The following is a 140,454-nucleotide window of genomic DNA, read 5'->3' on the forward strand; positions in this document are numbered from 1 at the left end:
AACTGCTCATTGAATGTTGAACTGAAACTCTCCCAGAGTAGCTGTACCATTCTGCATTTCTGTTAGCTGTGTATGAGGGATCTGGTTTCTCCGCATCCTTGCTGATATTTGGTGTTATTATTTTATATTGCTTTAGCCATTCTGACAGGTGTGTAATAATAACTCATTGTGACCTTAGTTTGTATTTTCCTAATGGCTAGAGGGGTTTATTTGCTCTCCAGTGGAATCTATTTTAGTCTTTTGTCCATTTTCTCATTGGGCTGTTTCTTTGTTTGTAAATTTCTTTATTCTAGATAAAAGAACTTGTCAGGTGTGCGGTTTGAAGACATTTTCCCGCTCCACAACTTGTCCTTGTGTCCTCCCCACAGGTTCTTCTGCAGACCAAAAAGCTTTTAATTTTGAAGACCAATTTATCAGTGTTTTCTTTTACGGGTATTTTTAGTGTTGGGTCTAAAAACTCTTCACCAAGCCCTAGCTCCCGAAAATCTTTTTCCATTTTTTTGTAACATTTTTATAAATTTATGTTTTACATTTTAGTCCTTGATCTGTTTTGGGAGATTTTGGTAGGGTTCCTTACTTTGTATCTGTCCAGTTGATCTGGCACCTTTTGTTGAAAAGCTACTCTTCCTTCATTGAATTACATTTGTACCTTTGAAAAGACTTAGCGTTTTTTGTGTTGGGGGCCAGATTTGTGTGGGTTGATAGGCTTTTTTTTTTTTTTAACATAATCACTATCTCAATATTATACTTAACAAATGAACAGATTTCATTATAGCCTTTAGTATCCAGTTCATACTCAGGTTTTTCCAGCTGTCTCAAAAATGTTTCTGTTTGTTTGTTTTTAATAGTTACCTTGCTTCGATCAAGATCAAAACAAGATCCACACACCATATTGGTTTTCACATCTCCTAAGTATACAACAGTCCTTCTGCTCTTTACCTACGAGCACGCCCCTTCCTGGGCACCCCTTCCTGGGCCAGCAGCCCCCAGTCTGGCCTCTGGCGAGGACATTCAGCAGGCCCCTTTCCTTTGTTTCTGACCAAGGGACAGTTAAACAGTGACCAGTGAAAACTGAGAAACCAGTAACGAAATGGCCTGGCCCTCTAGGGAAACAAGCGTAAAAGGAACTGAGGTTCCTGAGCTTTGTTTTTCTAGAATCCTGAAGTTGCTGTAAGAGGCCTTGTGGTTCAGTAGAACAAAGCTTGCGGACATGTGTATTCATGGTCCCACAACTGACCAGCTGTGAAATCTTGGGCAAATCACTAAACTACCAAACCAGTTTCTATAACGTGGGATAATTATGATACCTCGGGAGGAGGATTTAATGAGAAATGTCTGTAACCAAAGCTTATAAATGACTATATTATTTCATTGCCAGACTTTTTCCTCTTGCTTTAAAAATTACATATAAAAAACTAATACTAACTGAGAATTTAACTCTTGTCCATCACTGTTTTACATGTATTGAGTCATTTACTCACAGTGATCTCATAGTAGATTTTCTTATGGCTTCCATTTCCAACTTAGGACGGGAGGCACAGGGAGGGCAGTAGCTTCCTGTAGTCCCCTCAGCTGCTGAGTCCCAGAGCCGTAGTCCGTACCCAGCATCCTGCTCCCGAGCTCAGGCATTTTTACCTTTGGCTGTTCCTTCATGGTCATACATGATTGTTCCTCAAATGCATTGGGTGCTACTGTGTACAAACTTATTCCCAGCACACACCCACACTGTCGTTGGTCTTCAGATGGGAGAGGAAGGAGCTAGGAATGGAACCAGTGACACAGAGCGGGGGATGGGGAGGCAGGATGAGGCTGCCGATCACAGCTCTTGTCCATTCCTCGATGAAGTAGATGAAGACACAAAAAAGACTTGTGAAGGACTTTGATCTGTTTATGAATAATGGATCTGTAGCAGATTATAAAGGAGAGTACACGTTTCCTGGTACAAGGAGAGTGGGTCTTGTCAGGGGAAACGCCTGTGGCCCCTTTCCCTGCCCTGTGGGGGTGTTGGCAGAGACGGTCAGACGGTCTGGGACAACTTTTGTTCTGACCTAAGGTGGTATCTCTCTACTGGATTAAATGGTATGTTCCAGTATGAGTTGGGCTGGAGAGTCTCCAAAAGTCCCCCAAAATCTAGTGGTTTAGGACAGGAATGTATGCCTTCTATGCAAGTCTGAGTAAGCGGTCCAGGCTGGTTTGGTGGCCCGATGGTGTCAAGTATCCTTCTGTTTCATGGCTCTTCTATCACCTCAGGTGCTGCTCCCATCCATGCAATGGAAGGCAGCTGCCACCCTCGCCACTGGGTCCGCGGTCCAGCCCGAGGGGAGGTGTCTGTGCAGGAGAGCTCAAGACCTGGAAGCCGCCCCCTCCTAGTCAGTGGCCCCACCAAACTGGAGGGAAGTGAGGAAATGTGGGTTTTAGCTGAGGTCTAGGTAAAATTTGGGAGCCCCATCACCATGGGAAGAACAAAAGAATGGATCTGGAGGACAGCCGGCAGTCCGCCACAAACGAGGTTGAGGGTGTGTGCGCAGAAGTGCCTTGGTGGGACAGGCAGCAAACCCCTCCTGAACACGGAAGCCACCTGACTTGGCACCCGTGTTTCTGCCAGCCAGGCCCGGAGGCCAGCAGTCAGGTGCTCCTCTAGGCTGGGGCCCTCAGTGAGGGCCAACCCAGCTTCTGCCTCTGATGTGTGACCTTGTTTCGTTGCCCCTTCCTTCAGAGCTGTTATTGGCTTCTAAGACATTGCTCTCCCTTCCTTTGTTATTCTACCTCTTGTCTTCCCCTTTGTTTGCTGGCTCTTCCCCCTGACCCACCCAGCTGTGGATGGTCACAGACATTCTTCTGCTTATGCAAGGAGTTGGCTCATCATTCCACCTCTGTCAGGTACCTCCCCAGGAGTCCTCAGCATCTGTCCGTAGCTCTCTGGCCACTGAGCTGTCTGGCTGTACTCGATGTGACACAGTCAGCCTTGGTGGCAGGCTTTACAACACTGTCTCATCTCCCTCTTCCCCCCACCCCTCCCCAGGGCTAAACACTCTGGAATCTTCCTTCTTCCTCTACATTGGGTCTGTCACCAAATTCTGCCACCTCCTCCCCCTGTGCCAGTCTGATGTCGCACCTCCCTGCTGTTCCCCGCCTGTGTCACCTGCAAGCCCACCTTCCTCCACGTCTCGTCCCTCCCCGGAGGATGACTTGCAGTTCTTCCCTGTGGCTCCTTACCCCAAGTCTAACCTGCCCCACCTGGCTTCCCAGTCTCTGCCAGATAACTCCTATCTCTTTAAATTTATTCAACAAATGTGGGTCTAGCACCTTCTGTGTAGGCCAGGCACTATTCCAGGCTGTAAGGATACCACGGTGAACAAGACAGACATGGCCCCTGCCCCCAGGGAAGTCAATTCCGGTGGGAAGAAAACAAAACCAAAGCATTAGAGATTGAGGAGAAACTCGAAGAAGAACGTCAAGGGGAGAGTGGTTATGCCTTGAGTGAAGAAGGCCGTTCTCATCACTCCTACATCCCATGCTGCCTTTTGTGCTCTTCCTGGCCAGCACCTCTTAAAATCTGACCTTTCCTCAGAGCCTCCATATCCCCTCCAGATTATATTGATCCATTCTTTCCGCATTCATTCATTCAACAAGCATTAACTGAGCTACTTAGTGCGGGCGCTGAGCCAGATGCTGGGATACAGCACAGAGTGTAGTAAAGTCATGACCTTCTCTGACCTTGTGGTCCAGTTGTGGGACAGACAGCTCACCGACAGCAGACATGTGATGTTGGGTGGTGAAGTGGGGTCCTGAAGGAAAACCATAATGTGCTTTGCATAATTTAAAGATTTATTTGTTTTAGAGAGAGAGTGTGCGCATGCATGCCTCCACACGTGTGTGTGGGTGGGGTTAGGGGCAGAGAGACTGGGAGACAGAATCTCAAGCAGATCCCATGCTGAGCCCAGCATGGGGCTCGATCTCATTCATGGCCCATGAGATCATTACCTGAACCAAAACCAAGAGTTGGAGGCTTACCCAACTGAGCCACCCAGGTGCCCCTGCTTTGGGTAATTTAAGGAAGATTTAATAAAGGGATTATCTCCAACGGGTGGTGTAGGGAAGACAAGGGTGGTGTGCTTCCTGGGTGAGTAACAGGGAGGGAGGGGTCAGTTACCAGAACCTGGAGAGAGGCCTGTGTGGGCGCCTTCTGCCAAGAGCTGAGGGCTTGGTTCATGGTGGCCTCCAGTCACACACAGCAGCCCTGCAGGGAGGGAGCCTGCTTGGGAATTAATACCAGGACCTCAGTCTCCTCCCTCCAAACTTCTGATATCCTGACTGTTCTCTGCCAGATGGAAGCCAGAAGCCAGAGGGCCAGCCTCCCAGGGCACAGCGCAGGGGGAACAGTAGGAGTGAATGGATCTGGAGGAGCAGATGAGAGGAGCTAGGTGCCAAAGGGGTTGCTATTTTATTTTGTTGTATTATTTTTTAAGATTTTATTTATTTTTGAGAGAGAGAGCGTGAGCAGGGGGAGGGGGAGAGGTGGGGAAGGGACAGGGGAGGGGCAAAGGGAGGGAGAAGCCCAGAATACCCCCGACTGCAGAGCTCCGCCACAGGGCTGGATCCCAGGACTCCAAGATAATGACCTGAGCTGAAGTCAGATGCTTAATGCACTGAGCCACCCAGGGGCCCCCAAAGGGGTTGCTGTTTTAGAAAGGGTAGGTAAGGAAAGCTGTCTTTGAGCGAGGCTCTGAGTGCATAGATGAGGCCAGGTGAGTGGAAAAGCATTCCAGGGAGAGGGAAAAGCAAGCGCTGTGTGCCCGGAGAAGGTGGGAGGGGATCAGGGAGGAGCAGGGGCCGCACCATGCAAAGCCTCCTGGGCCCGAGTGGGGACTTGGAGTGTTATTCCCAGATGGGTAGCAAGGGAGTATCAGGATCATTCCAGCCTCTGGGTGGTGTTCTGGCCGAGGGGCATGATGAGACTACTTGTCTTCAGTTAGTTTCACGAAGTTTGGCATTTAGCAAATTCAAATGATTCAACTAGGGGGACAGCCAGCAACCCCAAAACTGGAGGCCCCAAGAGAGCCAACCAGGCCTCTGGGCCTCACCCTGCAGTCTGAGCCCTATACCCCAAGGAGAGGGAGGAAACAGACACACAGTAACTCCCGTCCCCCAGGCGCTCACTTGTAGTCCGGGAGACAAATAAACTCAAGAACCTGATTAACACCACAGACCTAGACGAGGAACAAGTGTCCGGAGGGTTGGACTTGAGGGCTGAAGACCAGCCTGAATGGGGTGGGGTTGGCAAGCAAAGCTTCTGGAAGAGGTACGGGACGGGAGAGCGGAAATGGCCTGAGGGAAGGTGGGAGGGCAAGGAACCCAGCGGGAGAGGATTCAGGGGCTCAGTTACCCTCCACCCTCAAGGCCCTGCTTTCCCTGCACTGCCCCTGAGGCTCCCGTGCCCCTTCTGCACAGCAGCGAGTCTGGTGTCAGCTGGAACCAGCCTTCTCCCCCGTAAACCTGGAAGAGACCCCTTCTGTGGCATTGGTCCGCACATTGTACCCCAGCCAGGCAGGCTGGGTTTTGGAACATCTCCTCCAGCTCCACACCAGTATTGCCCCAGGAAAGGGGCCTTTTTTTTTTTTTTTTTTTTTTTTTAAGATTTTACTTATTTATTTGAGAGAGAAAGAGAGATCACAAGCAGAGGGAGAGGGAGAAACAGGTTCCCCTCTGAGAGCAGAGCTGGACACCAGGCTTGATCCCAGGACCCTGAGACCATGACCTGAGCTGAGGGCAGAGGCTTAAGGGACTGAGCCACCCAGGCATCCCGAAAGGGGCCATTTGAACTGATGGGGTCTGGGGTTAGAAGGGGCCCTGCTCCAGCTCATTTACCCAGGTGAGTTCCTGATGATCTGCGAGGCTTTTAAATAGAAGGGTCAGGAGGCTCAGAGGCCCTTAGGAGTAGTGCCCTGGGTGTAAGAGAAATGGCCGGAGCCTTGCCAGTTCTTTGCCATCATGAAAGAGCCCCGGTGGCCCCAAATTCTAATTTGATTTCTTTAGGACTTTGTTAAGCATTCATTTATGAATTTTCTTCAACCACTGCTGACAGGTCTATCATTCTTCTGTTTTACTCAGGCTCATACTGAAACAAGTTTTTAATTCTCTGCACGTCAGTCAGCCCACAGTGCCCAGGTGCAAGTGGGGGGCAGCCGGCCCGAGGGTAAAGATTTCCCATGGACATTCTCCCTTCTGGAAACACATTCGAGGTATTTCTCCTCCTCTGGGAGCGAGCGGCTTACCCTCATCTCCATTTTATTACCAGATTTTCCCTTCTTTACTAAAAAGTTATTTTATTTAATTTTGAATAGATAATATATGTACGCAGTAGAAGATTTCAAAGACAAAGATAGAAGGGATCCCCTTCTTGCCCTGTTTCCCAGACCCCCAGGTCTTGTCCCTGGAGGCTGCCGGTATGTTAGTATCAATATTATCTTATGTATTCTTCCAGGAATAGGGTGTGTTTTGAATGCGAATGCTTGTATATACTCTCTCCTCTTTTTACACAATGGCAGATATTATGTAAACTATCCTTGCTTTCTGCCCCACTTTGCAGTGTACCGTTGGGGAGTGGTTCCATGTCAGTAATAAAAAGTTGCTTCGTTCTGTTCCTTGGCTGCAATGATGTTGCACAGTGTGGCTCTACCATGAACTTACACAGCCAGTGCCGGGGGCTGGACGTGTAGGGAGTCTCCAGGCTTCTGTTGTGCACAGATGCTGCGAGCAGATTCAGGCACATGTCATTTCGCTGGGCACGCCCACTGCACGTGGACAGGTGTCCCCAGATGACTCATGAGCCACCGCAACTTACACTCTCACCTCGGCACCTGCCTCTTACTGACTTCCACCTCCTGTTCTCCAAACCTGTCGGAGCTCGCCAGCCTGAGAGGTAGAAAATGGGTCCTTGCCGTGGTTCTGTTGGCATGGAGATGATTTTGTCGTAGCAAGCAAGTGCGTGGTGGTGGGCAGTAATTGGCCAGAACTGGGGACTTCAGCACCACGTGGTGTGATGATTTACCTCAGAGGGACCCCCCACTCCCACCCAGGAGCCCCGCCGTCGCAGGCTCCTTCTGGGCTGAGACTTGAGAAAGAGCGTCCCAAGGATGGTGACCCCGGATCTGGCCCTTAAAGCTGAGCAAGTCAAGCAAAGGACAGAGGGGGCAGAGACCACAGCGGGTGAGGGGGACACAAGGCTAAAGGCGGACCCTCAGGGCCTTGCAGGAGAGTTTCTGTTTTGATCCTGTAAGGGTCAGGGTGCTCGTGAAAAGCCAAGATGCATTTGCGCCCGGATCCACTGACAGAGTACCTGCCGCATGCACACCGGGGGCCACGCTAGATGGCGCGTCCTCCCAGCAGCCCGAGGTGGGGTGCGATTATCATCCCCACTTACATCTCATCTCATAACAGCACTACCATTCTCACTGCTTCTCGCTGCTTAACACAAGGGGACACAGAGGCTTAGAGGTTAGAGGACATGGGTGAGGTCTCCAGACTATGGAATGGCTAAATGGGTTTCAAGCCCTGCTTCCTCCTGACCACTGACTGCCACCTCTGGGAGCCACTGGTTGGGCCCCACTTTGGGGGGGGACGAAGGGGACAAGAGCCCTCACTGAGAGCAGAGGCAGCTGCAGGACACCAGGCCCCCTCCCAGCATACCTCCTGTGATACCAGTGGCTGACGTGTCTTCCAGCAAGCTCTGTGCACAGCAAGCAAACACACACATATTTCCCCCCTTTTTTACACAGGTGTTAGCAGCCGCATCCACTCTCCTGCATTTATTTTCTTCCCCAGTAATAGCTCTTCGGACTTCCGTTCCGTATTGATTCATAAAGAGCATCCTTATTTGTTCTTACATCTGCAGAACATTCGTTGTGTGTCTTACTCTAATTTATTACCACTGATTTAGAGAAATTGAGGGTATTTCCAACAAACAATGCTGCGATGACATGATGTCTGTTGTGCCCGAGTTTTCGCGTCAGAGACCACCAAGGAGCCAACACCAATGCAATTGCATGAGAGTTTATTTGACAAGCTTAAGCTTGGGCCCAAGTATACCCGATGCAGCGGAGTAGGGACTTGGACCCCGAACCAGACTACAGTCAGAGTTTTTAAAGGCAGAGTAGGGGTGGACTCGGTGGTAGGCGAGGACAAAGGGGGTGTTTTAGAAGGGCTATCAGGGTAAAGAAGACTGTCAGAATATTGGAGGCCTGGCTATTATCAAGCCAAGGCCGTTTTCCCTTTAATGAGGCACTAACATGAAGATGGTTGGGAGTTTCCTGGTGGAATGTCACATTCCTCCTATCAAAGCGTCCTTGTTAGTGAGATTTAGCACTGGGACATTTGTAAACCGAGGGAGACTCCTGTCTTGCAGGATTGTGATTTCTACAAGTTAACTATTTGTTCACACATATTACCGAGGGGAGGGGAGCGGGTGGAGAGGGGGTGCAAGGTGCCAGCTTTTGCTTTGTCAAGATGGCTGTACTTATGTCAGGGCTAGACTCAGGTGAGTACAGCCTTGTTTTTCTTGGCCTCCACATTGTCATTTTGCTGGGCTTTCCTTAGGCCAACTCCCTGGGAGTGGAATTCCTTGCCCACAATAAGTATTTCACATTTTGGGAGCTATTGCCAAATGCCTCCCATGGGGGGGTGGTACCATTTTAGCTTCCCTCCGGGGGAAAAAGAGCCTGTTTCCCTACACCCTTGTCAAGACAAGTGATCAAGGTGTTAATCTTTTGCCAATCTCAGCGAAAAATGGTATTTTAGAATAGCTTTAGTTGGCATTTCTGTTATGGCTGAGGTAAACTTTTCCATGGTGGATATTAAAATGCAGTGTTCTCAGCGCGACATCCCTGCCGAGGAGGGACCCAAGATGTTCTTGGGAACCCAGCCTTCTCCACTGTCCCTGAGCTGCCCAGGGCACCCGCCAGGCCTTTCAGCTCACAAGCTGTCCTGGTGGGCGTGCACGGGAGCAGAGCGAGAATTCCTTCTGAAACTCGGCATTCTGAGTGTGTGTGTGTGTGTGTATGTGTGTGTGTGTGTAATACTCCATGTAAATCACCCTAGTAGCTGTCCCTGGCTGCCTTATCCTTCTTCAATGCCAGAAGCTGCCCCATTCCTTGACCATCCTCCCCTGAAAATAGGATTAGCCAAGCAGTGTCTCCTGCTTGGCTATATATACTCCTTCTCCCTTTCCCCATGTTTCTTGGGCCCGGTACGTTCTGGAGAATGATTAGACACTGTCCTAAGCTCCCAAGTGCTCCCAAGTTGGCCGGTCTCCAGGAGAACAAAAAGGTCAAAGAAGACACACATGTAAGCCCGCCCAGGTTTTGTACTCCTTCCAAACCTTGCTAGTGCGGGACACTGTCCCTACAAACTTGTCAGAGACAGTGGTACCTGGGCCCGGGCCGTTTCTTGATTACCCAGGGGACAGGGCCAACTGTAGCCCTCTAGAAGGTCATTCAGACATGGACCCTGTCCTTAAGGAGCCCAAGGCTAGTCCTGCCGTGTCCTATGAAGTACTTAGTTTCTTTTCTCAGAGGCCCGAATATACCAGGTCTCATGGTCTCCCCTGAAGTCTTCTCCTGGCTCGTTCATTCTTCTGGAATGTTCTGGAAACTCTGAGATCTTGTCAGGGAGTATGTCCCCAGCTTGTGTGAGAGAGACCTGCATCCTTCCTGAGCCCTCAGAAGCACCCAGGAACACTGTCCCAGGAGCTCTCCTTTTGGGGCCATCTCCAACTCATCCACCTGGACTGGGGCAGACCCACTCCCACCCCATTGGCCCCAGCTCTGCTATCCCTTCCTTCCCAAGTTCTCTCTCCCTCGAAATAATTTCCTATTATTTTTAAATAATAACGACAACAGCATATACTTCTTTAAAAAAAGAATAAAAGGGTTTATTTATTTAGGAGAGGGAGAGAGAGTCTTTTTTTTTTTTAAAGATTTTATTTTTATTTATTTGACAGACAGAGATCACAAGTAGGCAGAGAGGCAGGCGGGGGGGGTGGTGGGGGGAACATGCTCCCTGCTGAGCAGAGAGCCCGATGCGGGGCTTGATCCCAGGACCCTGGGATCATGACCCAAGCTGAAGGCAGAGGCTTTAACCCACTGAGCCACCCAGATGCCCTGAGGGAGAGGGAGTCTCCACAGTGAGCATGGAGCCCAAAGCAGGGCTCCACGCCGGACTTGATCTCACGACCCTAAGATCACAACCCTGAGATCATAATCTGAGCCGAACCCAAGAGTCTGACACTTAACTGACTGCCTCACCCAGGCGCCCCAGAATATACTCCTATAATACTTCCATGTGTCAGGTACTATTTAAGTATTTATATTAAATGATAAATGGGCACAGTAAAAAATTCAAAAGGTAGAAAAAGATACACAGTAAAAACTAAGCCTTCCTCCTCCTGCTGTTTCTACTGTCCCCCCACCCCCAACCCCAGAAACCACCACCAGTATGGGTCTCCTGTGTGTCCCTTTGGAGCTCCTCTATGGAGACACAAGCACACGGGTATCTGTTCTTTTGTCGCTGTCGCACAGGTGGTGGCATATAAAATGCCACCTTTTGTATCTGGCTTTTCTGGTTAATTATTCCAGGTTTGCTTTCCACGGCCCTAAGAGTGTCCCTCCCAACCCCTTCCCACCTCAGAACGCAGAGCGCTGTGATGGGGTGGAATGGTGACTGGCAGGCCTGTGGTCAGTGCCACGTCCCTCTGTGCGACTAGCTGCACATGACTGAATCGCCTGAGTCTCACTTTTCCTCATCTGCAAAGTGGGCTAATACCTCAAAGGTGTTACTGAGCAGGAGAGAAAATGGGAGAGAGAGGTGTAGTGTTAGAGATGATACATGTGACACTCCTGCTGGTACTGACATTATCCCGTTTCCTGCTCCTCCCCGAGCGCGCCCCCCCTTCCCGGATGTGGTGATGGCGGCCAGGGCCTGGGTGATGGGCCAAGCGCACATCCCAAGGGAAGGTGACACTCAGGAACAGGATCGGGGCCTGCCCCTTCACTGTTATTTCTGGGATGCCTGAGCAGGGAGGGAGCAAGAAGGGGGAAGTAGGAGGGCTGGGTTGGTGGCCTTTGTCTCAGATGTCAGCACTGGTGAGCTTATAGCTCTGTCCCCTTTGGAAAATGGGCATGCCCCTCACCCCCCCACCCCCAGACAGTGCAGTACCAGAGGCAGCCTGGGTCCCTTCCCTGCAGAGATTTCTGCTGTACTGGAGACAGCCAAGCGTGAGCAGGCCTCAGCTCTGGGTACCGTAGGAGCCATCAGTTTCCTTGAGGCCTCCCTCCCTCAACCGCCGTGAGCCCTGACAGGACCTCAGGAGCCCACGGCCTGTTGGAGCATCTGTCCAGCTGCCCAGCCCCGCAGTCCCCCCCTCACCACCATCTCATCTCCTCCACATCCTGGCTTCTTCCTTCCAAGCATATTCCAAGCTTGGCAGGAACGAAGAGTTAACAAACCCTAGCCCTTCATGAAACTGAGGCCAACTACACACAGAGCTGCCTGGTAACGTCCACTTTGAGTATCCTCAGGGACTGGAGCAAGGCAGGTGGCACAGGGGGCCCTGGGCCCCCAGATCAGTGACACATTCAGCCCTCGCTTTCCACATTGGGTTTCTTGCTGGTGGAGTGATGTGTACTGAAAAACCTCCAGAAAAATGTTTCCTAGTTGAGTAAGTATAAATATATTAGGAAATAAAGTGAAAAACGTCCAGAAAAAGCAAAGCCTCAAGGAAACGTCACTTTTTTTTCTTTCTTTTCTTTTCTTTTCTTTTTTTAGTAACAGCTTCAGGGTTCTCCCCTAAAGCTTGAGGAGATGGGATGGCAGGTTCATTTGTTCCACTTTGCTGTTTGGAAATCTTAGTGGAAAAATATTAGAACTAGTCTAATGAATGGTTCTTCCATTAACTGTGTCATCACGAGATAGTTCCTTTTCGTATTTCTTTTTATTCCACAATGGATTAGAGAGAGTTTGTAACAGAAACAATAAAGGATGAAAACATTAAAATTAAAAAATCAGGGCCAGTGGGAAAAGGACATTAAGTAAATCAGTGTAGAGATGAGGGAGAAAAGGGCCAGGGATAAACAAATATATATATTGTACATCAGATGGTTTACATCTGCGCTGAGGAAGAAATAAAGCAAGGTCATGAGAATAGGGAGGAGGAAGGGTATTGCCCTTTTATGGAGTAGTTAGGGGAGGTCTGGCCTCTCCAAGAGGGTAACATCTGGATTAAGACCAGATAACTAGTAGAGACTATTCAGTGATGAAGGACCAGCAAGTGCAAAGGCCCTGGGGCAGGAGTGGCCTTAGCACATTAAGGAGTACAGTGTGGCCAACATGGAGAGATATGGGGCAAAGCGGCAAGAGGAAGGAGGGAAAGGGCGAGTCTCCAGGGCCCTCAGGTTCCTCTCTTCTCACTACTCACATACCCTCGTGATTCTCTAGTTTCCTCACCTGTCAAATGGGGATAATGTTTGTTCTTCAAGGGTTGTGAAGTAGGAAGTCTGCCCTTCAAACCCTCTCCAAACCGCAGGCTCAGGGACCTCCGGCCACCTTCGCCAGAGCCTACTCTCAACTGGTCATCACAGTGGGACTTCAGGGAGACCAGGCTTCAACCTAGATGGCAGGTTTTCTCAAGCTGATGTTTTGGGGCTGGATTGTCAGGGGGCAGTGGGGGAGGGGCTTCGTGTGTGGTGTTAAGACATGAGTAGCATCCCTGATTCCCATCTACTAAATGTCCATAGAGTCCCCCCAGGTCTGACAACCAAAAGTGTTCCAACATTGCCAAATGGCCCCTGGAGAGCGAAATGGCCCCTGGATGAGAACGACTGAACTAAAATTAAGAACAAGGCTGTGCATGTTCAGGCACCAGCAAGAGGCTGGTGGAAAAGGATTGGGGGCATCGGAGTTTTTTTTTCCTCTCAAATCAGAATGTGTCTTCAGCTGTTCTCTTTGTTTAATTTCCCTGCAGCTAGACCACAGGAATGTTCTGGAAGACAGTGTTGGGTCATACTTCTGAGTCTGACTGCTTGCATAGGAATCCTGGCTCTGCAGCTTGCTAGCTCTGTGACCTTGGGCAAGTTACTGAGCCTTTCTGTTCCTCTGTTTCTCATCCATACACGGAGGATAACAAAAATACCTGCCTCCTGGAGCTGTTGGGAGGATCCCATGACATAATTCGTGTAATGCTTAGAACAGTACCTAATGAGTCCTTGCAGGACAGGTTCCCTAGGAGACGGAGATTTTGTGTGCTGGGAGTTTCTTGTGGGGGGTGACTTCAGGAAGTACACCCAGTGTGGGAAGGGATGGGGCCGAGCGAGAAGCTGGGCTTCCTGAGCTTGTGGGGACAGGGGCCGTCAGAAGCCCTGGAGCTAAGACGACTTTTCAGAGTGGTCCTGAATTGGAAGGTTGGATGCCTCGATCGGTGAATGTGGACTGCCGCCCCCTCCCAACCCTGGGAGCAGGTGTGACTTGGACAAAGGTGGCTCTACAGTGGAAAGGACAGTTCCCAGGGAGGCGCTCGGCTGAGCCGAACTTTAGTCCTGAAAAGGAAAGGGGGGCTGGGAGGGAGGCAGGCCCCAGATATTGTGGGATTAGATTTCTTTCTTTCTTTTTTTTTTAAAGATTTTATTTATTTATTTGACAGAGAGCTCACAAGGAGGCAGAGAGGCAGGCAGAGAGAGAGAGGGGAAGGCAGACTCCCCAGTGAGCAGAGAGCCCAATGCGGGGCTCAATGCCAGGACCCTGAGATCATGACCTGAGCCGAAGGCAGAGGCTTAACCCACTGAGCCACCCAGGCGCCCCTGGGATTAGATTTCAACAGAAGTTAAAATGCTTTTAAAACACCCTGGACAGGGGCGCCTGTCTTGCCAAAGTGTGTGGGGGGAGGCATCTCTGAGCAGCACGGGGTTGGGGAGGGCTTCCTGCAGGGGCTGATTTCTCTCTGCCTGCCTCTCTGCCCACTTGTGATCTCTATCTGTCAAATAAATAAAATCTTAAAAAAAACCCCACAACACCCTGGACAGAATAGAAATTACTCCCAGTCTGACAATGCCCCATGCCCCTCCCAATACCCTGCTTATCCCAAGTCTGCTCTCTCTCTTTTTAAAGATTTTATTTATTTTTGAGAGAGAGAACATGAGCAGGGGGAGGGGTAGAGGAAGAGAGCAGAGGGAGAAGCAGACTCTTCGCCCAGCTGGGATCCCAAAGCAGGACTGGATCCTGCCACCCCCGGGATCATGACCTGAGCTGAAGGCAGACGCTTAACCGACTGAGCCACCCAGGCACCCAGCCTGCTGTCTTTTCTTGCTCTCCTGGAACTAGAGTGGGCAGGTTGATTCCAGATAGGCATGGCCATTCCCACCCCCGCCAGCTGCCCTAGCCGCGACAAAGACCAAGACAAGGTCACTTGGCCTGCCAGTGCTTTAGATTCTTCTTTGGTGTGTTGGGAGTGGTACCGCCTCCCCAGAGTGAGGAGAGAGGATGGAATGGGATGCCACATGGCCATGGTTCTCAAAGTGTGGTCCCTGGGCCATCAGGACTGGCTGCCCAACCTGGGAACTTGTTGGAAATGGGAATTCTCAAGCCCCATCCCAAATCCACTGAATCAGGAGCTCTGGGGAAAACTTCTAGGAATCGGTGTTTTGACGAGTCCTCCAGCGCTACTGGCGCACGCTCACGTTTGAGAACCACCTGTATACCGGAGAGCACTTAGCTCTGAGTCTGGATCCTGGAAGGAGCCCGGTCAACCTCAGTTGAATCGGATTCTGCCTTGAGGTCGGGTGTCTGGGAGCAGAGCGCCACCTGTTGGTGATAGCCGGTATGTGCACACATAAGGAACACCGCGCGCGCGCGCGCACGCGCACACACACACACACCCACCCACCCCCCGGAAAGCAGCTCTGGACACCAGGGCAAGTTAGCCGGATGTCCTCTCCTCACTCCCCTCCACTCGCCCTGGAGAAATCAGGTTAACGAGAATGTCGAGGGCAGCTTTCAAGGTCCAAGAGAGGTCACCAAAAGACACCAGCGATGTGTTTGAATCAGTGATAATGGGGGCTCCTGACCAAGGGTTTAAATGTCGGACAAACTGAAGGAAAAACGAACAAACGGCAGACCTCCTTCCTCCATCCCGCTTATGCACGGGCTCCCACTGGAGTGACGGAGCTGAGGACACCCTTGATGACTAGTCATGGGCGAGCAAGAGGGGCCACCTGTGGTCCTCGGCCAGCAGTGTCCTATGTGGTCACCTGCTCTATTGGGCTACCCAGCTCTCCTGGGCGAGAGAACTTTGTATTCTGCTTTATATTCCAGCTGTGTGTGTGTCTCCTGAATTGGACTTCAAGCCTTTTGTCTGGCTCTTTGGCTTGTACTGAGTGGCACCCCCTAGTGGTGTTGAATGGAATTGATGGGGCTTTGTGCTAACCTTAAGTATTTGCAACAAATGGTGAAGTTTTGAGCCCAAACATGGAAAGATCCAAGACAGGACAGAGAAGAGAGAGAGAGAGAGAGAGAGAGAGAACAAGCACAGGAGCCTCGCAAGCCCTCTTTGAGTGGCTCAGAAAATGAGCTAGGTAACAATGACAGGAAATGGCAAGGAGATACATCTCTGCAGTTAGGAAAGGTAAAAGCAAACCGGAGGTTCAGTCTGTGGAAGACACCGGCAGAAGAAACTCAGTGTTCAAGAATGCGCAGGGGGCGTCCTGCCGAGAGCTAGCTGTGCCTGGCCTCCAAGAGCAGCGCTAGGGGTCAGGATCCTAAGACTGAAGGGGATGAAATTGAAAGCAGAAAGTCTGGCAAGCCTGAGCTCAGCGCTTCGCTCCCTGCTAGACCCCGAGAACCCCATGCAGGCAGCTAGCTGTTGAAGGAAAACAAGACCGCCAGCCAACCACAAGGCTTTCCTCTTGAGGGAGGGCTCTCCCGGGCGGGGAGGGCCAGAGAACAGGACCTGTTCCTTCTCATTCTCTGGCCCATATATGGCAGAGCCTTTCCCGTGGGTCCCCGTTGCACAGGTGGGAGAAGCTGCGGCTCCGAATAACATTACCGGAGGCTAAAGGACATCAAAAGAGAAGTTAAACAGAGTGAGAGCCCCCTGGATGGTTGGGGCCAGCAGCTCCAGGAGGCTGGCTCACTGGCAGAGCCACCTGATATGAGGGCCAGCTGCCACCCCTCACCCTGGCCCTTTATAAGGCTGGTAGCACCACCTCCTAGCACTTCCTGGCTCTACTTAGAGGGCAATGCGTCTCAGCCTTCCTGGCAGGAGCCATTCCAAGGCACCCTGACACCCCTGCGATGAAACCCAAGAGCCCCCACCTCTAAAACCATAATTTTATGCCACCTGAGAAACCTCAGCATTAGGTTAGGTGACACACCACTAGAAATAAGAAAGTTATGTGGTCCCTAGTCCGTGGGAGACGTGATCTTTGCCCTCAAGGAACTTAAATAGTGCTTGAAGGTATTTGATTAAATACTAACATGGATTCATTCAACAAACATATGTTTAGTGCTCCCACCAGTGCCAGGAGCAGCGCCAGATGCTGGGGATACCATGATGAATGAGACCCCCCAGCTGCAGGGGGAGGGAGACGTGGAGCAGGTAACAGCCATATGAGGGGACCAGGAGGCCTTGGGAGCCTTAGCAAGAGCCAATGCAGCCTGGGGGGTGAAGGGTGTCTGAGCAGAGTTTGCAGGGTGAGAAAGGGCCAGGCAAGGGAAATGGTTGCCAAAGAGTGGGGGGAGACACTTCTGAGCAACACGGGGCTGGGGAGGGCTTCCTGCAGGGGCTGATTTCAACTGGGCGTTGAAGAGCGAGTCAGCCTGAGGAAGTGAAGGGGACAGTGCAGCCAGGCAGGAATCAGCGTTTGGGGATGGTGGGGCTGTGGGTCTGGTTGAGAAGGAAGAAAGGGCAAAAGAATCCCTTTTCCAGAGGCCGAATTTGAGTGGCTAGCCAGGCATCCACCTGGAAATGTCCAGGGGGTGCTTTCTCACCCCCTGGGGGCTCCTGCGTGGCTCAGTTTGTTGGGCATCTGCCTTCCGCTCAGATCGTGATCTCAGGGTCCTGGGATCGAGCCCCATGTTGGGCTCCCTGCTCAGCAGTGTCTGCTTCTCTCTCTCCCTCTGAAAACTTCCCCTGCTTGTGCTCTCTCTCTCTCTCTCAAATAGAAAAATAAAATCTTAGAAAAGAAAAGACAAGAAGAGAAAAGAAAAGAGAAAAGGAAGGAGGGAGAAAGAGAGAGAGAAAGAAAGAAGAAAAAGAAAGAGAAAGAGAAAGAAAAAGGAAAAGGAAAAGAAAGGAAGAAAGAAATGGGGACCTCTGTTGTGGAGAGGCTCAGTCGTCCAGAGAAACTATGTAGAAGAAAGACGAGAAGCCAAGGTGAGCATGTTGAGACACTGGGGTGGGGGAAAGGAACCAGCCTGGAAGACAGAGAAGCCCGTAAGAACACATTCTGTAGAAGCTCAGAGAATGGGTCTCCAGCAGGGAAAGGAGCGGCTCCTCTGGGCCAAATGTTAGTGAAGTTTCTGGGGCTCCAGGAATTGGAGGGGAGCACAGGATTATATACATAAACAAGTGAGCATTCATAATGCACTGTCTTGGTCTCTACCCCTCTCCCAGCACTGCCACTTCTCTCACCTTCCTGCTAAAAATATCCCCAGAGGTCCCAACCCCAGGTCTACAGCAGCTGGCCATCCCTACATCTGTGGAGGGAGGAGGAGGCCCAGGTTCTCTGCCTAGTGTCATGGGCCACCTGTGCTGGACAGCTATGATGGGATGCCAGCATTGCCTTTCAGTGATGGAAATGAAAGTGCCCATGGGCTGCTGTGGGTAGGCAGGTGGAGTGTGTAGGCAGGGGTAGGCCTGCCTGACAGCTTGGCATTGAGGTTGCTTCTCTCCCATACCTGCTGGTCCCAAGTCACCCCTATCCTCCAGCTTCCCACAGAAGGGAAGGCAAGGCTCCTTGGGAGTCAGAGAATCCTCCCCCACCTTAAGCGAGAGGAGCCCTGGGAAAAGCTGGGTTCCTTCGGGGAGGATAGGGATGTCATGTACCATTGACGGCAGGTCCCGGCAGGGCCTCACAGAGAGGTGGGGTTCTGGCCACTGGGGTTTGGGCCACACCCAGGGAGCTGCTGGGAGGTTCCAGAAACCAAGGTGTAGCCAACCTGATCCAGGAACACCTGTGCCACCCACTCCAATGAAGGTTTTCTGGCACCAGAGTACCTATACCCTCCTTAAACCCTCTGGACCCCTGCTCTGCTAGGAAGATAGGAAGTTTGGGTGGTGGCTTGTGGGGGCGAGGGATAATGGGCAAGGGGATGCCACGAGAAGGGAGGCCGCTGTAATGAGATTCGCTGTTTGGAAGCAGGTGGGCTTTTCTGAGCAACTCACTTTTCTTCTTAGAACCTTGATTTTCTCACGGACAAAATGGAATTAGGAGTATTACAAGGCCAACACGTTTCAGAGGACTGTTGTGAGTAAACAGAGAACTAGTGAACTTTCCAGGCTGTCAAGGTCAAGTGTTGCTGGTTTCCAAGACCAGCCAGTGTTGCACTGGGAATTTTCAACGTGAAGTCCATGGAGCCCTCATTGGAGGAATTCTGTGAACTACTTGAAATAATGTGTAAAAATGCACATGGCGGGGCATCTCTCCTGAGTGAGGAGCCATAGTTCTGAGCAGCTTTTTATTTTATTTTTATTTTTTTCTCCACCCCCCACCCCGCCCCATCAGCAGATCTGGGACCCAAACGCGGCTTAGGTCTGTCCCTGTCATGTTTCTTATGAGTTAGTGGAGACCTGTGGTAGCATAGCTTGTCAGACACATAGCTTGTCAGGCCCTGGTACCCCACCCTCCAGAAGATCAGGGAGAGGTACGCAGCCAGAGGCAGAGCCCCAAGTCCTACAGGGAATTAGGGCCCCTATCCTCTGTTACCAGGATGAGGGCCTCCAGTGGAAGGACAGGAGAAGGACAAAGCCCCAGGCTAGGGGAGGCCCAGGAGGCCCCTCCTGGAAGCAGGAGCTGCTGAATAAGTGAGTCATCCTCCTGTCTCCCCAGCCCCCCCACCCCACCCCTGCCACCACACCACAGAAGACTCAAAGGAGGAAAGAAAGTGTCTTTCTGACACTGTCTTGAGATAAACACTCTGGTTCTCAGTTTCGTCTTCTGAAAAAGTTGGAGACACCATGTCAAAGCTTTAAGAAAAACTGTGAAAGGCCCCACACAAATGTAAGGTACTCATCCGCCAAAAATGCAAATTTATAGAGCAACTACTGACTGCCAGACACTTTGGGATGCTTTGACGAAATGGGCATAAATGTTACTGCTTCAAGAGGCCCGCCCTGACCACCCGATTAAGGTAAATACACTCCTCTCCCCCACCCTCCGGTTATTCTCACACTCCCTGTGCCTTTCCTTCCCACCACTTACGATACTGTGTGATGTTTCTGGGTGCTGTTTTTATCCCCTCTCTCCTCCATGAGACTGGCTACGAGCAGGAGTCATGCGTATCCATGCTGAGCACAGTGCCCACAGCCCAGTCGTCCCTCAAATACTTGTTAAGGGACACGTGACTGTCTCTGATCTTCATAGCAGCTTTGTTAGGGAGGCATTATTATCATGCCCATTATACAGAAGAAGAAACTGAGGTTCAGAGAGTCAAAGAGACTTGCTTAAGGATACACTTTGTTGCCACCACACTTTAGCTCTGCTCCTCCCCCTTGAAAGATTTAAAGAACGACAGGCTTAAGGGTCAGAAGAGAAAGTGTGGCCCCAGCAAAATGGCTCACGGGTTCAGTCGCCACCCCGTGCTCAGCCTTCCCCAGCTGAGCTCTTCCAATCTCTATCACACCCAAGTAGCTCCAAGTCATCAATCCACAGCCATGGAGCTGAGGCCAGTCCGAACTGGCCTGTTTATTTCCCAAGTCAAATGACAGCCAGTCCTTGCCCTCCCTCTGGGGAAATATACAGCTGGGAGTCCCGTCCCACTCCTCAAACCTGACACAGCAGATAAATTAGGGAAGTCTTTTATAAAACATTGTACAGGGAAAATACATACATATTTATAGGGCCAGTGCTGGTTGGGGTGGAGTTCGCTTCTTGAACACAGGGAACCAGATCCTGCCCCATTAGGGTGCCTGTACTCTCTTTCCCTGAACTAGTTCCCCTGCTGTCCCCACAACCCGGTACCTGGCTGGTTAGCTCAAGTCATAAAGGTCCAAGAGCTTGCCCCCCAAGGGCACTGCTTCCTGGCTGCCCCCACCAGCCACTCCTGTGGTGAGTCACTCCCTGCCCTTCCTCCTTACAGGGGTGGCCCGCCTTGGCCTGGCCCCAGGAATTCCGCCTCCGGAGGGGAGAGGGAAGGCTGACGGAGGAATACTGTTTCCTGATATGTACGGGAGGTATCCGTCCTCCAAACCAGGACTACTTCGGAAAGTGGATGGGGGTCTAATTCACAGGCAAAGAGGCATAAACCCACACTGCCCAGGCAAAAAACAAATGGTCACCCCACTGACAGGTCTCCCTTGCTCTGAACTGGCCCTGTCCTACCACTCTAGACTTTCTAAAACGCACTCCCGGTCAGCAGCAAACACCTCTCAGATCCCAGTGCCCATCTCTGCGGCCTCCCACTCTGTATCTCCCAGCATCTTTACTATGCATTTTAAAGCCTGCCTAATACTGGGGACCTATAGTGTTGGGATTGGGAAGGGTGGCTGGTTAGGATGCCCCCACCAACTCCCAAATGGGTTCTGGCTATATTAGGCCTTTGGTGTCAAGCCCCAAGGCCTTCTGGCTCCTTGGGCCCAATCCCCCAAATCATGGCTGCCTGGGTCTGAGTAGGAAAACAAGACTTGGTCCTCTGTCTCCCATCCCATACTTGCCAGGTCTTCTCTCCCTAGGCTTCCCCGCAGCTGAGGTAGCTAAGGGCCAGGGCCAGTGAACCATTGGCCCTCCTTATCCCCGCCCTTGGCCAAGGCAAAGAACTCTGTTCCAGTACCTTCTCCACACCTTGTCCTTGCCTATACCTGGTCCCACCTCAATGTGGCTTCTATGCTAGGAACCCCAGGAATCAGCTCTTGGGGTGGCAAATGGTGGACTGAGATCAACCCATAGTTCCCTGCACCCCTAGCTGGATGGAGCAGGGTCGCAGCCCTTTGGGAGCGCCCGACAGCCAGTTACAGCCACGGAGAGGGACGCCCTGAGTGCCCCACCCCTTGCTTTTAGAACCTGCTCAGTAGGCCTGCTTGTCAAACCGCTTTAAGTAAGTCTTGCTAAAGCCAACAGTACCAGGTAGGGGAAACTCAGGCTCCAGGCCCTTAAAGGCGCCTCCTCTCCTCCCTCCTTCTCCCTCCCCTCCCCGCCTGCAGACCACAAGCCACACCAGTGCTTCAGGAGCCAGAGGCCCACTCTTCATCTTTCCCCTGCTTCTTACTTGACATCTGTGTTTGGGTAACAAAGACTCCTCCATGTTTGAGTCCAGACGCCTAACGCCCGCCACATCCCTCCCACCACCCACAAAAACAAGTGCCCAGATCCGACCCCTCGGAGTAGAGCTGAGAACACCTGGGGCTCAGGACGGGGCTTGCCGGTGGTTCCCCGAGTAGGCATAGGAGATGGGATGGCGAGTCCCAGGCCTCACGGTGAATGTGTTGATGGGGCTTCCGTAGTGGGGGGTGCTGTGGGGAGACCTGGAAAGGGGGAGCAGGAGAGAGGGAGGTTAATATTTGCAACTAGTTAACCAACACCCCTCCCATCTTCCTCAGGGCACAAGAGGAAAAGATACCGCAGGGCTGTGGTATCTGCCCACAAGCCCCGGGAACAGGGTGGGACCGGGGCTACCAGTACTGATTCAACAGACACTGGGCTCCTCCTCTCAGCTAGGTTTGACTGGCCACAAATAGTCCCTGATACCCTTCTGTTCAGAACTCTTCATTCCTAGCCTGGGTCTGGATCCTCTGTGGGAAATCCCCATAGGCAAGGGCCACTCAGGTCTCCCCTGCCACACCACTCTTAGCCCCAATCCCTGAGTCTCTAGAGAGTGGGAAAGAGGAGATAGAAGAAGGGGAGCTGGTGGGGAAAAGCAGGAGGGTAGGGAGAGAGATAACAAGGGAGATGGTGGGAAGTAAGTTAGGTCCGGCAACCGCTAACAGCGCTCTTTCCAAGTTAAGCGCGCCTCGCGTCCCTTTCTCTGCCCAGAGAGCCAGAGGAGAGCAAGCCCAATGTCCCCCCACCCCCGATGGTGGCCGCGGCCTGCTGGGCTCCTCTGGGGCCCAAGGGCAGGGCTCCCACTCACCCGGGCTCCCACCCAGGGCTGCGTTTCTCGCCCCGCCCCCAGCTTACCTGCCGGCTGCGGGGGCGAAGCCGTAGTCACCTCCGGGCGCCTTGAACTTGGCCTCCCCGCGGGCTGCGCCCTCCATGGACAGCCTTCGCGCGTGCAGACCTCCGGGGAGCGCACGGCCGGCGGAGTTGACGCGCCGCATTTCCGGCCCTCCCGGTGGAGGCCCAAAGCAGTTTGGGGAGCTGAGGCTGCGGCCGGTGCCGCCGCGGGGCTGCCCAGGGCTGCGGTGGGGCTCCCCCACATACAGACGCTTCTTGATGAGCGACCGGCCCCCGCCCGAGAAGCGCTCCAGGCCCCCGGCCCCTGCGTGGTGCGCGCCGGCCCGAAAGCGCGAGAAGCCGCGAGGAGCCGAGGGCTGCCCCAAGTTTGAGAAGTTGTTCCGGGGAGGGGATCCCCGGCGCCCCAGATACTGGAAGGCCGGGGCGGGGGGCTCAGGGTCGTTGCTGAACTCTGGCGGCGGCGGGATGACCTCAAAGTGGAACTCCCCCACCTCGTCATTGTCGTTGTTGTCCTTGCAGGAAGGGGAAGGAGGGGACGAGAAGGATTTGGGCAGCACGCGGCCCTGGGGGAGGTTGGAGGATGCTGGTCTTTCCCAGGCCACTGGGGCGTGGGGCTCTGACTTTGTCCCATTGTGCCTGAGGCTTAGCCCCGTGCCCTCCGGGTCTCCTCGGGGCTGGGGCTTCCACTGATTGGGTATGGTGGGCTGTGCCAGTGAGGCCAGCTGAGTGTCCTTCTCAGCCTCCTTGGGCAACTTCGGGACCACAGTGAAAGAGTTGGGCCGGCCCTCATTGTGGAAGATGCTGTCAGAGCCTGCTTGGGGCTGGCTGCTGTGGCTCCGGAGGCTCTCCGGCAGGGAGGACCGGCTCAGGGCCAGCCCTCCCGGCCTCCCCTTCTGGGCCCTCTGCCTGGCGGCAAGGAGCAGAGCCATTGGAGAGCCTGGCTGCACCACCTCCCCGGTCACTGGATGCCTGAGGAGTTCGTCGGCAGGCTGGGCCAAGGTGGGGGGCTTGGCTGGCTGTCCCTGGGGCTCCTTCTCCTCCTCAGGTCCCCCTGACCTGTGGGCTGAACCTGTGGCCAGTGGTGCCATCCCCACGGCAATGTCATGGCTGGGGCTTTTCTCGGTGCGATGGAGCTTATAGAGGAATGTCACCTCTTCTCTGCCAGGGGATCTCTTTGGTGGGAAGGCTGGAGCTGAGAGGGCTCCCGGGGTAGGAGGCTTACTGGGCTCTGTGGGGCGCCCTTCTGCCTCTAGCTGGCCGGGCACTCTAAGTTCTCCAAGTCTGGGCTTCTCCCACTGCCCAGCTGGGACAAGGTTCTCTGTCGGCTGGGGAGATGTGGTGGGCACAGGTGGGGCCGCAGATGGTATGGCAGGCCCGGGCCCGGGCTTGGATGGTAGGGCTGGCCCAGGAGTGGCCTTGGTGGGTGTGGCTGGCCCAGGCGTGGCCTTGGATGGTAGGGCTGGCCCAGGAGTGGCCTTGGTGGGTGTGGCTGGCCCAGGCGTGGCCTTGGGTGGTGTGGCTGGCCCAGGCGTGGCCTTGGGTGGTGTGGCTGGCCCAGGCGTGGCCTTGGGTGGTGTGGCTGGCCCAGGCGTGGCCTTGGGTGGTGTGGCTGGCCCAGGCGTGGTCTTGGGTGGTGTGGCTGGCCCAGGTGTGGCCTTGGACTGAAGTGGTGTGGTTGGCAGAGGGGTGGTGGATAGAGGGGGGAGATTCTTGGCCACGGGCTTAGAGAAGTCGCCATTAGTCCCCCTGTTTTCAAAGCTTCTTCCCCCTTCTAGCTGAGGCTTGGGAGGCAGAGACCCTATGCTGGGCTTGGCTTCCTTCTCCGCTGAGGAGGAAAAGCGGGCCTCCAGCTCGTTGCGGATCTGCCGGACACTGGGAGCAGGGGACTCTTGGGGGATGTAGTCCACGGGAGGGAGGGTGAGGCTGGTGGCAGCCCCCTTGTCAGGCAGGCTGCAGGGATTCTTCTCAGGGACGCTCGGGAGGATCTCCTTCTCCGGCGGGCTGGGGCCCTTCTTGCCCTCCTTTTCCTGGGAGGCCACCACCGTGGGGCCAGCCCAGTGACTGAGGACTCGGTCCTCCCTCTTGGAGCCACAGAGATAGGCTGCCAGCTCGCTCCGCAGCTTTTCCATCTGGCTGGGGTCCCTCCAGTCCACAGGCGCTGAAGAGGCTGCGTCCTCTGGGCTGGGGGAGTTCGGTTTGGGTTTAGGAGCAGGGGAACTGGATGGGCGGCTTTTCCCAAACCCGGAAGGCTGAGGCACCACCTTCTCAGCAGAAGGTAAAGGAGGGGCAGCTGGGGGGAGTGGTGGTGCAGGGGGAGGTTGCGGGGGTGCAGGAGAGGGCAGGGGAGGGGCTGGTGGCAGAGTCTCAGCTTGTTCCTTAGTCCAGGACTGGGCCTGGCCCAGTCTGGGGCTGGCTGGTGCTGCAGTCCTGAGCTCCCCTGAGTGGTCTGGCTCAGGGGCCCGGTCTGCGTAGACCTGGGACGCGGGGCGGATGTGGAAGCTGGGAGGCAGTGGGAGTCGGTGGGGGGCCTTCTTGGTGGCCCCTTCCTCTACAGGAGTCGCCTGTGCTTCCTGAGCTGGGATGGATGAAGTCCTGACTGGGGTTGGGGGAGGCACCTTGAATGAGCGCGGGAAAGTGAGGTGGGGGTCTGGCTTGGGCCCCACAAGGCTCCCCTTTGGCTCAGCTGGGCTCTGGGGGGGGCTGGTTCTGGGGGTCTCTGGCTGCCTTCCATTCAGCGCTACCTCCGATTTCCACTTGGTGACACCCCCAGGGGCAAAGAGGCGAGTCCCTGTCGTGTGAGGAGATGCTGGGGGTGCTGGGGCTGGCAGAGGGGGTGGGGGTGGGACCAGAGAGGCCAAGGGTGGGGCAGGAGGAATGAAGTCCGGAGGGGTGGGTGTGGATGGGGAGGAAAGAGTGGAGAGAGGGGCTGGGGCCCCCAATACTGGGGGTGGGGGTGGGGCCGTGCTGGGTGGGGGTGGGGGTTCCAGCAGCAGGGGAGGTGGTGGGGGTGCCATGGAAGGTGGGGGTGGGGGGGACTCCTCTGGAGGTTGCGAAGCATCTGTGGGTGGCCCTGGGGCTGGGCCTGGGGGAGGTGGGGGGATGAGTGGGTCCTGCCCATAGTGCCCAGGCCTCAGGTCACCCACAGAGCTGTACAGTCGGAGGTTGCCGTTGACTAGTGAGCTGGTACCTGAAAGAAGGAGATGCAAAGAAAAGCAAGGCGATGAAGCCAACCAGCCTTGCCCATCTCTTCAGGGTGGCACCCAAGAGAGTAACCGGCCAGCTTCATGTCTTTCCTCCTGCACACTAGGTGGGGGAGCAGCAATGTCTCCAGTCCCCTGAGCTGTCCTTGGGGTGAGCTCTCCTTTCTAGGGAGGGGCCCCTGCATGTCCTGGCCACTGCTCCTGGAGCCCGGACTGAGTATTCCCTGTCTGCTGCACTCTTCTCTGCCCTGCTCTGTGCAGGGACTCCCTTATCCTCTGGCTACAGTTGGGTTGAGCCGATGGGAGCTGCTGGCAGAGGCCAGGCTCCCTTCTTGACTGGCCAGAGTCCGCAAGGGCTGCTTTTCTGCCAGGTTAGCCCCTGTCCCACAGCTCAGAGACAGGAGTAGCTCCCCACTGCTCCTTCGGCCTCTGGGGCATCACCAACCACTTCAGTCCCCACACCCTGCTCACACCCTTGTATGTCATGCCATCCCTCTATTAAATGCCGTGGTTATCCCCTTTGAGTTGCCATCTGTGTCCCACAGGGGCCTTGGCTGATACAAAGCCAGAGAGGCCAGGGTTCAAATCCCAGCTCTAGCACTTACTCTGGTGTGTGACCTCGGACACACTAGTTAACCTTGCTGAGCCTCTGTTTCATCATCTATAAAATGGGCATGACGCCAATGCTTACCACATAGAGCTGTGTGAGGCTCCGTGAGAGAATTCACGTAAAGACCCATAAAGGGCTGATCATGGTTCTAAGCCCATAGTAGGCACTTAATGGCTGGTGACCGCTGTGATGGTGACCACCTGCGCTTAACTTTTCAGACTGTGAGACAGCGAAAGTAGGAGAAAAATGGGATATCGGGGATCAGGGGATCAGAGGCAGGGGTCTGGAGACTTTCTCAGTAGGGGTCTAGAGACCTCAGTAAGAAGTTTGGGTGAAAGACCCATAGGAGAGAGCAGGATACACGAGAAACTCCTGCTTTCCAAAGACCCCGAATCTACCAAGAACCCAGCTTTCCACCTCACACAGAGCTTCTGGAACAGACGCTGGACTGTGCGGTAGAATCGGGGTGGAGGTATGCAGAAAAAAGGTGGCCTGAATACCCAGGCGCTAAGAGATGCCCAGCACCTCTGGCCCCAGCAACTCACACCTCTCCCTTCTTGGACCCGGACCCCAGCCCCCCCACTCAACAGAGTCTGCGGACCGCTGGGATGCCCTGTTACTTCTCTCTTAGGGGCACCCATTCTCTGCTTCCCTGCCTCTCAGCTTCTAGCACAGAACATAACAAACCTGGGGAATGTGAGTCAGTTGTCTGACTTCAAAACAAAAAACATAGTGGGGATGTGGAGAAGAAAAAACTCACATTCATTAAGCACCCAAGTGGGGTGCCTGGGTAGCTCAGTCGGTTAAGCATCTGCCTTTGGCTCAGGTCATGATCTCAGGGTCCTAGGATGGAGTCCTGCTTCAGGCTCCCTGCTCAGTGGGGAGCCCGTTTCTCCCTCTCCCTCTGCCCCTCCCCCCACTGCTTATGCTCCCTCTCATGCTTTCTCTCTCTCTCAAATAAATAAATAAAATATCTTTAAAAAGAGAAAAGCAGGGGCGCCTGGGTGGCTCAATGGGTTAAAGCCTCTGCCTTTAGCTCAGGTCATAATCCCAGGGTCCTGAGATCAAGCCCCGCATTGGGCTCTCTGCTCAGCAGGGAGCCTGCCTCCCCCCCTCTCTCTGCCTGCCTCTCTGCCTGCTTGTGATCTCTGTCTGTCAAATAAATAAATAAAATCTTTAAAAAAAAAAGAAAAGAAAAAAACATCCAAGTGTTAGGAGCTATGATACAGCAGTGAAAATGAAACAAAAATGGTCAAAATGCTGGACCTCCTGGAGCTTATCTTTTACTGGGACAATGAGACAAACAACAAACATAATACATCCGTGTACTAGTACCACATTAGCCGATGAGCAACACGTGGAACACAGCCAGGAGGGGTGCTGGGGTACGATTTGAATAGGGTGGTCAGAGCAGACCTCCCTGAGAAGGTGACAGCTGAGCAAAGAGGGAGTAAGGGAGAAAGAGAGCTGTACCAGTGTGTAAGGGAAGAGCAGCCAAGGCAGAGCGAATGGCAGTGCAAAGACCCTGGGGTGGAAATGTGCCTGGTACTGAAGGGCAAGAAGGATACCGGGATGGCTGGGGCCGTGTGAGACAGGGAGAGAAAGCAGGATGTGAATCTAGGTGAGGCCAGACTCTGGCAGTCCTGGCAAGAGCCTTTGACTTGAGCGACATGGAAAGTCATGGGCACTTTTTGACCAGACGTACAACAAGAAGCGCCTAATGTCCCATCCTGTACTTCATTTACTCCTACAGAACAGAAATGGGGTTGGCCCCGGCTCATGCACAGATACAGAGGTGCAAGGGGTTAAGTGATTTGCCCAAGGGAGCAAAGCTAATCTGTAGCTGGGACTGAATGCCAAGTCTTTCTGACTCCAGGGTTCTTCCCCCGCTTCATGCTGCCCTTGTCCCTCACCATCCTTCCCCCACTGGAAGCCTTAGCCAGCCTTGGCTCTCTTCAGCTACACCCCCCAACCCTACTGCAGCCAGTAGCCAAAAGGCCTGCAGATTCCAGCTTTATCACCAGCCAAGGAGGTGGGCCTGATGCTTAGGCCAAGGGAGGACAAAAAGATGGACAAGCCCCAAGCCCAGGGCCCTCTTACCTGTCACTTCTTTGTCCGCAAATTCTCCTGGGACAGAGGGGGTGGGCACAGCCAGTCCATGGTTCTCCTGGGCATTCTGAAAGAGGGAAGAGAGAGCAGGGAACAGGGAAACACAGAGATTCTTAAGTTGCTGCTCTAGGAGGTCACTTTACTGCTCAAAAATCAGCAGTGATGATGAGGGTTTGTATAATCTTGTGAATATACTAAAATATAAAAAGGCTAATTTAAAAGGGTGAATTTTGGGGCGCCTGGGTGGCTCAGTCGGTTGACTGTCCGACTTTTGATTTTGGCTCAGGTCATGGTCTCAGGGTTGTGGGATCAAGCCCTGTGTTGGACTCCAGGCTGGGCATGGAGCCTGTTAGGATTCTCTTTCTTCCTCCCCCTCTGCCCCTCCCCCTTCACATAAATAAACAAATCCTTCAAAGGCTGAATTTTATGTACAGGTGAGTCTTGTTATTTGCAGTAGTTATTTGGTCTGTAAAGTTGCTTCGAACACTGAATTAGAAAATGTGGTATCAATGCCCCAAGGGAAATACAGGATTAGGTTCCTGCAAACTTCAGTCAAAGCATTTTCATCAACCGGTCAATACAGAACTTAGTTTCATGTGTGTTTCTGTTTAAAGACACCTTATTTAAAATATTCTTGACACGTTGACATTGAACTCATGGCCAACAGCACTGTAACTGAAGCCTGAACAAAGTTTATCTAACATTTGTAAAAAAAAAAAAAAAAAAAGTTTATCTAACATTTGTATTTTTTCTGTAAACACATCACAGCCTTCTTACACTTAGGGATGTTAGCACATCAGCACTATATTTGGGGGCCATTTTAAACAGTGAAATCACCAACAAAGAGCAAAGAAATACAGGGGTGCCTGGGTGGCTCAGTGGGTTAAAGCCTCTGCCTTCGGCTCAGGTCATGATCCCAGGGTCCTGGGATCAAGCCCCACATTGGGCTCTCTGCTCAGCAGGGAGCCTGGTTCCTCCTCTCTCTTTGCCTGCCTCTGGGCCTACTGACGATCTCTGTCTGTCAAATAAATAAATAAAATCTTAAAAAGAAAAAAAAAGCAAAGAATTACAAAAAAGCCAAGGCACGGGATGCCTGGGTGGCTCAGTGGGTTAAAGCCTCTGCCTTCGGCTCAGGTCATGATCCCAGGGTCCTGGGATCGAGCCCCGCATCCGGCTCTCTGCTCGGCAGGGAGCCTGCTTCCTCCTCTCTCTCTCTGTCTGCCTCTCTGCCTACTTGTGATCTCTGCCTGTCAAATAAATAAAATCTTAAAGAAAAAAAAAAAAAGCCAAGGCACTAGAGAGCACAGGACACTTACTTATAGTATGAGACTGGAAGCAAAAAGGCAAAGGGTCCTGTTTGATCTCAGCTGGGACCGGGTACATCAGGTAACTCAGATTTTTCCTAGCTCTGCATGTGTCCAAAGTGTCTGGAGTATTGCTTTGGGGAGTTACAAATAAATTTTAGCGAGTAGGCGAATTTGCAAATACAAAATCCGCAAATAATGAGAGTCGACTGTCTATGAATTATATCTCCATTAAAACAAAACAAAAGTGGCTTGCTCCCCCGTGCAAGTCCATAAGTTAAAAGCCAAATGCTTTAGCCAGGCCTCCTGTTCGCTCTTGGTTTTCATTAGGTATTTACAGAGAAGTAAATGAATTAAAAGTGGCAAACTGGAATAGTTCTAGCACTGCAGATGCCCTTCTGATCTTAAGCCTCACAAACCATAATGTGTTTACACAGCTGTCAGTTTGTACATACTATTTTGCATTCTATTTTTTTTTTCCAAATACACATTTCCATACATCAACAAAGTACACACCTGTGTTTTGAAGTGCTGTGGACCATTTTATGGCAGCTCTCAAGGTCCTCGACACCCTGGCCTCATCTTTCCCAGCCATCTTTTATTTCACTCAATGTGACAGACCCATCCTGGATTCTAGCTTGACCAGCCCCCTCTCCACTACCCTTCCAACCCGCACATGGAGTTCATGTTCATCCCTGAGGCTGCGTGTTGGTCAGGCTGCACTCCTCTCCCCACCCTTTGTTTCTAACAATAATACTCCTTGCTCTATGCTCTAAACACATGATCTCTGTCACGCCACTCTATGAAGAAGATGATATCCCCATTTACCAGATGAGGACACTGAGGCTCAGAAGTATTTGTTAAGTTGTCTACAGCCACACAACCAGTACTACCACACCCAGGTCTGTGGTGCTCGTGTTCCTCGGTATTTTGCTTCTCTGAAATCTCTCCTTCAAGGATAAGCTGAGCCCATCGAGGTGGATGGTAGAGGTGAAGTGGCTAGGAGCACTGGCTTTGGAGCCAGACCGCCTGGATTTGAATTCCAGAACTGCCACCTACTAGCTGTAGGACTGTGCTGGTCGCTTAAGCTCTCTCTGTCTCAGTTTCCCTGCTTATGAGGTGGTGATAAAAATAGAATTTAGCTATTCTAGGGCAGTCGTGAGGTTAAATGACATAATACACAAAAAGTACTTCACTCCTAGCATGTGGTGAATGACCGTTAAGCGGGAGCCCAGTAAACATTATTAGCAGGAGCCCTCACTGACCTGATGCTCTTTTTTTTTTTTTTTTTAAGATTTTATTTATTCATTTGACAGAAAGAAAGCACAAGCAGGGGGAGCAGCAGGCAGAGGGAGAGGGAAAAGCAGGCTCTTACCGAGCAGGGAGCCCAATGTGGGGGCTCGATCCCAGGATCCTCAGATCAGAACTTGAGCCGAAGGCAGCCACTTAACTGACTGAGCCACCCAGGCACCCCTGACCTGATGCTCTTCAGAGCAACCCATAGCAAAACCCCTCAAAGGAAGATTTTTGTTTGCTCGCTCGATATTCCCCTAGTTCCTCCAGTGAGATGTGGTTGACCTTGGAGCCCAGGGAGTACGTCCTATATGAATCCCCCAAAGCTGGACACACAGTAAGCCGTGTTGTTGGGCTGATAGTGCTTACTCTGGGCTTAATGGCCTCATGGCTTCATATATAAGATGGGAAGTTTAAGAAAGGGGTTTTGAAAATATCCATGAGACTCTGGGTTACCAAATGCAATCTCGGAATCACTCTTTGCCTGTTTGTGGGCAAGAAACCACTCATCTTCTCATCCTCAAAGAATTCTGATGCTGGAATAGCCATGAGGCATCATCTTTCTCCTGCCTCTTAGTAATTTTTTCCTGCCCTTACTTGATTCACACGGCCATCACACACCTGTTCTTCACATCTCTCAAACCCAGCCATCTGGACCAGGGGGAGGGACAGGGGCCAGCCAATCCAAAGAGTGTCTCCCAGGACCTTCTGAGACACACACACACCCCACTGACCGTCTAATAAACCTTCATCAAGTATGTTCCCTCTTTTGATGAGGTAGATTTTGATGAGGTGGAGGCCAGACCATCAAAAGCTAGGGCTGAGACTTCTGTTTACTCTTTTGAACATAATTGGAAAATAAAAAGGCATGGGGACTCAGCATAGAAGGTCTTGGATTCCAGAATTTTGCCAGGGGCGTGACCTTGGATGAGGCAGTGACATTAAACCATCACTTCCGTACCTACAGTGTGCCGGCACTAACAGCTTTACCTACATCATCTCAAATCCCTTAACAGAGCCAGGGTGCAAACCCAGGCCTCCCAACTCACCTTTTCTACCGATCACCCATTTTCTTCACTTATGAAATGGAGATAATATTTCCTACTTCGCATTATGAGGGTGAAATGAGATAATATTCCTAACCCAGGAAACCAGTGTTAGCTGAAGGCTTCTGTCTCCCAATCCTCTCTCCTATAAAGGTGAAAAAATTGTGAACGATCAAAGCTAAGCTGCCTGGAATCCTAGAAGCTTCTTCTGGGTCACCCATGGTGCTCCAGTACAATGAGGCGTGGAAGAGGAAGATGGACAGATTTTATGCACCAGAGGTCCTATTGCCCATCCCACCCTTTGATCTTCAGGAACTCTGGAAACACAGTAGACTCTGCAGACCACAGGATGGAAGTCTGTCTCATGAGCGGTCTTGGAGCAACAGTGCAGACCGAGTTCAGGCTTCTCAGGTTCTCCCCCAGAGACATGGGCAGGGGGAGTCCCAGGACACGCCCGCCACCTCGCTGTACTGCTTGAGAAGCTGGGGCTCTCCACTGTTCGCCACCCTCGGGGCATGTCCCAAAGTCTAGCCTCATCCGTTCAGGAGCTCCCAGTATGGAAGTGAACTGACCTTGCATCCCCAAGACCCCGATGCCTCTGCCCTTTCCCGCTCATGCCCACACGGTCCCAGAGTGCTCACTCAGCTGTCCCTTCCATGGCTGCGTGTCCAGCCAAGGCAACTGCAAACTCATTTTCACCTTAGTCCTAGAAAAACAGACCCAGAAGGTGAGTTCCCTTTACTCGTCAGGGAGACCCAGGGAGCTGGCTGGGATGGGGCTGTGTTTTAGTAGGCAAATGCACCGGTGTAGACAGCATCCATCTCCAGGAGTGCTGAATTCCCTGACCTGCCTCCTTGAGCCTCTAAAAATGGAGGTAAAGCCTACACATGAGCCCTAACTGCAATGTGTGATCCTGAATTGGACCCTGGGATGTGCTCCATGAAGAACATTAGGGGGGCAATTGGCAACAACAACATAAATGTCCATTAGATAAAAAGTATCATATCAATATTAAATTCCTGACTTTGGTAATTGTGCAGAAAATGTCTCTGTCCTTAGGTTACACACAGTGAAGTATTTAGGAGTAGAGGGACACAAGGGCTCAATGGTTCAGGAAGAAACAATGTGTATATATCAAGGGTGGAGGGAGCAAATAAAGCAAACGTGCTGAATGTGGGCAAAGGCTCTAGAGAGTTCTCTGGGCTATTCCTGTAACTTCTCTGCACACAGGGACTGGTTGAAAGAAAAAGTTACTTAATGCCACTGAATTACACGTCTTAAAATGATTGCAATGGTTACTCTCACGGTATGTGTATCTTAAAATTAAAACAAATTTAAAGTAAAAGAGAAGACCGTGGAAAGAGAAGGTGCTAAGAGAGCCTCAGAGCTTCTCCATCCGCTGGCGGTCAGCACCTCACACCATCTTTCTCCCACCGTCTCCAGTACTCCCAGTCTCCGCAGTGATAATGCCAGTTGCTGATGTCCTAGCACTTACACCGTATCAGGTTTTCTTTCTGTGTTTTCTATCTCTTAACTCATTTACTTTCCACAACAACCTGATGTTATTGGTGCTGTTACTGCTACCTGCCTTTTACAGAAAAGGAAGGACACTGAGGCACCGAGAGAGGTTAAGGGACTTGCCCAAGGACACACAACTAGTTATAGATCCCTGTCTTTCCAGGCACCTGGTCATCATCCGCACACCCAGCTTGTCACCCGATTCTGCCAGGCACTTCCTAGATCCCTCTCTTCTCTCCATCCCCCCAGCTCATCCCTTCTTCAGTCCTCACTGTCTCTTACCCAGACTAGACAGACAGACTACCGTCATTGTCTCCAGATAATTCCCTGGCCCCTGCCTCACTCTGTTCTTATTTATTTATTTGACAGACACAGATCACAAGCAGGCAGAGAGGCAGACAGAGAGAGAGGGAGGTGGGGGAAGCAGGCTCCCTGCTGAGCAGAGAGCCTGATTCGGGGCTTGATCCCAGGACCCTGAGATCATGACCTGAGCTGAAAGAAAGGCCAATGAGCCACCCAGGCGCCCCTTCACTCTGTTCTTTAAACCAGATGCCAGGATGTTGTTTCTGAAATGCATCTCAAAGCAGGTCACTTCCCTGCTCAGAAACCTTCCACTGGTCCAGAAGATGAAACTAAAGCACTTTCACATGGCATTCGAGAACTTTCATAAGCTGTCCCCTCTGTAGTTCCTGCCATCTTCTCACCACCCTCTCCACAAACCCTGGGCTCCAACTAGTTCCCATCTTTTTCCCACTCCAGTGTCCATGGGGACCTGACTCACTCATGAGCAAGTGGGGTCCTTGCAGCAGGGATCCTCAATAAGCCAGAGACACCATCTTCGAAGAGGCTATTTGGAGGGTCTGTGGGTGGGTGACTAGGTTAAAAAGGCCCCCAGGCGATTCGGCCACACTTCCCTCCTCCACCTCTTGAGAACCACTGCAGCTGCTTGGGATTCATTCCCGGGTCCTCTAGGGTCTCCACAGCCTTGCTCTTGCTCTGGTTCTGCCTGGGATGCTCTTCTTTGCCTGGAAAACTCCTACTTATCCTTTAAACCCCAGAATAAATGCCCCTGGTCCACAAAGCCTTCCTTGGCAACTCCAGCCAGAGTTAATGTCTCTTCCCTGTGTGTCTTCACCCTGTGTGCATTATTACCACAGCTCCCACTTATTAGGCGCCTACTATGTGCTATAGGCACCATCGTGAGTACTTGACATGGAGCAACCTAGTAAGTCCTCAAGTAACCCTGAGAGGCAGGTTATTTGTATTTTCTAGAAGAGGACTCTGAGGCACAGAGAGGCGAGGAACATTGCTCAAGGTCACACAGATAGTAAGTGGCAGGGTCAAAACTGCAACTTCAGGGCCTGCCCTCATGTTTTTCCTCGAGCACAGACAGAACCGGTCGTAGGTCAGTGTAGTCTCTGCTACCCCAGTCCAGCCTCCTTGTGGGTCAGGTGACAGGGGGCTACTCATTCGGTCACGCTTGGCACAGAATGGACAAGGCAGCAAGTTTGTTAAGTGAATGAGGGGAAGAGAGAATACAGGAACAGGAGCAGTGGGAAGCCTGTCTGTGTTTTGGAGCCAGCCCTATCACCAACCACGCTGGAGCCAAGTCACTTGTCTCTCTGGGCCTCTCTGCCTCTTCTGTAACCACTTGCTAAGTAAGGATCACATCAGCCAAGGTGCTCTATGAGTCCAGGCCCGTAAGATGTCCTGCCAGTGACTCCGTGCCCCCTGTGCCTTCTGCGGTGGCCTGGGTGCTCCGGGCCAAGCCTCCATGACAGGGAGTGAGGACAGACGTCGGCTGTGGTCTCCAGATCGTTCTCTGTCTCCGGGGACGGGAAGAGACAAGTGGGATAAAGGAGGAGTTCCTGAAGCTGCTTTCCCAGGAGCCACAGGATGAGGCCAAGAGGGCGGGGCTGGGCTTGAGGTCACGGCTGGCCTCAGTCAAGGGACTCTGACAGCCCAGTCAGTGAAGAGCTGGGCGTGTGCCACCCGTCATCGCGCTGAGAAAATGACAGAGCCCCGGGCCTCGCGGCGCTGCCGACAGGAACCCGCATGCGCCTCAGACTCAGGGGGGAGGATTGTGAGGCTCTTTGAGGATGGCAGCCCACGTCCACAGAGGGCCACACCGACCCGTGCGCGGAGAAACCAACCGAGAACAAGCAAAGGAGCCACTGAGCACCTGCTCCACTCCAGGCCACGCCCCCGGACCGGCCACGCCCCTCGACCAGGCCACGCCCCTCCCTGCTCCGCGGCCTCAGAGCCCTGCCTGCTAGGACGCCTGGGGCAGAGTCCAGCCCCTGCCCTGCCGGGTGGGGCCCTCCACCTGAAACTGGGGCTTAGACCCTCCCTGCCCCAACACCGGGACAACGCCTAGTGGCTAAGATCTTTGATCACACCTCACTCACCCTTTTCACACAGGGTGCAAGCCAGCTCCCCAGCTCAGTCAAGCAGCGTTTTACAAACCATCACAGCCTGATATATTGGAAAGTTACTCAGCAACGATTAATTGTTGAGGAGGATGGGGGTGGAGGCAATTCCAAGAATATTTATATTTATTTTCTTCCTTATATGTGTCTCTAGTTCTCAGTTCTTAACAATGAACGTCTGTGTTCTTCATAATTGAAAAAAAAAACCAACACAATGGTTATTATTATTTTTTAAAATATGAACTTGGGGCACCTGGCTGGCTCAGTTGGTAGAGCCTGTGACTCTCAATCTCAGGGTCATGAGTTTAAGCCCCGCGTTGGGTCTACTTAAAAAAGAAAGAAAGAAAGAAAGAAAGAAAGAAAGAAAGAAAGAAAGAAAGAAAGAAAGAAAGAAAGTTCATATAACATGAACTTTGGAGTCAAACCAGACTGGCAGTCTTAATTTAACTCCATCGTCTCAAAGGAATCAAAGACAATATATGACACAAGGTCAGTGCCCAAGTGTGCTCCTCTCTTGCCTTCTGAGTCTCAGTTTTCTCATTTGTAAAATGGGGATGATCTCACTGGCCTTAGGCTTGTTAGGACACCAGAGGCCACCACATACCTAAAGAGATCCTGCAGAGTTAGCACTTGAGAAAGGTCATTCACCCCCGCCCCGCCTCAGGTCCTAACGCAGTGCAGTGGTTAGCAATGTCTCCATGTCTCCAAGAACTTGGAGACTCTGCTCCATGGCACAGCCTCTAGCTTGTTGTCTCTGGTTGAAGCTGAAGAGATAGACGCTTCCCTATGGTCAGGGTCAGGTCACTGAAAATCCCTGCCCTTTGACTACAAACATTTCAGAGTTGAGGAGAAAGAGGAAAGGTGGAAAACACTCACTATTTGAGGGGAGGTTATGTTCCTCTTAGAATTTTAGGGGGTCAGAGTCCCACCATGGGCTCAGGGGGACAGGACTCACTCCAATGATGGCTCCAGCCCTACCCTCCTGGCCTTCTCATGCCTGGGACACACATGCCTGGGACATCCTCATGCCTGGGATTCCTCAAAGTCCAGCCAAACCCCAAGGGTGGGTCACCAGGGGTTGGGCCAACAGCAACACACGGTTGACCTTGGGTGTGGGCCAACTCTGAGTCTTAGCCGCACATTGTGGAATGCAAGCCTCCTCACCGGATTGCTCCTGGAGCTTGGCTGGGGCACCTCAGGTTGGGCGCAGAGCTGCAGGGGGTAAAGGAAATGACCCTTAAGCAGATTTAGAATTGGCTATGATTGGGGGAAATCACTGTAGGCTGGGGGAGCAGCGGATGGAACCCTAGAGTGAAAGCCACAAGGAAACCCTTCCAAAGTCCCCAGCTGGGTGAAGCCCAACTAGGTGTTGCTCGGGTTTGAAGAGCAGTGTGAGGGGAGGGGGTGCTGGCCAGGAGCAGGAGGTAGAAGGTTAAGAAAGGAAACTGTGTGTTTTCCACAGAGCAGCTTCTCTAAAGTGGGGAGCCAGTGAGCATTTTATCAAAGACCTTGATTTCTTCCTCTACCCTTTGTCACAGTTCAAACACTCTCGGGGGTCAGAGCAGAGTCTCCACTAATGAGGCCATGTTCCTCCGAACCCACCTGCTATCTCAGACTGCTCTTGAACGCAGGGCCCCGCCTCTGCCTCTGTGTCATGAGGGCTCTGCTCTGGTTCCCTACGGGGTGAAGAGTCTATGGGATCAAGGGGACATGCCCTTAGAACCCATACCACCCCCTTCTTAACCTTGCTCCAGGCACCAAGGCCCCTAGAATCCCCTGCTTCAATGGTCCTGAGCCCATTTCTAGAGCTTCTTCTGCAGTTAGTCCTCCTGAGTGCAGCCCACGCTGGGGGTACGCATATCCCTGAGCCCATAGTGTGGTCAAGGGGGTGATACTTGTGGGTAGGATGAGGGTGTAGACCTTCAGGGTGAGGCCCTCATGGTGAGGGAAGGAGCCAGGTGCGTAGAGCAGGCAGCAGGCTTCCATGCGGACTCCGTCTTGTTTCGGGTCTCTGACACCCACCCCATACGAACACACAGTGCTCCCTCACCCCGCAGCCCTTCCAGCTAATGTCAGCCACACGAATCAGTCAAAAACCAAAAATGACTGTCCTGCTTGGTTCACCCTAAGAAGCTCAAACCCCAACCCCAAAGGGAGCGTGGAGTTTGAATTCAGAGATGAGCTGAGAGGGGTTCGAGCGGAAGGCAGAAATCCAGCTGACTTTGAGCTTCCAGGAGCAGAGGAATAGGGGGAGGGAACCAGAGCCCATGGAGCTTCCTGCCCCCAGCCCAGCCTGCCGCCTCCCCAGGCAGAGCCAGGATTGCCTGACTCACAGGGTGGGGTGACCCAGGGAGCTCTCACCGCCTGGGGCACCCCTAGGGACCTGTCCGTCCAGTTTCCCTATATTTGCCACATTGGCATTTAACTGTTAATTCCTCACATGCGTCACCCTGGGTATGGTTTGATTCAGAGCAGGGGAGGGCAAGAGGGAGCCCCAGAGAGAAGGACAAGCTTCCCACTACTGGCTGTTTGATCAGCTCAGCTCTGGAAAGCTTGGGCAAGCTCTGGCTTGAGCCTTGGGCCCGGCCTCTTCTCAGGGGTAGCAGCAGTAAGTGGGGAGAAAGGATCCTTCCTCCACTCAGCCTCCACTTCCTCCACTGAGTGGTGTGGACCGGACTGGACTGGGAGGAAACCCGGGCTCTGGTCCCGTCTCTACCTCTGTTGAGCTGGCTAACCTGGACCCTTCCCTCCCTAGGCCTGGGTTTTCTCATCCTAATGAGTGCCAAGGTCCTCCCCAGTTCAGAAGTTTGGTGATTCCGATCCAGTTCCTCTGAGCTCTCGGAGCAGGAAGTAGGGGGGCTGGAAGGCAACCTGTGGCATCTGTGGAAAGACAGCTCAAGCAGTGAGTGATCCGGATGTTGTGAGGGGCCTGGCTTCTTGTAGGGGCTTCCTGCCTCTCCATTAGGACTTATATAACACAGACAGTCACAGCTTGGGAGACCCAAAAGGACCATCTGGTGTAACCCCCCTGAATTGGGTGGGGACCCAGGGGCCCGGGGGGAGGAAGGGCTGCCCTGCAGAGCCCAGACTGGTGCCAGCTCCCCGAGGACCAGTTGGGACCCATCCCAGTTCTTTCCATCCAGAGGTTCTTTTCAGCCCTGGCCTTTGGCTGCCAGCTGCCTGAGAAAGTATCTCTTAGTTCTCTGTCCTTCTACCTCAGCTCTAGTGAGGAGGCTCCAGGAAGTGGTCAGAAGCATCTGCCCTTGCCTTGCGCTGCCTCCTGTCGCCCTCCCCGCCTTGCGCCCAGCCCTTTGCAGGCTGGGGTGAAGGGCTGACAGTGAGGGTGCCTGCGAAGCTCGAGGAAGAACATGGGCCTCGCTGGGCCTGTCACCTGGTTTCTTGGGGCGCTGCTGCCCAGCACTGCTCCTGCCCCAGCGAAGCCTGGCCTAGGAGGTGGCTGTGTATGGTATGGGAAGGGAGGACAGGGAAGAGTGAGACCCGCCCGCCCAGGACAATGTCAGCCAGGGCTTGGGCACAGGCCCAGCTCCCCACCCACTCTAACTTGGCAGGCTGTGGGGGCGGGCTGTGCCCGAGTGTGTATCTACGTGTGAACCCACACCCACAGGGAGCTTCTGTCCTCCTGCTTCTCATTCTCCCAGCCTCCTGCCCCAGATGGAAGAAAGTAAGGACCTGGCCCAGAGCCTAAGGGAGAGGAGTCAGATTCCCCTCAACCCAGGTGACGAAGGATACTGAGGTGGCTGTGTATCTTGTGACCCGAATCAGGAGCACAGGGCTGTCCCCAGGCTAGGAACCGTCAGGCCGAGGGTTCCTGATCTAAAGGCCCATCATAGGTGGGCTTCTGGGGGCCTGAGAGGGGCCTCTGCTGAAATTGTAAGCAAAACTGCATAGATGTGGCTTATAGCCTCATCGGGGTCTCAAATGGGTCTATGACCCCAAAGAGGCAAGAGACCCGGGCCTCCGCTGTTGGACAGAGGGCTTCAGAGAGGCAGATGAGAGAGATGCAGGTGGTTCTGCAGGCTGGTGCTGGAAGAGAAGAGAAAAGCTTCTAGATTGTGCATGGAAGGGAGCATAGGAGGGCCTGAATAGAACTTGGACCCTGGAGCCTGGCTGTGGGGCTCCAAATCCCAGCTCGACCACTTAGGAGCTGTGTGACCTTAAGCAAGTTACTCTCCCATTCTGTGCTCCAATTCCTCTCCTGACAGGGCGGCTCTGTGGACTCTGTTAACACACCGGAGACACCTGGAATGGTGCCCGACACAGAGTGAGCGCTCCGTCTGTGTGTGCCACGATCGCAGGGCCATGCCACTGGATGGGACCCTGCAAGCCGCAAGGGGGACTGGCTGGGGAGAGGGCCCCATCTCCTGACTGGCTTGGAGCCTGGCCTGGAGGACTGGCCCCTCCGAAGGCAGTCTTGGATCTGCAGGCCTGATCTGCCAGCCAAGCCCATTCCAGTGTCTCCACCACACCCACCCACCTTCTGCCTAGTCTGCCTGTGCTCTGGGGAAGGGCCCCAACCAGAAGGGGTAAGGCAGGAAAGCTGGGACAGGCCCTAATTACCGCAGGGACCCAAGGGGGTGGGTGGGGCAGAGCATTTCCATTTCAGCCAATCCGAGCAAACTCGGCTGCATGGCAGGAACTAATCCTACAGCGGCTGGAGCCACTCCAGGGGCAAGGGCCCTATCTGAACGACCAGAAGAGGTGCGCGTAGGTCAGCCCTGGGCCCACACCACTGTAATTCTGAGTGTGTGTCTTGGGGGTGCCTGAAGGGAGAGAATCTAATTCACCTTCAGCAATAGAAGATCCTGAAATTATTTCATCTGCATTTACGGCCGCAATGACCCCTGTAACACTTTTATACATCTCTGGAAATAAAGTTAGAGGCTGGCTCATTTGCTTCTTACCTTTTTGTTGGTGGTGTTGTACTTCCTATATTTGCCTATAATTTCCACAAGTTACTTTTATTTTTTTTTATTGTATTTATTGTATGTATGTATGTATGTATGTATTTTTTGAGAGAGAGAGAGAGAGTGTAAGGGGGGAGGGGAGGGGCAGCGGGAGGGGGAAAGAGAGAAAACCTTAAGCAGGCTTCATACCCAGCACAGAGTCAGATGTGGGGCTCCATCTCAGGACTCTGAGATCATGACCTGAGCTAAAATCTAGAGTCGGACGCTTAACTGACTGAGCCACCATGAGTTGCTTTTATAAGCAGAAAACAGGGTGAACTTGCATTCCCAGAGGTCTGTGCACTCAGCCCTCCACCTCCGGGCCTCGGGGAATGCAGCCAGAATAGAAGACTCCGTGTCTCCCATCTAGAATCTCAGGATCTTGGTGAGGTTGGACAAACCAAAAAAAAAAAAAAAAAAAAAAAAAAATCAGGTGACGGAGAAGGAGGGGGTTGTGCCAGACAGCGCTAGCGACCAGAGGGCACAAATCCTCAAGGATGCCAGTCATAATATTGTCCCAGCCAGGAACCAGACAGACAAGCCTGAACCTAGAATCTAGACTCTAGACCTCGGCAAAGCAGTCCCGGAGCCACTGGCCACGGTGAATGTCACTCATCAGGGATGTATATGTAAGTACAGTACATCAGATGTCAAAGACTTAGCATGAAAAATTCCCTTTCTGGAATTTCTAATCTGAATTTCTCATCTGAATGTCAAACAGCTCAGCAGTATTTTTTTAACATCAATTTAATATTGAAATGATAATCTTTCGAATATATTGAATTAAGTAACATATATTATTAAAATGAATCTTGCCTATTTCTATGTGCTTTCAATGTGGCTACTAGAAAATTTTAAATGACATATGAGGCTTGCATTGTATTTCTGTCGGACAGCACAGGTCCACACTGTCCCAGAAAACCCTGGAACACGTCTCACAGTCAATAGAACCTATCAGAGAGCAGTGATGTTGAGTCTGTGTCCCCTTGCCAAAAAACTAAAGCCCAACCACGGCTCCAGAAGGGAGTTTTTGGTTTCCTGCAGTTTCAGACCCACGAACAATCCTGTCCCAAATGCACTTCTCCCAGGGGTCACGGCTATTTGTCCTTTGAGACAGCTCAGTTGTTACCCTCTTCCAGGAAGCCCTCCTGACCACCTCTGTGGCCAGATTGGCTGCCGGTGCTCTGAGTTATGTTCCAACAGTCTGTTTACTCACTCTTGTCCTTCCCTGAGAGCAGCAGTGTGGGCTCTGTCCTCTCTGTGTACCCGTGCCCAGTGCAAGGCCTGGCACAGAGCAGGCAGTGGTCAGTGCTTGCAGAACAGGGAGAAGAATCCTGCTTCGCTAGAGGGACCCATCACTGCGTTGCCTCTGCACACAAGATCCCCATAACCTCTCCTCTAGTTTCAACTCGGAGGAGCTGACACCCTTAACCTCAGCCTTCCTGCCATGAGTCTCAGCCATGCCTCCTCCCAGAAGCCACCCTGGGTTGGCATCAGGAAAGAAGGGAATGAGCAGAAGGTGAGATGTCCACGAGGGCTAGGGCAGCAGGGGCTGCCTCCTTTATGGCAGCCGAGGTGGCCCAACCAGAGCCGACCCCCAGACCCCAGTCCAGAACCATACTTACCAGCGGAAGGAAGGTCAGGAGGGGCCGGACTCTTGGCCGAGCTTTCAGTGTGGCTGTTCCTGACTCACTCACAGAGTCAAACCGATTGTCTCCATAATAGATAGCACCTGGGGGAGACAAGTGCAGGAGACCATGAGCTGGAGATCAAAGGCATGTGGGACGACTGAGTTAATCCACCCCGCAGTTCCGAGGGAGGAGAGCCAGGCCCTGTGGTTGGTCCATCTGACTCAGCTCCTCGCCTCTTACACAATAAGATCCTGTCAACGGGGTGGGTGCTCAGGGGGCCCACTGCAGTGGGGTTGGGAGCGACGCCAGGGGGCTGTTTCCTGGGGCCTCCTGCAGCGTTCCCAGCTTGCCCCAGCAGCATGTTCCTCCTGATTCCCGTATAGCTCCTGAGTCTACACTTCGACAAGTCGTCCCTCCTTTAGGGGCCCTGAGATTGTGACCAATGCCCCAGTTAAAGCTTATCTCTGAGCGAGGGAGGAACGCAAGGTGGCTTTTCTCTCAAGTGTTTAAATTTCTAATCTGGAACAAGCAGAGAAGATGAGGTCACCTGCTGCCCCCAGTGGCCCAGCCCCCACCTTCAGGACTCTTCTAACTCAAGATTTCCTTAGTCCCGGAAACCATCAATGTTTGTGAGCATGGCTCCCCTTCATTGTACCCTTGAGGGCAGAGCAGAAAGAGTGGGACAGTAGGGTCCATGTGATCTAGCACAAATGCCAGCTTGGCTACTTACTGGCAGTGTCATGTAACCTCTCTGGGCCTCAATTTTCCTATCTGTACAATGGGAGTGATGTTAGTGCCGACCTTATAGAACTGTTGTGAGGAGTTAGTGTGGCCCACACATAGTAAGAGCTCAGCAAATGTGGTCACTTCCCCTGTAGGGGGATGATACAAAGACCCTTCTCTTCCTCTAGTTACTGGGTCTGTATTCTGGGCTGGCTTTCTTTCTTTCTTTCTTTCTTTCTTACTTACTTACTTACTTTCAAGATTTTATTTATTTATTGGAGATAGAGAGCACAAGCAGGAGGAGAGGCAGAGGGAGAGGGAGAAGGAGGCCTCCCCCTGAGCAGGGAGCCCGCTGTGGGGCTTGATCCCAGGACCCTGGAGTCATGGCCGAAGCTAAAGGCATACGTTTAACTGACTGAGCCATCCAGGCACCCTTGGGCTGTTTCTGCAATAGTGGGGAGGCTGTGAGAAGCCATTCACACTTCCTCAACCAATCTTCCTCATGACCCCTAATGCTCATTGATAAGGATTTCATAGTCTGTCCCAGGTTCACACTGTCACCTCCTAGAAGCAGGGGTCACTGTGGACTTCCTACTGGGTTGGTCATAAGCAGGGAGGGCTTTCACCCCCTTAACAGGGCACGAGGGACTTTTGGTTCCTCTATAGCCAAAGGGGAAAGAGAAGAAAAGTCAAAATCCCAAGGAACCAGAATCCTGTAGCTGGAACATTGAATAAATCATGATTACTCTTCCCGTTGGACGTGACTCCAGGAGCAAACTGCAAGAAAGCCAGAAGATTTACTCAAGAGAGACTGGGCTTGTTAGGGAAGTCCTGAGATCAGAATACATTCACCTCAAATTCCCACACCTACAGCCACACCCCCTCTCGATGTGAGAATCTAGGGTTTTGACTGTGACATAAAGGCTCTTGAGAACATCACAGCAGCTGGACCCAGAGCCCTTTGCGTGCTGCCCCTCCAGGCAGAGAGTGACTGGAATGTTCAAGATGCTCCACCTCTGAAAAGGGGCCAAAAGGATGAGTTCTCTGTGTGTGCCACAGTCCCCAGTAACTCCAGTTCCCAGCAGGGCCCTGCCCAGCACACTCCAGGAAGACATGGCTATCCAGTCCCTACCAGGCGCCACACCTGAGCCTGGAGATCAAGATGCCAGGGAGCAGGTTGGGGGGCGGGGGGGCGGGGAAGCATAGGAGTACAGATCTGGCCCAATCAGAAATTACAAAAGTGGAAGATAACAGGAAAATCCCGACAACAACGGCTCTTGCTAAGGCCCACCTGATTCTCTCTGGCTTCTAAGGGTTTGCATGTTGACACCAGGATCTCCTGGGACATTCCCCAGATAGTGGTGTGCGGACACCAAAGTCTAAATCCAACTTGCGTGATATGGCTGCTGGGCCCTTACTAGGACCAGGGTGGGTGGGATTAATGCAGAGATAGCAAGAGAGGCCGGCTCCCAGGCTGACCTTTTCTCTAATCATCTCATCTCTGCATTAGTGTTGGGATCTATGGGGCCTCCTTTCTACAGCCAAATTGTCCTAACATCAATGGCTGGTGTTACCGTGTGCCTAGGCGCTTTGGAAGGGAGCACCCTGGCAAGGGGATCACTGGGACAGCAGTAATAATATAGTAATGGGTAAAACTTACCGAGCACTTTTTTTTTTTAAGATTTTATTTATTATTTGACAGAGATCACAAGTAGACAGAGAGGCAGGCGGTGGGGGGGGAGGGAAGCAGGCTCCCCGCTGAGCAGAGAGCCCGATTCGGGGCTCCATCCCAGGACCCTGGGATCATGACCCAAGCCGAAGGCAGAGGCTTTAACCCACTGAGCCACCCAGGCGCCCCTTACCGAGCACTTTTAATGGGCCGGGCGTCTTGCACATTATGCATTCACTTATTTTTTTAAACAGTTCCATTTTAAATTGGGACAACCATCATCGCAATTGGGACAGTCATCATCCCCATTTTACAGATGAAGAAACGGGGGCACAGAGAGGTCTAAGAACTTGCCCGGAGCCTCTAAAGCCAGGATTTCTGCTGCAGGGCTGATCTCTGAACCATGACCTGTCCAGAGTAGGGAATCCTAATCCCACTGTTTACAGGGTGGGGGGTTAGGGGCGGGGTGGGGAGCTATTTGGGGGTCAGAGAGTCTTGGCTGTGGCCCTGGAGCAGCTCTGGGGAGGGGTGGGAGAGGAAGCTTGCCCAGGCAGTGCAGAGCCCAATCTGACTTGCATGTAGGTGCAGGGGCTCTAACCACCTCACAGATTCCACAGTTCTAACTGCCTCATAGATCCCGTGACTCAGCCCTGACTGGGAGGCACTGTCATCTTGGTTTGTGGTCATTTTCAGCGAGGGAACCCTTTCTAAAAATACAGTCCATCTCTGGGAAAGCAAGCAGCAGCGAGAGGCTGTGCTTGAGGCTCTGGTGGCTCCTTCCCCACCAGGGCACTTCCGGGCAATCCAGTTTGGCTCCCCAGGACTAAGAGGCATGGCTGGGGTCAGGGCAGGGAGTATGGTGACAGAGTCGGAGCAGTGTGAGGTGAGAAACGGTCCACTGGCCACGGCTGGCTCTCAAGATGGCAGGGGCCACGAGCCAAGGAATGCGGTGGCCTCTAGAAGCTGGAAAAACTGAGAAAACAGACTCTCCTCTACAGCCTCCGGGAAGGAGCAGAGTCTCACGGACACGTTAATGTTAGCCCCGTGAGCTCGGTGTCAGACTTCTGACCGACGGAACTGCAGATAATAAATGTACGTCATTTGAAGGAAAACAAAACAAAACAAAACAAAAACAACGTGTGGCTAGAACCTGCCAGACTTTCCCTGGGCCCCTCGTGCCTGGGCTCTGTTCCTGACTGAGGCACACCATCAGGTGAGGCAAGAGGGGCCACCACCACGAGCTGGGTCCTCCACGGGTTCAAGGTCAGGGCTGGGGCTTTCTAACCCTCAAGACCAAGGTCCAAACTAAACAGAGACAATAGAGTCCAACTTGGGGCTTTTCCCATGGAAGTAAATGAACTGGGCTCCAGTCACAGTCTCAGGGGTGCTAGAATGGAGCTTCTTGAGAAGCAGCCCCCTCCTCACCTGAAGAGGAAAAGGAGGGCCAGGCCAGATCTTGACGAGGGACAGGGAGGTGAGGAGGTGGAGGGAGTGACAAAGAGGAAGCTGGACATCTCACCCTCTGAGGACACGGTGAGGCTGCTCAATAAGAAAAGATCCCAATCTACTGTCTTGTCCACCCCAAAACCTGGAAACTCCCTCTGCATCTGTCTTTTTACTTGGCACCTTGCCCACCAGAAGAGTCCTTGGGGATCTTGAGCTTGCAACATGGCCCAGAGGGACACCGGGAACATCCCAGCAGGATTCAGAAGGCAGGGAAGTGGAGAGAGCCACCAGGGACCTAGAAGCTTCCCGAGAAAGGGGGCATCTTCAGGAAACCCTGGGGCCATTCCAGCAGCCAGGTAGACTTAGGAGGCGCCAGGAGCAGGGTCTGAGCAGAGCCAGAGCCCCAGGTGGACCATAGCCCCATCAAGGCACAAACAAGCATCTCTGCCTGGCAAACTCATCTCAAACGAGCGCAGTGATAAGGGAGGAGGAAATTCAGAGCTGCCTCCCCATAACCAAACCCAATCTTTAAAACAATCCCAGCTTCCCCCGCAAATGAAATCCTCTTCCTGACAGGCCTGTGCCCAGGATCCCTTTGCATTTGGTGACATTTCTCTCTCACAGATGGACGGGAAACAAAGGCAGCTTTTCATTTACGCTTCCTCAAGGATCTGAGTTCACGTAAATCCCATCTCATATCCAGAAACCTGGTTCAAAAATAACCTTGGTGGCCTCATGTGTTTCAGTGTGAAGACATCCCCTCGGACCTCAGGCCCCAGCTCCCCAGCTGGGGGGGGGGGCAGGTGGTGCAGGGGCCCGGGCTGTGGGTTTAGGAATCAGCAGAGCCTGGTTCCAGTCCCGGCTCCATCACTTATTCACTGTGGGGCCTTGGGCATGTTTCTAGGTCTCTGGGAGGCTAGCCCTCATCTTTGTAACTGTGGGTGATGATCCCGACTTGGGGGGCGGGCTGGGTGAGGCTGAGTGAGAGACACAGTGTACAATAGGTGAGCACAGCACCTAGCAGATAATTTCTGCTCAGTAACCATCATCATCGCCACCGCCCTCATCATTCCGCTCCCTCTGCACCCCCCTGTAGCTTGCTGGGGCAAGGGTTTGGCTCTGAGCTCGAAACACAGCAAATTAAGGGTAAATAGCTGTGCCCCTGGGTGTGAGCCATGGGGAGGCAGGTGGCCCTTTGCTCTCATGTCGGGGAGAACTCTGAATGCGGACATTTGGGGCTGCTCTTGGCAGATGGGAAGACAGAGGCGCCGTGTGGGCGGGGCAGGCTCAAGGTCACAGAGCAGCCCCTGTGCCAGGACCCAAACAGGGTGCCTGACTTGTAATGCTGGGCTCTGGGCACAAATGATGTGTGCCTTACATATGGCACATGGCTTGCTGCCTCTCCCCAAACTGGTTCTCTTGGTGTATGTGTCTGTGTGTGTATGTGTGTGTAAGTGCAGTGGGGTGGGTGGGGTGGCCTGCTTTGGGGAAGCTGAGGGCTGGGCCCAGCTGCTGCCTCCCTCCCAGCCCTCCCTTCCTCCCCTTCTTGCCAAAAGGAGCAGCATCTCACTGGGTCTTTGGCATTTCTTTTCTCCCAGAGTTCTGGGTCGAAACTCCTTGCCCAGCCACAAAGCAGCCATAGATCTCCTTGGAGGCTGAGGCTTGGGACCGTCCTTTAGCTCTTTCCCCAAATCCTAGACAGGTCTGAACTAGAGAGAAAATTAATAATAAAAATGCAAACGTCTAACATCTATTAAGCAAGTATTACGAGCTTGGTGCGATTTGAAGTGCTCTGTGCATTCTTAGTCACAAACCTTGGGAGAGGCACTCTCATTATGCCCATTTTGCAGATGAAGAAACTGAGGCTCAGAGAGGTTAGGTCCCTGCCCGAGGGCCCACAGCTGGTGAATGAAAGGGGCCAGGATTCAAGCCCAGGCAACCTGACTCTAGGACCCTCTGACCACAGCCAGAACAGCAGGGAAATAAATGAAGGGGTCTGGCGCCTCTTTCCTCTGTCTCCTGTTTTTCCAGACACTCAGAATGGGGTGCCACCTAGAGGAAATAAATGGACCTAGGAATCAGCTCTGGGGTCACACGGTGGCTCCTCAGTGTGTTGCCTGAGGATTTGGGGGCACTTTCTCGGGCTTCATTTCCCCACCTATCCAATGGGGACCATTACTCCTATGTTGCAGGAAGCCTCCCACAATCAGAGGGAAAGGAGCTGGCAAGGACAAGAGGAGGGCTGGGGTGATGGTGTGTGGCCCCAAATTGCCGGGAGCCCTCAAATGGCCCCAAGTGCCCTGGCCCCAGGGTCTAATCCCAGGGGCTTTGGAGGGGTGGTGCTGTAGCTGAGGGAGTTTGTTGCCTTGACATAGAATAAGCCAGAACCCCCAAACCGAACCCCCACCTCCACCCCACGGAGATGGAGCATCCAGTCCTTGGTCACTAAGGAGCCCCAGCCTTTCAGGGAAGCAACAGGTGGGCCCCACAAAGGGAACACACAAATGACATTAATGAGGCCCTTCCTTGCTAATTAACAGGTCCACATGACAGAAACCTGAAAAGGCCAGTCTGTCCCAGCAAGCCCCAGCAGGCCTGACCCAGGCACCAGAGAGAGGCCTTTGTCCAAGGGCAAAGGGGACGCAGCAGGTTGGGCTGGGCCTGAGCAGGAAGCCACAGGTAGAGTCTGGAAGGGGGTGGGAGGTGGGGTGGGGGATGGAATTGGTGGGGACAGAGCGCAGGGGCCTTGGGGGCGGGGCCTGGAGAAGGCCCCTCCTCTGACCTGGCCCTCTGCTTCCTAGTTCGGACACACTGCTCAGAGTACAGACTCACCCAAGGACTTCACCTGGGGACTCGCTGGAAATGAAGTCTCCCCCATTCTGAACCGACTGCGTCAGAATCTGATCTTAACAAGGCCCCAGGCAACTGGATGCACAGCAGCATTTGAGCTGCCCTGAGCCGAAATGACTGAGTCTTTTCACCTACCCGCGCCTTTTAACTCTGTTAACATATGGAGTTGTTTGTTGTTGTTGTTGTTGTTTTTAAGATTGTATTTATTTATTTGACAGAGAGAGACACAGCGAGAGAGGGAGCAGAAGCAGGGGGAGTGGGAGAGGGGAAACAGGCTTCCCAACAAGCAGGGAGCCGGATGCGTGGCTCAATCCCAGAACCCTGGGATCATGACCTGAGCTGAAGGCAGACCCTTAGCTGACTGAGCCACCCAGGCACCCCTAACATCTGTAGTTTTTAGCATGGTGCCTGGGTCAGTAAATAACTGATAATAATAATAATGATTATATTATTGTTACCGCTGCTCTTGTGTCTGCTGGAGAGAAGGGGTACCCCGGAGCTGGTCTGCTGTGGTCAAGGGAGAGCCTGGCCTTCTGGAGTTGAACCACAGGGACAAAAGGAGCTTGGGTAATGGGCGTGTATGTGTGCACTGACCTGCCAGCTAACCGCAGTGAACCTCCAGGGGACAGGAGGAAACAGCAGTCTCCTTCACACCCCTGCAAGGCCCAGGCCAGCTCTTGGGAGGCTGGGGCCAGCCTGGCCCAGGCAGGGACTAGGCGCTCAGTTCTAGGGGTTCACGGCTTCCTACCTTTCAGTCTGGCCTGAGACACAGGGTCAGGGGCCCCCAGGAGCGGGGACACCAGAACCACCAGCCAACCCTAGGGATCATTGGGGTTCCCTGGCCAGGACCTGGCTTCAGTCCCTGCACATTTATTTAGACCTGTAGGAAGTCCTAGCCCAGTGATTCTGAGTGGGACCCCAGGAATCTGCATCTGTAATAAGTGTCCTATGTGGTTGTGACAAAAGCAATTTATATTTGCAGGAACAAGGCAAGAAAGAGAGGATGACCCATTGCTGGGGTGGGGTGCGGTGGTGGGGAATAAAGAAGGTGGGCTAATTCATCCAAGAAGTAAGGGAGGAGTCCAGAAGGACAGACAGCCTTGTTTCTGGCTGCAGCAGCCGTCCCTGATCACGGAATTTGCAAAGATCCACATCTCTGCCTTCTCAAGCATTTCGAAAACAATTGCGTGGCCTTTTAAGACCCCTCTGTGGGCTGGTGGGTGGGGAGCAGGAGGCTTCATTCGGATTGCATCTGCATTAAGTGAAGCTCTCCCAATAGTTATTAGAATATATGTCAAGGAAATTGTTTAAAGAAAAACAGCGGTCACCGCTTTCACATGACTGTTTGCATTTTACCCACTGCACCCAGCCTACCCTTATGCAAACAGATTTTTAACATGCTATAGCCACAGAGCGGCGAGTTACCCCTTAATTCCCATCCACACCTCTGGATTGATATCCCCCCTCCGTTCCTCCACACCACCCCCACCCCGTTCTCTAGAGCGGAATACCGCAGCATCTCAGAGAATGCTGCAGACTCAGGGATCCTATGGAATGCTCATCTCAGCCCCTTTGAGGCCTTAAGATGGCCTCAGTTTCCTCTGGTCTACAGCAGTGTTAGGAAGAGATGCTGAAGCTGGCAAGGGCAGGAAGCGCACAGAGTGGAAATGACCCGAACATAATAAATCATATAGTAGTCATCCTATTTTTTCTGTGAAGGTCCAGCTAGTAAATATCTTGGGCTTTGTGAGCCATACTGTCTCTGCTGAGGCTACGCAACAATGCTACTGCATCATGAAAGCAGCCACAGACAATATGTAAATCATGGGCATGACTGGTTGTTTTAATAAAACTTTATTCGTGAAAATAAGCCAGGGGCCAGTTGAGCCAGGGCTATAATTTGCCAATTCTTACTTTTAGGGCTTTTCCTTTAAAGAGTCTTCAAACCACTGCCATGTACAAACCTCAAGCAGCCATTCTCCAGACCATCTAGATACCATCTCCATTTCACAGAAGAAAACCAAGGCCCAGGGAGTGGCTAGCCTTCACTTTATAGACAGAGGCAGGTCTGGTAACTCCATCCCATCACAGAATCTCCAACACTGGTCCCTCCTCTCCCAACTCCTAGCACATGTCCTGTTCAGCAGGGAAGAGGCCCTGGGCTACACCCACTGACACCCTGGGGAACACCCCGGAAACACTGGGAGACCATCCCACTGGGTGCATGTTGTTTTCCACCCCTCCATGTGCAGGGCGCGACCAGGCTGAGTCGGCTGAGTCAGCTAGAGGCCCAGCCCTGCCCTGGGAATGGGAGGAACTGCCCCCTGGGCTTCAGCCTTGCCCAGGCTGGTGAAGGCTGCAGCTGGCCGGAGGTGACAGGGAACAATGCCTCTGCTTCGCTCACCAGAGGGACCGATCCCTACCAGCAGCCTGATTAGTGCAGCCAAAAATACAGAGAAGGGTCTAAGACATTTCTGAGGTCTCGCCTTAGGAAAGCAGAGTGTGTGTGTGTGTGTGTGTGTGTGTGTGTTGTGGGAGGGGTGGTGGGAAACATGTTCTCACGCAGGTGTCCCTCAAGTCAAATTCACCTTTGAATCTCACTAAGTTAATTCAGCAAGCTGGCTAAGAATGTGGTCTCTGGGGCCTGGCTTTGGGGTTCAAATATCAGCTCTGCCTCATGAAGGAAGTCTTGCGGTAACTGAAGGGTTCTCAAACCGAATTGTGGTGATGGTTGCACAAGTCAGTAAGTCTAACAATCATTGAATTGTATACTTAAGAAAATCCTGGTGTGGCCATGTAAAGCTGTGTGACTTTGGGCATGTTACCTAACCTCCCTGTGCCTCAGTCTCCCCATCTGACAAATGGGAATTATAGTATTTGCATCACTGACTACATGGAGATTGCTAGATGAGAAGGGTCCACCCAGTCAACAACGTACAGACTTTAGAATGGTACCTTGCACCTAGCAAGGGGTCAGTAAGTGTTTGCTACACAAGCGAGGAGAGTTATTCAGGCCTTGCAGAGTCAGTACACTCGGCAGTTAGTAAGTTCCTAAATTATGCCTCCACATTGCTCTGCCCCTCCTAGGCTTTGCTCCTGCTGTTTACTCTGCAAAATGCTGGATGCCCTTCCCTCTCAGCTCAAACCCTAGTTCCAAGGAGAGGTCATCTCTCTTCTCCACCCCTTATGCCCTCCATTTTTTAGAGCAAATGCTCAGAACGGTCTAAACAGCCTATGGTTAGCTTTGTTCATCCACCGGTCTGAGATCCTTGGGCCAGAAGTTGTGATACCTTGTTTCTCCCCCTCCTGTCCAAGTGCCTTGTGTCCCCACTCTGACAACGTGGGTGCTGAACTGAAACCAACAGCAGGTATAGGGGGTATAGGGTGAGTCTATACCATCTTCTTGTAGGTCATGGTACAGTGGCCATAAAGGTCAGGGGAGACATTAGGGTGACAATGAAGGAGGTGAGCGAGAGCTTCAGCTCATACACAAGAAGTGAATTCCTGTCCCCATCGCACTGGTTTCCCCTCAGTTACTGAGGGTATAAACTGCAAAAAAGATGCAGTGGTGACCAGATGACCCACAGCTGGAGCACCAGGGCTGGGCTGGCTTGGTGAGTCCAGACGCCCTGACTCAAGGCTCCCCAGGCGGCTGCCTGTCAGGAGGGACTTCCCTGGCCGCCACTGTCCCAGCTTGGCCTCTGGGACCTGAGCCCATAGACAACACCGGCCCCAGGCCGAGCAGGCAAGAGCCTGTGACCGCAGGAAGGGACTCTGGTGTTTTGCACCCACTGGTCATCTCACAGCAGTGAATTCGGTTGATTTTCCCTGGGCCGCCCCTGTGCAGAGCCTAGCGTGTCAGCACCAAGAAAGCAGCCCCTCTTTTTGCCTCCCCGGGCCAGGAGCTGAAGGGCCACCCCCTGGGCCTCGGCTGGGGGGAACAAAGCCCAGTAAGACTTTCTGACGACAGTAACTCAGACGCACTTTTCACCGGAGGAGGTAAAATAATCACCTCGGATGAGCGGCCAGGGTCAGCGGCGAGCGGCGGGGGCCTCCCTCCCTCCCAGTCTCTCTGCCCCCTCGGCTCTCTCCCGGGACAGCCAGCCGGGCCGCCTTCCCTTCCCGGCAGCGCCTCCGCACCCGGGGCGCAGGTCGCGGCGTGTTCCTTCCCGGCCGCGCCGAGCCGCGCCTCCCGCGCTCCCCGCCGCCTCCCCCGTGGCCGGGAGGCAGCCACCCCGCGCGCGCGCTCCTACCGAAGTCCCGGCTCCCCTCCTCCGGGGCCTCCTGGGTGAAGATCCAGGGGGGGTTGGTGGCGTAGAGGGAGGTGCTGGGGGGGTTGGCGTGCTTCTTGCCAAAGAGTTTGCTGAAGGTGCCCTGCACCGTCTGGTTCTTTTTCATGCTGCCGCCGGCCGTGCGGCACCGGGGGAAGGACCTTCCCTCCCCCGGCCGTGCCCTGCCCCGGACCCAAGTCCGCACCGGCTTCCCCGGGGGCCCCTAACAGGCCATGCCCCCCGCCCGGCTCCCCGCCCGCGCGCACCCGCGACAGGTGCTGCGGGCGCCGCCGCTCGCCTGCAAATGCGAGCTACCTGGACAGGTAAGAGGCTGCTGCCGAGCCCCGGCCCCGCCCCGCCGCCACCGCCAGGGCCGCCCCGCCGCCCGACTCCCCCGGCTGCATTCCTGCCCGCCTCCTCCGACAACAGGCCATTGTTGGCACGGCCCGGTGGGCTGGGGACCTCGCCCAGCCCACGCCCAGCCTGGAAGACGAGCCGCCGGCCTCCCCCGGGTCCCCTCCTGGCCCTCCTCCTCCTCCACCCCTCTTCTCCCAGGGCGAGAGAGGAGGCGGGCTAGCTCCCTACTCCGGAGGAGGTTCACCACCAGGTCAGTAGGCGCGCTTTGGGCCCCACACTGGGGCAATGGCTGGCCCAAGCGGGCACGTTGCGGGCCTTCCAAGATGTGGGCCGTGAGCCTTCAGTGGATATAAGGAAGTGCCCATGCAGAAGAAAAGATAAAGGAGGGAAGCAGTGAAGGAGTATCCCTAGCTGATGACAGAGGTGGAAAATAGCTACAGTGACCCAGCTCCAAAGAGAATGCAGGACGCCTGAATCTTGGCATTTTTTGTACAAATTCTCTTTCCTTTTCTGTGAAGTGAAGTGAATATAATTTGTAGAAACTCAAGGTGGGTTAAGTAAATACAGTGTTTAAAAGCTCAGGGTGGGTTGAGCCCACTTAGGGTTCAGTTGCCTCTCCCAGGAGAGGAGCTGTGGCCCCTTAAGGGACCCGGGAGGACATTCCTGGCTGGGGTGGGCGGTGGCTGCTGCCCTAGGTGGGGGGAGTCCTGGGAGTTGATGACTGGGAGACCATGTGCAAGGTGCTGAGAGTAGGGGACTGGCAGGCCAAGGAGTTGGACTTCCACGCTTCCTGGCAGCGGGCGTGGATGGCTGGGTGGGGTGACCAGTCCCAGACAGTCCCTGTATTTCCCGTGAGTGCCCCCAGACGGTTGTATTTGTCCAAGTCTTTGTACCAGAGGGGGTTCCCCCTAAACTTTTCATTCTAAAAAACTTGGAAGACTCGTAAAATGACCACCTGTATACCTTCCTCCTGGATTGTCAATGTGTCACCACATTCGCATGCATGCCCTCTCTACACACACACACACACACACACACACCCCTTTATTTTTTCATTTTCATTGCTGTGGGTGGAAACTTGCAGATACCCTGGCCCATCCCCCCATGCATACTTCAATATCCAATGCCTAAGAGTCAGGACATTCTTCTAAGTGACCGCAGTAGCTACCACACTGAAGTATTAAAAATTTCCCAGTTATCCCTCAAATGTCATTTTTGTTTATTTTTTCCCCCAATCCACAGTCCAGTCAAGAGCCACACATTGCATTTGCTTGTCATGTGCCTTTAAGCTCTGATTTAGTACCACCCTTGCTTTTGTTTTTTCAGGACAGTGGCTTTTTTTTTTTCTTTTTTAAGATTTTATTTATTTATTTATTTGACAGGGAGAGAGACACAGCGAGAGAGGGAACACAAGCAGGGGGAGCACTGAGCAGGGAGCCTGATGCGGGGCCGGGGCTGGATCCCAGGACTCCGGGATCATGACCTGAGCTGAAGGCAGTCATGTAACAACTGAGCCACCCAGGTGCCCCTACAGTGGCATTTTTTTTTTTTAATTTTGAGAGAGATCACAAGTAGGCAGAGGGCAGGCAGAGAGAGAGGGGAAAGCAGGCTGAGCAGAGAGCTAATGCGGGGCTCAATCCCAGGACCATGGGATCATGACCTGAGCCGAAGGCAGAGGCTTTTACCCACTGGCCACCCAGGTGCCCCATACAGTGGCATTTTTTAAAAGTGCTCTTTACTTGCTCCAGGTTAAGGGACAGGATGAGCTGGGTTTTGGGGGCTTCTGGCTATGAGGTCATTGTCTTCCCAACAGGAGGGAAGAGACTGAGGAACAGATGGGCTTGTGTTGGGGGCGGGGCAGGAGTTTCTTTAGAAACCCTTGTGTTCCCCAAATGTTTTTGGTTGGAGACACACCTAGGGTCAACCCTGTCTCACCCCAGCCACTCCATGGCACTCCTGAAACCCACTGCTGTTCATTCAAGGAGCAGTTATGGAAGCTCTCCCAACTGCCTAGTTCTGGGTTGAGGGTTTCGAGGTACGCAAGAATATAAGAGCATTATAGAGGCCTTATTTCTACCATGGAGGATCTTGGGGTCTCAGAGACCCCAAGACGAGGTGTACATGCTCTGAGGTGGTAGACCACGACGACTAAGTAGAACAGGGATTGCTGCCACTCATACACATAGCAGGAATTCAGAGGAAGGGAAGTCAGCCCGGGCTGGAGAAGTCCAGGAAGGCTTCTTAGAAGACTTGAGACTTGAGCTGGCCTGTGAAAGATGACAAGGATGTTAACAGGAAAGGGAAGGACACACATTACCCACATGCACACACACCCATACCAACCATCCCTCCACCATCCTGTCTCTGCAGCATGGTTCCTCCCATCGTCCACACGCGGAGGGCTCAAGGGAAACCCAGATGCCCTATGCTGCCCTGGACATCATGATAAACTGCCTGAGGGCTCTAGATACTCAGGCTTGAGATAGAGGTTTCTTGGAGACCTTGGAGCCATGAAGCTCTCCCAGCTTGGGTAGCTCCTGGGCTCTTCTGCCCTGAACCAGCAGCCCTAGCAGAGCCGCAAGGGAGAGGCTCCATTCATATGCAGTGCTCCACTACAGACCTAGTGTTCTAGAGAACTGCTCTGTGCCAGCTGTGGGCTGTGAAGGATCCGGATGGGTCAAAGACATGGCATCAAAGTTCATGTTGCTTTAGTCTATCTGGGGAGGCAGAAGGAGACAGGTGGAGAGATGAAGAGGGGAAGTTAACGAGGAGGAGACTAAGGGGGCAGAGGTTCAGAGCAGCAGCAGTGGAGGTGGGGGCTGGAGCATCTGGGGAGGGCATGCAGGAGGCATGAGGGACGGGGCAGGAGCTCAGCATGGTGGGAGCTGGGAACTGGGGTGGTGAGAGCCAGGTCACGGCAAGGTTGGCCAAGGTATCACGGGCTTCAAAAGACCAGTTGGTAAGATGGGAAACAACCCAAATTTTCCATCTGGAGATGACTGGTTAAGTAAATTATGGCACGTCCACACAGTGCAACTCTAGAGGTGTGAGTCAGCCGACTGTGTCCAGTTATCTCTCAGATAAACTGATAAACTGTTGACAAAACGGTGTGTGTTGTTTGCTACTATTTGGGGCGAAATAAGTATGATTTTATTTGTTTGTATGGGCACAGAAAAACTTTGGAGAGACCTTACGAAACTAATAGAAGTGGTTACTAGAGGGCGGATATGGGGAGAACTGGGCAGATTGGGGGATAGACGTGGGAGGGAGAACTTTGACCGAGTACCTTTTTATACTTTTTCATTTTCCAACCATGTAAATGTATTTGCTCTTCAAAATTAAAGAAAAAAGTGTGTCAACTGTACTTCAATTAAAAATAAAGAATAGGGTGCCTGGGTGGCTCATTTGGTTAAGCATCTGCCTTTGGTTCGGGTCGTGATCCCAGGGTCCTATGTCGGGCTCCCTGCTCAGTGGGGAGTCTGCTTCTCCCTTTCCCTCTGCCCCGTCCCCGGCTTGTGCTCTCCATCACTCACTCTCTCTCCCAAAGAAATAAATAAAATCTTTAAAAAAAAAAAAAGAAAAAAGAATAAAAAATTAAAGAAAAATAAGTAGGCGCCTTGGTGGCTCTGTGGGTTAAGTCTCTGCCTTCGGCTCAGGTCATGATCTCAGGGTCCTGGGATCGAGCCCCACATCGGGCTCTCTGCTCAGCAGGGAGCCTGCTTCCTCCTCTCTGCCTGCTGCTCTGCCTGCTTGTGATCCATCTCTGTCAAATAAATAAATAAATTCTTTAAAAAAAAAAAAAACCTAAAAAAAAAAAAGAAAAAAGAAGTAGGCAGAAGAGTCTAGAAGTATGGTCTATGAATAAGCAGCATCTGTATCACCTGGGAACTTACTAGAACTGGAGAATCTCCTGGAACTGGAGAAACCCCATCCCAGACATTGGGCAACCACTCTTGGGCCTCAGTTTGTTTGTCTGTCAAACAGGCTATTAATTTAAGGTTGTTATGAGATGCAGTGAGCTGATGGATTAAGGCACCCAGCAGAGGATGTAGGTTTTAACAAGGTTCCCGGGTGACTCAGGAGCATGTTAAGGTTTGAGGAGCTCTGGCCTAGAATCTGTGGTTACCAGGAGCAGGCACTGGTGACTGGTAACAGCTGTGGGGGTTTGGTTTATTTATTTGTTTTTGTTTTTTTTGTTTGTTTGGTTTTAAAGATTTTATTTATTTGACAGACAGAGATCACAAGTAGGCAGAGAAGCAGGCAGAGAGAGGAGGAAGCAGGCTCCCCGCTGAGCAGAGTGCCCGATGCGGGGCTTGATCCCAGGACCCTGGGATCATGACCTGAGCCGAAGGCAGAGCCTTTAACCCACTGAACCACCCAGGTGCTCCTATTTGTTTGTTTTTTAAGTAATCTCAACACCGAACCTGGGGCTCAAACTCACGACCCTGAGATCAAGAGTCGTCCACTCCACTCACTGTGCCAGTCAGGCTCCCCTATAGCTGTGTTTTGAGGATGGTCATCTAGCAGCAGGATGGGGGGTGATGGGAAGAAGGAAGTGGAGGCTAAGGGGCAAGGGGGAGCTGCTCAATTGCTCAGTAAATTGGTTAGTTAGTTAATAAAGCAGGAGAGGAGTGTGGGCAGGACTTAGTTTACTGGTGGTAGAAACAGAGCAAAGTTGTTAGTCTGTGGACATTTCTTAGGAAGAAAGGGAGGTCTTGATGGACTGTTTGCATATAGGGGAAGTGAAAAATGCACTGAGCTGGTTTCCTCATTTTTTTAAAAAAAGATTTTATTTGAGATAGAGAGAGAACAATCACGAGCAGGGAGAAGGGTATAAGGAGAGGGAGAAGCAGGCTCTCACTGAGCAGGGAACCCCATGCAGGACTTGATCTCAGGACCCCAGGATTGTGGCCTGAGCCGAAGACAGATGCCTAACTGACTGAGCCACCCTGGTGCCCCTGCTTTCCTCATCTGTAGTATGGGAATAATGGTGCCCCTCATAGTGTTGTCAGGAAGATTCAGTAAGATTGTGGGTGTGCAATGCCAGCACAGGGCCTGGTGACTACAGGCGCTCCCCAAGTGTTTGTTCGTTTCTCTGGGGGTGTTTCGTCGGTGAAAGGAGGAAGAGAGGGAATTGGTGTGATCTTGAACACCAGAAGGCCGTCAGGCTGCAGGGTCTGAATGTCAGGATTCTTTTTGCCGTTTCCCCACCCATTTCACCCAGACTGCAGTCCCACATTGGCAGGGGCTGGTTGGGGGCAGCCTGCGGAAGGCCTGGGTTCAACAATGGGCACTCCGTCTCCACCAGTTCCGCCCTGGTGGCCTAGACAGCCTTGGAGGCCGAGTCCCCTGGGGCAGGGTCACGCTCTGTGCCCTGCGATGCTGCAGCAGGGCCCCCCTTCCAGCTCATAACAACACCTCAACCTGTTCCCCCAGTAAAAGGAACAGCCAAATAACAGGCTGTCCTCGAAACAGCCAAAGCCCAATCCTGTAATTAAATCTTGGCTCCGCAATGACTTAGGAACCTCCGAGAGCCGACTTTCTGGCCACTTCTGGACTGTGGTGTGAGATTGGGGCACAGAAGCTGTGGTCTTCTCAGAGAGCCAGCCAGGACTCTGTCTGGCTTTCGCTCCATGCAACAAAGCCAAGCACTCCTGGCTGGGAGAACGCACTCCGTGTGGGGCAAGTGCAGGGTGAGCTGTACTGAGGTCCCCTGCACCGCCATCCGGGTGTCTGCAGGGGCAAAGATCAGCGCTCCCAACTCCCCCATGCACTGAGCTACAGATCCTCTGGTCCAGCCTCCTGCTTCGGGCTGGAGACACCCCATACCAGGCCAGCTCTTGAAGCTGTTTCCTTCCGTCTGCAGGGGTGGGTAGGCTCCAGAGCCTTGACCTCAGCATTCCTCTGGGCTGGACAAGTGCCAAGAGATGAGGTCAGGCTTAGATGAAGGCCAGCGGGGGTGGACACCCACCTCCTGAGAGGAGGCTCAGGGAATGTCGTTACCAGTTCCCCGAGAGTGTGGAGATCCAAGTCCAGCCCTGGGTGGTTGGAGGGGGTGTGGTATGTTGCGGGGTGCTGGGGAGACACTCATTTTCCTTGGTAACCATGGGCTCTGTCGAGAGGACTGTGCCATGGTGGGAAGGATCCATGCTGCGGAATAGGTTTGAATCCTGACTCGGCTGTTTGGCCAGAGTGTGGCCACAGCCAGCTCCCATCTCTCTGAGTGTCAGTTTGCTCAAATGGAAAAGGGGCTATTAATGTCAGGTTATTATGAGGTTCAACAAGATAGTGGGTTTAGGTATCTGGGAGGCTGATTTACGGTAGGTCCTTAGCACCTGCGCGTTCCTGCCCCCGTTCCCTACCCTGACTCTGGGCACAGAGGGGCTACCCAGAGAGCAGCAAAGACCGACCAGAGGCCCTGCCGGGCTGGAAGAGGGCAGTGACAATTCAACCAAAGAACCTCAAGAAGGAAAATTCCACTGGAGCCCAGGAGACAAGGTGCGGCAGGTGTCTACAAGATCACCTTGAAGGGCAGGCGAAAACATCCCATTGTAAAACACACCCCAAGATCTGAAATAACATGTGTGTGCACATGTTTAAAAAAAAGGTTGAAAAAAAATAAAAATTAAAAAAAAGGTTGCTAAGTACAAAAAGCAAATAACAAAAATTCCATGTAGATTGTGACCATAGATATAGAGAGTGAATTTGTAAATGGCAAGGATTGGAAGGGAGCAGAACCATGGAGAAGGTTCAGCTGGAATGCCAGGACTACATGTGGGGGTTTTTGTTTTGTTTTGTTTTGTTTTGACTTTTTAGTACTGTGCTCTGCTGGTAGGTCATTTGTTTTAACGGAAAAGTCCTTAGATAATGAAGAACATAATTAAATATGGAAAGCATTTTCCTTTAAAGAGTCCTTTAGCAGAGAACCAGGAGATACCCATTCTAGAACCACTTCTGCCACTAACCTCCTGTGAGACCATGCAGCTAGCCTGAGCCTCAGTCTCTCCGTCTATACAATGGGAGGGTGGGATCCAGCACTCAGGTGTGGTTTCACATCCGGTTAAAACGCTCGTTGGCTAACAGAGTTGGGACAGGAGAACAAATAAGGCTGTCTGGCACCTTCCATGTGAAGAGAGTACTCTGGCTCCGAGGAAAGAGTGAGAAATAGGATGTAGCAGGCATTTCCCAGGCATACCAGGACCTACGCCCGGGCTGCGGGAGCTTCAGACATTCCAGATCAGTCCATACCTCCAGGAATCAGCCACACATTTTTTGCAGGCTCTGCAGACCAACCCTGGAGGTGGGACTTTGAACTCTGGGTGCATTTCTCTGGGAGCCCACCTGGGTCCGGCTTACCTCCAGCTCTCCCTAAGGTTTGGAGGGAACAGCCACTGAGCCTCTCTTCTGTGTCAGGCATGGGGGCCAACTGGATTGCATTTGTTAACCCATCATCAGTGCCACAGGAGACAGGACAATACACTCATTTTATGGATGGAGAAAAGACCTTAAGTGATGTTTCCTCCTAGTCTATGGCTAATCAATTCTGCTCTTACAACTATGCCCCCAAATAACCCCCTCCCCAGGTCCACAGAGGGCCAAGGATGGGATAGCATTGCGGTGTTGTCTGTTGGGATGGGGAGTGAAGGCCCCTGGGGGTCCTGGGGTGGGGAGCAGAGACATAAAATGTGGTGGATGCCCTGAGTGGGCTACTTCTCCATGGGAACCAGATGCTGGATCTCAAAAACACTAGGGAGCCGTCCAAGTAAACAGAATGAGATCAAAAACACACCATGCCACTTAGGTAAATGAAAATGACCTGCACGCAAAACAATAGTACATATATTTTGTAAGAATCTATGAACGAGAATTTGCTCATTAAGTGCATTAGAACAGTTGCCTCTGGCTGGGGCGGGTGGGGAACGTGGTTGGAGACTGGAGATGAAGGGGGAAGATTAATGCGAGAGAGGAGGCCTCCGAAGACCAGGGAAGATGAGGCCCCATGAATAAGGTGTATGAATAACTCAGCCCTCCATACTTAAAGTCCAACAAAGGGAAAACAAGGAAGGATCAGAGGGGTTAAGTAATTTGCCCAAATCACACAGCAGGCAAGGAAGGGTGGAAGGAACAGCCAAACAACCAGGCCCACGTAGAGCAAGGTGCTGGGAGGACACTTCGGCGGTGGGGACGCAGGGGTGGGGGGGTGGGGGTGGCAAGGTGTGTGGGTGCTGGGTGAGTTTCTTGTGCGCTAGGTAACCGTGGCCTTCACCAGCTCCAGCTCTCCCCATCCTTCTCAAGTGCCCACCGAGGAGGATACAGGTCAGTCCTTACCCTCCAGCAACTTTGACGATGAATAAAACGAGACGACGCTTGGAGTGTGGCAGAGAAGTCAGAGAAAGGTGGTCTTCAGGAGGCAAGAGTGAATCGGTGTGGTCTGGGGTTTAAAAATAATAACAGGATAACTGTTGGTACCTACCACACAGCGGGCAGGGCTCTAAGCTCATGGTGCGGGGGGAGGGGCACAACAAGCTTCCAGGTGGATTCCATTATTAGCCTCACTTTGCAGATTAGGGATTGAGGCAGAGACAGGTTAAGTGATTTAGGCAAGTCACGTAGCTGAGAAATAGCAGTGCTGGGATTTGAACCCAGGTAGAGTGGGTCCAGGGGCCTCAATTTTGTTTTGTTTTGTTTTGTTTTTAAATTAAATTTTTTATTTATTTTCACTCAATTTTGTTTTTAAGATTTACTTATTTGAGGGGCGCCTGGGTGGCTCAGTGGGTTAAGCCTCTGCCTTTGGCTCAGGACATGATCTCAGGGTCCTGGGATGGAGTCCCGCATCGGGATCTCTGCTCAGCAGGGAGCCTGCTTCCCCCTCTTTCTCTGCCTGCTGCTCTGCCTACTTGTGATCTCTCTCTCTCTCTCAAATAAATAAATAAAAATATATGTAAAAAAAAAAAGATTTATTTATTTGAGAGAGGAGGGGCAGAGGGAGAAGGAGAGAAGCAGACTCCGCCCTGAGCACGGAGCCCGATCCGGGGCTTGATCTCATCACCCTGAGATCATGACCTGAGCGGAAACCAAGAGTTGGATGCTTAACTGACTGTGCCATCCAGGTGCCCCATGATCTCCACCATTCTGTGACTGACGAATGAAATAAGACAGATGTGGCTTGACGGGCCAGGCCTTCCTACAGGAGGTCTCTCCCCCGCTCTGCCCCACCTGAAGGTTCCCTCCAAGAGGGTGGCACAGCCTGGGCCGGAGACACTCCTGGGGCAGGGTCCAGGCCGATGGTCAGTTGTGGGAGGGCGGTCCCTATTTGAAGTCTTCAGGGTGCGATTCAATCCCCCTTCCTTCAAATGTCCATGATGGAGAGACCAGACATCCTCATTGTGCACATATAGAAACTGAGGCCCAGAGAGGCCATGGGACTCATTTCAGGTCACCAGGCACCCAGTCCAGTGCCTCCCCATTGGGCTGAGACAAGATGTAGGGTGTGTTACGCTGTGGTGCCCTGCTCCCTTGAGAGAACCCCTGCCTGCCTCCTGGGCTCCTTCCTGACAGCTCCTTCAGGCCCTGGGCCAGGAGCCAGGCCAATTTCCCCATCATCAAGAATACCATGTTCCCACCCTCCCTCCCTATCTCAAGCAAGCTACGATTGCCCCCAGAGCCTTGGAAAACCCTGATCAGAGGCTCTGTGAGGGTAAGCCTCTCCTCCCCGCCCACCCTCTCAGAAATTAGGGGTCATTACCATCAGGGTGTGAGATCTGAGCAGGACACATGCCATCAACACCGCAGCTCCCGATCTGCCACAGGGCCCCAAAGTCCACCCCGTAACCGACGGTCAGTGCTGACACAGTACCAGGAAGGAAACGAGTGCTGGGCCCAGCCCAAGCCAGCGTGGCAGAAAGCAGGAAGTCACTGGCTTATACAATCTCCCTCTCCTCTGGCCCCAGGGAGAAGCCCAGTTTCCTTCCTATGTGTGGGATTTCTGACACATTCCTGGAAGGTGCCTACCGAGTCTGGCGTTGGGAGGGCCTGGTTTTCGAAGACGGCGACAGGATGGCCCATTCAGCCGCCTACCCATCAATCCAGTTACCTGCCTACCCACAATAATAGCTCATAGTTACTGAGTGCTTACTCTGTGCCAGGCACCGTCCTGAGTGCTCTGCCCAGCCCTAACAGGCAGAGACCTGTAGTCTTCCCACTTTCCAGGTGAACAAACGGACAGCTAGTAAAATGTTAGAGCCAGTTTCAAGCTCAAGGAGTCTGACTCTTGGGTCTGCTATCCCATCCCCTGCAGCACAACCGTCCCCCCATCTAGCCATTTACTGACCACCTGTCTATCCATTCACCCACAGCCACCCCGCCCAGCCACCTCTCTATGGAACAGCATATGCAAAGGCTTGAAGTGGGAAACACAGGGCATGTTTAGAAATTAGCTTCTGCATAGAGTGAGGGGAAACATAGCTCAAATCATGGGCATCTGCCCAGCAGTCGTCTATCCATCTCCTGCCCATCCACTCTCCCATTCCTCTGTCTGTCCATGCCTCCATCCACCCCTTCCTCCCTCCCACCAGCCATCATCTCGGTAATCTGGAAAGCAGAGAGATGGGGAGACAGAAAGGGAAGGGAGAGTTGGCTGGGGACATTTCCTCCCTGCCAGTAATTTCTTATGACCTGTTGGGGGTCTGGGGGGAAACATAAGGATTTCTGGAAGTACTTGAATAACCAGGAGAATTTTTTCCCCTCTCTACTCACCCCACTACCCACAGGTCACAGGTCCTGAGAGATTTGTGGGAAGAGGGCACTGCAGAATGGATCAGTGTCAAGGTGAAAAGACACTTCCAGGCCTTGAGACACCGGCCCCCAGCCCTGCCCCTGTGTCTCCTTGGGAAGACAGAAGGAATTGTGCTGTCAAAGAGGCATCACAATGTCCCTGCCTATGCAATAGCCACCACCCCCCACCCCTCATTCCCAGTATTTCCCAAGAGTCCCTGGGAGACTCTGGAGCCCCCAACCACCAGAAATCCATTTCACCAACAAGAAAGGCCCCAGTCAACGATGTACCAGGTGGGATGACAAAACAGGGCTGCATCAAGGCAGCCCAAGGGCATTAAGTCTGATTGACTGGAAAGCGTATGAAGGCCCCAGCCTGGCCCACCCGCGTGGCTGGGAGATGGGGGCCACCTACGTAACAGATAGCAATGATAGCTGAAGTTTACTGAGTGCTCATGAGGTCTAGGCACTTTATGGCAAATGTCCCATGATATCCTCACGGTAACCCTATGAGGTAGATACTTCCGTTGTTCCCACTTTATAGGTGGGAAGACTGAGGTATGGAATATTAAAAATTCCTGAAAGATCGGCCGCCTAGCGTTAGTGGTGGAGCGGGAATTCCCACCCCAAGCTGCCATGCTAGACAGCCTCACGAGGAAGCTAAGGCCCAGGCTGGGCCTTCTCATCCTCTCCCTTCCCAGCCCCTCTGCCCCACCACAGACCAACACGTTCCAGCAAAGAGGAGCGTGTTCGAAACCTACGGGTACCCGCGGGAAGGGGCTGCCCATAATTACTATTTGCATTATATTCCCACGGTTCCCACTCCCACTGCTCCCCCATGGCATGCTGGTGAAGGAGAGAGCCTTATTATCCTCATTTTGCCAAGATGGCAACGGAAGCTCCAGGAGCTTCTGAGACTCGCCCAAGTTTGCCTGACCTGTAGGGGCAGAGTGAGGGCCTGAGCTCAGACCTCCACACTCCAGAGCCCAGGCACATTCCACAGCACCAGGTGTCCTGGGAGGCCTGACCACCTGCCTCACCCAGTGCCATTTGCATTTCAAGAGGGCACCAGGATTTCCTCCGCCAAGAGTGAGCTGCTCATGGTAGAAGGTCAGGGTCAGTGGGCCTAAAGTATTAGAGAGGGCAGTGTCTTCCCAGACCTGCACAAATACCCCACATGAGGTCTTTGGGCCCTACTCAGAAAGCCCCACATTTTTGTTTTTTAAGATTTTATTTATTTATTTGTCAGAGAGAGAGCACAAGCATGGGGAGCTGCAGGCAGAGGGAGAAGCAGGTTTCCCGCTGAGCAGGGAGCCTGATGCAGAACCTGATCCCACATGACCTGAGCCGGAGGCAGACGCTTAATGGCCTGAGCCACCCAGGCGTCCCAAGGAAGCCCCACTCTTGATTCACCCTCTTCCCTACTGTAAATCCTGGTAAAAGGGACAGACACACAGATATGGATGTCTACAAAGCCTTGGTAGCTCTGGCTGGGGAAGGGGGGTGGGAGGTGGGGCTCATGGAGGGAGAGGTCTATTCAGGGTCCTTCTTTAGTCTCTAGCTGGAAATGGCAAATAAAAATAGGGTAGTGAGGGGTGCCTGGGTGGCTCAGCGGTTTAAGCCTCTGCCTTGGGCTTGGGTCATGATCTCGGGGTCCTGGGATCGAGCCCCAAATGGGGCTCTCTGCTTGGCAGGGAGCCTGCTTCCCCCTCTCTCTCTGCCTGCCTCTCTGACTACTTGTGATCTCTCTCTCTGTCAAATAAATAAATAAATAAATAAAAATCTTTTTAAAAAAGGGTAGTGAGAGGGAAGGGACTGGTGAGACCCTCTACTTGACTTCTAGACTTCCTTGCCCCCTGGCATGGGAGGCTTAAGTGCGGGCTGAAGGAAGCAGGTGGGTAGTTAGGGGTCTTCCTCAAAGCTCTAAGGCAGGTTCTCAGCCTTGGCACTGCTGACACTGTGTGCAGAGGATTCTGTGTTGGGGGGCTGTCCTGGCTCTGTAGGATATTTACCGGCATCCCTGGCCTCTCCCCATTGGATGCTGGGATCATCCCCACCGTGACAAGCAAAAATGTCTCCGGACATTGCCAAGTGGTTTCCTGGAGAGAAAAACAGCTCTGGTTGTGAACCACTCCTCTGAAGTCACACACACAGGTATCCTCCCCCCCGCCCCCCATCCCCACCCAGTGCACTTGACAGGAGAACCCGAGAGGGGAGGAGATGGTTAAATGAAACCAGATGGTAACCTGGAAAGTATGCATTCAGGCCCCACCCTCCCCCAGAGCGGGCCAGTGCTGGGCCCTAGGCTGGTGATGGGGTGTTCTCAGCCCTCTGAGGTTAGTCACCTGGAGCCTGGCTGGGCCCTTGGAGGGGGCAGGGCAAGGCTGGGCTGCCTGGGCTTCCTCTCCCTCCTCCCCCCTCCTTTTCTCCCTCCTTCTCCCCCTGACCCTCCTCTTCTCTTCCTCCTCCCTTTCCTCTTCTTCCTTGCTGGGACTGTCGCTCTGCCCCAGTTTCTGTGAGGGCCTCATCCCTGGATGTGCTGAAGGCTCTGGGTGCCCCCACTCCAGGGCCCCAAAGGTTGCTGTAGCAGCCACTGGGGCATAGCTGACAGGTGGACCCAGGGTAGGAGGGCCCCCGAGGCAGGGCCTGGGCAGGGCCAGAAGCAGGGCCGGGGTGGGGTGGGGGCGTTCCAGCCCTGGTTCCCGCACTAAGTAGTCTCAGCTGTGGGACTTCTGCAGGTCCCCATTAGCAAAACTGTTGCCCTTTCCTCCGTGGGTCTCTGGTCAGACCCCCCAGCCATTCTGAAAGCACATGCCCCTGTCACTCCTGACACAAGCCTCCCAGGCCCAAGGAGCAGGGACCAGATGGCCAAGACTGAAGGCTGGTGGGCTCTGCAGGTCCTCATCTCCACGGCCATGGGCAGAGCCCTTCAAGGGCTGTCAGTCCCCCTGTCAAGGGGACCGGAACCCCACATCCTCAGAAGCATACTTCCTACGCTGAACTTCCTGCGTGTCCAGCACTGCCCCACAACAAAGAATTCTCAGTGCCCAGGGTCCGTGGTGCTGAGGGCAGGAAGCCCCGCACTACAGGGCTTCATGAGTGTGTTTCCATTTGTGTTATTTGCACACTTGGAGTCTGGCCTATAAAAGGAGTCATTTTGAATGAGTGACTGCGTGAGGCAAATAAGGCTACATCCTCAGCTGTGCTAAGCGAGGGTAATGCCAAAAGCTGGCATTCACAGCCCTGCCGCCTTCCTGCCCACTGGGGAGGTCTGGCTGCCCTTGCCCTCAACGGCTCCCCTGCTGCCCTTGACGGAACGTGGGTAGACCCCCACATCCCTCCCCGTGCAGCAGACATAGTAGGCATGGTGGGGCATAGCGTGTGGACCGCAGGGTCAGGCGGGCCTGGGTTCAGTCACTGGCCCCCTGCTCCTAGATGGACAATGACGCTCCTTCCTACAGTTTGCTCAACTATAAATAGGACTCAGTAACAATATCTTCCTTAAAGGGTAATGGGAGGATTAGAAGAGATAATCCACATAAAGGGTTCGATGCTGTGCTCGCAGCAGGTGGGGAAGAGTGATTGTTGATTACTGGCGTCAGAGCCCGTTTCCGGTGTTGCCCCTCTGCTTGTAACATGCTCCCCCCACCCCCGCTGCTGAGTCCAGAAAAGTGTGGGAAGGCTGCTGAATACTTGGTCACTCCTCTCTCCAGCTCAGCCGTGTGCCAGCCCTGGGATAAGCCCCAGCGACACAAAGGCGACTAGGATGTGGTCCTGAACATAGCGAGCGGTTCACGAGCCATTGGAACACTGGCAGGAGCCTGGAAGGACTGGGATATGGGGTTGAGATGAGGCCAGCACAGCAGCCAGGGCAGCGAGAGGTCCCAAAGCATTCAGGGACCTTGCAGACAGACTCAGAATTAGCTCCTCCTTAAAACGTGCACTGGCCTCCTCCCTGTCCCAGCCAAGCAAATGACCACACCCCAAGAGGAGGACCTGAAGGCACAGAGGAGGATGAGATCAGGGGCAGGAGCTGCAGGGCCAGAGGCTTCCTGGAGGAGGTGTGTCAAGAGAGCTGCTGGCCTGGAAGGAGAGGAAGGATTTTGAAAGGCAAAGCTGACAACACACACATTCCTGGGTAGGGACTTTTAGCACCAAAGCCTGCTTGGGAGGAAAGCCCTGGGCAGATGTGAGTTGGACAATTTGTAAATTAAATGCAAAAGAGCGTACATCATCTCTCCAGTACAGGGATTTCCTCTGGAAGATGTCAGTGCTCTGTAGCTGGGGGTTCCCTCCCAGGGCCCCGGGGGCTGGAGGGCTGTAGGCTGGGCAGAATGGAAGTGGGTTCCCCTCGCCGCTGTGTCCTGGAGGAGCGGGACAGAGCCAGCCTGACACATAGGCATCTCGTCCTCTGGGTTGTGCTGTCATGTCTGTGAAGGTCCCCAATACATCGGACATCCAGTACCCGGGAGAGAGTGTGGGGTCAGAGGTGAACCGAACACTTGGGTCATGGGGCAGTCACGAGAGTGGCAACGGAGGAGTAGATAAATGGCACTAGATGTGATGGGCATGGCCCTGGGGGCCTCCTGGAGTAGTAGACCTCCATGCCCCGTCCACCAAGAGTGGTGATTATGGAGAGCCACATTGACACCTCGTAACAATGAGAGGCGTTCTAAAATAGAACGGGTGGACTGGTTGGAATGGGGACTGCCCCTCGCTAGAACCCAGTTCAATTGGACCAACATTTATTGAGTGCTCACTAAATGCCTTGTTCTGGAGTGAAACAAGGAAGAGGATCTGGGAGGCTGTTATGTCAAGGGTAAGGGTGAGGGAGCACTGCCCTTAAGGAGCTCACAGCTGGAAGGGAAAGAGAATCTCCCTGACGGATGGGGGGCTGGGGGCATGCTGGGCTGGGGGAAATGCCCGAGCAAATGTCCAGAGCCTTCAAAGGACCAGATGCCACCAGGGGTGATGGGCAGGAGGTCTGGCAAGAGCACAGGTGATGGGAACCCCGTCCTTAATGTCCTTGCCTTCAGGGCTGGGGGCCTTGGACTTCTGTTCTAGGCAGTACAGAGCAAAAGATGCTTTGAGGAGGAGAGCTACACAAGTTGGCCATTGATATAGAAAGATTCATTTGGTGTGAGTGTGAAGCCCAGGCTGAGAGGCCCGAGATGGGCCGTGGGGAGGGCTTAGTGGGAAGCCAGAGTAACCCTGCAGGAGGATGGAATCCTGGCGGGCTTCCGTGGGGGAGAGGGGTGAGGGGTCATCTTGGCTTCTGGCCTCTGAGCTGGGAGAGGCCTCTGAGAAGCAGGCTGGGGTCTGCACAAGCCGGGGGCAGGTCAGGGGGCCCGGAAGGCCACCCCCTTACCTGGAGCTGTCTGGCTCCATGGCCAGCAGAGCTGTCTCTGGGCTGGCTCTAGAAGCTTCTGACTGGTGGCACCTTGCCTCTCATCCCACCCTTGGCCATAGCAGTGGAAGCCCCAGTGTCTGATGCCTCAGGTCTCCCCTTCTCTCCTCCCTCCCCCCCAGGACTCAAAGAAACCCTCTGTACCCAGCCAGGAGCCAAAGACACCATCGGGCAAAAAGGTGAAGTCTCCACGCCCTCCCCTCTCCCGGTCATGGAAGCAGGACCGCGAGCAGACGCTGGCGGCGGCTTACGTGCCAGTGGTGGTAGATCCGAGGGGACAGAACCTGGACAAGCTCCGGTTCAACTTCTACACCTCCCAGTACTCCAACTCCCTGAACCCCTTCTACACCTTGCAGAAGCCTACCTGTGGCTACCTGTACCGAAGGGACACCGACCACACCCGCAAGCCCTTTGACGTGCCTCCTGCCAACCTGGCCTTGTGGCGCTCCTAGGCCCCCGCCAGGCAGCAGCCCCTGTCTGCGCCTTTCCCTGGGCAATCCTGGGTCCCAGGCAGGGGGGACGGGCTGCCTGTTCCAGGAGGAGTGGACTGAGCCTGGGCTAGGACAGCTGCGCCATGCCGAGTGTCAAGGATGACAAAGGGAGGTCCCTGTTCTTGGCAGCAATTAAAGTTGGTCCTTTCTTTCCCCGGCATCTGAATGAGTGGCTGCGGGTGGGTAAACTGAGGATATAGGGTTGTTGTACAACAGGTCAAGTCCAGAGGTGCCTGAAGACTTGGAAGGACTTGATTCTCAGCCCCCTCTCCTCAAGAGTGGCCTCCACACCCCTCCAGAGCCTGAGTCCTGGTCAAAGCTGGGGCTGGCCACACCCTCCCCATAGTCGAAGCTGGGCAACCCCTACAGAGTCAACAAAGAGAAAAGTCAACTGACTGTGAGCTCGGATTGGAGAAGCCACCGGAAAATGGGGAAGCCATGCAGGGCAAAACCAAGTCTCTGGGGAGGTCTCCTCTGCAGCCTGAGTCTTAGACCAAACCAGCCCTTCTGCAGTTCGTTGCTGGGCGGATGGATTTCCCATCTTGTTTCCCCTCTGGTCCGGAAGAGCTGACCCTGAGGTTAGTCAGGCTCACAGGCCATGTTTCCTGAGGAAGAGCGATGAAGGCAGAGGGCACTTGACCCCGTGCAGTCCTCAGGGCGGCCCTGGCCGCTCCGGGACCCAGCGGTGTTCTGGAATCAGCTCAGATGGGCCTGAGGGGGTGGACTGCGGGCCTCTCCTCCCGGGTCCACAGCTGGTGACTTCGTGTTGGTGACTGCAACCAGCAAACACCTGCAAATTGGGGTTTCTCCTTTCCAGAGAGCTGGTTGTAAAGTGTCGGCCAGCACGTCACTGGGTGAGCCCAGCAGACTTCCTCCTAGGGGTCACCGCTCATTCTGGGGGGTGGGGGGCTGGTGTACCCAGCGGAGCATCCTTCTGCAGCAGAAGAGTGTGGGGCTGGTGTGGGATGGAGGGACAGGATTCTGGAGACCCAGACACGCTGCCAAGGCATTGGCCAGGCCTCCCTGGATGCCTTTCTCTGAAAAGAAGAGGGTAGGAAGGGAAGAAGGAGCCCCCCTAAAGGTACCTCACAGGACCGAGTCCAGGGTTTTCTGTTTGTCTGCAGTAGGCTCTCTCTCAAAAGCCAGAGGCTTTCCTCCAGTGCCTGGCGATCCTTGGCTGGAAGCGGGCCCTTTGGCCTCTGGACCAGGTCGTTCCTGCCCGATTGTCAGTGTCGGAGTTGAGAAGGAGCTGGGGATCTCTTCGTGTGCGGATTCTCCCTTAACTTCCAGTTTCTAGAGCGACCTTTCACTCTTCTCCAGCTGCTCAGTCCAGAGCCCCAGAATAAGCGACAGCCGGGGGTGGGGGAAGGAGGCCCAGAGATGTCCGTCCTGCTGCCTTGCAGCGCCGTCTGGGGGCCTTTCCACCTGGCCCCCTTTTCCTGCCCCTGCCCTGTCCTACACCCCAGCTTCCAGGGCACTTTCTGCACCCACGCCTGAGCCCGCAGGCTTCTGAGGCAGGCACAGGCACCGCGTCCGGACCATCCGCCTGCCCTGTCAAAGTGTTTAAGTTTCTACTTTCTGCCCTGAGACAGTTACCCCTTGTCCATCTGCCTTCTGTTGTCCAGAATTTTACTAGAACCTCTCACCTGCTGTCTTCTTTCTCTTTGTCTCTGTGGGTTGGTAGGTTTAAAACCATTATTGCTGGGGTGCCTGGGTGGCTCAGTGGATTAAGCCTCTGCCTTCGGCTCAGGTCATGATCTCAGGGTCCTGGGATCGAGCCCCACATCGGGCCCTCTGCTCAGCAGGGAGCCTGCTTCTCCTCTCTGTCTCTGCCTGCCTCTGCCTACTTGTGACCTCTCTCTCTGTCAAATAAATAAATAAAATCTTAAAAAAAAAAGAAGATAAAACCATTATTGCCTTTTTTGTTGGAATGGAGATACATTCAAGTGTTCAGCCTAGGTGTAAAGAAAAGTCAAACATCCACTCCATCATCCAACAGACCCTTGCTGGACACCCGAAGGCTGGGTCCTTAGGCTGCAGAAATGTCTGAGAACCGTCTCTGCACCCCCAAAACCTGAGAACCGGGTGGGCTGAGGTGGGGATGTGGTGGGGGCCCAGCATTTTCCCTTCCCCAACGGACTAATGCCTTTGCCTCTCCCCTGGAGAATGGTCTCCCCCTTGAGGTTCACCTTGGTAGAGCAGCCTTCCAAGGGACTTTCTAAAGAAGCTGACCCAGGTCCCACGTGGGTGTGGGCGGGATCAGTCCAGAAGGCAAAGACCCAGTGCTTAGAGCTCTGATCTTTCTGTGGGGGTGGAGAGTGGCGGCAGGGCAGCCGTGGAGGGGGATGGTTAGGCCTGGGACAGCCGCCCCTCCCATCTCTTCCCAGCCCGGCTTCTGCCTCCGCACACCTGCCCCACGAGCTCCTTCTCCCCGGAATGGCTCAGCCAAGTGGGTCTTCTCACGCGGCTCTTGGCATCCGTCCCAGGAGGGATTTCTGAAGTCACGAAGCAGCCTAGGGAAGCCCCCAGGCCTCTGTCTGACGTGCCCACCACAGCGGGTGTGCACTTGGCCCCTCCATACCTCTCTGTGCGTTCACCTCTTCCTGGAGGCCTTAGTGTGGACCCCAGCCCTCCTGACCTGGCATCCGTGTCTGGGTGAAGAATGGAGAGCGGGACTGAGAGAAGCCACAGAAAGGGGAGAAGCTGGGCTCTGGGCTGGGGAAGCCGGAGGATATCATTCCCACCCGGGGTCCGAGAAAAGTGATGGGGGCCCCACACCCAAATGTCCTGAGACCCCTGTCACTAGAATTGTCCCTGCAGACGGGCCACGGGGAAGCTGCTGGAGTCAGGGCTGGAGGGCTCCTCCACGTCCGCCCTCCCACCCCCACCCCAGGGCCTTCCTCAGAGATTTAAAAGCTTGGGCTAAGAGCATGATAGTGAGGGGAAATTCTGGTGCCACCACTTGGAATTTCTGTGAACCTCAGAATGATTTTTCTGTCCCCAGTTCCTCTTGGGTCACATGGAAATAATCCCACCCCACAGGGCCATTGTAAGCCCTGAACACAGGAGATGCTGGATGGAGGCTCCATCCTGCTCCAGCCTTCTTGAATTCTTCCTTTAATCAAGCACGCGTGCATTCACTCACATCATTTTACTGTGCTCAGGCCCCTGACAATCAGGCGTTACCCTTAGAAAGGTAACTTTCTGAGTTTCTGAGTCGGAGTGTTTAAGGAGGGGAGTGTTTGCAGAGAAGGGGGCATCGCTGAGGGACAGGTGACATGCCCAGAGAGTGGCCACAGAGGGCAGCCCATCTTGCTTCCAAGCCTGAGTGGCAAAGGGAGGTGGCTTTACCACAGGAGCCCAGGGAGAATGTTCTAGGAGCTGTGGTTGAAGATAGAGAAACCAGCCAAACCACCCGTCTCCTACTACCAGCCAGTCTCCTTCCCAGGCTTCCCAGGCATGAACCGCCGGGAGCCAGAGGGCAGGGGAGCCCGAGTGAGTGAGTCTGCAGGGGTCAGCCTCTGGGAGCTCTGAGCACACAGAGAAAGCTGGAGAATGAGTGGGGAGGGGGTCAACAGGACAACCAGCAACACGACCATGTAGAATTCAGGTACTAGGTCCGGAGCAGGAGCAAGAGATGAAGAGCACAGTGGCCTCTGCCCCGAGTTCCTGAGGACAGGCTGACAATACACAGCTGCTTATAATTCAAGAAATAAATGAACATTATATATGTTGTAGAAGTGTGGACACTGTTATAGATGTAAAGGTGACCCCCGTGACTTCCATCTCCTGCTCTTTCTGCCTTGCCACAGTCCTCCTGCTTTGGCGGTGGGGAGACCCGTGACTCGCAGCTCACCCACAGAACGTGCCAAAGGTAATGGGATGGCATCACCTTGGGTAGGTACACGACGTAAGCTTCCTCTGTAGCAGATTGGAGAGAGATTGTCCTTGCTGCTTTATGTAATAAGGAGCCACATTGGGGAGCCCATGGAACAAGGAACTTTGGACAGCTTCTAGAAATCGCAGGCAGCCTCTAGGACCCAAGAGTGGCCTCCAGACAATATCTAGCATGAAGCCGGAGCCCTCAGTCCGAGAGCCAGGAAATGAATTCTCCCAAGCACATGAATGAGGGGGAAGTGGATTCTTCCCCAGTCAAGCCTCCAGACGCAGACACAGCCTAGATGACACCTTGATCCCAGCCCTTTGAGGCATGGGACAGAGGACCCAGGGAAACTATGCCCAGACTCCTGGCCCGCAGCAACCGTGGGATAATGTGTAGAGTTAGCAGCCACTGACTCCGGTAATGTTGAAGCAGCGTAGAAAGCTAACATAACACGTAAGCAAACAGTGGGCTGAGGCAAGAAAAACGAATTCTGCGGAGATTCACAGAGGAGGGTGTGTTTGTGCTCACACAGGAAAGGTGGAGGGACGATGTGAATAGGGAGCGGTGGAAAGATGACTTGTCCCCTCATCCCTGAGCCCTTCACCCCAAACCCCGAAGCTGAGAGGACACCAAGGACAAGGATGCCAGCCTGGGCCCCCGGAGTTCACTGGAGGAGTGTCCCCCGACCAGCCCCGGCCTAGGGCGCCCTTTATTCATCACTTTGGGCAGAGGAGAGGCAAAGCAGTCCTATTCGGTTCCTTTTTCTAAAACAGCTCTCGTCTCTTCTTATGAGTAATATGAGTTTGTTATAAACTACTTAAAAATACGGATAATTTTTATTATTTATTTTTAAAAAATATTTTATTTGACAGAGAGAGGCACAAGGAGAGAGGGAACACAAGCAGGAGGAGTGGGAGAGGGAGAAGCAGGCTCCCCGATGGGCAGGGAGCCCGATACAGGGCTCAATCCCAGGACCCTGGGATCACACATCCCTCAGGCCACTAGGCACACACTCAATGGTCCCCATCCCCATGCCCTGGGAGGGGATGGTATCAAGTGTGGATCAAATGGAGGGTTAAATTCAGGCCTCCGGGGATGAGTCTCTGGGAATGTAAGAGTGTGGTCAGAAGAGGACCAGTGAGTGTGTGTGTGTGTGTGTGTGTGTATACAAGGCTGTGTGCACTTACACAGGAGGCTCCTCCTGGCTGCTCAGGACTCATCTTGGAAACCCACAAACTCTGCATCGCTCCAGTGTTCTCGTATATTAACTATCCATAGTGTGACCAGAAGCCCTTAGTTGTGCTGCCCAAGTGCAGTGCACAGCCTGGATAATTGTATATAACAGTCCTGTCAGGAGCCCACAGTTGGCCCAGCTATGGAAAAGGAACCAGCTCTATCTCACATGTACCTCAATTCCACATCTGAGGGCAGGAACCAAAAACATTGAGAACCCACTCAAAGCAGGAGAGGAGAATGGGGCACCTGGGTGGCTCAGTGGGTTAAAGCCTCTGCCTTCGGCTCAGGTCGTGATCCCAAGGTCCTGGGATCGAGCCCCGCTTCGGGCTCTCCGCTCAGTGGGGAGCCTGCTTCCTCCTCTCTCTCTCTGCCTGCCTCTCTGCCTACTTGTGATCTCTCTCTCTGTGTCAAATGAATAAATAAATAATTAAAAAAAAAAAAAAGGAGAGGAGAATGGAGGTAATGGGATCAGAACAGCTACTGGTTGGCCACCCATTCCGTCCTGGTAAGAAGGGATAAGGAGATTGCAAAATGGGTAAGAACATCCTCTCACCTATCAGCTCAAGGCCGTAATCCTGGGCCTCTGCTTCCCTAAGCTCTGTTCTATTTTTCACTCCTCTTTTCTACCCCATTGGCTGTGAGGGTTTAGTGGGGACTTAAGGCCGGTTCTCAGGCATCTTCTGGATTTGGTCATGAGACTGCACAACCCCCATTACCTTTGTCCCTCTGCTCACCTCCTCCCGACATTTTCCTGCGCTGATTCATCAGACCCTCTTTGCTTAGCTCGGGAGGCCTCCGGCCTCTGAGCGAGGAGGGCCCTGGGATAGAGAGCCCAGCTGCCCTGTTGCAGGGGCTGCGGGGAACAGGATCCAGCCACCTGGGGCGCAGGCCCCCCGCAGGCCTGGGAGATGGGCAATGTGATGGATGGGAAGTCCGTGGAGGAGCTGAGCAGCACCGAGTGCCACCAGTGGTACAAGAAGTTCATGACCGAGTGCCCCTCCGGCCAGCTCACCCTCTACGAGTTCCGCCAGTTCTTCGGTCTCAAGAACCTGAGCCCATCAGCCAGCCAGTATGTGGAGCAGATGTTTGAGACCTTTGACTTCAACAAAGTGAGCGGAGGCCTGGGTGGGGGGCACTGGAGGCCGGGCCAGTGCGGTGCTGGGGTGGGGGGGTGCAGGGGCAGGAACATGGCATCTGCCGGAGGAGGGGGCAGGCCTGTTGGTGTATATGGGGTTCCATTAGGGGGTCAACATATCTCACGTTCATTGAGCACCTATTGTGAGTCAGGCACTGGGGGTTCAAAAAGGAACCAGACCCCATCTGCACCCTCACCTTCCAGGCAAGAACAGAGGGGTCCACAGGTTAGGGTGTCAGGAGACCCAATCTAATGACTTCCTCTGCCTCGTCCACATGCATGTCTTGGTGTACTCCAGAATGGGTATGAACACCTACAAGACAGTCATCGAGCACTTACTAAGTGCTGGGGGCTATACCTGGCGCTTTTGCCCAGGCCCTTAGAGGGTCCAAGAGGAAGGGGAGCGGAGAGGAGAGAGCAGGGTGATAAGTCTCTGGCCCCTGCTGGCCTGGCACAGGCAGACCCATGTTACCTGAGCTGTCCCTGATGCTCTGGGGACAGGCCAGGCTGCCTGGTCGCTGGGACATCCATCCTACTCCCATCTCCAAAGTGCCCAGCGACCTCACCTCACCTTCTCTCGAGTGGGTCTGAAGGTCTGCACGGTGGTCAAATGGTATTGTCCCTGAGTCATCAGCGGAACACGGGATGAGGACTTCCTGTCAGCTGCGGGGGTCACCCAGGGGGGCTGGGCACAGTGAGTTAAGACCCTTGGTTTTCATCAGCCGGGTGACCGTGCACCCAGCCCCTCTCCCACAGCATCCTTAGCTTAGTACCTGGATCTTTCCCGGATGTTGAGAGCATGAGTTAAGATGCTTGTTAGTTTCCAGAGCAAATCTTTCATTGGTTTGGAGCAATTCAGTCAAGATGCCGTGGTAGAAGGACCCCAGGTCTCCCCGCCCCGTTGGGCCCCACCCAGGATGTGCTGAAGCTCTCCCACGTGTCCTCTTCAAGCTGGGGACACGCTGCCCAGAGCTTTCTCGGCCCCCCACCGCCCAGAGGGTTCAAACACTATTGTGGGCAGGGCTTCTAAGGATAGCTAGGGCTCAGAGGCTATTTAAAACTCACTAATATTTAGGGTCAAGGGTCCAAAGCAGATTATGGGTGTTGAGTCCCAAGCTCAAGGGCAGCATCCTGGAGCCCACGGGCTTTCCTGGAGCGGTTGCTGGGAGCAGAGTGCTGCAGCCCATGGCATGAGCCCAGAAGGGATGTCCTCAGCTTGCTGGGCCCCCCAAGTGCTCCACAAGGAGTAATTCCTGAACAGGAGGGAGGAAAGTAATGGTTGAGCCTCAAAGCCTTTTACTCAAACACACAGGAATATCTCAGCTTCTCACCTGCTAAGGAAACCCTTGGGATCAAGACATATCTCCAGGAGGACCCCCTAAAATCACATGGATGACACCAGTGAGGGACAACCCTCCAACCCTGTATTTGCAAGCATCGCCCCTCTGTCCCAGACCTGACTTTCTTGATTACACCATGCACACCTTCACTTTAGGGCTTTCTGATGCCTGCGACCCTCTTCCTCCAAAATTCTGCTTGGCTCACACCTTCCCCCGCTACAAGTCTCTGCCTGGAAGTCTCTTTCCCGCTGACACCTGCCTGATTTCCTGGTTGAAACCCTGTTTAACTGGGGCTAGCCCTACCCTTGCATTTCCTGTCCCACCTCCCCCCACCACCCCCAGCACGTCTCATCTTCTAAGACGTGCTGAATAGCACTTAGCCACTATGTTTGCTGTCTCTCTCCCCCACTGGAATGTGAGCTCCAGGAGGACAGAGATTTTTGTCTGTCTGGTTCAGTGCTGTGTCCCTAGCACTTAGAACGATGCCTGGACGAGGGTAGGGGCTTAACGAGTATTTGTTATCTGAGAAATCATGAATTCTTTGGACGAATTCTGTGTTCTCTAATACGCATGAACTTAAACACGTAATTATTAAAATGAAGAGTATCTTTGTAACATTTAAAGAACCTCACATACACCAACGGTGTAAATCCCACTTTGGGCATTCTACCCATTGTCACAGAGCGGCCTAGCAGGTCAGCCGAGAGATGGGATAATGGATCGGGAAGTTCAATGGGGCTGTGCAAACAATAGCCCGTGGGCCTATTTTTATAAATGAAGCTTTAGTAGAACACACCACGCCCACTTGTTTACACATCACCCAGACTGAAATATTTGTGATCTAGCCCTTTACGGAAAAGGTTGGCCAGCCCGCCCCTGAGTTGACAGGCAGCTAGATCCTGTGGACTGTGCTGGAACAGCAGGGTTGAAGGGAGCAGAAGCATGCGTGGGGAGTGTGCCCTGGGGGGATAAGCGCCTACTTTGCTTGCTTCAAAGTTTTGCCTGGGCTTGGCCGTGCCCAGCACTCACACAGGTGCACACAAATCGATGTAAATCTTCACCCCTGCCTCTGAGGCCCGGTGGGGTTTAGGCCACCCAGCTTCTAGCCAAGGCTCACTCATTCACTTGTTGTGGGGTCTAATTCCTCCTCACAACAGCTTTCCTCTGAAAATGGGGACCAAAATCCCCCTTCCTAGGGGTGGTCATGAGATTAAAGGAGAAAAGCAAATAAAAGACTAAGCAAGAGGCACTAGAAAGAAGTTAGTGTCATTGTGGTATCATTACGGAATTTCACCCAACCCGAGGTCTTAAAAAGCAGGCCCTGTGATTCCCAGTGTCCAGCTGTGGAACGGAGACTCAGAGAGGCCGTGACTTGTACAAGGCCGCACTCTCCTTAGACGTCAATTAGCTCTTTCTGGCACAAGAGCCCATACTTTTCCATTGCTCCTTTTTAGCCATTAAAAAAAAAAACTATGAAAGTAATATTTTAAATTACTCACTGTAATTATGTGAAAGCTCACTGTAAACATTTCCTACAGTAGAGAGAGATGAAAAATGAAAAACCAAAGTGTCTTTGTTCCGTTTCCTCTTACCCAGGGGAGACCTCCTTGGCCGTTTTTCTCGATTCTCTGAGCGTTGTGGCACGGAGGCCTTGCTCTGTTCTGAGGACAACCCCCGGCATGGGTTGGGCAAGGATGGAATGAGCTAAGGCTTATGTGACAGCCCGTGAATACAGGGAAGCACCACACGAATGTTCACTATGATCTCAGCACCCACTGTGGGGCTCCAGCTCGTTGAGGCCTCACCTGAGGCCTGGGGCGGGGGGCACAGAGGCAGACCTCAGAGGCCATCCTGCCCAGCCTCTGCCACATCTTTAATGACAGTGCTCCAGCCTCTGCTTGCGTGCTTTCAGTGACAGGGAGCTCATTACTGCACCAGGCTGGCCCGTTTGCCAGCAGCAAATCTGCCTGTTAGAGGTCTTCCTTCCGACCCCAAACGTGCCTCTGGGTAACTTCCCGGTTCCAGAGCCAGGGTTGTAAGTAAGTGGAGGAACAGGGTCTGAACTCCAAGTTCACATGCTGAGCCTGTGCTCCTTAGGAGGGCTCAGTCTTTCTGCAAAGCACAGACTTCCCTCTCCCAGCCTCACTTGGGGGCGAGATGGGCAGAGGCAGGCCTATGTTCCTCACTTCCCTGACCCTCCCTGCCCCCACAGTGGGGCTGGCAGGGTCAGACAGTGGGTCAGCCTGTGAAATTTGGGGGACCCCGGAGAAATATCCCCCAGGCATGTCTTGTGCCACCTTCTCGCATGGTCAACCCCTCTCAGACTCAAGAGGGCATCACCTTTCCCAGGAAGCCTCCTTGAGCCTCTCCTCTGGCCTCTGTCCTGGGAGAGCTGGGTGATCTTGTTCTGGAATTCCATAATGTCCTGTCCAGATGTGCTGTCACTATATTTCATCACAATGGCATACTGATCTCTCTCTCTCTTTTTTAAGATTTTTAATTCATTTATTTGACAAAGAGAGAGCGAAAATAGGCAGAGCTGCAGGCAGAGGGAGGGGGAGAAGCAGGCTCCCCGCTGAGCAGAGAGCCAGATGCGGGACCTGATCCCACAATGCTGGGTGGGATCAGCCGAAGGTGGGGGCTTTATCAACTGATAAAGCCGAAGGTGGGGGCTTTATCAACTGAGCCACCCTGGTGCCCTAATGATCTCTTTATAGAAACTATTCTAGTAAATGCAATAAGGGTTACCATTTTCTCAGTGTTTATTGTACGTCAGGCAGTGTTGAGAGCTTTAGACATATAAACTCACCCACTCCCACCGCAATCCCACAGAGGTAGGTACTATTAGAACTGTTATGAATGAGGAAATGGAGGACCAGAGACACTGAGTGCTTGTCCCAGATCCCACAGCTTTGAGAGGGTGAAGGCAAGATTCAAACCTGCATCCCAGTACTGCACTCCCATCAGGACTGGGCTCATATCTTACTGAGTTCTGAAGCCTCTATCACTGAGCGTAGTAGGTGCTCAATAAAGTTTGGAAAATAAAGGGAAGAATAAGACGGGTGCTCCGTCCTCCCTATCTACCACCTGCCCTCTCCCCAGCTCCAAAGACCACAACTTTCCCTGGCGGTTTGTTTCTCTTCCTTCACCAACATCTCTTGCAACTGGAAGGGCTCCAGTTGGAGAATCACAGGGGAGCAGCCAGTGACCGCTGGCACAAAAGTGCCAGTGAAGAGAGAGCACCACCGTTTACATGGAGGTGGGGGGCGGGAGGGGGCGGGGGCGGGGTGGTTTACCAGAGCTGCCTCTGGGGCAGGACTGGTAGGCTGCCTGGAGGCGGGGACAGAAGCAGCAGGACTGGAGCAGGAAGGGCACAGGGAGCCACCTGGGCTCGGCCGTCCCGGGGCCACTGGAGATCGGGCTCAAGGGGCTGTGCCTCTCGCCCAGGATGGCTACATCGACTTCATGGAGTACGTGGCTGCGCTCAGCCTGGTCCTCAAGGGAAAGGTGGAACAGAAGCTGCGCTGGTACTTCAAGCTCTACGACGTCGATGGCAACGGATGCATCGACCGCGATGAGCTGCTCACCATCATCCGGGTAACTCCAGGTGCAGAGGGCCGGGCCGGGGCGGGGGCAGCAGCCGGGCCCACTGGAGCCGACAGCCAGCCTGTGGGCCAGCAGGCGCGATGGGTCTTCAGCAGGAGGAACTGCAGTCTCAGAAGGGGGCAGGGTTGGGACTGAGCATCTGGCGCAGGGCTGGGGGTGGGGGGAGGAGTGGGGGTGGGATGGGTAGCGTGACCTGGGCCGTAGGCCGTCCACCCTCTGGGCCTCTATTTTTCCATCTGCACGGAGACAAGCTCTTAAACCCCAGTGCTGCCTCTAGTGCCCAGTCTGTTGTCTGACACCACTGAGGCTGAGCTAGGATGGGTCCTCTCACTTCTTCTCCCCAGGCCATCCGAGCCATTAACCCCTGCAGCGACTCCACCATGAGTGCCGAAGAGTTCACCAATACAGTGTTCTCCAAGATTGATGTCAACGGGGATGGTGAGGAGTCTGGGATGGGGACCGCCCTGGGGGGTGGGGGGCGTGGGAGAGGGGCGGGGCCTCTGCTGGCCACATCCTCCATCTGCCCCTGCCCCAGGCACAAGAGTTGGATTTTAGGGACCACTGGACCAGACTTTGGGCTCTGGCTCCTTTAGCCGCCCCCCTCACAGCCTCGCTTCCCCTAGCATTGGCTCTGCCCCCCTCCATGCTACCAGGAAGAGGGGAGCACCCTCCTCCTCCTGACTCCCTTTCTCTGTACCCCAGGGGAACTGTCCCTGGAGGAGTTCATCGAGGGCGTCCAGAAGGACCAGATGCTCCTGGACACGTTGACACGGAGCCTGGACCTCACCCGCATCGTGCGCAGGCTCCAGAACCGCGAGGAGGAAGAGGGTGGGGAGGGGGCAGGTGGTGGGGAGACTGAGGCAGCCGGCTGAGCCCACCGCTGGGCTGATTCTGTACTGGGGAGGGGTCGTGTGTTGGTGCCTAAGGTTGTCACTGTAATACTAGATGTGTTCTGCTGAACTCAAAGGCTCAGCTCGCTTCTTTGGGGTATGGGATGGGTGGGCCAGAAGGGCAGGGGTGGGAGTCCGGAAGGATGGTTCCTGAACCCTGTGCATGATTCAGCTGGTGGTGACTGCCCCTGCTGGGGGACCCTCAGGGACCTCCCCCAGCTTTTCCCCACTGAGATGCTCCAGTCCCCCTATTTCGGAGCTGGGCTTTCAGGGACCCTGATGGAATCCTACAGATCGGGTGCTGCAATCACACACCCGACCTGCACCCCAGCACCCCGAGCCTACTTGTGTGGTGTGTTGATTTGTTCCTCCCTTCCACAAGCGTTTATCACACACCTCCTTTGTAGGAACGCTAGATGTTGGACACGCCAAGAAGAGGATCCCTAAGGAACTAACAGGCTAAGCATTATTATAATAAAATACAGGAAGAGAAGCTAGGATACTACAGAAAGTCCTCATTTACCCAGAGGAACTCTGTCTTTGTTCAGAAGTGACTGCACAGCACCCTGACTTCCTGCACTGGCCCACCCCGCAGCTCTGTGACTCACTGCCTATGGCAAGTGTCCTGACCATCCTTCTCGGGTCTAACTTAAATCCCTCTTGCTGCAGTGATACCTGACACCAGTTGGGAAGTGGGGCAGGCAGTTAGTTACAGGTGGGCCCCATTCCCGTTTTTTGCACGCCCCGGCTTTGGGAATACCTCTCCAAGAACCTGGGGAGAGACACAGGCTGGAGCAGCTGGCCTCATTTTTGCAAAGATGCTCCTTCTGGGCTTTGAGTCTTCGCTTCTGCTGGGTGTGGGGGAAGGACAAGGAGTGAATGAAAATCCAGGGGTAGGAGAGAGAAAACAAGGGGCAAGAGGAATGAAGCTCCAGCTTGCTGAGAGGCACCCTCTCGCCGCAGGGAGGGGGTTGGGGAAGAGAGGGTCCTACCAGTAATCACTGGGACCACCTCAGGCTTGTATATCAGCCAGAACCTGAGCACAGACCTGGCGGGAAGGTGGAGATCAATGCCGGGGGCAGCCTGGAAGAAAAGGGAGTTGACATTTCCGCGCCTTCTCTTGGTGGCTGCCTCTTGGGAAATCCTGAAGGTGGGAGGTGGGAGGGTATCTGAACAGAATTAGGACATTTCCCCAGCGTCAGGCCCACACCACCGCCCCCGTCAGTTTGGGTGGATCTGTGTCCACCTGAATTACTATTCTTTTTTTTTTTTTTAAGATTAAAAAAAAATTATTTATTTGACAGAGAGACAGAGATCACAAGTAGGCAGAGAGGCAGGCAGAGAGAGAGGGGGAAGCAGGCTCCCTGCTGAGCAGAGAGCCCAATGTGGGGCTCGATCCCAGAACCCTGAGATCATGACCTGAGCGGACCCACTGAGCTACCCAGGCACCCCTACTATTCTTTTTTTTTTTTTTTTAAGGTTTTATTTATTTATTTCACAGGCAGAGATCAAAAGTCAGACAGAGATCACAAGTAGGCAGAGAGGCAGGCAGAGGGCTGGGGAAGCAGGCTCCCTGCCGAGCAGAGAGCCCCAAGCGTGGCAGGATCATGACCTGAGCGGAAGGCAGAGGCTTAACAACTGAGCCACTCAGGCGCCCCTAAAGGAAACTTTATATGAGTATCGTGCCTAGGAAACTGCAGTTCAGTAGGTGAGTTTTATTTTTCATCCATCAACATAAAAACACATCTCCTCAAAGGAGGTCCTGCTCTGAGTTCCTCACTGCCCCCCACCCCCCGTTCAACCAGAATGACTCCCTTTATTTAAATCTAGTTTGTACACTGGGGCTACACATAGAGTTGTATGACAAAATAACTTCACATCTAAAAAAAAAAATAATTAAAAAAACTGCCTGGTTTGTCCAACTTGCTCAGTGCGCAGAGACGATAATTGAGGTTAGGGAGAGAGAAATGGCCATCTTGGGTCAATGGGAGAGGCAGGTATGGGTTGAGGGGCGGGGAGAGGGAGAGGAGGGTTGTGTGGGGGTGTGGCTGGAGGAGCCGCACCGGGGCAGAGCTGAAACAGCTCCTTCAAGCACAGCCGATCCCTCTGAGGACAGAGGGCAGGGAGACCAGCGCCTTACTGGCTGCAATTTCCCCCTGCGGACACCCCTGGTGAAGACAAGTCAGGAGGGGGAGGCGAGAGACCTCCCCATGAACTCCTCAGGATCCGGGACTCACGGCCCAAGTCCTATTTTTACTTCAGATGCGACACCTTCCAGCCCCCGGCTTCCCACTGTGGGGGCAGTCTAGGGGACCCCCATCCCTCAGTATTCCCCTGCTTCCAGGTAGGAACAAGGTAGGAAATTGTGGACGCCTCACACCCAGTCGAAGCATACTTTCCCCAGAAGCAGCTGAAAGGAGAGAGGAAGCCGGTTCCCCTCACCACCCGGGTAAATCCTGCCCTCGGACTGTGTCCTCTCAGCCACTTTGGGCCAAGAGCCCCTAGCCACCTGCCGCAGCCCAGTCCCTTTCATAGGGGGGGCCAGATAAGAGTGGGCGCAAGCAGGCTGAGCCAGGGACCCTCTCGCTCTTTGGGAAACCTGGCGAGCCTGGAGTCCTGGAGGGGCCTGTGGACACACACTGGGCTCCCAGGACCCCCGACTCCTCAGAACATGGCACTTTTCCGCCTCTGCTGAGAGATCCAGCCACCGGGGTTCACGTCCATCTGCAGCATCTTCATCACCCACTTGTCCCGGCGGGCACCTTCCATGAACTCATTCAGAGACAGCTGGCCTGAGCGAGGGGTAGGGGAGATGGTGGTGTGGGAGCGTGAGGAAGTGGGGCTGGGGGCAAGAGGAGAGGCCTCTGCTCGCAGGGGGCAGCCTCTTCCGACAAGCTACAGCTCTTACACAAATGAGCCTGCAGTCTGGGGCCCACACCTAGGGGCCTGTCAATTCTCCCTTCTCCCAGAGTCTCCCGGAAGCTTCAAGGGTTCCTTAAAGGGACTGGCTTTGCAAATGAATTTGTGTTTACTTTGGCCCCTTCGAAATGCTCCTGAGGGCTCTTCTGGGTGTGTTCCCAGTCAGCCCTGGGTGTCAAGCCACAGGGCAGAGGGCCTCAGTAGCCTGAATGGGGGCCTACCCCACGCCTTTCTCTCAAATACCTCCCCTCATTGATTCCTCGGAATTACTATTCTCCCCATTTTCCAGATGAGGAAACTGAGTCCAGGCCGAGTGGGGAAATGGTTTGCCTGACTCCCGAGCTCCTACTCTTTCACGGTGCTCTGCCTGGCTTCCATCAGCGGCTCCGGTGGGAGCGTCCATCCCTTTTTCCAACCTCACAAGCCAGTGACACCCCTGTTACGTCATGTCCTCCTCTCTGCCCACGGCTCACGGATGAGGAAACCGTGGCTGGGAGGTGGAGGGCCTGGCGGTGCTGTGGAGTGGGCCGCCCCCCACCTCTGCCCCCCATTACCGTCTCCGTTCTCATCCAACAGAAGGAAGATTCTGTCCACCACCTCCTCGGGGGTGAGCAGTTGTCCGGGCCGCTCACACTCCATCTCCACCCTGCAGGCTTTCTTCAGCTTGTAAATCGCCTGCAGGAGAAAACCAGGCTGTGGGCCTCCCCCACTACCCCGCCCACCCTGAGAGCTTGCGTGCTCCCTCCCTCCCGCTGCCAGGACCCCAGGCCCTCAGCCCTGCGTCCCCAGCACTGCCCACCCTCCCCACCCCCCAAGCCGGTGCATCTTAGGCCCACAGGACCCAGACCCTAATAAAAACTGATCCGGCCTAGGGCCTAGTTCCAACTGCGTGTCAGGCCTCACAAGCTCCCTCAGCCTGATGCCAGTGGCTTTTCCCCTGTGAGCGTCTGAGTGAACCCCAAACCCTTCAGTGAGGGAGGTACCCTGCTCTGTGGTGGTCTCAACTCCACTTGACACACAGGGAGAGCCGGAGAGGAGAAGAGCATGGAGTGTACTTATGGGCATGTGTGTAACACAGGATGATGGGAGATACTGGGGTTTGGACTGGAGGAAAAAACAGATCTCTCCTTTGCCCTGTGTCCCCTCCCTGTGAGGCACCACTGGTGAAGGGAAGTGGTGAAGACACAGAGACACGTGAGGGTTTTCCTCAGTTCCCCAATGGGGCGCTCTGCCGACAGAGGACTGTCTTGTCTGTCCCAGGGCCTCACAGCACAGTGTGGCACCTGGGACACGGTGGGTCCCACAGACAGGGTCTGGGAGCCTCGGAGCTACAGTCAGCCTGGGCACCTCCTGGGAGGGATGAACTTGGGCAAACCACAAAACTACCCCGAGGGGACTCCTTTGTCTCTGACCTGGGTGGACAAGCCCCACTTGGGAGTACAGTTCTGGGGAGGAACAGGCTGATCGGGTCCAGTGTCAGTCGGAGCTGTACTAGGGACGGTTTCCTCCTTGCTCATTCTTGCTTCGTCGTGCAAAGCGCCAGCCTTTGGTTTTGTAGACTTTTCTTCTCTGTGCGCTTGTTTCCTATTCCATTCATTTCTGCTCTTTATTATTTCCCTCCTTCTACTCTCTGGGTTTAATTTACTCTTCTTTTTTCTCATTTCTTTTCTTTTTTTTTTAAGATTTTATTTATTCATTTATCAGTGAGAAAGAGAATGAGCAGGGGGAGGGACAGAGGGAGAGGGAGAGTCAGACTCCCCACTGAGCAGGGAGCTGGTTGTGGGCCAGGGATCATGACCTGCGCCCAAGGCAAACGCTTAACCAACTGAGCCACCCATGAGCCTCTGTTTCTTTTCTCATTTCCTGAGATGACGTCTAAGATCATTGATCTCCAGCCTCTCATTTTCTGGCGTATACATTTTAGGGCTAAAAAGCCTCTGCCAGCCTAGTGTCGGCGACATTTCCCAGTTTTGTTGTTACGTGTGCATTATCAACCCATTCAAAACACTTGGTGTGCCTAGGTGTGATAGAATTTCTCTGATTTCTGGACTATCTGGGAGTGTGTTGCCTTATTTCCAAACAGATGGGGAATTTTTAGGTATCTTTTTGTAATTGATTTCTAGCCTAACTCTGAGATGGGAAAGCACCCTCTGACTGATTCCAGTGCCACTCCCCGCCCCCAGCCCCCCGCCCCCCAGCCGCAGGGGCCCCTCTCACCTCCACAATGTCGAGCAGCTCCCGGCGGTCAATGCGGCCGTTGCAGTCCTTGTCATAGATCTTGAAGGTCCACTTGAGCTTGTGCTCCAGGGTGCCCCTCAGCACGAGGTTCAGGGCTGCCACATACTCCAGGAAGTCGATGGTATTGTCCTGCGGTGGGAGTGGGAGCGCGAGCTGTGAGGCTTGTCCCGCCTTCCCCGGAGCGCAGAGGTGGCCCGATTCTGGCTGGTCCATTCCCACACACTTGGGGCTTGGCCTCCAGCCATCCTCCTGGCCTCTACAGCTTCGCTCATGGGTGTTCTCCAGCCCAGCATCCTTGCCCGATTAGGCATCTCCCCATACTACCCACCCCGCCAGGCCCAGCTCAAGGGTTGCCTCCTCTAGGGAGCCTTCCTTCTCCGACCACTTCAGCACAGTGGTCTCTCTCAACTCCCTCTTCTAGCATTCAGGGCCCCTCTACTCAGTTCCGCGCAGTTCAGGTCTCACTCTGGGGGTCACTTAGCTGTTGCGTGCGTGTGTCTCATTTTCTAGCTGTATCATATGCTCCTGGAGAAACGAGGGGCTTCCATGGCCTTTGTCTCTCCTTTGTGCTTCGCACAGCGCAACTTCTGTGCAGTCAGGTCTTATGAATATATAGGAGTCCACAAATACATGACTGACTTAATTTCAATTTGGGCCTAAGGCAGTTCTGGAAGATTAGAAAGCCACGCTCACACTAAAAATGTCCTTTGTCCTTTCATTCACTCTGAGCCCGAGGGAAGGCAGACGGGCCTTGGCTCCAGCTCCTCTGTAGTCTAGGCTCAGATGGGCGTTACCCTTCCTGCAGGACAGGCCTCCTCCACCCCCACCCAGGAAGGGGCAAGGGGAGACAGGACTCAGGGACTAACCGCCCAGAGGGAAGGGGGGCACGTGGTCCGCCTCTGTGGTGACTCTGCCCAGGTCACCGAAACTCCTATCAAGAATGTGGTGACAGGGGCGCCTGGGTGGCTCAGTGGTTTAAAGCCTCTGCCTTCGGCTCAGGTCATGATCCCAGGATCCTGGGATCGAGCCCCGCATCCGGCTCTCTGCCCGGCAGGGAGCCTGCTTCCTCCTCTCTCTCTCTGCCTGCCTCTCTGTCTACTTGTGATCTCTATCTGTCAAATAGAATAAATAAAATCTTAAAAAAAAAAAAAGAATGTGGTGACAATGATTCTAAAAGCAGCAAACGAGGCAGGGAGCACTTGTTTCTTGTTCTTCTAGGCCGATTGTGTTGGAGGTGAGAGGCTGCTGCTGGTGGTGTCTGCAGGGGGCTGGTCGGGCTGAGCTTTACAAGGTGCTCCCACTTCCAGGAGCTCCTGCTTCTGAGGGCGGAGACCTCAGCTCTCCAAAGCCAGAGCCAGAACCCGAGTCATCACTCTCCCAGGAGCGGCTGTCAGGCACAGGGCTTTGGAAATGACATCACTGGCCCAGAGCACCCCTGTTCCACTGGGCCCTGCTGCTTGGGAGCCCTACCCCCAGATCAAGAGGCGCTTGGGTGAGCAAGGTGTGAGCCACAGAACACGACAGAATATGAGGCAACTAGAAAAGAGCTTACTGACAAACCAAGAAGGAAACGAAACAAGCCCACCTCAACACCCCAAGTGTCTTACTCAACACCTTTTATGGGATGATTTCTGGTCCCCTACCTCCCACCATGTATTTCTCTAACTGAGGTCAGACTGGAGCTATGGTTTTATCTCCTGGATTTTCGTTTTAAAATGTCCCATGTCTTTAAAATTATTTGAAATCATTTTATTTTTTTTGAGGGGTACTCTGCAGTCCCTCTTGCTGAACATGGTTTTAATATTTTACATTATGCAACGAACATCTTTGTGTATAGGTATGCTTTCTTAGATAGCTGGTAACTTTTTTAGGGTGGATTCTTTTTTTTTTTTTTTTTTTTAGGGTGGATTCTTAGCAATCGTTGTTTTTGTCTCATTTTTCACTAGTCTTTAATGCACCTTGTGTGTAAGTCTGCCATTTGAGATTTTGTCATACGTGTAGACAGGTGTAACTAACCCAAGTACATTGTCTTGTGTTACTAGTCACATCCTTCTTCCAACTGTAACCCTCAGTGGCCTCTGAGCTGGTCCCCAGCACTACAGTGTCTCCACTTGGAGAATGGTATACACATGGGGTCACAGTGTGGAGCTTCAAGACTGGCCGCTTTCACTCAGCACGATGCCCTGGAGAACCACCCAAGCTGCTGAGTGCATCAACGCTTCCTTCTCTGCTGTTGCTGAGCACGAACCGCCCCTCGCAGTTCTCCTCACTCACCGAAGGTTATCTGGCTTGTTTCCATACACCCTCCCCAAGCTTTATTGAAATATAATTGCAAATATAGCCTTTTAGAGAATGTTGTGTGAGTTTAAGGTGTACAATGCGAGGATTGGTGAGTTGTTCTTTCAAAGGCTATTTTCATTAGTAATTGTGTATTAAGCTTACTGAACATCAATCTTATGTTTCTTTTTTAATAAGAGTAGAAAAAATGTATGTAAAATGGCAGGTAGGAACCATCTACGTCACATACGCTGTCCCCCTCGGGTTTGTTATACCTACTTTATGGATGAGGAAGCTGAGGCTCAGAGGTTAAATAAGTTGCCCAAGGAAAACCCACCTAGGAAGTGGCAGAGCCTTTCAAGCTACATGTCTTCTCTAGTTCAAGTTGGAGAACTTTCCTTCTCCTCTCTAGAGTCCAATAGTCCCTTATAGTCTAATAGACTATAAGGTCTATTACAGACTGATAAATGAGCCTCATATCTAGCACCACAGAGAGAAAAACAAACCAACAAAAAACCACTGACAAATCCTTACTCTCCAGACCTATAGATTCTCCCACATTCTTTGTCTAGAACATTCTGTTCTCAGAGCATCCTAAACTCAGCATGCTATGGTTTCCACAACGAGCCCTTGCGTCCTGCGAGGCACACCATAGAACGGTCCTTCCTGCAGGGTGACCTCACCTGTAATGTTGCTTCAGCCCCAGGACGAGTCCTGGGAAGCTCCCAGCGAGGACTAATCTCATCCTGTGTGCCCAGCCCTCGTCAGCTTCAATTACCCACAGGGGCAACGGGAAGATGATGGGAATAAATGCTTCTGTCGACTCAAGAGCAGGAGCAGAAGTGACAGGCGTGTGATGTGCTCTGTGGGATTAGCTGCCCCATTTCTCCCTGATTTGGCAGCATTTGCGCACCAGCCCTGACCCTACCTCAGGTTATGTAAGGATCCCGAACGACATTTGATTTCACCCGCCCTTTTCTTCCATCCCAGTGCATCACAGGGCAACCGCTGGAGAGAAGAGTGTTACAGGGAGAGGAGTGGCAGAGACAGGCGCTCCAACCTCCTCGCCTCCTCCAGACCCCCATTTCTATCCCTCCCGGAATTGACCTGTGAGCTAGATCTATGACCTCTCGATCTTATTTGCCTCGGAGAGTTCAGACCAATTGCCCAGAAATGAGACTCACTAATGTAAGAATTGTGCCGACGTGGGGAGTGGAGATGGGTGTGGGTTTGGAGACCGAAACTAAGTGGGAAAAGAAAAGAAGGAGGGGCTCCATCCCTGTCAGAGGAACTTAACAAACGTCTAGGAAAGCTCTTCCTTAGTAGTAGAAGTCCAATTGATAAACAAAGAAGGGATGGTAGCATTAGAAAATTATCGATGGGGGTGCCTGGGTGGCTCAGTCAGCTAAAATGTCTGCCTTTGGCTTGGGTCCTGATCCCAGGGTCCTGGGATTGAGCATCACATAGGGGCTCCCTGCTGGGCGGGAAGTCTGCTTCTTCTACCTGCCGCTCCCCCTGCTTGTGCCCTCTCTCTGTCAAATAAATAAATAAAATCTTAAAAAAAAAAAAAAAGAAAGAAAATTATGGATGGATGCCAAACTTAGGAGATGAAAATCTGGGGGAGCCACAGGATATTCACATAGTCTCCAAGTATCTTCCTGTAAGATGCTTGTTAATTACAGAGGAAAAATGGTAACTTTACAGTGGAGGAAATTGGCAGACACCATGTAACCAAATGATGGAAGTTAACCACTCGGCAATGGGACAGACCAACATCATAGGCCCCTGACATATGACAAGGATGTGATATCACCTCTGGGCATCTGTGCCAGAAACAGAAAACCTGAAACTAATCACAAAGCTACACTGAACAAACCCAAAGTGTGAGACGTTCTACAAAATTAATCAGCCTGCGATCTTCAAAAATGTCAGGGTCAAATAAAACAAAGAAAAGCTGAGATTAAAGATTCTGAATTAGGGACGCCTGGGTGGCTCAGTTGGTTAAGCGGCTGCCTTCGGCTCCGGTCATGATCCCAGGGTCCTGGGATTGAGTCCCGCATGGGGTTCCTTGCTCGGCAGGGAGCCTGCTTCTCTCGATGCCTCTGCCTGCCTCTCTGCCTGCTTGTGTGTACTCTCTCTCTCTGGCAAATAAATAAAATCTTAAAGATTCTGAATTAGAGGCTAAAAAGACAGGACAAGTGAATGCAATGTGTGATCAAACCAAAAAAAGAAAGAAGGAAAGAAAGGAAAGCAAGCAAGGAAGCTATAAAGAACACATCACATGTCAATTTGACGAAACTTGAATATGGATTAGGTCATGGAATTGGGTCAATGTGGAATTTCCTGATTAAAAAAAAAGATTTATTTAATTATCTGAGAGAGAGAGAGAGCATGAGCAGAGGGAGAGGGAGAGAAACTGAAGCAGACTGCATGCGCAGCATAGAGCCTAACGCAGGGCTCCATCTCACGACCCTGAGATCATGACCTGAGCAGAGACCAAGAGTTGGATGCTTAACTGAGTGCACCCCCCAAGTGCCCTTGAATCTCCTAAGTTTGATCTTTGTATTAGGTAATTTAAGGGAACGTCCTTGTTCTTAGGAAAAACACACTGAAATACCTAGTGGTAAAAGGGTATGACGTCTCCAACTCTCTCTAAAAGAGAGGGACACACACACACACAGCAAATGAGGCAAAATGTAAACAACTGGGTAAACTGTGCATGGGAGTCACTTACACTGTTCTTCCAACTTGGTACAAATTGGAAATCCTATCAAAATAAAAGTTATAGGGGCGCCTGGGTGGCTCAGTCGGTTAAGCATCTGCCTTCGGCTCAGGTCGTCATCTCGGAGTCCTGGGATGGAGCCCTACAGCAGACACCCTGCTCAGCGGGAGTCTACTTCTGCCTCTCCCTCTTCCTCTCTCCTGTTTGTGCTGTTTCTCTCTCTGTCTCAGATAAATCAATAAAATCTTTTTAAAAAGTTATAATGAAAGGAAAAAAGCAACCGATGCCTATTATGTGCTAATTTGTAAGGAGATGAGGCAGCTATAAGGGGTGCAGCTATGTTACGCCCATGAACTTGACAATTGCTTTTCGATCTTGAGCTGTTGTTGAACTGAATTTTTAGGTGGAGATGGGGAAGACTAATATATTTATGATAGTAAGTCTTGTCACGTATGACCTGTTTTGTTAAAAATCATTTTCTCTTTCTCAAAACACAACAACAAAACACAAAACACAAAACAACAAAACCAAAAACAAACTGCCTTCTGAGCAGGCACATTGACTGGGAGTCAGGACCCTTCGGTCTATGATCTTGGCCAAACCGGTTCACTTCCTTTTGTCCTGGTTGTGTTGTCATTTAATTTGGATGATGAAGTGGGCTGTGGCGGACTTGGACGGGGGAGCTTGGAGAAGTGTGAAACTCTGTGAGGGAGTTCATAAGGTTCATCTCCAAGGAAGTTTCTGTTGCCCTGAGGACGCTGACCCCACCCTCCCATGCCCCTGACAGGTGCTGACTGGTCCCCAGGCCAACGTCAGCCCTGAAGGGCATTCCCAGCGACTCAGCCTAGAGAGTGAAGCTCTCCATGCATGGAAGAGCGGGGTACAGAGGCTTTCTCCAGATCGGTTATCTAGGCCCAACAGCCGCCCCTCAATTTGGGGGGTGGAAATAGTACTTGAGGCAAGTCTAACGATCTGAAGGATTACGGAGGCAACGGATGGACGAGCTTCAATAATGAAGGGGTTTCCATTTCTAAGTTCACTCTCCAGGGGCACACTTACAAAACAGAGCATCTTCTCAGCTGCAGGTGCCACCGGGGGGCTTACAGAAATCCTGTGGTTGGATGATTTCATGGACTCTTCCCTAACTTGGAGACTTGTAAGGGACTTTTGCATCATCCGTCCAGTCGCCCCATCAGCACAGGCGGTCCCTTCAGCACACTGGGTGGAAAGACCTGACTGGTCTCAACTCCAATGACCCCAACGAGGGGGAGCGCACCGTCTATACCAAGCTAGCTCAGCCCTTTGGGACAGCTCTTGAGCTCCTTAACTTTAGAGTGACAGGGGCTCTGGTGAGTGTGAAAAACCAAGCCCTTAGGCTCTACAGCCTTGGTCAAAAACACTCAGATTGCAGGCTGACCTTTGTGCCCTTCTGCCCAGCCTACCTTCAGCTCTCAGCAGGAGGAGAGGGGGAGTCAGGAAGAGTAGAGAGGCAGAGGGTGAGAAGGCGAGACAGAGAGGAGGGAAGGAAAGATGGGAAGGGACAGACGATGGGAAGTGAGAAGAGCGTGGGGGAAAGAGAGAGAGAGAACAGGTGAGCAGGGATTGGAGAGAAGAAGAGCGGGACGGCTGGGGATGGGGCGCTCCCTCCCACAGGGGTGCTCCTTCGGCTCAAAGGGACATGAGCCAGGCAGGCCGTCCGCCGTCCTCCCTTCAGTGTCTCCTTACCCCATTCTTGTCGAAGGCTCGGAACATGCCCTCTACAAACTCAGTGGCTTCCTCATTGCCTGTGACCTTGAAGAAGCACTTAAACTCGTGCATGAAGAGAGAGCCGCTGGGGCACTCCACCACGAACTTCTTGTACCACTCCTGAAGCTGGGCCACGTCCATCTCACCGGCTGCCTCCGCCTCCTCCCAGCTGAACTGCTGCCCCATCTTGGCCTGGGGGGATGTCAGGGAGCCAGGCTCTGTGCCGCCTCCTGGGCTGCTGCTGATCGATGCCTTAGGAGAGGGTCCCCTTCCTGCCTCTCCTCTGCTCAGCCAGCCTCTTCCTCATCTCCTGGCTACTGAACACGATGGGCAGTGTAGGGCAGGTGGCAGGGGGGTGGGACCAAGCCCGCTCAGCACCCTAAGATCATTAGAAGATTCCTCTGGAAGGTCTGACCTCCAGTCAGCTAAGCTCCCCCAGCCTCACCCCTCCTTTCCATCTTGTCAATCATGCAACTCAGCCAGATTCTGAAGGGGGGAGACAGGCAGGAAACCGACACCCCCCACCTCACACACGCTCCCTGTTCCTTTAGTTGGGCACCACGCGGCTCCAGAGAGGCCCAGCTTGGAGACACAGGGGACTCTGAAGGCCAGAGAGGGAGCAAGACCAACTCCAAGCCCACAAAACAGAACCTACTGGCGATCTGGGGCTCACTCTTCCCCACAGCCCAGTGAGAAGCAGCAGAATCTGTGACGTGAAGGTCCCCAGGCTCAGTCCCAGCAAGCCACACCCGTGAGTCTGGGAAATTTTCCATTTTCTAATTTAAAGGACAAATGCTTCCTTCTAACACCCTTCACCCAAAACCTAGAGAAAGAGTCTCTCCTACTTTCTTTCCTAAGTGTGAGTACATGAGAAGGATCTGGGAGCATGGCTTAAAATATCTTTAAGGCTCTTCTTGTTTTTATATTAAATGTCCTGCAAATTTGTTTTCAAATCAATTATATATTTGTGCTTATTTTAATGTAATATTAAAATGACACCTTGAAGAAACCAGAAGATTTGATGCACTTTTCTAGGTTCTAGGAGCAGTCGTTCGTTCCCAAGAATCTCATCATCTCAGGGGTAACACCGCTGTCTACCACTGGCTGTCCATTCCTGAACTGTTCTCTACACCTCCAGGCCTCACCCCCTCTCTCACATAACCCCCCGCCTCCGTACATCCCTAATCTCTTGACATTCTTCTAAGTCCTTGCCCTTCCTGAAGTAGGAGCTCCACTTCCTGTCATCCTTTCAGGCACTCAGGGATTTTTCATCCCACCCACATCCCTTGGGGTCAGGAGAGTAGGGCTAGTTGCCTCCCTACTTGTTGCCTCCACTTTTTCTCTTTTCTGCCTCAAAACTGCTAGTCCCTTTGAAGCCATGTCCGACTCAACCCACTTGCCATCACTCAACGGCGTCTCCCCTGGACACGGAAGTCATGAGCGGCTGCTTTGAGACAAACCTCAAACCTTCCGCTCACTCCCATGTCCAGCTGATGACCTTGTCACAAAGTTCATTGCAGAGAGGACTAGATGCATCACAGGAGCACTTCATCATCCCAGGAGACTTCTCTGCACCTGTGCCCACACTCTCGCCCACTTCCTGGTCCGTGGAGGTGGGTCCCTTTCCTTCTCCACCTGTCGGCTCCTCTGCTAGGTCTCACCTCTCTCCGGCTACCCAAGCACTTCACTCCGCAAATAATTCCCTTTCTCTGCTGCATCCTCAGCTTATCCTTCTCTAATGGATCATTCCTGTCTGCAAACTCCTTTATTAAAACAGAACCAAACAAAAATCCTTCCTTGACTCCACAGTCAGGGTCCCATTATGGGGCATCCAATGAGCCTATACGCTTTTGCCTTCACAGGTCATAAGATAAATACTGAGTAAATAAATATTAAATAAATATTAAAAATATTTTCTCACTCACTGGTATAAAGATGAACATAATCCAGTCAGGACTGCATTTCTTTCTCATTCTTCTGATTTTGAAAGAAATGAAACATATAGACGATAGGAAAAATCCTGTGGGTCCCAGGCATTGTGCCTACCCCATCCCATTGCCTCTCTGGCTACTGTGTTAATTTTGGCTCCTCTTCTAACAAAACCCCTTGTGGAAGATGTTCTTTTCCAAAAAATGGTACAGCGACAGATCTGGTCTCCCTCGTTCCTCCCATCAAGGGGAAGAGCCTACTTCTCCTTCTCTTCCACCTGCAAGGGACTTTGTGGCTACTCATTGGAGAGAACAGGCAAAAGGGACACTGGGTAACTTCCAAAGCTCGGCCATCAAAAGCAATGGGGCTTCCGCCTGCCTCTCCCTCAGGACTTGCCCTGGGGGCTCAGCCCTGTACTGCGGAAAGCCCAGAACACCCGGGGGCGTTCTGGCTGGCAGCCCGCCTCCACCACCCGGAGCATCCGGTGAGTGAGTGACTCTGCAGATGACTCTGGCCCTCATCTTCCAGCCGCTGCTGCTGATACCCCATGGGGCATGGTTCTTGAAGAGCTGTGACCGAGCTGTAATTTGTGTGCGAAGTAAGTGTCACTGAAGCTACCAGGGGCTGGGTGTTTTTCAGGTAGCGATAGATAAGCAAACATTCTCAAAACTGTTTTGCATCCTCTTCTCTCAGCTTTTACTCCAATTGGATACTCATCCTTGTCACTCCAGGGAGAGGTGGTCACCAATGACCTACTTTCCTTACTCAATTTGCCAACAGATTCATGCCAGTTCAACCAGTGAGTTCTTTCCCTGAACCCTCCAGGTTTCGACAACCCACAATCCTCTGATTTCACTCCAAACTCACCGACCGCTCATGTCCTTTGCTTGCACCTCCTCCTGTTTAACAAATCTCTTTCTGCTTGGGGCTCCCAGGCTTGTTGTCAGTTCTACTCTCTCCTCCCCACGTTGCCATCCAGGTGAGCTCTCTCACCCCGACATTACAAACCATTGGTAGGCTGATAGCTTCCAAATCCCAACCTGCTGGCTGGACCTCTCTCCAGAACTCCAGGTTACGAACCTAGCTGCCTACCGGATATCTATACTCAAGACTGCAGACGCACCAAAGTCAAAGCCAAAGCCAAAGCCAAATTCCTGATTTCCTTAGATGCCTCTCTCGAGCCTTTTCCACCTCTGTAACAGCATGACCATGTACCCGGCTGCTTAGGCCTAAAATGAGGAGTCGTTCTTCAATCTTTTCTTGCTCCTAGATCTCATTTCAATCTACCAGTAGGCCATTTCATTAGCTTCACCTCCAAACCATATTCTGAGTCCAACCACTTCTTCTTCTTCTTTTTTTTTAAGATTTTATTTGTCAGAGAGAGAGAGGGAGAGAGAGCAAGCGAACACAGGCAGAATGGCAGGCAGAGGCAGAGGGAGAAGCAGGCTCCCTGCCGAGCAAGGAGCCCGATGCGGGACTCGATCCCAGGCCGCTGGGATCATGACCTGAGCTGAAGGCAGCCGCCCAACCAACTGAGCCACCCAGGCATCCCTGAGTCCAACCACTTCTCATCATACCTGCATCTCTAGTCTAGGCCATGTCCTCACACCGGGTCCCCTGCAACAGGTCCTAACTGGTGTTTCTGCCCCCTTTCACAGTGCCTACCTAGCAGCCAGAATAGTGTGTCGTAAAAATCTGATCATTCTCCTGCTCCAAACCTTCCTATGGCTTCCCATTCACACTCAGAATTAAAACCACGCTCCTTCCCACAGCCATGATGCGTGACACGATCAAGCCCATGCCTACTTGGTCTTCATGCTCCTCAGCCCTTGTCCCCAGACACACCAAGCTCATGGGGCCTTACCATTGATCGCTCCTGCTGCCCGGACCGCTCTGCACCTATGGCTTCACGTGACTGCCTTCTTGACACCATTCCCACCTCAGAGAGCTATTTCCCAAGCCCACCTCAAGTTAGCCACTCAAGTCATTCTGACACTATCCTTTTATTTGGTTCATCATGCTTAACTGAATCTTATTCTCCCATCCCACCCCCCACTTATCTGTTTTCTCCCCCAAGTCCAAGATCCTTGAGGAGGGGACTTTATCATACACACGGAATTCCTGGTGTCCACAACAGTGCTTGGCACATACAAGGAACTCAAATACTTATTGAGTCACTGAGCAAAGGGCTCAGCACACAGTGCTGAATGAATGGGAGCTCTTACTCCTAAATTTTATAGAGCAGCTCCCTTGATTCAAGAGTGGCTGGGTTCACAAGTAGCTGTGGATGTGACATGGCAATGGGATTTTAGACCTGGAAGAGGCCTTGAAGATGCTGTGGCCCGGGGATTTCCAAACTTTTCCCCACCACCTCACACCTGAAGACAGGTGCCTGGCAGCTGTGGCGGCAGCTCTGCACCCACAGCACCTTAACGGATGGGTGCGAAGGGGGTGTCATCCCTGTCTTTTCGTGCTTATCGAGATTTAAGCAATACCGAGGAGTGACTGCAGCATGGCACCCGTGCTCACGTTAAAGAACAATATGAACGTGGGGTGCCTGGGTGGCTCAGTCGGTGAAGCATCTGCCTTCGCTCAGGTCATGATCCCAGAGTCCTGGGATCCTGCCCCATATGGGGCTCCCTGCTCAGCGGGGAGCCTGTTTCTCCCTCTCCTTCCTGCTTGTGCTCTTTCTCTCTCAAATAAATAAATAAAATCTTAAAAAACAAAAACAAAAACAAAAACTATGAATGAAATAACTCGATTTAACCTCTGGTCAAGGAAACTACAATTCAGTTGGCTACTTCCGTGTGGGTCAGTTGCCCATGACCTGCCCTTAAATACTGCTGAGCTGTTGAGGTATAAATACATCATCTGAAAGAGGATTAGGAACCATACAGGGAAATGATAGGTGGAAGCGAGTAACAATAGCAACGATTTAAGGAGGGCAAGGTTAGGAATTGAGCGGGGATTTGCAGAGAACTCTGGGGATCCCACGAAGTCAGCCGTAAGCCTGGCTCTAGGAATAACGTCTGGGAGCTACAAGCCGGAATCTGCAGAGCCCTGGATGGGCCTGGCCTGAAGCCCCACTGTAAATCGTCTCCATGCCAGTTGTCTTGTGACCCAGTGAGAGGCCCCTGCTGAAGCCTCAACTCTCCTGTCGCCCCCCTCGGACACTTAGGACCAGTGTTGGCCCTGAGACCACAGGGATTACACTGTATACCATGCTTCCCTGCCTTTATTCATACACATTTACACCTTTTATTCTTCAGATATTTCCTCCCTAATCAATCTTTTTTTTTTTTTTTTTAAAGTCAGCTCCACCCACGCTCAGCCTGGAGCTCAATGTGAGGCTTGAACCCACAACCCTGAGATCAAGACCTGAGCTGAGATCAAGAGCCGGACATTTGGGGCACCTGGGTGGCTCAGAGGGTTAAGCCTCTGCTTTCGGCTCAGGTCAGGGTCCCGGGTCCTGGCCCCACATCCAGCTCCCTGCTCAGTGGGGAGCCTGCTTCTCCCTCCCTCTCTGCCTACTTGTGATCCGTCAAATAAATAAAATATTAAAAAAATAAAAAGAGTTGGACATTTAACCGACTGAGGCACCCAGGTGCTCCCTATCTCTTTACTTCCAAGCTTTAGGGAAATGAGTACGTTTTGGTCACATACAGGGGGAAATGAATTTGGATTTTAGGTTTGAATATTCTGTATTTAATACATGGACATCCAAGTACTTCCTAGCCTTTCTAGACTGTCCCTGCCTTTACCTGGAACTCACACTGATCAGTTGCACTTTTGGTCTGTTTCATCTGTGTGCACTGGAAGGGTGACTGAGTGGGCTAGTCATAACTTGGTTTTCCCTCCTGTAAAATGGAGGTAATTATTGTAACTCCTTTATTGGGTTGTTATGAAGATTAAGTAAGATAGCATCTGTAATGACTACGTAAAATGCTTGGCATAATGGGTGGTGGTGATTATAATAAGCATGTTACGTGTTTTCTCATCTAAATTAACCCTCGCATCAACTTCGGCAAATAAATAAGACTTTGTAGCCACTCTAAGTGTTGTCCTCTTGGAGATATGAGGTCCTTTCCAGCTGGGTCTTAAACAGTCCCTACAGCACGCAAACACCTGGATCTTCACCGGATTGGTACTGCTGTCCTGTAAACTGCTACTCTGTAGTGGATGTCTATTATGCCCCGGGACAACGCGAAGTGCTTCTCAGCAATCTAATTTAACACTCCTAACCTTAATAAGTAGGTATTGTTTCCTACATTTTCCTAATGAGTAAACTGAGGCTCTGACAGGGTTAAGTACTCCACCCAATTTAAAGCAGTTAGGGGGTTGAACTCTTACCTCAGGTCTGACTCCAAAGTCTGCGTTTTCTCCACTCTGCTACTCACTCAAGTTGTGGTAATACTATGTACTATAATGTAGGAAAGGATCAATGGTAGCTTTAACAAGTAGAAATGCTTTAGGAAATTAGACTACTGGCTGAAAATAGTTGCCGTATGTATTTCCTGTGGCATGTTCAAGCAGCCAAAGGAACCTGTCAGTGATTTGCTTTGAAAGCATCAAAACCAGGCCCTGAATGAGTCTGATCTGTGGAGGTCTGTCAATAATTTTAAACAGATGATAACATTATTTTATTTAATATAAAAAGAAAATATATCTCAGATCAGAGAGAGCAACAATGAACCCAGGATTACACCTCAGTAAATTAAAAAAAAAACCTCACTTCCTACCTGCCTTGTGGTTCATTCCATCAGGTCCTTTTCTCTCATGACCTCCCGTTCCCAAACAGACAAAATATGGTAGTTGGGTATTAATTCTGATTTTTGGAATAGGCACTTTTAATTGGAGACCCAATTTAAAAAGTCCTGTCAGGATGAAGAAATTACCTTGTTTATATCAGGAAGTAGGCTTCAAATACACCAAATACTTTTGTCAAAGAAATACCACTAAGTTTTTATTATGTATTTATTTGTATATTCACCTTAAAACAAGATTTTAGTATGTAATTTGAAGTGCTAAGCTAAGTAATCTGGCTTATAGACTGATTTAGTCGGAAACCAGCTCTAAGGAGATGCATACCTTTGAAAGAGCTCACAAGGACTGTCACTGGAGGAGAGTTTGCATAAATCACCTTAGGATACAGTGATTAATACTGTCGGTAAAAAAAAAGGCTTAAATGATCCATTTTTAAGAATTTCTTTTAAAGTAAAAAGAGGTCACAGACTGCGGCTTTGCTAGATACAGTTCTGTTACATCACTCTTGTTTTATTGACTAGTTCTTGATGTCGAGGCTTAGACCTGGGATAAGCGTGCCTTACGCACTCGTGAATGACGCCGTTGACCACTGAGCAGGAAACTGAGTGAGGTCACAGGCATAAGGCTGTAACTCTCTTCATGTTAATGACAGCACTGGAAGTCTGACGCCTAAGCAGTGTGCATTCAAAGCACGGATACCTGAGAGTGGGCCGGGGAAAAGGGACCCGGGATGCCAGCTTAAGGGGAGAAAAACTGAGAAGTCATAACGACCCCAAAGATGGGAAGGAAACCACAAAAAGACACGGATCAGATTGTGCTGTAGAAAGGAAACGAATCGCTCCCTTGGGGTTCCTATACCAGAAGTTCCAGCACATGGTAGCTTTGCCTCTTTCAGGCTTTTAACTCCGATTTAATTTCATGGAAAAGTAGATCTCTCCAAAGAGAAAGAACGCCATTTACCAAAAGAAAGAGGTCTTGTCAACATGGGGTTTAATAAGGAAAAATATTTATCTGTGCCCTGTACAGTTTTCAAAAGCCATTATTTCCATTTACTGTTTGGTATTTTCTACAGTGCTGGTTACAGAGCTAACAGAAGCCTCCTGAGTGAATGAATCACAGGATGAAAAAGGTGATACAGTGATTTCTCGAGAGCTCAGATTCCGTAACAGTGAGCCTTCCAAGCGGCCTGGTGAGGGTCTGGGCCACAAGAGGAGTTCAGTGCGTGAGACGCTGCCCACTACATTCATGTTCAAGAACATCACGCCTTAAATGAGGTAAAATTTGGAGGTTATCATCCCCAAACTAGCATTTGCCAGCTAGCACTGAGGTAAATGGGAAGAACTTTAACTGTTCGGTGTTAAACTAACCAAGTTAACCGAAGGTTCCTTCTGGGTGGCTCAAAAGGGAAAATGTGCGTAAGGAATATTTCAAAGACTGACTTTCAGATGAAATGATACAGATTAAAATCAGCGCGATCTAATCACTGAACAGTAACAGAGTAACAAAATACAAACTCGATTCTCTTGGCACACAGCAGTCGAAGTGGTTTGCTCATATTTGTTAAAATCAGAACTGAAAGGATGAGTGTACAGAAGAACAGGTCAAGTGGTTTTTCACTCTAGTCCAGTGTGTCACTGAAGTTCGGCCCCTTGCTGTGAGCTGATCAGGGCATGTGTGGTCACGTGGGCTCCACGGAGCGGTCAGGTAGACTCACAGTTGAGCCTCTCTATCTCAACATACATTTATGACCTCCTCTTGGGTCAAAGGCCAGCACCAGCAGACTCGCTGAGACTTTAGGACTTGCCTTCTTTTTCTTCTGGTACTGTTTCCCAGACTGGCTCCTTGATGTGTTCTGGTAACTGTTCTAATTTGGTCTAAAAAGAGAAAAACAGAACATACTGTGGACTTCACTGAACTCTTTGGCCACAGGTGGGATTTATTCATTTTGTTCCCTCAAGTCCTCTTGTTTTCTTTTTCCCTCTCACTCCCCCTTATCTCTGTGTAGGGCTCTCCAACAAGGAGAAGGAACCTGGACGGTGTACAAAACACTCAACACAGATCACTCGGTGATCTCCAGGGACTGCCAATGAATGTGGCCCCTCTGTCCACTACTGCTAAGGGGGAGGGAGACCAGGGACAGCTTGGGGAGGACGTGGGCTGTCGGCGCTGCGCAGGGAGGCAAGGACCCCCACCGCGGTGGCAACTCAGCCCCCAGTCCGCCTCAGGCACTCCCCACCACTCCGCGGGCTGGGACAGGGCTGTGAAGTATCAAAACAATAATACACACCTCTCACCAACGGAGCCAGAAATTCAAGTCATACCTTTGTCACTTCCATGGCAACTCCTTCAGGTAAGTTACGCTGAATATATTCCAAGTAGACATCTGCTGTACTTCCAGTCAGATGTTCTAACTAAAATTTCAAACATGAAATTGGTTCATGATCTGCTGTTAAAGCAGAAATTTTAAGGTTTTTTTTGTTTTTTTTTTAAAGTAAAAGCAGTATAGCCTTTTCTTTCGCTATGAAATCTTACATGGAATTCCAACTTTGTTTTTTTTAAGACAGAGAGAAAGTGTGAGCACCGGTGAAGGTGGGAGGGGCAGAAGGAGAGGGAAAGAGATAATCCCCAGCAGGCTCTACGGGCAGCACACAGCCCAGCTTGGGCTTGATCTCATGATCCTGAGACCACGGCATGAGCTGAAATCAAGAGTCAGACACTTTACTGACTGAGCCACCCAGGTGCCTCCAGAATTCCAGCTTAAAAGGAATAAAGTATTGGGGTGTCTGGGTGGCTCAGCTGGCTAAGCAACTGCTCTTGGCTCAGGTCATGATTTCGGGTTCCTGGGACTGACCCCACATTGGGCTCCCCGCTCAGGAAGGGAGTCTGCTTGTCCCCCTGCAGCCCCTCCTCCCTCTGCTCACATACAGATTCTTGCTGATAAATAGATAAAATCTTTAAAAATAAATAAATAAATAAACAGAAATAACTACAGATCTTCTGGTTGATTGGAAGGGGCGAGCACAGAGCACAGGATACCTTAAAACCAGGTCTCTACGGAACCCAGCCGGCAAGTGCGATTTACCTGCATTTGTTTTCATGACATTTACTAATCACTTACTATGTAACGGGAGCATTCTAAGTGCTTTCGATAAATACCTCATTTAATCCTCACACTAAACTTATGAGATGCATACCAGAATTGCTCATTCCACAGATGCGGGAACTGAGTGCAGACCACACTGCTGGGACGTGCCAGTACTTGGACCTGACTCCAGAACCCTTGCCTCCTTAACCACAAGACCACGCTGACCCGATTGAATGCACAAACAAGTAACTGACGAATGAAAAACCTTCCTGTTTCCCGTTGGGGACATGAAAAACCCACTAGTGTGTGAGAAGAATCACTAGAACTATGTAGAAACTTAACTAGAATTTATGAAATATAAGCCAAATCCTTCCAAGGTTTCATACTGTATGAAAATTAGCATAATCTTCATTGCTGAGTTGAAGTATGAACTGCTCCGAAGGATGGCTGTGAGTCTCATTTCCTATAATTTACCTTTCCTCCAGCCAAAAGTCACCGGCTGACAGAAAGTCCACCCAGTCAACGTCAAAGGACAGTTACAGGGTGCTAGTGTGAAACCCCAGGCATTTAAAAAATGCTTCAATGTCTGAAATTAACTCACCTCTAAACATCTGTAAAGTGTTCTCATTTCATACTGAACTCTGTGCTTCTTGAAAATATGCACTGATTTGAGAAGAGTAAATCGCTCTATTTTCCTTGGAGGTTCATGTCTGAAAAATCAATGGGCAAAACAACATACTAAGCTAAGTGATGTTAAAACCTGAGTCACCGATAGCAAAGCATGATTCCACAATTTCGTAGGCGGGGCTCATAATTATAGGCATTAGCTACCACTTAGACTTGCAGCTGTCAAGACTATCACGCGTTAACAACTACTGTCATAAAGCTCAGGCCAAAGTAAACACAGCAGACGGCAAGGGGAACAAATATCCCACAGACCCAGAACTGAGCCTTGGCATGCAAGGGTACAGTGCATGCCTCCGGCTCTTACCCGCCGCCCCCACCTTAGTCTGGTTTTGGCCAAATGTATGAACTGTGAAGAGTGGAACCAGTGCGTTGCTGTTGTGTGTTGTTTAAGGGAAATCTCCAAATCTACCAATAATCACGAAACTAAAAAGTCTTTTATGGGAAAGGTGTGGGTTCCTTCTGTTTTCTTATAAAGCAAGCCTGGCAAAGCCCTAAATGGGTCTTGTTCAGCACCAGAAGGAGCAGGTGACAAAAGAGGTGCAGCAGTGCCCCCCCTTATCCATGGTTTTGCTTCCAGCAGTTTCAGCCGCCTGTGGTCAACCACAGTCCCAAAGCAGGTAAGTCCTTCTGAAAGAGTCAGAAGGTTAAGAGCAGCCTAACGTGACATCACAGTGCCTACAGTACTCAGCTCACTTCGTCTACATTGCCTGGGCAACTCATCATCTCACATCATCCCAAGGCTGAGTATAGCACAAGAAGTTATTTTGAGAGAGGGAGAGAGAGACAGCACATTCACGTAACTTTTATTATAGTATATTGTTGCAACTGTTCTATTTCATGACTGGGTATTGTTGTTAATCTCTTACTGTGCCTAATTTGTAAATCACTTCAGCACAGGCATATAGGTGTAGGAGAAAAAAAGACATGCAGGATTCAGTGCCCTTCACAGGTCTAGGCACCGGCCAGGGGTGCTGAGTGCCCTCCATGGACAAGGGGGAGACTACTATAGTTATACTTGACCCAGCAGTGATTTCAAGGTCATCTGAAGCTTGCCCTGCTCCTGCGTGAAATGACTAGGTGAGTGATGTTTCCAAAGGCAGTTTTGAAACAATAGCTATTAGCAAAGACCATCAGGGTCTAAAAAGATTAATTTTTCACCTAATTCACCTCCCTGCCCCACGGAGTCTCTAGACATTAGGGCTTCGTGGGTCTCCTTATGTCTGTGCAATTGCTAAAGAAAGGATTTCCTTTATTTTCCTTGTTCACTCATTCTAGTTTTTAAAAACTCTAGTAGACTGGAATCCTGATTAGGATAATACAACAAACCTAAACTCTACCCACTATGAGTTTCTATGCTACCTTAAGGCCTCAGACCTAGGTGGAATCAGCACCATTTTTCAGGTTGATCAAGTTATAGCAGCTAATAGGTCAGATTAGGAAAGATCATACTTACACTTTTTTTTTTTTTAGAAGATTTTATTTATTTATTTGAGACAGAGGGAGAGAGAGATCATGAGCAGGGGGGAGGGGTAGAGGGAGAAGCAGACCCCCCCCCCCCACTGCGGAACTCAATCCCAGGATCCTGGGATCGTGACCCCAGCCGAAGGCAGACACTTAACTGACTGAGCCACCCAGGTGCCCCATACTTACACTTTAATAGAGATACCAAGTTCTTTCGCAGCAAGCACTGCAAAATATTCGTAACTGTCCAATACAGCCTTATCATGGCCTTTTACTAAAACTGACAGGCGCTTATATAATGTATCTGGTTCATCAGAGATGGTTATCTACAATTTTAAAATCAAAAACAAAAGTTTCAGTTATGGTTCCTCTAGTATTTATAATTGGAAAATTTCATGTATTATCCTCAATTGAACAATTTCAGAGTTTACTAAAAAACGGGGCGAAAAATGCTGAGTAACAGCTTAATACTATTAGCTTAACTACCCAGCTACTTTCATATTCAGATCTCCACAATGACTCTCACAATCCGTTAAAGTTTAAATCAAAAGGACTTTCAAGCAACCTACAAAGTCACTAATGGAACCTTCTAACTTCATAGTTATTGATATTTGATCCTGATATTGATATTTGATCCCAAATACATAATGGGAAAAGATTTTGGGGTCTGTTGACAAAGTAGCCTGGTGAGAAGGTCAGAAGACATGGACTGGGAATTAAACTGCCACTTCCAGCTGAGTAACAACAGGCAAGTCCCAGGATTTCACTGCACGACAGTTTGCTCATATATAAAATAGGATCATCCTTATGCTAGAGTTCACAGCCTTTCTGTGGCCAACAAATAAGAAAACACAGATGAAGTGCTTAGAAATTACAAAATGTTACACAAAGGCAAGCTACTGCTATTCATATTTTTACTAGTTTTTTTTCTTTTCGATTTTGTTAGAGCGAGAGTGCACAAAGCAGGGGACAGTGGCAGGCAGAGGGAAAAGCAGGCTTCCTGCTAAGCAAGGAGCCCAGTGCAGGACTCGATCCCAGGACCCCGGGATCATGACCTGAGCTGAAGGCAGACACTTAACTAGAATAAGCCACCCAGGCGTTCCTTATTAGGTTTTATTCATGTATGGTTTGCCTGCCCTAAAAGAAAAATTACTCATTTCTAATTAAAATGTTATGGCACTGACTGTACATTTAACTTCTCCCTCTTCCACTCTAATACTTAAAGATCTTAGGAATAATGGGTCTGACATTTCTGACTTTCTTCCAAGAGATGAATTACATTCACCTTCATTCGTCCATTAGACCAGTAATTTATCTTACTAATCCAATGATTCAAGGTTAAATTACTTCACTCCTGAAAGGAGATCTACTTATTAACCAGGAAGCTACCTAGACATGTACTCTCAATTACCCCAAATACAGTTACTGGAAGAAGAGAATACGCTGATATTCTGTATCATAACTCGGGGGACTGGGGAAAGGAAGTAGAGCTCCAAGATGTGTTTTGACTGGTCCCTGTAGGGCTTTATAGTCCGAATCTGTTGTGATAGGAAAAATCAAGAGATTTTGAATAAAAATTTGGATTTCACGTTAGCTCGGAAAACTTAAGACATCATTAGTCTAACTTCCCACACGGCAACATGTGGCTGGAGTAAATGGCAGCTGTCTCACCTACAAAGGGCATAGCCTGTCACTATGCCCACGCTACTACCTCTCCTTACAGGCTTGCCCATGCGAACACCTGGCGTGGAGACCCAGGGTTCGTATGTACTCTCATGGAAAGAGATCCAGTATCTATTAAACAAATCAAAAGAGCAGTACATGATATATTCCAGTTCGGTGAGCACATGCATAGAGAGGATGGTTACACACAAATGTCTAGGAGTCATACTGAACGGTTAATAAGGGATTATTTTTGAGGGGTGGAACTGAAAAGATCCAGAATTTGTAAGGATTGTTTAAACCACAATTTACACAAAAACTGGGTTGATAAATTATGGTTCTTATTTAAAGGAAACAAGGTTACACAGCTACTTCTAGATTTTCTTTGCCAGTGGTAATGCTCTTCCTTGCTGTGAATAATAAAGGACTGTCCAGGCCCAGCCTCAATGCCTTAAAGTGGAAACGAAGACTTGAAGCCTTCAAGAAAAACATTTTCTATAACATAATATGAAGTATTCTGCATCATTAATTATGACTACTCGTCACACTGTGCTGAGCTAAAGCAAGTCTGCTTCTTCTCACAGTAATCAGTTATTTGGGGTAAATAACCAATTCCCTGATCCTCTGAAAGACGGTAGGAGTATGCAGGGACATTAGAGTACTTCACTCAGGCACACCGTGCCCCTGCCAATATTCCAGAACAAAACATTTTTGTCCATAAGGTGTTTGGGAAACAGCCTCAAATGAAATGTAGAGGAAAATCTATTGCTAATACAGCTCTTTATCAAGAAATAGGAAGTACATGAGTGCTGTGAACTGTGTAAACCTGGCAATTCACAGACCTGTACCCCTGGGGGTAATAATACATTATATGTTTATAAAAAAATTTAAAAATTAAAAAGAAAAAAAGAAATAGGAAGTACATACCTTAGGCTTGGTCAAATCCTTGGGAATATCAACATGTAGGTTTGAAAACTGTACCCATTTCATACTGGTATTGCTATGTGTGGAAACAAAGGAAAAACCTAAGTGATATAGCACAAAAGCCCATTTCCTTATTCAATTTAGCACATCTAATTACATACTTACAGGAGAAAGCCACCATTTCTGGCTGTACTGCTCTTAGAAGGGTTTACAGAAAAATTCCTTGAACCCTAAAAAAAGGGGGGGCATGTTTTAGAATTAAAGTCAATCCTTAAACATTCAGTTTACACTAAAAAAAAAAATCAAAAGATGTACAATGCTTCAAATTAAGGACTATCTCATTATTTCAGATGAAGATACTAGGGTAACTAAAATGCCTGATTAGATTTCATTTAAAAACAAGAGGACAATGAAAGAGTTGATAATCAAAACAAATTCTCAAAATACTACAACATCTGTATTTCTTAAAGCTTCAGAGTAAGAACTTTTTAAAAAAGCACGTTGCGGGGTGCCTGGGTGGCTCAGTGGGTTAGGCCTCTGCCTTCCGCTCAGGTCATGATCCCAGACTCCTGGGATTGAGCCCCACATTGGGATCTCTGCTCAGCAGGGAGCCTGCTTCCCCCTCGCTCTCTGTGTGCTGCCCTGCCTACTTGTGATCCCTCTCTCTGTCAAAAAATATATATATATATTAAAAAAAAATAAAAATAAAAAAGCACTTTGCACAGACACACACAAGCAATTCTCACATTGAAAGAACATCTATGATTTAAGTATGTGGACATCAAGGAAAAAGTGACTTCATTTTCCCATTTTTTTAATAGATTAAATGTACTACAATATAATACTTACCTTGCCTATTTCTGAGCAAGTCTCTTTTTAATTTATTTATAAGAGTTGAAATAGAATTCTAAAGTACCCTTTTTGCGAAGCTTTCATACATCTTTTCTACTGTAAGTTTCTTGGCATGGCTGGGAGATTTATAAATAAACTGAAATAAGTGAAACACACATCATCTTCTATCACTGCTGTACCTCATACTCCCAACAATCCAGCCTTTCCACATCCTTTATTGTCAGCTCCCCCTGGTGGACAAAACTTCTAGCTGCACGACACCTATGCTACTGTATCTAATAATGTAATTCGCCATCTGTTTCCCACTTGAGCTTTCCTGAGATTTAAAAATGTAACCTGGGAGGGGTGCTGGGTGGCATAGTCAGTGAAGTGTCCGACTCTTGGTTTTGGCTCAGGTTGTGATTTCAGGGTTGTAAAATCCCAGCCTTCTGTGGGCCTGTGTATTCAGCAGGAAGTCAGCTTAAAACACTCTCCCTCTGCCCTCCACCCCATGCTTGCTCGATCTCTTTCTCGAAAATAAATAAATAAAATAAAATAAAAAAGATTTTATTTATTTATTTGAGAGAGAGAAAGCAAGACAGATCAGAGGGAGAGGGAGAAGCAGACTCCCCACTGAGCAGGGAGCCCAATGCGGGGCTCAATTCCAGGACCTTGAGATCATGATCCGAGCCCAAGGCAGACGCTTTACCAACTGAACCACCCAGGCACCCCAATAAATAATCTTTTTTTTTTTTTAATGTATTTGACAGACAGAGATCACAAGTAGGCAGAGAGGCAGGCAGAGAGAGAGAGGAGGAAGGAGGCTCTCTGCCGAGCAGAGAGCCCAGCGCGGGACTTGATCCCAGGACCCTGAGATCATGACCTGAGCTGAAGGCAGAGGCTCAACCCACTGAGCAGCCCCCAATAAATAATCTTAAAAAAAAAAAAAAAAAAAGTAACCTGAAAAAGTACAGTATAGTTAGATCCTCAAAAATACTCAGAAAATGAAAATAACACTTTAGTACAATAAAACTTAAAACAACTCAGGGTCACCTAAGTATGTTTTAAAAGCCTTAGCTTATTGTCCTATCCCCTCCACCGCCATACCCAAGATTGGATGCAAACCAAAACTTTCATATTCTCCCTTGGATGAAGGGAGAAAAACAAAAAGAAAGGATATTAGGCAATACAACACAAAGTAGTAGGAGGTGAGTGTTGTTTGCCCACACACGATCACAGTTCTTCTGCCTCCCTCCCTGCATGTACGCCAGAGATCCCACAATCCGTGTGCAAAAGCACCACAGGTCTGGGCATCTGGGTGGCTCAGGCAGTTAAACATCTAACTCTTGATTTTGTCCCCCCCTAAAAAGGGGGGGCACAGATCTAAGCAAAAGGACACTTGCCAGTCATATTCTCCAAGTATAAACCTCTGCTTTTAGAAGTTGGAGCCTAGGGACACCTGGGTGGCACAGTGGGTTAAGCGTCTGTTTTCAGCTCAGGTCATGATCTCAGGGTCCTGGGATCAAGCCCCACGCTGCTCAGCAGGCAGCCTGCTGCTCCCCCTGCTTGTACTTGCTCTCTGACAAATAAATAAATAAAATCCTTTTACAAAAGTGCTGTTATAACCACAAATCAATTTTTAAAAAAATATTTATTTATCTGGGGGGAGGGGCAGAAGGAAAGGGAGAGAGAATTTCAAGCTGACTCTGTACTGAGTGTGGAGCCTGACATGGGGCTCGATCTAACAAACCTGAGATCCTGACCTGAGCAGAAACCAAGAGTTGGATGCTTAACAGACTGTACCACCCGGGTGTCCCCAACAGGAAAAGATGGTAACTGAATCTTCTACAAGAAACTGATTACCTCTTGCAACTCAGCCAATGAAAAACCATCACTCTGGACCCTTGTTTTCCACTGGACTTTCACAACCCCTCCCAACTTCTTCCTTTTTCTCCATAAAATATTTCTCTTCTTTGTTTCTGGGACTTATCCATGGTTTTGCAATAACTTGCATGTCCCAAACTGCAATTCTCTGTCATTCCCAAATAAACCAATTTTTACTGGTAAAATAACTTTCATTTTAAGGTTAACATTATTTGGTGATCAGAAGTGGAATCCAGAAATATTCAACAACTTCGAGGCTGGTGAGCGAACAGGTGCCAAGGCACACAGAGCCAATGAAGCTCACTGTTCTCTTACCAACCCTGGAGTTGGAGGCTAAGTTTTTCCTGGACGTAGAGCTCTACTCTCTACGTTCTGAGTGCTGCAGAATCTGTTTTAAGGCTCTGTCCTTTCAGAGAGTGCTGGTCTGACCTTTGGACTGACTTCTCTTTGGAACCAGATGGTTCCTGTTGGAACTGTGCCTGCTTGGAATGGAAGTGTGTTAGTTTTGGTCCACCTCCTTTCCAGAACTGGGCTATTCCTACTGGTTCCGTGCTGGCATTTGGTTCGATTCCTTTGGAACCTGGATGTTCCTGTTGAAACTGTGCTATTGAGGAATTTTTCTTTTTTTACTCTAGAGAAAAACCTCTAAGAAACAGGATCCCCGTCATTAAAACACTTTGAGGGCAGCTCCCCTTCTGAAACACTGGTGGTTTCATGTTTAAAAGCTGTGATTCTTCCTCATGACCACCTCTAACTGTAGTTAGTGACTTAATCAAAAGAAATTTAGAATTTCAATGGCCATTATGGGGAAGTTCTGATTTCCTCCCAACTAAACCAGGCAGCCAAGTCAAAACTGTCAAAACTGAATGGGATGCCTATTTTGATTGGTATCTTAGAGCTTCCAAACATTATCAAGGAATCTAAAATTGCCTCTCTGCAAAATACAATTTCTAGACTAACTGCAGCAAAGATAAAAAAGGCTCCTGAGGTCTGAGGGAAGCCCTCCCCGCCCAATTCCCAGGAGTGTGGCAGCCACTTTATGCTCAGGCCCCCCCGGTGGTGTCATCACCCTCCTTCCCCTTGTGGCGCCTCTAGCTCCTCCACACCCTCAACCTCCCTGTTCTAATTCTCTCACCAAACTTTCTTTTCCATCCAAGCCTCAGCCTGCTCCGTCCTCTACTGAACCTATCAAAACCTGCCCCTTTAAAGTTAAATCTTTTTACTTTAAAAAAAAAAATTTTTTTTTTTTGAGAGAGAACATGCATGTGCCCAAGTGAGGGAAGGGGCAGAGGGAGAGAATCTCAAGCAGACTTCCCCATGTGGGGCTTGATCTCACAACCCCGAGATCACGACCCGAGCCGAAATCAAGTTGGACATTTAACTGCCTGAGCCACCTAGGTGCCCCTAAAGTTAAAATCTTCTGAGGATCCAAATAAAACCCAAATTTCTTATGTTCTCTAGAATGATGCTGAATTGAGAGCCATAGTTGAAGTTTCTTGTTGTGACTGAGAACCCCCACAGGTTTGCAGGAAGCATTTCACATAGTTATTACAACTTACCAACCTGGTTTCTCAGATTTTTTTAGAAATTAGTCCATATGTATGTTGATGAGGGCTAAGCCAAATACTGGCTGTAGCTAGCCCGATGGGAATATCTCGAAAGGAGTTTAGAGAAACAGACCCCTAACTTTTGCTAAGATGCTAGAACATTTGCTGGAAATCTCCACCAAGCAATTACAGTAGCTTTTCCTAAGCCTGTTGATTGGAACAAAGTTCAGTCTTGCATACAAAAGCCTGATGAACCTGTTCATGACTACTGTAATTGATTTCAGATTGTTTTCAAAGAAAATTCTGGTCTTCTTTTTCATGTTGAATTCATCAGAGTAGCATTTAGCTATGTTTCTTAATGGGCTGAACTGGGCTAACTCTTTTAGGTAAAAAAAACCAAGATGGAGTGGGAAACTGCGTCCACTCCTGATTTAGTTAATTTGGCAAACCAGCTTGCTAGTACCCTAGGGCAGTCACCTAAAAGACCACTAAAATTCTTAACTTTCTTTCCATCTTCTTCTTCTTCTTCTTTTCTTTTTTTTTTAAAGTAGGCTCCATGTCCAGCATGGAGCCCAATGCAGGGCCTGAACTCATGACCCCAAGATCAAGATCTGAGCTGAGATCAAGAGCTGGACAGTTACCCGACTGAGCCACTCAGGCATCCCTAAATTCTTAATTTTCAACTCTAACAAATGAAGGCCCTTAAACAAACCGAAAACTTTCTAGTTTCTGCTATTATTGCAAAGAGCCAGAACACTGAAAAAAGGTTACCATCATAACTGCTCCAGGTGTCTTCAGCCCTCTCTAGCCAGCCTTTCCAATGGCTGCAAGGAACTATAGGGGCTCTTCCCCAAAATCCCTCTCGACTGGCTCAGAGAAACCACTGTTCAGTTCAGGAATAAAATCTTTGTCCTTACTGACACCAGAACTGCACTCTTGGTGCTCAGTCCCAGTACTGCAAAGCAGTTCCTCCCTGCCTTAGAGTTCTAAAATGGTTCAAACAACTCTCTAATGAACTTCACCAGTTTCCTGTCTCTGAACCAGTTCCCGTTGGTCTAGGTCCATTGGGAGATACAAACCCTTTTCTCCTTAGTTTCTCTGCTCCTAGTCATTTACTGGGCTAAGACTTTTTAAAAAAATTTATTTACTCATTTTAGAGAGAGAAAGATACAGAGACACAGCATGAGCAGGGGGAGAGGCAGAGGGAGGGAGAAGCAGATGCCCTGCTGAGCCAGAAGCCCGACCCGGGACTTGATCAAAGGACCTAGAGATCATGAGCTGAGCTGAAGGCAGATGATTAGCCATCTGAGCCACCAGGTGCTCCTGGCGCAGGACTTTTTTTTTTCTTTTTTAAAGATTTTATTTATTTATTTAACAGACAGAGACCACAAGCAGGCAGAGAGGCAGGCAGAGAGAGGAAGGTAAGCAGGCTCCCCGCTGAGCAGAGAGCCCGATGAAGGGCTCGTTCCCAGGACCCTGGGATCACGACCTGTGCCAAAGGCAGAGGCTTTAACCCACTGAGCCACCCAGGCGCCCTGGGCCAGGACTTTTTAAAATAAATGTATCATGCTGGAATTCCTTTCTCCCAAAAGAGGGAAATAATTCTAGAATTTGACAGTAGTAATGAAAATGGCCAACAAGGTGGATTAAATGACCTTTTGACATCTTTTATTTGCTCCACGTCTGTTAGCACTGTGGTTGCATCTGGTGACACTGTTTGTCCCTACTGGCACAAATCCTCTTTCTGGACAAAATCCTCAACTGATAGGTAGAATCTACAGAGAACTTCCCATAAAGATTCAAACAGATCCCTCAACCCTCTCCAGAATTGATGAATACCTTATAAATAAAGAAGCCCTGGAAGGCATCAAGGCTGTAACAGCAGATTACAAAGCTCAGGGCCTTATTATCCCCTGCACTAGTCCTAGTTACTACCCCTTTTGACCTGTGAGAAAACCCAGTGGCCAAGGATGGAGGTTTGTCTAGGGCCTCTGAACAATACACTGTTATCCCTTGGCACCCTGTTGTTCCTAACCCCCACATGCTGCTGACAACCATTCCCAATGAAAGCAAATTTTTCACTGTAACTGAAAGGCAGAGTGTATTTTTTAGTATTCCAGTTGGTAAGGATAGCCAGTATCTTTTTGCTTCCACTTGGGAAGGTTGGAAAGACACCTGGACAGTAAGGCCTCAGAGTTGCAGAAAGAGTCCTTACTTTTCACCAACCTTAAAAAGGGATTTGGATGACTAAGCTTTCTGTAGGCTCTACCTTGTTATGTAGGTGATTTGCCTTTCTTTCTTTTTTTTTTTTTAAAGATTTTATTTATTTATTTGACAGAGAGAGATCACAAGTAGGCAGAGAGGCAGGCAGAGAGAGAGGAGGAAGCAGGCTCCCTGCCAAGCAGAGAGCCCAATGCAGGGCTCGATCCCAGGACCCTGGGATCATGACCTGAGCCGAAGGCAGAGGCTTTAACCCACTGAGCCACCCTGGCGCCCCGGTGATTTGCCTTTCTGCTGCCCTTCTCAAATCTCTTGTCAGTAAGATAGCATCTACCTACTAAAGCTTTCAGCCTTGGCCTTAAAAGGAACATAAAGCCTACAAAGGGAAAAACTGCAATTTGCTCAAACTCAGGTTCAATACTTAGAGCACCTGATCTCAGATCAAGAACTACATTTGGATCCAGGGAGGACTCATACCATCCTGAACTTCCCCAAACCTAAAAAGAAGTGCCAATTATGAGGTTTTCTTGGACTGGCTGGTTGCTGTTGAAATTGGATTTGGAAACTTCTTTTATGGCTCACTCTCTATATGTGTTACTAAAAAAACAAAAAAACAACAAAAAAAAACCCCCAAACTCAATCCTATCATTTGGAAAAATCAAGAAGACAAAACTTTTGGGACTTTAATAAAGCCCTCTGCCCTCAGACATCCTAATTACCAACTTCCCTTTACTCTTTGTATGTGGAGGGGAAAGGAACACCCTTGAGAGTACTCATCCCAAAACAAAGGGACCATGATGGACCCATTGGGTATTGTACCCAATGACCAGACCCTGTAGCAGGATATTCCTCTAACTTCTGAGCCATTCCCGCCACTGCACTTAATTAAGGCCACTGAATAAAAAAAATCAAGGGATTCCCCTTTAACTATCCTTGAATTGTGGCTAAGGGTAAAGCTGCAAATTTATACCAACAGTCACTATGTCTTTGGTGTAGTTCATAATTTTGGAATGTTAGGAAGCAGTCAAGAAGTTTCCTGGGACACCTGAGGGGCTCAGATGGTTAAGCATCTGCCTTTGGCTCAGGTCATGATCTTCATGTCCTGAGATCAAGCCCCACGTCAGGCTCCTAGCTCAGTGGGGAGTCTGCTTCTCCCTCTCAGTCTTTCCCGCTTGTGCTCTATCTCTCTCTCAAATGAATAAATAAGAAAATCTTAAAAAAAAAAGTTTCCTAATCTCCAATTTATCCCCATGATAAATTAACAACATTTCCTATTTCAATTTATTCAATACCATACTTTGGCTGGCTGCTGTTACTAAGGTTCCCAGGCATTCCAGACTCAACTCCCTGGGAACCAAACGAAACCACCTCGCTACTACTTTCAACAAAAATACTGCTCTCAAAGAAATCAACAGCCAAACCTCTGTCATGGTCCAAAGGGATGTTCCCCAAAATGATAATCTGGAAAAATTAACCAGAGATACCCAACAATTGGTCCCAGAGAGGGAAAAACAATATTGGAAAGAGAGTAATTATTGGCTTGATAAAAAGAGAACTGTGGTTTGGACCAAATAAAAATCTGACCTTACCAGAAATTTTAACATACCCACTACTAACCACTGCACATGCATTAAACCATTGGTCTACTGACAAAATGACAGCATCACTAACTAATATTTACGGGGGATTTTTTTTTTTTTTTTAAGAGAGAGAGAGCATGGGGAAAGGAGAATGGGGAAAGTCAAAGGTAGAGGGAGAGACAGTCTTTTTTTTTTTTTAAGATTTAATTTATTTATTTGACAGACAAATCACAAGTAGGCAGAGAGGCAGGCAGAGAGAGAGGAGGAAGCAGGCTCCCTGCTGAGCAGAGAGCCCGATGTGGGGCTTGATCCCAAGACCCTGGGATCATGACCTGAGCTGAAGGCAGAGGCTTTAACCCACTGAGCCACCCAGGCGCTATGGGGGAAATATTAATAAGGGCGCAAAAAATATCTACCTCACTCATCCCAGCTGTCCAAAGTGCAATGGAAAGAAATCTGTTCGCAAGAATTTCACACTAGTCCCCCACCTCATGGATATAAATATGTTTTAGTCATGGTTTGTATGTTTCTCACTGAACTAAAGCTTTTCCTTATAGACAGGCTACTGCTTCTTCTGTGGCTAAAATTCCTTTAGAAAGGATTATTCCTACTGGGGAACCCCTCTTGAACTTCAGAGTGATTGGGGAACCCATGTTACCAGTCAGATGCTTTTAACAAGTCTGTGCTGTTTGGCTGGTTTTATAACACTTTCATTGTATATATACCATCTTCAGTGTTCAGGGTTAGTTAAACTCACTAATGGTACTATTAAGACTTAACTGGCAAAATTTGTAGAGACTCTCCCAATACCTTGGCCGAGAGACTGTCGTTGGTCCTTCTGAATCTCAGATCCACCCACTCTAGAACTTAGACTCTCACTCTCTGAGCTAGTCATAGGATGCCCAATGCACCTGGTCCCTGCCTCCTTGACCCACAACTAATAAAAGGATATATACTTCATATTATAAAGGCCTAATTACTTCTATTATAAACAACCATACTTTGGTCGAGCAATCTCTTCACAGTGCACTCCTGGGAGACAGACCTTAATCATCACACCTTGCAACCTGGAGATTTCATCTATTGGAAAAGATATGTCCAGAAAGACTCCCTTTAACCTTGCTGAAAGGGACATCATCAGCTACTGCTAACCAACCCTTGTGCTGCCGAACTCCAAGGGACAGACTGCTGGGTTCACATGACATCAAACACTGACTGGACCTGCCCACCATCTGATGAACTAAAAGTAAAGATTTCCCAAAACTGAAGTAGAAAAATTTGAAGAAACAGCTTTTTAAAGATGTCCAGGCCAGGCCTGTATACCTTTTCCATTTACTTCTACTATCTCTTTTGTGGAAAGAAAATGCCCTTGTCTGCATTTTGCAAACCCTCGTGAAAGGGGGAAACCTCTTCCTTTGATTATGGCCTTTTGAAAACAGCCGCATCATGATCCTGTGTCAAAAAAACCTTCCACATGTTTTTTCTGAAGGGTGAGACAGTTCAGCATTCACAAGTCTCTTTGTTCATCTGGACTCTTAACTGACTCTGGCATCTTATCCAAATTCATGATCTCTGAATTTGCAACCTTATGTGCTGTATTATTGGATGACATTTGGTTCCAAACAGTTTTTTTGGGATAACAATACTGCTTTCATTTATCTTTGAAGTTTTACTATTTTTGCAAAAAGTTCATTAGCTATTAGCATCATGTTTATGACTACACTCTATCTTCCCAAATGCACTCAGTTAATTCTTTCAGAGTGTTCTTGCAGCCTTCACTATTTTGTCTTCATGGCTACATTAAGCAGGGACTTCAGGAGGCATACACGGCCCCAGGTTTGCCTTTGTAGGGGTAACTTTCCTCCCCTAAGTTGGAATAAGTGCCAATAAATAGTTCAGTTGGCTACCTTCAGACTTAGGGTAGAACCATCATACAATCTGAAATTGTTGCAACAGTTCTTCTGTTTTGGGTAATTATTTAAGTGTTGTACTTAGCCTGTCCAACTTTTGTAAAAACGATGTAACCAATAAGGAGATGATCTCCAATGCTCATAAGCTTGATAATGTCTTGACAGATGGAAATACCTGAGCATTCTCCCTGCCACCCCTCCTTGTTACTTGAATGAGACCTCAGTAGGTTTCCAATCTATAGCTTCCCTCAGACACAAGATATGGCAACCAGGAAAAGTCCTTCCTGGCACTGAGGCACACAACCACTAAACATGGAAACCTGACTCCCCAATCAGCAAAGCGTTTGGAGAAAGACCTTAATCAAAAGGAGGTGTAAAAATGAAGGGAAACCTCACTCAAGTAGAGCTGGCGGCTAAAAGGGGGACCCACACTACTTAAAATCAATTACAGGAAGAACTGCCAATTACAGGCCTCAAGAGAAGAATCAACACAAAAGAAAGATTACAGGCCCCAACAGAAGAAGATGTACACTGAATCTTCTACAAGAAACTGACCACCCTGCAATTCAGCCAAGGAGAAACCATCTTCACCCTGAACCCTTGCTTTTCTCCAATGGACTTCCATTCAAAACAGTCCCTCCTAACTACTTCCTTCTTTGTAAAATAACGTGCTTCTCCTTTATCTGCGGACTTACCTATAGTTTTGCCATAGCTTGCATGTCCCAAATTGCAATTCTTTTAATTCCTGAATAAACTCATTTTTGCTAGTAAAGTAATTTTTATTTTTAAAGTTAACAAGAGACTTACAAAAACAGAAAACACAGCCACTCTTGAACTCTGAAAAGCTTACTTATCGCTCCATAAAAAAGTTAATAAACATAAGCTAATTTTATTTTTAAATGAATAAGCATTTTTAAGACTCTCAGTCTGATTTTCTAATAAGCTGCGTAACCATAGCTAAAACCCACAAAAACAAAAGCTCTCTGGAGTCCTCAACCACTTTTAAAATGTTAAAGGGGTAGTGAGACTAAATATTTTGAGAATCACTGCTTAAGTTTTTGCTTTGTCTCCAAAGAACGGCGAAGACTTTCTTGAAGTCCTAAGACTTCAGCGACTCTCATCTAATCTCACAACCTCCAGATAACAGAAAAGCATCATAATTTGGTTCCATGAGAGGTCTAAGACCTTGCACCAGTTCAGCCCCTAATTTTACCGAGGCAATCATTCTCTGAGCTTCAGTTTATTTTGTAAACCTGAAAGCAGGGGTTTTAAACATATGCTGTTCAATATTCTTTCCAGCTCTGACATACTGCGATTCTTGTTCCGTCTTTGTCCTGAATCTTATTTTTTATCCCGTGAGAGAATACGAAATAAAAGCAGCCCCTTTCTCGCCACCTTCCGGCAAAGCCCCAGGATGCGGAATAAATATCGGAGAAAATTCCAGATGACCACAACGACATCTGGCAATCAGATTTTGTGGATACTAACATGTTAGCTGGCTTAGCACCCCCAGCCCGCCAAGTACCTGCCAGAGACGCCGGCACATGGAGCCGAGCGCTCCCCGCGCCGCCATCTTGCCTCCAAGGCCTCCCAGAACTGTTTCCGGGGTCACGGCGGCGCCCTCAGGCCATAGAGTTCCGCTAAAGGAGAGAGTGTAGCCTTGCGTTCCGGCACAGAAACAACCATAGAGACTTTATTCCACGCTTTTTGAGGGTGGGACTGAGAATACAGCTGGTTTCCCTAGGGTTGGCCGACTAGCCGGTGCTCCGTATTGATAACATTGCACCAGCCCATGTCTAGATTATTACCAAGTTCCTTAAATGTTTCCTCTTCGAATCCTGTTTGCCTTATGTAGTTCCTGTTTTGTTAGAGGCAACATAATACATGCTTTGAAAAATATATGTTAATATATTAGCAGCAGTTATTTCTGGGTAATGGATTATCAATGGTTGATTTATTTTCCTATATCTGTGTTTTTAAATTTTTAACAAAATTTGTATTTCATTAAAAGTACCAGGGGTCCCTGGCTGGCTTGGTCAGTGGAGCGTGTGACTCTTGATCTCAGGGTTGTGAGTTTGAGACCCATGTTGGGTGTAGAGATTACTTAAAAATAAAATCTTAAAAAAGAAAAAGAAAGAAAGAAAAAGTACTTTCAATAGCCTTGCTATGTTCTGTAATCCTATATTCCTTCCTCACACCATTTCACATTTTTGTGCCCCACCCCCTGCCATCCTGCACAACACTGTCCTACAGATCTTCCGAAGTCTTCATTTCCTTGTTACTTTAGTATTTCAGAATTTACAATTGCTGCCATTACCCAGTACCACAAGCCAAAAAGTTTTATAACTAAAAAATAGTTATTAATGTCCACCATAATTTAGCTCTAACCCTTTTGAACTGGGGTTTGTTGTAATAGAAGTCTCTTACATTTGTGTCATTCTCTAAGCTTTATTTTCCCCAGGTGTTTTCACATATGCAATTCAGCATAATGGAAAACTCTAGACTTATAATTGGGAGATCTGGGTTTACCACTTAGCTGAATGACTGTGGGCAAGTTACTTGCCCACTCTGAGCCTCAAGTTTCTCATATATCAACTATAGATGATAATAATCGTTCACATTTCAAATAGTTGCTATGCAGGATAAATGAAATGCTGATGTGTGAAGGTTTGGTATAATGCCCAGCACATAATGATGCAAGGTAAATATCATCCACTATTTGTAACACAAAGTTTCTTCAGGGGCACCTGGTAGGTGCTGTCGGTTGAGCATCTAACTGTTGGTCTCTGCCTGGGTTGGGATCTAGGATTCATGGGGTTGAGCCCTGCATTGGACTCTGTACGTGGCCAGGAGTTGGCTGGAGATTCTCTCCCTCTATCGCACCCCCCAACCCCAATCAATCAATCAATCAATCTTTCTATCTTTCTATCAATCAATCAACTTCTACCTCACCTGCCTTGCAAGATTGTTGAGTGGATTAGGGATACCTGGGTGGCTTAGTTATTACGCGTCAGCCTTCAGCTCAGGTCATGATCTCCGGGCCTGGGATAGGGTCTTGCATCAGGCTCCTGTTCAATAGGGAGTCTGCCTCTCCCTCTGCCCTCTCCCCTGTTCGTGTGCATTCTCCCTCTCTCTCAAATAAATAAATAAAACCTCTTAAAGAAAAAGATTGTTGAATGGATTAAAAATAAAAAGGTCGAGTTTATGAGAACATTTTGTACCATCTAACTAAGGTACTATGCAAATATATTCTCTTCCCTCCAAGTAGGTTATCACTTACCCTACTTGGCAGGCAAGAGAACCAAGGAAGAAGTAGCATGATTTTCCCAACATCACACAAATTGATGAGGATAGGAACAGAAACCAGTTTTGGGGCCCCTCAGACTAACCTCTTTTCACTAGAAGTCTGTCCACGTGGCGGTGTGGCAGAAATGTACAGATGTTTCTACACCAGAGCATGTAAACACCACACCTTACACCTGCACTCTACTGTCCTTGACTGCGCCCAGCTTTGGCAGGCTGCCCAGCGCCCTTTTCAGAGCTAGGCTCCCTCTCTGAATTGTGACATTCAAAGTTGGCTGGTCTCTTCCAGCCAGTGGGGCTCTCCAATAGCTCTCCAATTCTCCTGTTACTTCTGAAGTTTGCATCTGTTTCCCTTAACGGCACTTCTGCAACAGCTTTTCAGCCTGTCTCCTGCCCACTTTGAGTAGTTTCTGGTGGTTGAGTGTTCCACAGCCACAATGATGGTGACATTCTCCCAATTTGATCCTCACAGGAAGACACAAATTTTATCCTAATTTTAGAGTGAGGTCACTGAGGCTCAGAGATGAAATGACTCCTATGAATTAGTTACAGCTGAACCAATGACCATCTTCAAAATCTTAGCTCTGTACCTGTCTACCTTTGCGGTGGGTTGCAGTGGGTTACTCTGTGATGACGTGCAGTTTTATTTAAGTCCCTGTGGATTCGAGGGCTAGAGATCCCCACTCCCCACCTCCCTGCAAGAGAAAGGGCTTATTTTTATTTTTTAAAATGTGTGGACTGAACTACCCCTAGAGCTGGAAAAGTGGGTTCAAAGCAACCTTAAGGACTGGATATCCTCTCCACTTTTGAGACCAAACATGGTCTCTCTAATGGTGGGCTTTCCCTGCTTTCAAAGAGCTTCTGCTCCTCCACAATTCTGCCTTGGATGTGGCCATTGCTGGTTGCATTTGGCTCACTGTGTTTCTCCATCCATACCCTCAAATCTGGAGATTTGATTTGGTCCCTGCATTTTCCTGGGCCAAACCATATTGTGTGTCACCAAGCAGCCTATGGGCCCAATAGCATGGGGTCAGGTGCCAGCCCAGTTAACTAGGGGTGAAGGGGAGAGTCACTGTGAGAGGTCTTGCCAGACGTGGGGCCATAGAGGGGGTTCTCTGCCATGGTGTGTAGGCAAGGACAGTGCTCTCCAGCTTGACCCAGCCACCATGGGCCTCTTACCACTACCTAAACTTTCAAATGTCTGACTTACTGTAAGATGAGTAGGAGGCCAAATGATTCTATGCAGTTGAGGCAAGTACACCTTGCTTTATATTCAGGAAGAACAAAAGTATATGAGTCATATATTTCTACCTTATATTTTGATTGCACTAGCTGTTCTGTTTTAAAAGACAGCCCTTTTCCCTTGATTGTGATGGTTTCACAGGTATATACTTATCTTCAAAGTTACAGCTCATCAAGTTGTATATGTTAAATATGTATAGCTTTTTGAATGTCAAGCACATCTCAATGAAGGGATTTTAACAATGCCAATTATCGCTAAAAATGAAGTTACACAAGCAGAGGAAATAATGACCCAAAACAGCCCAAAGCAAGCACCGGTGTGGTAACGGTATGTGTGCTGGAGTGCAAGACAAGCAGGGATGGCTTCTCTGGCCTTTACACCTTACCTTGGGGCAGGGGTGGGGTGGGGAGGCCAGCCCTTTTCAAAGATTATCTCTCTCTCTCTCTTTTTTAAGATTTTATTTATTTATTTGACAGGCAGAGACCACAAGTAGGCAGAGAGAGAGGAGGAAGCAGGCTCTCTGCTGAGCAGAGAGCCTGATGTGGGGCTGGATCCCAGGACCCCGATATCATGACCTGAGCTGAAGGCAGTGGCTTTAACCCACTGAGCCACCCAGGCGCCCCAAAGATTATCTTTCTTATATAAAGGAAATAATCAGCACCTTTCCCTCTCTCTTTTTAAAAAGATTTTTATTATTTATTTATTTATTTATCTGATAGAGAGAGAGAGACACAGTGAGAGAAGGAACACAAGCAGGGGCAGTGGGAGAGGGAGAAGCAGGTTTCCATCAGGGAGCCTGATGCATGGCTTGATCCCAGGACCCTGGCATCATGACCTGAGCCAAAGGCAGACACACGCTTAATGACCGAGCCACCCAGGCGCCCCACTTTGGCTCTTTTATACAGGGATGTCTGTGATCCAAAGATCATCTATGGTTCACTTAGGAACATATTATTCAATTTCTTAACATGTCTTCTTAAACTTGTTTTGCTTGTGTCAACATTGAAACTCATCCTCATTCCTAGAGCACACCTCAGCTGGCTGGCTGTGGTTGAGGGAGGTAGACTGGGAGTCTATGAATTTCAAGAGGCTTTATTTACACACACACATACACACACACCCACACACACATACCTGGAAGAGTAAATTAATAAATTTATTTATTATATTAGTATTATTAATACTAATATTAATATTATTAATTTATATTAGTATTATTAATTAATCGATTTAACAAATTGTTGCTGAGCACCCGATACACATTGCTGGGGGAGGCAATGGTGGTAACAGGGTTCAGATTATTAATAAAACATGACCTCTGCTCTTCTCAGTGGTGAGATTCGATCAAGTCTCTATAATAACAGTGTGGAATAGTGTTTTCTTGAGCCTGGGTAGCTCAGTGGGTTAAAGCCTCTGCCTTTGGCTCAGGTCATGATCTCAGGGTTGTTGGGATCAAGCCTGCAACGCATCTGGGCTTTCTGCTCAGCAGGGAGCCTGCTTCCTCCTCTCTCTCTACTTACCTCTCTGCCTACTTGTAATCTCTGTCTGTCAAATACATAAATAAAATCTTAAAAAGAAAAAAAATAGTGTTTTCTACATGGGTATCGAATGAATAAACAGGAAAATGTCTTCAGATCGGACACGTGAACCTCTGCAAGCATAATTTAAATTTACAACACTGGCCACGTACATGCTACTTCTAGAGGAATTGCTATTTTATTTATACAGAACTGTCTAAAACTGATAGCTAAATATTAAAGTAACCCCCCCAAAGAACCTAGATCAAAAGACTTGAATGGGTATGCCCCACTTAGAGCAAATTAAAAAAAAAAATATTTGTTTAGCGGGGTGCCTGGGTGACACCTCAAGTTTTTAATCATTAAAAATGATTTGTTTTTAATCATTAAAAAGTAAGCACGCTCCAGAATTTGGAAATCCAGACTAGCAAAGCTGATACACCAGGGTGGCCTGGGGACTTGGTGGTGAATTCACCATGAGTGACCCGCGTGTGATACCGAGCCCCCATAAGCTATAGGCCAGGCAGTTTGGTGTAGAGACCACTGACCCGGCAAGGGGCTCATCCTCTCTTGGTAGCAGAAATGTTATGTCCTTGTCTCCAGGAAGTGTTGGGTAGAGGGTGCTTCAATGAGCCACTAAGTGTCATCGGCAGACCTCTGAATCGGTCTACAGAAACCAACTAGTAGGTAAATTAGCACTTATCCGGCATTGAGAAGTGGCTAGAAAGAAGGAATGTTTAAGCCAAATGAAACTCAAAAAGATAAATTTTATTTTCAGAGCAGCTGATGCAGTATTGAATCAGATTTTCACATATAAATAGGACAGTGTCTATTTGGTTACATCTCTGTTTGATGAATGCCTAGCTATAGGAACTGTAATAAATTTCTGAGAAGGCTAATGCCTGGAACCTTTTAAGTAAAATTCTTCTGGCTCTCTTTCTGAAAAAAGGATTTTGAAAACTTTAAAAAAATGCTTTTCACTCAGGAGGAGAACCAATCTAGAATGCCTCATTTTAGTTTTGAAGGAATGCACCTTTTTAGGACAAGTCTATAAAACATCTTTATTTGTTTGTTACATATGATGTTTAAATATAACTTTGCTTTCAAGCTTCAAACTTTTTTTTTTTTTTAACCCCTGGTAAAATAAGACTTTTGGTTCACCTTAACAAAAACTGACCTAGGAAGAAACATTTTTAGCAAAATGTATTATAAAATTCACTAGAAAATACTGTCCTCTTTTTGCCAAAATGTTACATAAAATCCTTATTAAAAATACACACGTTACAAAAGAAAAAATTATGAAGATGCTAATACATAGTGCTTTGGATACGGACCAAGGGACCTGCATTCCGGGAAAAATACAGTTAAGTACACTAAATATTATGATGTCAACTTATAATAGTGCAAACCTGAATAAATTACATCCTGAAATGAGAAGGCATGCAAGTCATTTGCTGAGAATAGAACATAACGAAGCCAGAACAGGAAGCAATCACAACACTATTTAAAAATGTTTTCGTTTTTATTACATTAATTTTTTTCAAAAATACTTTTCTTTACAATAGAACTCCTAGAAAATATTTACAACCTTCCTCTAATAAAATATAACAGCAGTTAAATATATTTGAAAATAAGATGGGTTTTTCCATAAAATATATCTGTTAACTTTTATATACAAGCTTTCTCAAAGAGGTCTAAATTCACTAATGAAAAACCATCTGATAGTAAACAGTAACGGTGTTGAAGACATTAATCTTTAGGAAGAGAAGTTCTTTGGGGTGGGGGGCGCGAGGGAAGCAAAAACACAACACATACATGCAGGCAGAATCATTTCAGAAGGAAGATAAGTGCAATATTTTACCGTGATGTCAATTCTTTAAGTTGATATTGTCAAGAAATACTACTTCAGGAATTTGAACTGTCTCGTTAAGGAGGAGTTCTTTGGTTATTTCAAGTCAAAGATGCTTACATTATACTGCATGAAAAATCAAAATTAAATTGTGCATTACATTTTTTGCCTTGGCAACTCAGTTTATTTTTAATGTTTAAAACTGGAACGGCTGGGCAAGTCTCCAAACACAACAAGGACATTTGCTTTATAAACATGTTTCTGGGTGTTTGCTCCTTTGATAGATAAGCTTTCATAGACCCGATAGCAGAACCATTCCAGAATCACTCTCAGACGCCGGCACATGCCAAGGGAAGCAGTCACCGGGACAGCCGCAATCAGCTGATCTTACGGAATGGTTCTGGAACAATTCTGCCACAAAGTTGATGCACACGGCCTGGGCAGTTTTAACTCGAAATAGAAGAGAGAATAACCTGTCTAGAATGGCAGCAAATAAAACCTTTCTTTTTGCCTGTAGGAAAGGATGAATGAAACCTCCAAGGCCTTTTTTTTGAAAACGCAAAGATGGAAACGAAAAGAACCTTTACATTTATCTTCTGACCGTGGCTTTCCTGAGATTCAGAGAACACTGCCTAGGCGGGGCCGCGAGGGAAATCGAGCTTGTGCTAAAATGCTTCTGCTGGAGTCAAACTTAAAAGATGCTCAGGTCCTGTCCTCATGTTTGGCTGACCTTCTAATGTCAAGCTATTAACTAATGTGCCAGCTGAGTCGTCCAGGACAGGCCACACCTACACAAGCTCGGGGAGCCAGCCTCCCTGGGGTGGGGCAAGGCCTGAAAGCCCTCCTTCCAGAAGTCAGGCAGCATTAACGCTCCAGGGGAGGATGCTGGGGGCAGTCCTCTCTGCTGGGCTGCGTCCCAGTCTGAAGACACGTGCTCCTTTGCCCTACCCAGGGAGGGGGCAGTCTGACTCAGCTCAAAAGCCTGAGCTAAATGCCATTTTTGAAGGATTACAGGCTTATTACCTTCAAGTACAAACAGCAACCCTGCTAAGGAGACAGGAGGAAGCAGAGTTCTGTAGCTTGGAGAATTCTAGAAATGCTTTGGTAAATGACTTGAACGAATACATTCCTTGTTTGAATGCAAATATTGGTGGCTAAAGTGATATCTGAAACCATTATTGTTGGCCTTTAATGCTATTTCACTTGTATTTGCTGTTAAATCGGTTAGGAAACAGTCCAGCAAAGGTCAAATACAGCAGAATCCCAGCGAATGAGGTTTCAACAGTACTTCCAAGGACACAAAGTAATTCCAGAACTCCATGGACCATTAAACAGTGTTGCAAAAAAGAATGGGCTCTTCCAGTCTAGTTTTTGGGCAAAAGAACACTTCTCAGTGTTCCAGAACGTGTGACCCTCAACCACTTTCCCTAAACAGCCCTGGCAACTTCACGGTTGGGGTTGTTTTCCTCTAGACGGCTCAAAGAGAGACACGGCTCTGCCAATCCAAGAACTGGAAACAACCAGTTCCCGGGGGAGCACCGGAGAGGATGTACTCGCTCTAGGGACCAGGTCCTCAGTAAAGCCTGGCCTTGGAGTGAAAGCCTGAAATTGTACAGTACTCCTGGAAAGAGGCCAACAGGGATAGCCGAGGCAGGGAGAAAACTTATTTTCACATTTGGTCAACTTTCCAGATGGTGTATGTGCTAGAGGAAAGCCGTGTAAGAGGAGGGCTTGCTTTGCTCACTGGAAAGTTACCCCTTAGCACAGAATCTCCTGCTAGAGACTCCGGGTTCGCTGCAAACTCCAGAATGAGGTCAGAACAGAACAAAAATAACTCTTAGTGGGAAAGGATGGCCCAAGGCCCCAACACGAAGAGGGGAGCCTGCTTCACACACGCACACGCATCCACACGCTCACGGCAAGCTTTGGGATCAAAGGCAGCAAGGATGGTTGACATCTGAAAGCAAAAGAACATTGAAGGTCAGGTTTATTCCCTGCCAGGAATGAGTTCGTGGGAATGCAGCCCAGATGAAACACCTCTTAAATAGAGTTGTGCCAATTATTTATTCCCTCCAACCTCCCACAGAAACATTGATTTTTTTAAATAAAAGGAAAAGAAACTGAAAAAAAAATTTTTTTTTCCTAAACCTGAATGAAACGACCACTTCTTTAAACAGGTAGTTTAAAATGGTTACAAAACGAGCAGGGAGTCCAGGTTTCCTGATTAACGAAGACGGAGGCCGTGGGTGTTGGCTGTCTCTGCGTGACAAGTGGGTCTTTATAGTTCGGCATCACCCTGAAGTAAAACTGAATCTTGGTCGTCCAAGAGGAGATCCGTGTCCACGACCTCGGCCTCTTCCATGACGCCTCCCAACTGCTGGACCACGTCGCCATCGAGGATGTCCACGTCCTTGATGGGTTTGATCAGGCTCAGCTGGTCCAGGGGCAGCAGCCCCGGCGCCCCCGCGGGCCCCGTAGTCCTCTCGATGGTGGCGGCCATTTCAGCGGCAAAAGCTGCCTTCTGAGCCTTTTGCCTCTGCTGTTCCTCCTGCTGCCTGTGCGTTTTCATGTGCGCATTGCGGCTTTTGATCTTGAAGAAGACTCTAAAAATGAAGAAAAAGCAGCATGTGAAATTTAGGGCATCTGAGTTCTTGGAAATCTGGATGCCCTACAGGGAATAGGTGCTTCATGGTCTAACATCTGGTGGCATGGAGAGAGAGAGTCCCTGGGTCACCTAGGACCTCCTGCCCATGTTGCTTCTCCTGTCCAAGCATTACAAGGGAAAGGAGGTAGGCACGGGAGCACATGTAGTGTGTTAGGCTTCCTCCCCAGGACAATGGAGGATGGATTCTCAAAGGCCTTCCTGTCCATCGTGGTCTGCAGCATGTGCCTTTCTCCACCTTTAGCCTTCCCCACCCCCGTCTCCTCATCACAACGGGAGAATCCCTCAGTCATGCTGCTGAGCTCTCATAGTTCCCATAATAAAGCCCATCATCTGCCTTTGGCTTCTGTCCCTGTTCCTCCACAGTCAAATTTCTGGAAGGCTCTGCTCGATCCTTCACACTTGGTATCTTCCTCTCTCCTTCACCCTCCCCAACTGGATTCTTATCCCCTCCACTGCAGCCCCAACCCTCTTCTCAAGGTCACCACTCTGTGTGGCCAAATCCAATCCCCCCCCCATTCCATCTTCATTGTACTTGACTTCTGAGCTACACCCACCACTCCTTTTCACCTAAGGCCCCTTCTTGTTGGCCACCATATTGTCATAATTTCCTCCTTTTGGCTTTAGAAGGAAATAGTAGTTCTCAGCTGCAGGTGATTCTGCCTTCCCAGGGACACCCGGCGATGTGTGGAGTCATTTTTGACTGTCACAACTCAAGGGGAGGATGGTATTTCTCGCATCCAGTAGGCAGAGGTCAGGGTGGTCTCCATAACCCATCGCGTGGAGGGTGGTCCCTTCTTCCCCAAGCAAGGACTGATCAGACCCAAATGTCACTGCTGAGGCTGAGAAACTTCGAGACAAGGGGCCTGCAGACTACAGTCAATGGACCAAATCCAGCCCACTGAATTTTCATAAATAAAGTTTTATTGGAACCCAGCCATGTCTATTTGTTTATGGACCGTCTGTGGCTGCTCTGCTCAGCAATGGTACCACTGGAAGTTGTGACACGGACAGTATGGGCCACAAAGCCTGAAATATTTCTCTCTGAACCTTTTTCAGAAACCATTTGCCCAGATGTGAGGCTGCCTCTTTTGGGAGAGGGGGTGGCACAGATACCCTGCATTCATTCCTGAGCTCATAAAGGGAAATAGAAAAAAAAAAACCCTCTGATTTCTAAGACAAGCAGAGTTGATGAATCACAATTGCACATATTGAAACCGTTTCATGTAATGAACATAATTTCAGCAGCTAAAACAGGCATTCTGCAAACATTTGCCTGTTATTCCTACTCCGGAAAACCACAGAAAATATTTCTATTTTCCACAAAATCTTAACTGGAGTTATGGTATTAAAAGGTCCCAAGCAACATCAAAACAAGACAAGAAAAACACTTAATGGGTGTCACTGAGAGACAGCCAGCGAGCTCAAGATGCTAATTCTGGTTTGTTAAAATGTTCTTTGTCTCCACCTGCTGGAACAAGGAGTTGTAGCCTGTGTGTCCCAAAGTGAGCAGAGAGAGGTGTTGGCTCCTCTCAGGGGACAGGTGGGAGATAGAGCGAGTCAGTCCAAAGATGGTTCCTTACTTCAAGTCCGGAAGCCTAATGATCCATCGGGGGGCTCACGTCTCCGTGGTAAGATGAAGGGAGTGATACCTTGTCCTGGCTCTGAGGGGTATGAGAACACAGCGGAGCTGCCCTAAAGGCATCTCCCCCATTGCTGTACTTCACAGAGAGAAGACTGCTGCTAATTCCATCTCACCTTGGCGAGAGCCACCAGATGGAGTTAGGTTCACTCAGAGGCTGAGAGCGCTGGCCTAGGTCAGGCTTCGTAGCCTGAATCCCGACTCAGATGTGCATTGTGACCAACACCTTACTCTTTCTGTGCCGCATTTTCTCGGCTTGTCAAAAAGTGCCTACTAAAAGGGCCTACCCTGGGGCACCTGGGTGGCTCAGTGGGTTAAAGCCTGCCTTTGGCTTGGGTCATGATTCCAGGGTCCTGGGATCGAGCCCCGCATTGGGCTCTCTGCTCGGCGGGGAGCCTGCTTCCCTTCCTCTCCCTTTGCCTGCCTCTCTGCCTACTTGTGATCTCTGTCAAATAAATAAATAAAATCTTAAAAAAAAATTAAAAGGGCCTACCCTGTGGCACTAAAGATTAAATTAATCAACACCTGTACGAATCTGTTAGAACTGTGCCAGCAAACAGTACCCTACAAATGGCAGGTACTAGTAAGTTGTTGGAAATAGCCTAATGAGTATCATAGGCAGAGGTCCTAGTGGGCCTCACTCATACAACTAGGGACGCTCAAGGAAGTCACTCACGACAACCCCTCCAAGTCAGGTGGGCTCACTGGGACGTGGAGTTCTACCCTGGATGGTGTGGCAGGGAAGGCTGTGCGTCTTACCATCCGTGACCTTTTCCACTTAAAATAAACAGACCGATAAGATGGAGCAGGGGTCAGGGTCCTGGGCTCTGCACTTTGACAGAGACGGGCCCAAATCTCAGCTCTGCTCTCAAGGGGGGTGTGACCAGAGGCAAGTTATTTTACTTGATTTTCAATCTTTATTTGTGTGACAAGGATAAAAACAGTCTCTGTACCACATGGAGTTTCTGTGTGAGGATTAAAATGAGCTCCTTCACATAAGGTAGTTCCCAAAGTGAGTGCTCAGCAAGTGTTAGATGTTACTAGTACTGCCTGCTGTCGGTTTTCCTCTCTGAGCGGTCTTCAGTTACACTTAAAAGGGCAGGCATGACAAACAGGCTTTGTCTCCTGAGTCATCCTGATCAATTGGTTGTGCCTGCTTGAAGCATTCCGGTGGAAAAGATCTGAGGTCCTGTTTTAAGATGACAGCGAAGAGTGCAGCAATCAGCTAGTGATGTCTGCCCCAGACACAGGAAGGAGCCTGCAGTGAGAGGATACTTCCTGATACATGTTTCAGAGCCATTCTCAAATCACTCAGAAGGAATGCAAAGAGAGCAACACTCGTGAATATAGTTTGGGTGTGAAGGGATAGAGTGGGAATCAGAGTCCCACCCACTGTTTATGAAAAAGAGGGAAGTTTTTGTTACAAGTGGTTTGCTCTGAAGTTGTCTGTCCTTATTAGGCATGAGGATATCAGAATGACCATATTCTGAGTCAGAGACAAGGTCCACCCACCCCGAGGCTCTGTGCAGACCGCAAGGATGATACGAGGGAGTATTTGGAAACACTGCATTCTTTTTCTAGCTGAAGAAACCTCAGACCATCTTGGCCAGGTCTCTACAGAGCACTTATTCATCACAGACTCAGATTTGGTCCCCGGTTCAACTGCACGTACTTGCCACACTCCTTGCAGGGGAAGATGGTGGTGGGGTCTGTCTCACCGCTGGTGGTGCTGTGAGAGGGGGAGCTCTTCACTGAGCAGTACCCGCTCTGGGCACTGCCTGGCTTCTGCTTCCCAGAGGGGATGGCCCCCCGGGCTTTGGTCACCTGGTTGGTGCCACCGTGGATGCGGGCGTGGCCATTCAGTGCCTGTCGGGAGCTGAACACCTGGGGAAGAAAGGGAGTGACATGACATCTACAGTCCTGAAAAGGAAATTAGGGTTATTAGTTACTCAATGGTGAAACATGTGATACTTGAAACAGTGTTTAATGATGGGGTGTGGGGGTTTTATGTAAGCAAACTTTGGACATGGGCACGAAAAAGTCAAGGTCAAATACTACCACCACTAACACTGCGCCCATAAATAAAACTGCATTGTTGTTACAACTGGAAGACAAGAAGCACTGTGGCCGAGTCTGAAGGACAAAGCTGCCATCTAGCAGTCAGGGGCCTGGGGGGCAAGATCCAGCACCTCTGTGTCATAGGGAGGGGCTGCTGGGCCATTTCCCTTCTGTACACCTGATTTTTTTTTTTTTTTTCCATCTGTAAGATGAGGGAGTTGACCAGCTTCCAAACTCTTTTTTTTTTTTTTAAGTTGGAAATTACCTTCCTCTCCTACCCTCCCCTTTTCTCCTTCCCTTTCCTTTCTTTCTTTTACTTTAAGAAAAACAAAACAAAACAAATCAGGTCTTGTGCAAAAGCTCAAAGTTAAAAGCAGAGGTGTTCTGGCTGAAATAGAGCCAGCACCCTGGGAAGTGGGCCTATTTGCTCAGCTCTATCTCCCTACCACGGAAAGCCCCAGCACCCCAAGAAACACAGGTGGAAAGACACTGATTAGCAGCTCTGATAAATTCTGTACATTACATTCAAGCCTTAATCAGTGACCGATTGTCGAAGCAATGTTTCAGACTCCCAGATTTTACTGTGGGATGATAAAAAGGGGCAGGACCTGGATAGTCTTTTGAAACTTGCCATAGAGCAGTCTCTCTCAACCTCAGTATGACTGACATTTGGGGCCAGATAGTTTTTGTTGGAGTGGGGCCATGTTAAGTAGGAATTTTAGCAGCATCCTGGCCTCTGCCCTGGAGAAGCCAACAGCACCTCTCCAGATGTGACATAAATGTCTCCGGACATTGTCAAATGCTCTTGGGGAACAAAATCATTCCTAGTCGAGCACCACTACTATAAAAAGATGCAATCCGCTTCCCTGAATTTGAAGAGCCCTGACTTCTAGCTTGTTAAACCCATCAGCTAACAGGCTTACCCACAGAGCTGTAGGAGGTTTGCTTTGTGTGAAATTCATGAGTTCTGTTTATGGTCTTACGGGGGGGGGGGGGGAAATAAATCTACTGCTGATTTAGCAACCCAAACCTCCAGACTTAGGCGAGGAATAAAACTAACATGTTTTCTCCCTGTGAATTTTAAAAATCATTAAAAAATATCCAGCTTGCTGAGCATTTCTGATTGGCAAAAGTGAAAGATGACTTCCCACTCAGTCAAGAATTTACCATACACCAAACTATGAGCCGATGAAAACAGTGAATTTCTAAACTAATTCACCCAGAAATACTGGCATTGAAAGTCACATCTTAACCACCCCTGAACGGAAGAGCTCTATACAAAATGGAAATGATGTGGTGATGCTTCCAGGTCATTAAACATCAAAGACAGAAACAAGCCAGCAATTTCTTATGTTCTCTTCGAAGCTAATGCCAGATGTACGTATCTTTTTTCCCTACTTTTCCAGTTTTTTCCTTGAACGTAAATCAAGTGAATGTCTGTGTTAGTATCTAAATATTTTAAAGACTATTGCTTTCTCCATGTAAATGTCAGAATCATCAAGCAGCATTCAATACACTCTGGAAAACAGTGTTGTCCTGCATAATATACAAGCAAAGATGAGCACCAGCTTGGAAAATACAGGGGTTCTCGTGAAGGAGTTAACATTCTCATTTTTTGAGGAATACCTCTAGAACTTACCTGTACAGGTGTGCCTGGCTTTAAGAAATCTGACTCAGGAAAAGTTCAACAATGCAGGCTAGTGGGGGACTGGTGAGGGACTTAAAGTCTAAAGTTAACACCTTAAAAATATATATGTTCTTTAAGATACACTGGGGGCCTTAGACCGGACCAGTATAGATTGCATAAGGCCTTCCTTAGTGCTAAGTATGATCGAACGGTGAATCTGTTTTATTTTAGCTAAACGGTATTTCCAATGTACTTGAAAAGTACTATGTTAATTGTACAGACTCACGTTCAGCCCGTTTACATGATTAAATTGCTTAGTAAAAATTTTCTTGGTTCTTTGCAAAGCATGCAAAGGTAATCTTCAGTTAAATCATTGTAATGATTTTCTCAAATTTCAAATTACTGACATTTGAATGAGTAACACTTAATGGAATCATGAAATGCAAAATCTTCCAGACAGGTGAGATGACCAGGAATGGGGACAAGTGTTACGAGAGGGCAAGCCTTCTCCGTGGGCTCCCCCAAGGCATTTCAGTGCATGCCAAGGGGGCATGCATATGTCATATGGCCCCGAGGGGTGGAGGGGCACCAAGAAACATGGCGTGTAAGTTCTGGAGGCCAAGGCTCACCGCTGAAACCATGCTCAGTAGCTCTGAGGAGCTCGGATCATAAGCTTCCTGAGGGCAGGGACCTTCTCTGGGGTCCCAGAGCGCCCCAGCGCTCATCTGCTGGCTGAGTGAATAAGGAAATGGAAACACAGGAAAAAAACACCAATGCAACGTGAAATTCCCTCCGTGAAACTTTCCTTGCTAAAAGTGCAGCCTTTCTAAAGTGCTCTGTCCTTAAAGCTAGGCACAGCCCGCTGCCCTCCTAGTCCCAGCTTCCCGGAGGACACGGCGACACTTACAGCCCCACAGTTGGGCATCTCACAGATGAAGGAGCCGGACGGCTGGCCGAGGGCCTGCAGGGGTGGACCCTCCGCGGGAGCCAGCGCAGGGCCTGGCGGTGGCTCGGGAGACTTGGGCACCTCACTCTCCTCTTCTCTTGTGGATTTCCTATCTTCTTCCAGGTCCTCCTCCTCCTCCTCTAACTCTTCTTCTTCTTCACTCGTCTGGTGGTGAGACAACAGAAGCAAAAGAGGGGACATCCCCAAATGGCATTTTTAGTGATAAACAGGCCACGAGCCAGAAGAGGAGAGAGGGGCTGAACACAGGGGGTCCTTTCTGCCTAGGGAACAGCGGCAGATGGTCTCTACCAGCCCCATCATTGGGTGCTTGGGGCTTTGAGGTGGAGGAAGTCCCCCTGCCTCACTTCGGGGCCCCCCTCACCACTTTTGTAAAAATATGCGAAGGCAGAGAAGAGAGATTTCTGTGTGTAGAGTTTCTCTCCCTTGCTCAAGACGAGCAGACTTTGAATTGGATTAAACCTCACTCGTGAGCAGCTCTGTCTCCCCAGAGCAGCGAGGAGGGCTTTTAAGCAGCCACGATACTGCAGACCGCCCCCTGGAGAGAGACTAAAGACCCATATAGTGATTTGTTTCCAGACCTTACGATACATTTCTGGGCAAGACGACCCACATGTCTGATCAGACCTATGGCCTGTGGGAAACATGGGACCCACGGTGCTCTGATGGGTTCCTGCTTGCTCTCGTCAAAATAGAATCCAAGAGTGAATGTCAACAGCTTTGTAGAGAGGAAAGGGGAAGGGATAACCCCCCCAGCCCCCACTTTTTTTTTTTTGGACTGTGTCATCATGGGCTTGGAGAAATGCCTACTAGAGGTAGTCTATCAAAAAGAACATGAAAAATATTAGCAGACTCGCTGCTACTGTGTCCCTTCTGCCTACTTCAGAACAACCAGGTGGAGAACAAAGCAGAAAGTCCTGCCTTCCCCAGAGTTCACAAGATGGTAAGTCACTGGAGCAACTGACATCCTACTGTGGCAGGGGTGGGGTGGAGGGCAGGGACGCAGGAGGCCTTCATTCTATTTGTTCAACTACCTTACTCTGATTCCTCCGTCCTCCCGGAGGGATGCTAGCTCCTCCAGGCTGTGGAAGGATGGAGGCTCAGGGAGAGGGAGTTTTACGTTATGTCAATTTCACTCCAGCTTCTGTTTCACAGCACTTCACAGTTTACAAAGCATTTTCGGGTTTGCAGTCTCACCCAGAAGCTGGAAACATTTTCCCATTTTACAGATGAAGAAACAAAAGGCACGTCCTGTTGCCTCCACCCTTGACAGGTCAGCTGTGTCTGCCAGGCTCTGCTTAAAGCACATGGGCTCCAGTCTGATTTATCCCAGAGAATGATGGAACTCTGGGGAACCTACGATTCTTAGAACCCAGAAGCAAAAATTCCTGAAAAGGACGAAGATTTCTAAGAGTAGTAGAGCAGTCCCCTGGGATCCAGAAACCACAAGCTTTCTCCCTCCAGTTTGGATTGGGGGCAGGAGAGAAAGACAATGCTAGTATATATGGGGCATTTAACATTCCAACGTTGTCCCACTGCTGTCTGCATTTAATACTATATGCGTATTTGAGAGGATGTAGTGATAGGGTATACTTAAGAAATAGCTTAAGTATTTAAGCCTGGGTGGATCAGTTGCTTAAGCGACTGCCTTTGGCTCAGGTCATGATCCTGGAGTCCCCGGATCGAGTCCCACATAGGGCTTCCTGCTCAGCAGGGAGTCTGCTCTGACAGCAGACCTCTGACCCTTCACTCTCCGTGCTCTCTCTCCCTCTCTCTCTCAGATAAATAAATAAAATCTTAAAAAGAAAATCTTTTAAAAAAAAAGAAAGAAATAGCTTCAGTTTCCAGTGGGTTCATTACAATAAACCAGTAATGATTACATTTGCTGAAAGACTTCAGTGAGCACAGAGGTAGGCCTACTTCATTTTGCAGAGTCATTTCGGATATCTGAGTCGTAGGTCTCATATTTATGAGCATAGAACACACGGGTTGATTTTCCTTAAGTGGTCTGATTCCCATGTGAATCCAACATCTTTGAACCTCAAAGGGTTTCAGGTAAAACCATGTCATGTCAAACTCCAATGGTTCACTCCACACCTTTCTAGAACTGGAACTCTGTGGACTCAATATTGCTTTATTAAGCGAGCCATGGTCTACACCTTGGCCCTTAGATTACATGGTAACTTTTAATGACAACAGCATTTGTTTTACAGTCCTTGCTATAATTACAATTTTCTCACAATACTATTTTTTTGGGCTTAAAAACTCTTAGAAAGAAAAAGAGATCTTAGAAAGATTCCATATAGCCACAAATTTACAGATTAAATTACCCTGTGCTGTGATTATATATGTCTCTTGAATTTAGATAGGTTTTATTTCAACTGGCAATCTATACATGTTCACAAAATGATTTATCACCAAGCCATATGGCTTACCAAAGTGACTAAGAGATACAAAGATAGGAGGACAAGAATCCTAACATGGACAACTTTGTATCAACAAGTTGGCCATTTCACGATGTATTGTGAAATGAAACACTGAATAATATTCCCAAACTGGTAGCAGGTGGGCAAATACAGGATGGGGAGGTGGTGATGTATTTAACATGGTGCTTAAAACCTTGGGAGTCTGCAGTAAGAGTTCCTTGAGGAGGATGATACTCTTATTTCTCAGGCATGCAAATGGAATTCGCATGATGAGACATTTGTTAAGTGAAAATACAAATGCTCAACAGCCCAAATTTACTCAGAGACATAAATTTGAGCATCACAGTTACTTATGATGATGGTGATGATGGGGATGAAAACATGTTGGATGCCTGCTAGGAATTAGCCCCCCCACACATGTATGCACGCGTACATATACACGAAATTTCTGGTGCAGATGATAATCCCGTACAAATTTTCCTTTTGTAAACAAATGAGGAAATCGGCCAGAGAACGACTTTCCCCAAGGTCACATAGCTGGTAAAAAAGTTGAACTGAGATTGAAACCTCAACTATCTGATTTCAAAATCTAGCCTTCTTCATTTATTGGCCCTGCAGCCGATGTCCACAGGGGAACATGTGTTCATCTGCACACAGTTTAGATTTTCAGCCCAAACAGAGAGATCCTAAACCGCTCAAAACCATTGCAAACAGCTGCCTGTAAATGTCAAAGGGCAGCAGGGGCGTTCCCAAGCTCCCCAGCAGTGGACCAGGTGGTAGTAACTTAGGTGCTTAGACCATGGGTGAGCATTGCCTTTGGGAGAACTGACTGCTGTCTTCCAAAGTCAGCTACTCTTCTCACTTCGTTTCTTGAATTGTGCTGAATTTACAACCAGACCCACAGATTGGCCTTGAGTGGGAGCATGAGTGCAGGCAGGAGACAGGGAGATGTGATCAGTACTTTTCTCCTACATCCTTAACAGAGCCCACCCTGGTCCCCTTCTTTTGCCTCCAAGATGGGAGGACCTCTCATGGCTTTAGGCCAGAAGTCTAATCATCTGAGGAAGCTACTGTGGTCTGTTGGCGTTCTGGTTACCTCAAGAGCAGCCATTCCTCATAAACTCTCCCTTTCCCTTCTCCCCATAAAAGTCCCTGAACTATCGGAGTGTGCTCCATCTGGACGAAACACTGCGGACCTATGATCAGGAAGCCATCCCTGGTGTCCAGGCAGGCCCAGAGGACAAAGGGCAGGACCCCTACGACTGTGCCTTCTGCACCCTTCCCATTTCTTGCATGGTCCCAATTTTTCATCTCTATTTTGCAAACTTTCCTTAAAAGGCTGATTATGTCTTCACAGTGCCCGAAAGGGAGTGTGAGCTACCATGCTGACCTTAAATCAAGATTCGCTCCCTCCCTCTCTTTCTTTCTTTCTTGTGGGCCTGAGTCATCTCTGCATATGGCTTTTTGGTCTCCGTAAGGTGATGCTCCTGATCCAACTTCATACTGGCTCCTGGTGAACAGGCTCAAGAAGGTGTGGTTTCTTGGGCATCATCTTATCCTCTCCTCCTTGTCTCAGGCTAACAGGCTGGCCTGGCCTTTCTGCGCATCTTCAGAGCCCTGCCAGCCCACGCCAGCTCTCTTCCTTACGTGGTAATATCTTCCTTAGCAGCAATCCCCTGCTCTGAATTCCCCTGTTCTCCCCATGTCTCTACAGTGTGTTCACAGAGGGAGCGCTGCTATAAGCCACAGTGACTCCTACCTGGGAATGATGTTCATTCACTTCATTCCACAACAGATATTTAAAAGATTTATATGATGCTAGGAACTCCCCTAGGCACTTGGTAAAACACAGCTAGAAAGACATCCATTGGCCTTAGGAAACCATATTCTCTGATTTTGCCTTCTTCCAAAACATGACTCTGACAGAGACCAGAATGCTTCAGAACTGGAAGGGACCTTCCAAATCATCTAAGCCATCTGCCCCATTTTATAGGTCAGTAAGCTTAGGAGCCAGGTCTTAGGTCTGCAAGACCAGGTTTCTTCATGCTTATTTGCCATCTAGTCCACTCATCTGGAAAGTAATGCTCTGTGTGACCTTGGGCAGCCCTTCCCCTCTCTGGGCCTCAAACCCTTGCCCCAGGCATGGTGGAGCTGGAGGAGAGAGAGGCCCTAAGGCACCATCCAAGCCCTTCTGACTCTTGTCTTACGCCGCTTATAAACACTCTT

At 50.2% G+C, this 140,454-nt stretch overlaps 7 protein-coding genes across 14 annotated transcripts in view; 3 read left to right on the top strand and 4 right to left on the bottom strand.

The window, feature by feature from the left end:
- The window catches only part of TAF8 (TATA-box binding protein associated factor 8), a 28,754-nt gene extending 22,110 nt beyond the window's left edge, over positions 1–6,644 (top strand). Inside the window, exon 8 of the mRNA XM_080807228.1 lies at positions 6,112–6,644. Within this exon, the coding sequence (XP_080663354.1) occupies positions 6,112–6,135 (24 nt within the window). The 3' untranslated portion in view covers positions 6,136–6,644. The remainder of the gene's footprint in view (positions 1–6,111) is intronic.
- Positions 6,645–18,747: 12,103 nt separating this feature from the next.
- LOC308344703 (uncharacterized protein C6orf132) lies at positions 18,748–53,735 on the bottom strand. The gene is made up of 5 exons (XM_080806449.1): positions 53,416–53,735; positions 42,469–42,575; positions 28,281–28,356; positions 22,374–25,557; positions 18,748–21,721 (listed from the first exon to the last, which is right to left on the bottom strand). Exons 1-5 carry the CDS (start codon positions 53,558–53,560, stop codon positions 21,604–21,606), a joined length of 3,630 nt encoding a protein of 1,209 aa, XP_080662575.1. The 5' UTR covers positions 53,561–53,735; the 3' UTR covers positions 18,748–21,603.
- Positions 53,736–68,989: 15,254 nt separating this feature from the next.
- CIMIP3 (ciliary microtubule inner protein 3) lies at positions 68,990–70,422 on the top strand (the record flags this gene model as incomplete). The annotated part of the gene is made up of 2 exons (XM_080805912.1): positions 68,990–69,052; positions 70,093–70,422. The coding sequence occupies 2 exons, from the start codon at positions 68,990–68,992 to the stop codon at positions 70,420–70,422; spliced, it is 393 nt and encodes a 130-aa protein (XP_080662038.1).
- A 6,066-nt stretch (positions 70,423–76,488) lies between these two features.
- Positions 76,489–82,533, top strand: LOC308345194 (guanylyl cyclase-activating protein 1; the record flags this gene model as incomplete). Its single annotated transcript, XM_080807145.1, has 4 exons — positions 76,489–76,689; positions 81,503–81,652; positions 82,006–82,099; positions 82,364–82,533. The coding sequence occupies 4 exons, from the start codon at positions 76,489–76,491 to the stop codon at positions 82,531–82,533; spliced, it is 615 nt and encodes a 204-aa protein (XP_080663271.1).
- Positions 82,534–85,215: 2,682 nt separating this feature from the next.
- Positions 85,216–94,639, bottom strand: GUCA1B (guanylate cyclase activator 1B; the record flags this gene model as incomplete). The annotated part of the gene is made up of 4 exons (XM_080806549.1): positions 85,216–85,343; positions 86,025–86,145; positions 87,688–87,837; positions 94,433–94,639. The coding sequence occupies 4 exons, from the start codon at positions 94,637–94,639 to the stop codon at positions 85,216–85,218; spliced, it is 606 nt and encodes a 201-aa protein (XP_080662675.1).
- Positions 94,640–100,980: 6,341 nt separating this feature from the next.
- Positions 100,981–120,529, bottom strand: MRPS10 (mitochondrial ribosomal protein S10). 3 transcript variants are annotated; one of them, XM_080805719.1, is made up of 7 exons: positions 120,463–120,529; positions 109,131–109,195; positions 108,969–109,041; positions 106,569–106,705; positions 104,833–104,941; positions 103,468–103,557; positions 100,981–103,020 (listed from the first exon to the last, which is right to left on the bottom strand). In XM_080805719.1, the coding sequence occupies exons 1-7, from the start codon at positions 120,508–120,510 to the stop codon at positions 102,940–102,942; spliced, it is 603 nt and encodes a 200-aa protein (XP_080661845.1). In that variant the 5' UTR covers positions 120,511–120,529; the 3' UTR covers positions 100,981–102,939. The 3 variants fall into 3 exon arrangements, with proteins under 3 accessions (XP_080661845.1, XP_080661847.1, XP_080661846.1); XM_080805721.1 differs by lacking the exon at positions 109,131–109,195; XM_080805720.1 differs by lacking the exon at positions 103,468–103,557 and having other exon boundaries at positions 101,323–103,020; positions 120,463–120,521.
- Positions 120,530–125,754: 5,225 nt separating this feature from the next.
- TRERF1 (transcriptional regulating factor 1) overlaps positions 125,755–140,454 on the bottom strand; it is a gene marked incomplete at its 5' end in the record, with an annotated part of 38,748 nt that continues 24,048 nt past the window's right edge. For 4 of the 6 annotated variants that reach the window (XM_080805665.1, XM_080805662.1, XM_080805664.1 and 1 more), the window contains 3 exons: positions 125,755–129,452; positions 132,826–133,037; positions 135,746–135,949. In XM_080805665.1, coding sequence (XP_080661791.1) covers positions 129,128–129,452; positions 132,826–133,037; positions 135,746–135,949 — 741 coding nt within the window. In that variant the 3' untranslated portion in view covers positions 125,755–129,127. Of the gene's footprint in view, positions 129,453–132,825; positions 133,074–135,745; positions 135,950–140,454 lie in introns of all 6 variants that reach the window. The other 2 variants (XM_080805666.1, XM_080805663.1) reach the window with 1 other exon arrangement.

This window comes from Martes martes, assembly GCF_963455335.1.
Source record: "Martes martes genome assembly, chromosome: 6".
Classification (NCBI taxonomy): Eukaryota; Metazoa; Chordata; class Mammalia; order Carnivora; family Mustelidae; genus Martes; species Martes martes.

Excerpts from the sequence above, each read along its gene's own strand:
- MRPS10 (XM_080805719.1), bottom strand. The coding sequence starts at position 120,510 with ATGGCGGCGCGGGGAGCGCTCGGCTCCATGTGCCGGCGTCTCTGGCAG. Across the intron at positions 106,706-108,968 it reads AGGATTTGACCAAGCCTAAG|ATAACCATCTCTGATGAACC; the intron begins GTATGTACTTCC and ends TTAAAATTGTAG. Across the intron at positions 103,021-103,467 it reads TTGCCATGGAAGTGACAAAG|ACCAAATTAGAACAGTTACC; the intron begins GTATGACTTGAA and ends TTCTCTTTTTAG.
- LOC308344703 (XM_080806449.1), bottom strand. The coding sequence starts at position 53,560 with ATGAAAAAGAACCAGACGGTGCAGGGCACCTTCAGCAAACTCTTTGGC. Across the intron at positions 42,576-53,415 it reads GGAGGGGAGCCGGGACTTCG|GTGCTATCTATTATGGAGAC; the intron begins GTAGGAGCGCGC and ends TGTCTCCCCCAG. Across the intron at positions 21,722-22,373 it reads TTCGCCCCCGCAGCCGGCAG|GTCTCCCCACAGCACCCCCC; the intron begins GTAAGCTGGGGG and ends CCCCCTTTCCAG.